The sequence below is a fragment of the Oncorhynchus mykiss genome, chromosome 20 (genome assembly GCF_013265735.2).
Source record: "Oncorhynchus mykiss isolate Arlee chromosome 20, USDA_OmykA_1.1, whole genome shotgun sequence".
NCBI classification, from domain to species: Eukaryota; Metazoa; Chordata; class Actinopteri; order Salmoniformes; family Salmonidae; genus Oncorhynchus; species Oncorhynchus mykiss.
The window spans coordinates 25,836,781-25,971,514 of record NC_048584.1 but is presented as its reverse complement, the minus strand read 5'-3'; the positions used below and the strand labels follow the sequence as shown (position 1 = coordinate 25,971,514).

At 43.9% G+C, this 134,734-nt stretch overlaps 1 protein-coding gene across 1 annotated transcript; it reads left to right on the top strand.

Annotated features, from left to right (window-relative positions):
* Positions 1-53,078: 53,078 nt before the first annotated feature.
* LOC110499245 (protoheme IX farnesyltransferase, mitochondrial) lies at positions 53,079-130,510 on the top strand. Its single transcript, XM_021576252.2, has 7 exons — positions 53,079-53,200; positions 61,955-62,094; positions 62,530-62,983; positions 66,928-67,052; positions 122,794-122,864; positions 126,599-126,831; positions 129,194-130,510. Exons 1-7 carry the CDS (start codon positions 53,170-53,172, stop codon positions 129,634-129,636), a joined length of 1,497 nt encoding a protein of 498 aa, XP_021431927.2. The 5' UTR covers positions 53,079-53,169; the 3' UTR covers positions 129,637-130,510.
* The last annotated feature ends 4,224 nt before the right edge of the window (positions 130,511-134,734 follow it).

Below are 134,734 nucleotides of genomic sequence, written 5' to 3'. Positions count from 1 at the left end.
GTCAGGAGGTTAGGAAGTGAAGCTCAGTTTCCACCTCATTTTGTGGGCAGTGTGCACATAGCCTGTCTTCTCTTGAGAGCCAGGTCTGTCTTCGGGCGGCCTTTCTCAATAGCAAGGCTATGCTCAGGCTGTGCATAGTCAAAGATGTTCTTAAATTTGTGTCAGTCACAGTGATCAGGTTATCTGCCACTGTGTACTCTCTGTTTAGGGCCAAATAGCATTCTAGTTTGCTCTGTTTTTTTGTAAATTCTTTCCAATGTGTCAAGTAATTATCTTTTTGTATTCTCATGATTTGGTTGGGTCTAATTGTGTTGCTGTCCTGGGGCTCTGTGGGGTCTTTCTCCCGCTGTCTGTCTGTCTGTCTGTCTGTCTGTCTGTCTGTCTGTCTGTCTGTCTGGCTGGCTGTCTGGCTGGCTGGCTGGCTGTCTGTGTCTTCTATAGCCAACTCCAGTACTCTCTCTCTCTCTCTCTCGCTCTCCTCTCAGAATATCTGTGGTGCTGAGAGACTTTGCACTGTGTGTTTTCATAATCATGTGGAAATTAGCCCCTCGTCGCCGATAAAATCCACAAATCCCTTCGCCTTCCCTCCGTCTGTCCAGACAGTAAGAATGAGGATTGTTAAAAAACTCTTGGAAACCACTGCCTCACCGTGTGTCGTTTATTTTCATTGCCAGAGAGGAAAATATGCTGCCTTTATGCACTGTTTGTGTTTGTGTATGTTAAAGATCCTCAGTGTTTGGCTTGTAAAACCTAACTCTCTCTAGTCCATTATTTCCAGCAGGCCCAACATTCATTCTCTGCCTTGAGTTGTTTGTCCTTACTGTAGTTTAGTACAATGCTAGTGATCTAGTGTGACTGACCGGGCATAGAACCCCGGTGTCTTGCATGGCACAATACTGTGGTATAGCCCACTGATCCTAAGCCTAGGCTGGGGGCTCTAACTTAGGCCCTAGCTAGTTTTCAGGTCTCAGGCAAGGTCACTTATCATACAAGCGTGGTTCATCTCCAGTACACTAGGTTCTACACGGTGTGGCAAAAGTACAGTATTGGTTTCTGTGTCGTCTCAATCTCCCCATCCTCTCCATCTCCCTGTCGCTCACCCACTCTCTCTTCACCCTTTCTCTTTCACCACTCCCTCGCTCTCCCTCTCCCACATCACATCAGAGCCATGCAGCAGCTCCCTCCAGGCAGGCGAGCAGATCCCCGATCCTGAGCCACGCTGAAATAAATCACAGGCTGTTTTAATCAGAGTGAAACAGAGCAGGCCTATAAACGATGGGCGAAACTTAGGTCAACTTCCCCTCCTTGCCCTCTTTTTCTCTCTCCCTCTATCCCTCTCTCCCTCTGTCTCTCTCTCTCTACCTATGAGTCTCGCTCTCTCTCTTGCTTTCCCTCCCTCAATTTGTCCCTCTCGCTCTCTAACTCTTTTCTTCTCTATCTGTCTTTATCTCTTTTTCCGTGTCCTTGACTGTGGGACGGACTCCTCCTGTAAACAAGCCAGGAATCACATTTTGGCATTCCTGAAACCACTCTGGATTTGATTTTACAACCCAATTAAAGCATGGCTGTAAATCATGGGTGCAGCGTTCCATTTGGTTTCTCTCTCTCTCTCCTCTCCTTTCTTCCTGTTTTCAGCGGGCACCTCGAGCAGAATTTAGTACTCCCCCGGGCCACAAACCAATATCTGAACAGGTCCCTTTAAAACCAATAAGGCAGAGAATGGGAGGTGCCTGACGAGGCTGTTTACGGGCCAGGGTAGACGCCACCCCGGGTGTCTCGTCTCCTCCCAGCTCGGTATGCCACATGCACACGCACATGCACACACTGTTGTGATAGCCTACCACAGACCCCCCCCCCCCCCCCTCAGTAGATCTACCTGCCAACAAAAAGTAGGCTTTTGATTCATAGGTAAAATCAATAGAGGAATACTCTGCCAGGCCAGCCTCACATTCATCTGAGGGGAGATGAATATGTCACGCAGAGTAGCAGAGGCGGCGACCGCCCGGCAACGGGAGGATTGTTTTTCATACCCATCGTACGTCCCAGACAGTAATTGCATAAGCTAATCAATCAAAAGGGATGGCAACGGTTTTCATTAACGGGACAACATGTTACTGGGGCCTGTCAGATGAGAGAGAAATGTATGTTAATGACTTATCAATAACTGGAGGCTGTATCTATGACGCACGGTAACGTAACAATGAATGACTGAATGGTTGACTCTCAAATGGCACCCTATTCCATATATCGTGCACTACTTTAGTCCGGGGCTCAAAGAGCTCTGGTCTAATATAGTGCACTATATAGGGAGTAAGGTGCCATTTGGGATGCACACAGGGACTGTCACTAAGCAGAGTTCCAGGCCTATTTTCCCTCTTTGAAATTAGAGCAAAGACTCCACTCATCTCTATAGGAAAGCCTGACACAATGAAGTGACTGGAAATTAGATTTTTTTTCTCCAAAGGCATTCAGTAGGCCGTCATTGTAAATAAGAATTTGTTCTTAACTGACTTGCCTAGTTAAATAAAGGTTAAATAAAAGAAATACATTAAATGTTTATTGTAACGTTTAGGCAGAAGTCGGAAATTAGTTGAAGGAAGTTGGAAAGCTTTTGAAGTGACAGTGGAAACAGACTTCTGACTCGAAAACTAAGCAGAGATGCAACAACTGTTACTAGACAGTGAAATTTCTATTCTGTTTCTCCCTTTGTTGATGGGCAGCATAAACTGCAGTGGGTAGTTAAAGTTATAGCACACACACCAACACACAGTTTTATATACATACAGTATCTGGGATTCTTTTATTAAGTGATTAATGTGGCAGGCACCTTACAAAGACTGGATGACAAAGTTAATTTGGCCCCGGTAGACGTGTCAGAGAAATTATGTTCCAAATTGTTGCAGTGGCCTCACAAAGGCTCCATTATGCAGGACTACGTCGTTCATCCTCCGGGCTGCTAAACTGAAGGCTCCCAGCTCTCTCTCTCTCTCTCTCTCTCACACACCACACACACTGTATTTCAAGAATTCTTGTCGTAATGTTGGAGGCGTCACCGACTGAGGCATGAGACTAATCAACCTTCAACTCAACTCTGAATGCCAAACAACTGCCAGGGCACTTTGACAAATAAAGGACACAGCCTTAAAAACCTATGGGTGAATTTGTGCTGTATCCATGTTATTGCTTTGTTTTGGTTTGAAGAGCGAGAGTTACATGGATGAAATTAGAAATGGCAATTAGCAAAACATAGAATGAGGAGGTCTGTAATGCATCAGAATTTCCGCATCCCACATAGCAAATGAGCGAATCACTTAAAATATGAATAGATGTATTTTTTCCCTCATTTTCTAGGGGTTGCGTGTTAGATTGGAATGCCTTGCTTTAAAGTTTTTCAAACAGCCATTATGAAAAGCTTCTCCACCTATCCATCTCCATGGTAGGACTACCTATCCAGGTCAGAGGGCACAAGAAGATCAGAACACACACCGTACACACTCTGAGACAGACATCTCAACAATGTGCTGCTTTATCCTTTCTCCACCTCATCCATTGACTGATTCAGAAACCTAGTCCTACTCCTCTGAGTTAACATGGAGGGGCATTGTTGATAACCTGCCCATGTATTGCTGACTCTACAATTCTACTGTTTTCAGTGGGGTGTGAAACACCAGATTGGTTCTGTTTGTGACATGTTGTTTCAGCAATGTCCTCACCAGAATACAATGTTTCCGTAGAGCGGAGTTTGAGACGAGCAGCCTCATCTGTGCATATATGGAAAGCTTCCTGAATAGTGTTAGATACATACAGTAGTTTCACAATTGTTTCTAACACACTCTCTCATACATAACAAGGTCAGCACTCTTGGCCTGAGTTGTCATCATTATTTGGCAAGTCTTGATGACCTTTTCAGTGAGTGAGTAATTAAGGTGAGAAGGTCCGTCAGAATGCCACTGGCAGTATGTTTAGCCATTGGTTTGTATTGGTCACATCAGTTCTGCGTGCGCGCACACACACACGCACGCACGCACGCACACACGCACACACGCACACACACACACACACACACACACACACACACACATCCTGCTGTTAACACAGATCAGTCTTCCTATAACTGCTCTTCGCCCCCCTGTCACACAGATGTCCTGTTATAATCATCCCCACTCAACAGTCCCGGTGGTTTAGAGAGGAACAGTAAAAACAGGGGGGGGGGGGGGGGAGATGAGGGAGACAAAAAGACAGAGGAGAGAGAGGAGAGAGTGGGAGAAAGAAAAAAAAAGTGTGTGAGCGAGAGAGAGAGGAGAAAGGAGGAGAGGGATCCCAATAGAAACATGCCCTAAAATGAACAGTAATATACCAGAGAGTGGGTTGCTACATGGGCCCTTATTGGATACATATGGTGACCGTGAATTTGTCCTTAGGTCTCCCTGATGCCTTCCCCAGCTGGCTGTGTGGCTCTGCTCTGCCTCTCTACTGTACCTGCTGGGTGATGGGACGCTCGCTGCCGGCCCTGCGGCAATATGATTGGTGTAATGGCAATGGTAACTCATTGCTCAGATGGGCGGCCTGGCCCGTGTTGTCATTATCTATGGGTATTATGGGTAATGAGTCGGTAGTGGTTACAAGGATACCTCCATCGGTGGCACTATAGATTCCCATGTAAGAGACCAGAGCTGGGTTCAAATACTCTTCCAAATCTTTCAAATGCTTTGAGGGTTTGGTCTTGCCTGTTTTCAGACTATATTATTGATCGATTAAGCCAGACAAGCTCAATCAATCACAAAATACAGTATTTCAGATGATTTTCGAATAGTATTTGAACCCAGGTCTGTAAGAGGGGTTGTCTGGTGAAACGTAATGGCCTCCTCTGGGGAAAGCAGCGTTAAACTGTGTGGTAGAAATACTGTACTGGATGGATGAGGTACAGCCCACAGAGGTAGACTCTGGGGCCTGGACGGGTTTGATGTGGTCTTTCCGGGGTTAAGGACCAGACAGGATATTTTCGTCATAATGTATGCCCACCTAAACCCTCATCAGCCACAGTATGCACACACACACACACACACACACACACACACACACACACACACACACACACACACACACACACACACACACACACACACACACACACACACACACACACACACATTCCCTTGAACAGACAGACAATCTCTTTTACACTCAAATATAGTGGAAGTATGTTTGGAGAGCTTTTTGAGGCTACTCTCTCTGCAAACGACCCCTCTGTTTCACTATTGACTTTAATGTGGGTCCTTGTTTAACTTGTTACATGTTCTAGATAGGGCAAGAGGAGAAGTAAAGGCCCTGTGGCCCTGTGGGGGTTGTTGTGGGTAGGACAGTGAAAGGACTTCTGCTGGACTGTGTTTTACAGTATGGCTAGCATCTGCGTCAGAGACCAGTTCAGTGGCAGACCACATTTTCTCTCTCATCTCATGCCATGTGTTGGTTTATTTACTTGTCAATGAAGCTAATTTGAATGGGATTGGACAGCAATGTAACAGAAGGGTAACTACAGTATATTACTTCTATAGCACCTAAATTGGGTAATTAACACTAGAAAAAAAAAACTTTAAAGCCCTTAAGCCCTGTATTAACACATCACAAATCCGTCTTCTCTCTTTCTATTCTCTAATCCTTTGCTTAGTTTGTGTATGAGACGCCAGAGACCAATGGTTAGTTCAACATGGGATTAAAGTAGGTGTGAAGTTGTGCGGCTCTGGATTTTAGAGTTTTACTTGATTGCATCCTCAGTGATTTAAATAGGGGATAATGGGTTTGACTTGTGTAAAAAAACTCTGAGGGGCTGAATGCAAGAATGTACTGTATATAACATTAAAGAGAGTAATCTGTTGTCTGAGAGAAGCCAACAACACTATAACTCCTCACGTTGTATAATTTGAACTGAATCCTCACTAAGCAATACGTTATGATGACTCTGTAGTCAGTGGATATCTGATCATGGAAATATGTTTTAAATGTATACTGTATATTTGCAGTCTTTAATTTAAGTAGTAGAACTATTTTGACCTGTCAAAAGGAAGACACAATCCATGTCCTTTTTACGGCAAGATGAAAACATGCAATGTCTTGGATTCTGTTTTTCACTCCAGAAATAGTTCCATTCATTAATTCTTCAATTGTTTTAACAAACAGATGACATATCTCATGCCAGGAATCCCAGTTCATGCCTAGACTGTCATGGAAGACCCCCAACGAGGAATTAGGTCAACAATGGAAAAGATCTTAAACTCACCATCAAAAGCGTTTGCGGCCTGTAATTATTCTTTGGTCAAGCATTGTAGGACATTCTTTCTGTTTCAAGGTCTCACCGCAGAATACTGGCTGTCGCACGACACAGAGAGACACACGTCATTTTATGCTGCAGAAATTAGAAGAATGCATGGGAATAGAAAGAAAGGCTGACCTGAGTACTTTCCAAAAACAAAATGTGTTACAATGACAACAGAAAAACACATTGCCTGCCACAGTAAAGAGATGGGGACAGCATTGTAAATATTATGCTATCTGCTAGCGACTCCTCTATGACATTCTTTCGAAATAGCCGCTATATGGTGTTATGAAAACAATGGGGTCATGTGGGATTATGTTCACTACTAATCCACAACATTATCCTTTACACTGACACTAGATAGTAATACTTGCACTAGTGAGGGGAATTCCACATCATAACCATCATTTATTTTTTGTTGCCAATAAATATTGCTGCCATCAAATGGTAGGAGAGGTGTATTTTATATACTCTCTTGTTCGCTGTTTGACTTTCTGAACACTTCCATAATTGCCAGACATTATTATGGCTAAGCAGACGAGCATGTACCCAGGGGGGTATTCAAATGATCCTCTATCTACCCCCTACCCGGCCACACTCCAGGGCTGGGCACCATGCCAACCCCCTGGGGTGCCAGAGAGGCATAGTGCACCTTGACCAGGACAGACGCACTTAACACCTCCCCCTAGTAGTAGAAACATCCCCAAACAAAAGAGAAAAAAGGAGACCTGACAACCTCTCCTCCATCTCTAACTACTTCTATCTCCCTGTCTCCTCCTCCGATCTCTCTTTCTCTGTTCTGCTTTTCAAACAGAACAAATTATGATTCATGTTGCTTTAATTAATATACAGCCACTAGATTAGAAAACGGGTGGTACAATTTTGTCCCTGAGCAGAGGTTTGGAGAGGAGTGTGTGTGTGTGTGTGTGTGTGTGTGTGTGTGTGTGTGTGTGTGCGTTCATGTGTATGTGTGTGCATGCATGTCTGTGTGTGTGTGTGTGTGTGTGTGTGTGTGTGTGTGTGTGTGTGTGTGTGTGTGTGTGTGTGTGTGTGTGTGTGTGTGTGTGTGTGTGTGTGTGTGTGTGTGTGTGTGTGTGTATATGCGTGTACAGTGAGTGTGTGTCTAGACCGGAGCTGTGTGAGGCAGACAGGTGGTGCTGATGAAGGCTGTGTGATTCACTCTGGTCCTTATTTGCATACATATGACAACCATCTGTGCTAAAAGCCCCCTACGATGTCTCTATTAGGCTAAGCGCCACATGGCATCTCCCTCCCAGCCAGGGACATTACAGCAGCGTTGTAGCCACGTAGTAACTGCTACCGTAGCCTACCGGCAGCTTTACGTTATGAGCCAGCTGATGCCATCACCATCTAGTGAGAGGAGCTGGGCCAGGCTAGGGTTTGCTGTGATGGGCTGGGCTGGGCTTGGCTAGAGTGTGCTGTGCTAGGCTAGGGTGTGCTAGGCTCTGCTAGGCTAGGGTGTGCTGGGCTCTGCTAGGCTAGGGTGTGCCGGCCTGTGCTAGGCTAGGGTGTGCTGGGCTGGGCTAGGATAGGGTGTGCTGGGCTGGGCTAGGCTAGGGTGTGCTGGGCAGGGCTGTGCTAGGCTAGGGTGTGCTAGGCTAGGGCGTGCTGGGCTAGGGTGTGCTGAGCTAAGCTAGGCTGTGCTTAGCTAGGCTGTGCCTGGCTGTGCTAGGCTAGGGTGTGCTGAGCTGGGCTAGGCTAGGGTGTGCTGAACTAGGCTAGGCTGTGCTGGGCTGGGCTGTGCTAGGCTAGGGTGTGCTGGGCTGGGCTGGGCTGTGCTAGGCTAGGCTGTGCTGGGCTGGGCTGTGCTGTGCTAGGCTAGGGTGTGCTGGGCTGGGCTGGGCTGTGCTAGGCTAGGGTGTGCTGGGCTGGGCTGTGCTACGCTAGGCTGTGCTGGGCTGGGTTGGGCTCCTCTTATAGTTTTGACAGGGCAACATGGGGCTCCATACCAGTTCCACTGATGTCATACACAGAAACAAAGGCTAATGCATGGTCAGGATTTACAGGGTGAAGGGATGATTTCAGAAAAAGTAGCACACACACACACTTGTATAGAACGTACTGTACTTCAACAGCACACTCAAACTGAAACCAAATCTGGTACTTGACACTGAAAAGCTCATGTACTGCATTTTCCACTACGGACCACCTTTGATAATATGGCACCTGTTAACTCAGTGGTAATCCACTAAGTGGCTGACTGTCAAGCCCCACTGGATATCTTATCAGGCACCTGAAAAATCACCCAATCGGCCCTTTTAGGTCCAATCACCAACCTGGTAAAATAGACGTCATAATAAATAAACAGCCAAAACAAAGATGAATTCCACTCAGGGGGAAATTGATGGGAAATGACCCATAATGGTGATTTAGAAAACTCTAGGTGGAATGCCTTAACTGCAATGACAGTTCAATGCATGGGGATGCATAAAAATGACTGTTGTTTTAAAATGTTCTTTCCCAAAGCAAAATATTATTTTGTGCTTGACAGGGGCCTGGGAAAGGCACTGAGGGGGATGTACTCAGTCAATAAGGAATAGATTGGTGGGCTCAGGGGGGCAGCAGGTGCTCATAGTCCAGTTTTACATAGGCTAAATCCCAAATAGCACCCTATTCTCTATGTAGGGAACTACTTTTGACCAGGGCCCTTGAGGCTCTGGGATGAAAGTAGTGCACTATGTAGGGAATAGGATCCCATTTGGGATGCAAGCATCGTCCATGCTTACATAGTAAATGTTAGGGAGGAACAGGGCACAATACCAGGCATTGTCAAAGAGGACTGAGTACTGGAGGTCCAAAACACAATTATCTGCTGGTCCCCAGTAGTGAAGATAATGATGGCCATTAAGACCAGAGTTGATGTTTTCACCAGGAATTACCCACTCCACTAGCCGCTTGAATGTGCTGTTTTGTCATTGTCTTGTTATTTCATACATTACACCAGAATCACTTTCAAGGTAGATGATATCTTCTTTGTTATCAGTGCTGTCTTTCTCTTCAAGTTGTTGAAGTGTCTTTTGTTGTTGTATGACTTTGAAGTTGTTGTTCGACAGTTGGTGGTCGATTTCGCAAATCAATTTATTTCAAAACTATGGTGGTCGCCAGACCCCTGGTGATAACATCACAACGACAGACTGTGAGGTTAAGGACAACACTCCACAGAAATATAGCAGACCTTTACTGTAAAGTAAGGTGTTAGGCTGGATAGGAGGGGGAAACCTACACCTATGGGGAAGGAGGGGTGAACTGATACTATTGAGACAGAGCATAACCAGACCAGTGAGAGTATCAGACACAGAAAGTTAATGAATGCCTCCTTTAAGGGAAAACTGCCAACATCAGCACTCTCCCTTTACTGCAGAGACCTCACTATTATACTCAAATTTCCCTCAACTATGTATAAAGAAAACAATTTCTAACTGTATGTCTTGGAGATACATTAAAGTCCCTAAAGTGATCGAGTCTGAACTGGGATACGTCCCAAATGGTGCTCTATTGCCTATGTACAGTAGTGCTTTTGACCAGGGCCGATAGAATTATGTTCCAAAGTAGGGCCCTACATATGGAATAAGGTAACATTTGGGACACAACCCTGAACTATGCACCACTGTCTGCTGCTAGCCTTATAACTCTCTCATGTAACAGACTGGAGGGGCTGATAAAAACACTCTCTCTGTCCTTTATTTCCCTCAGGGATTCCCTTCATTCCCCTCATCACCCAGTCAAAGGGATACATACGCCAGATACTACGGTTGTGTCTCAAATGGCATTCTATTCCTTAGTGCCCTACTTTTGACCAGAGACTATAGGGTTCTGGTCAAAAGTAGTGGACTAAAGGGGAAATAGGCCAGGGTGACATTTGGGACATTTGGGAAGCCTCACGGTGCATCTTGCCCAAGGTTGTTTTAAATGATATGCCACGAAGAGCACTTTGAGCCTGAGGAGGTCACTGTGAGTTGTTTAGGTTTGTTTTGGGACCGGGAGAGTGTTGAGGCAGATTAATTATTGGACGGCCATGCAGGTCTTCCCATTCACCCTCACATCACCTTTACTTGCTAATATCCTGGTGGGGGGCAGGACTCCTTAATAAGCACTGAGCAGAAGAAAGGCTTTTATAGGAGATAGAGACAAGGAGAGGAGGGAGGGAGGGAACGTTCTGTTCTGTGGAGAGACAGAGAGAGAGAGAGTGATCGAGACAGAATAAAACACAGTTCCAGTGAATGTTCCCACCCTTACACTTTGTAGATTCCCTTTTATTTTCTGTATAAGAAACCTGTTCAGCCATAATGTAAGTATATATTTGTTTTATTTAACTAGGCAAGTCAGTTAAGGACAAATTCTTATTTACAGTGACGGCCTACCCCGGCCAAACCCGGACGATGCTGGGCCAATTGTGCGCCACCCTATGGGACTCCCAATCACGGCCGGATGTGATACAACCTAGATTCAAACCAGGGAATGTAGTGACGCCTCTTGCACTGAGATGCAGTGCCTCAGACCGCTGCACCACTCAGGAGTCCTAGTATAAAGCATTAAGTATAAAGTTGTGTATAGAACGTACCAAACATTAACTCAACACTACCGTAACATTTCAGTGACAGTCCTAGCCAGGTAGGGTGGTGGAGATTTAATTTAAGGTCTCCCCACCTATAGCACAGGCGCCCCCCAGGTCTCTCGTTGGCCCCCTCCCCAGGCCCGTCATTGGCCCTAATCCCGTTACGTAATGTTTTCTTGATGGTGTGCCCAGCTGAAAATCAATTAACAAGTACTGTAATCACCAAGTGCAGGAAGACTTCTGGACGCCATCCAAGCCACTTAATTTGTTCCTGAATGGAGGAGAATTATACTCTCCTTACACTTTCACTCTCCTCTCTGTTGATTTTTCTTGTGAGTCCATTGAAAAGACATACTGTGCTGATACTGGTCAAACATGAAGCTGTTCCAAAAATGTTTTCAAAACCCCCTGACCCTCGTATGATCTAATCATTGATTTTCTCGGTTCTTGGATGTTTCGTCTGGGGGTGTCTACGCAATGTGCTGCTAACTCTCAAAACGCCTTCGTACATTCTCCCCTTCCCTACTCCCCCTCGTCAAACTACTTCAAACTACTCCTCCTTTGTCTCTTTCTTTGGCCTACAGGTTTCCAAACGGGTTCTGTGGCTGTCCCCATAGAAGAACCTTTTTTGTTCCAGATAGAACCCTTTTTCCTTCCAGGTAGAACTCTTTTGGGTTTCATGTAGAACCCTCTGTGGGAAAAGAGTTCTACCCGGAACCAAAAGGGTTCTTTAAAGGGTTCTCCTATGGGGACAGCCAAAGATTCATTTTTGGTTCTAGATAGCACCTTTCTTTCTAAGAGCATACAGTTAGCTAAAAGCTATTTTTTGTCCAAAATCTGTTGGTCACTTACAGTAAAAGGAAGGAAGGAAGGAAGGACAGACAGACGAGCAGTAGATAAATCACACACATTTAACAGACATATCCCCCTCGGATTAATCAGCCTGTCTGAATGAAGGAGAGAACAAGCTGTAAGGACATACAGACGTTGTCCTTAAATTTCCTAACATTGGCGTCTCAAGAGAGAATACTAATGGTATGCAAATATGACAAATTGAGGATGTGTTTTTTTGCTAATTAACAATTAAGGCAAAGATGAGCAGTAACTAAAACATAATACGGAACAGTTAAACCAATCAATATCAAAAAGCCAGAGAAGCCCACACACACACACATTAGACATACTGGACAGACAGTACACACAGTGCTGCTGATGAGTTAAATGACCTCGCTGCCTCCAAGGATGCTTTACTTGGAAGTGTCATTTTTATTGGCCAAGAGATACATGCATTAATAAAGGCTAGTGCCAGAGACTCATTACACCGTTCACTCCCAGTGCCAACTGCACAGACTGAGTTACAGACAGACTGAGGATTCACTCCCAGTGCCAACTACACAGACTGTGTTACAGACAGACTGAGGGTTCACTCCCAGTGCCAACTACACAGACTGAGTTACAGACAGACTGAGGGTTCACTCACACTTCCAACTACACAGACTGAGTTACAGACAGACTGAGGGTTCACTCCCAGTGCCAACTACACAGACTGAGTTACAGACAGACTGAGGGTTCACTATCAGTGCCAACTACACAGACAGGGTGAAGCGCTGCATAAGATTTAACTAACAGGGTCGTCAAACCACCGGATAATACAATACTGACTGAACCAACTCATTAAATAAATTTTTAGGGACTGAACATTTCAGTAGGTAGGTACCTTCAACTCTAAGCCACTGAAGATGTGTTGAAGCACATTATATTAGTAACGGTCATCAAAATTGTTAAATGGTAACAGTTAGACAATGGAAGAAGATACTCAGATATTGATTTACAGTTTTTTCCAACTACTTACACATGTTTTACACGTCTCCTTTTTTCAAAACTCTACACACAAATTCCCAAAACTGCACATACAAAATGCCTCACATCTCCTTCAAAATGTAACACTGCATTCAAAATGCCATAAACACATGTCGGAATGAAGCATTTGCAACAAATGGCAAACACCGCTTTCATAATAGTACATTTCTGGATATACCATATAAACACTGTTGTTCTAAATCTAAAGCTCTTTGGTCTTTCATAGGCTTATATCTACATTTCAATACAATGTTCTACAGTGAAAGTAATCTGCTGAGAAGGGTAACAAGTACACTGTTAACACCAATGCAATGTAGAAACAGAAAATATTTATTAGGCCAAACATTACTGTTGTATATAGTAGCATACAACAAAACCATAAACATATGTAAACCAAAAGTATATTCTTTAGAATACAGTAAAGAACACAATTGTGTGTGTGGGGTCCCGGGGGGACAGTCCAGGAATTGGTAGGGGGGGGGGGGGGGCAGTCACCAGTGCTAAGCTACCCTTCATCTCTTCTCCGGCCTGGGTCTGGCCACAATACTTTGTCCACATCACAAGATACGTTTTCTCTTGCCAAACATCGAGGGAAGTATCTCCTAGCATGGCGTATCCAACCTTGGACAGAGGCAACCTCTATGTCCCCACATGCGTCCTCCATTGCCTGGAAAAGCGGCATGCGGGCATAGGGTTGGCGATCATACACTTTCCAGCGCCGGGCTGAGAAGAATTCCTCTATGGGATTTAGAAAAGGTGAATATGGAGGTAGGTACATAACTACAAATTGTGGATGGGTGGCAAACCGGTTTTGGACCAGAACAGCCCGGTGAAAACTAACATTGTCCCATAAAACCACAAATCTAGCAGGCTCCTGATCTGGATCAGGGACAAGCATTGTGTAAATTGCATCCAGAAAAGTGAGCATATGGCCGGTGTTGTACGGACCCAGTGTGGCATTGTGATGGAGGACCCCGTTTTGAGTGATGGCAGCACACATAGTTATACTACCCCCACGCTGTCCAGGGACATTGGTAATTGCCCTCTGTCCTATTACATTTCTTCCGCTGCGCCTGGTTTTGGTGAGGTTGAAGCCAACCTCATCCACATAAATAAATTCATGGTGAATTACATGGGCATCCAGCTCCAATACTCTCTGTAACAGACAACAGGATATACAGATGAGTAAATATGGTATGTCTGAAGTACTGGAAGTAGTGTTGCATACATACCTCTACAAAGTCATGTCGCATATTCTTGACTCTGTCAGAGTTTCTCTCAAATGGCACCTTGTAAAGTTGTTTCATCGTCACTCGGTGCCGTTGGAGGATGCGTTGTATGGTCGACAGGCTTACAGCATTGATGTTGTTAAATATGGTGTCATTATTCAAGATATGCTCTCTTATCTCTCGAATCCTAATTGCATTGTTGGCCAAAACCATATTTATAATTGCAGTCCCTTGTACATCTGTAAACAAGCGTCCTCGTCCTCCATGATGTCTTTGCCTTTCCACTCTGTACAGAATTCAAACACAGTATGTGTTCAGCATAGGAACTGTAAACAATGTACAAAAAAATGTAGTACAGCATGATAACCAACCTCATTCATTCAATGCAGTGCAGTAAATGGACAGCTTAGAGTTACAATTTATGTTTATGCAATACTATGCAGTCATACGTATTTTACAGTACATTACTGTAATGCTAAAATAGTCATTAGATAGTTGCATACCTGTTCTCATTTCTGAAGGTTCGAATTATGGACGCCACTGTAAATCGACTCAAATTGGGCTGGACTCTCAGTCCAGCCTCTCTCATGGTCAAACCGTGGTTGATCACATGATCAACAAGTGTTGCCCTAATCTCATCAGAGATGGCTCTCCTTCCTTCTCTTCTTTGCCCTCATCCTCTTCTTCCTCTCTCCCTCCTACACCTCTTGCTCTCTGTCCATTGTTTGCATCCATTGTTCAAAACAGGTAATCTGACCTTTGACCTATTTATAGGCCTATACTACAGTAAAGCAGTGATTGGTTAGTGATCAGTTAAGCTATTAGTGTTTGCACATGTGAGGAGTGTGTGACCTGGTGAATAAGTGTAGCATTTTGATTGGTTGTGTTTGGAAAAGGAAAGCAAGTCACTTCCTGTTGGATTTTTGTGTTTTAGGTAGAGAGTTGTGTGTAGTGTTTTAAAAAAAAGTGTTTTATGCAATTGACAACTGAGTCAAAGGCTGAGAAATAGCTTAATGTTTTGGATATTTGGTGTGTAGTTTTGCACTTTGAGTGAGAGGTTTCAAAAATTGTGTGACATGAAAAGATTTTGTATGTAAGCAGTTGGAAAAAACTGTAATTACAACACATAAAACATTTTACTAGAATGGACAAATAATGAATGGAGTAATGTTGGTGGTAATTTAATTATTAATTTTTTTGTCAAATGTCCCTCCCCCCAAAAATTGAATTCACTCGTTCTTGTATCAGGTAATAAAAAAAAGAGTTTGTGCAAAAATGTGCTGTCTACCCTACCTGCGCTGTCTACCCTACCTGCGCTGTCTACCCTACCTGCGCTGTCTACCCTACCAGCTCTGTCTACCTACCTGCTCTGTCTACCCTACCTGCTCTGTCTACCCTACCTGCTCTGTTTACCCTACCTGCTCTGTCTACCCTACCTGCTCTGTTTACCCTACCTGCTCTGTCTACCCTACCTGCGCTGTCTACCCTACCTGCGCTGTCTATCTACCTGCTCTGTCTACCCTACCTGCTCTGTCTACCCTACCTCTACTGTCTACCCTACCTGCTCTGTCTACCTAGCTGCTCTGTCTACCCTACCTGCTCTGTCTACCTACCTGCTCTGTCTACCCTACCTGCTCTGTCTACCTACCTGCGCTGTCTACCCTACCTGCTCTGTCTACCTAGCTGCTCTGTCTACCCTACCTGCTCTGTCTACCTACCTCTACTGTCTACCCTACCTGCTCTGTCTACCTAGCTGCTCTGTCTACCCTACCTGCTCTGTCTACCTACCTGCTCTGTCTACCCTACCTGCTCTGTCTACCCTACCTGCGCTGTCTACCCTACCTGCAATGTCTACACGACCTGCTCTGTCTACCCTACCTCTACTGTCTACCCTACCTGCTCTGTCTACCTAGCTGCTCTGTCTACCCTACCTGCTCTGTCTACCCTACCTGCTCTGTCCACCCTACCTGCTCTGTCTACCCTACCTCTACTGTCTACCCTACCTGCTCTGTCCACCCTACCGGCGCTGTCTACCCTACCTGCTCTGTCTACCCTACCTGCTCTGTCTACCTACCTGCTCTGTCTACCTACCTTCTCTGTCTACCCTACCTGCTCTGTCTGCCCTACCTGCTCTGTCTACCTACCTGCTCTGTCTACCCTACCTGTACTGTCTACCCTACCTGCTCTGTCTACCTACCTGCTATGTCTACCCTACCTGCTCTGTATGCCCTACCTGCTCTGTCTACCTACCTGCTCTGTCTACCCTACCTGCTCTGTCTACCCTACCTGCTCTGTCTACCTACCTGCTATGTCTACCCTACCTGCTCTGTATGCCCTACCTGCTCTGTCTACCTACCTGCTCTGTCTACCCTACCTGTACTGTCTACCCTACCTGCTCTGTCTACCTAGCTGCTCTGTCTACCCTACCTGCTCTGTCTACCTACCTGGTCTGTCTACCCTACCTGCTCTGTCTACCCTACCTACACTGTATAGACTGCCTCATTAATTACTGTTGTTGTCACGTCCTCTTGCATAATTCAACAAGTGTGTCAATAGCAGGATAATCTCAGATTAAAAATCAACACCATAGGCTCTAGATTACACATTTTGTAAATATACTTTAGATTGTTTGCGAGATAAGATATTTGTTTTTGTATTTGTATTTATTATGGATCCCCATTAGCTTCTGCCGAAGCAGCAGCTACTCATCTTGGGGTCCAGCAAAATTAAGGCAATTTATACAATTACATATACAGATTTCACAACACACCACTACCACATATCTACATTACTAAATCCACGTGTATGTATAGTGCGTATGTTATTGAATGTGTGTGTGTGTGTGTGTGTGTGTGTGTGTGCCAATGTTTGTGTTGCTTCACAGTCCCATAAGGTATTGTTCCATATGGTGTTTTTTAATCTGTTTTTCAAATCTAATTTTACTGTTAGCGTCAGTTACTTGATGTAGAATAGAGTTCCATGTAGTCATGGCTCTACGTATGTCACGCCCTGACCTTAGAGAGACGTTTTATTTCTCTATTTGGTTAAGTCAGGGTGTGATTTGGGTTGGGCATTCTATGTTGTGTATTTCTATGTTTGCCTGATATGGTTCCCAATCAGAGACAGCTGTTTATCGTTGTCTCTGATTGGGAATCATATTTACGCAGACCTTTTTCCCACTTTCTGGTGTGGGATCTTGTCTATGTTTAGTTGCCTGTCTGCACTATTTGTATAGCTTCACGGTTCGTTCGTTGGTTTTGTTGTTTTTGTTAAGTGTTTTATTCATTAAAAGAGAATGTACCTTGTACGCCTTGGTCTCACTCATACGACGATCGTGACAATGTAGCACTGTGTGCCTCTCATAGTCTGTTCTGGACTTGGGGACTGTGAAGAGACCTCTAAATTATCACTATAATCCGAGTGATCATTTTCGGAAGTTGCTTTCATTTCAGCACATGTAATTTGCAAACAATTCAACTGTATTAAATGATACAAATGTTCAATTCCACCAAAAATTAGCACCCATCAATATAAAGTTCTTTCTTCTCTTTCTTGTGATGTACAGTGCTATCAGAAAGTATTCAGACCCATTGTCTTTTTCCACATTTTGTGACGTTAAAGCCTTATTCTAAAATGTATTCAATTGTTTTTTGCCTCATCAATCTACACACAACACTCCATAATGACAAAGCAAAAACAGATTTCTAGAAATGTTGGCAAATTTATTTAAAAAATTACAACTGAAATATCACATTTACATAAGTATTCAGAACCTTTACTCCCTACTTTGTTGAAGCACCTTTGGCAGCGTTTACAGCAACAAGTTTTCTTAGGTATGACGCTACAAGCTTGGCACACCTGTATTTGGGGAGTTTCTCCCATTCTTCTCTGCAAATGCTCTCAAGCTCTGTCAGGTTTGATGGGGAGCGTTGCTGCACAGCTATTTTCAGGTCTCTCCAGAGATGTTCGATTGGATTCAAGTCCGGGCTCTGGCTGGGCCACTCGAGCACATTCAGAGACTTGTCCCTAAGCCATTCCTGTGTAGTCTTGGCTGTGTGCTTAGGGTCGTTGTCCTGTTGGAAGATGAACCTGAGGTCCTGAGCACTCTGGAGCAGGTTTTCATCGATCCTGACTCTTCACCATAGGGATGGTGCCAGGTTTCCTCCAGACGTGACATTCAGGCCAAAGAGTTCAATCTTGGTTTCATCAGACTAGAGAATCTTGTTTCTCATGGTCTGAAAGTCTTTAGGTGTCTTTTGGCAAACTCCAAGCGGGCTGTCATGTGCCTTTTACTGAGAAGTGGCTTCCGTCTGGTCACTCTACCATAAAGGACTGATTGGTGGAGTGCTGCAGAGATGGTTGTCCTTCTGGAAGGTTCTCCTTCCTCTACAGAGGAACACTAGAGCTCTGACAAAGTGACCATCAAGGCCCTGACCAAGGCCCTTCTCCCCGATTGCTCAGTTTGGCCGGGCGACCAACCCTAGGAAGAGTCTTGGTTGTTCCAAACATCTTATATTTAAGAAGGATGGAGGCCACTGTGGATCTTCAATGCTGCAGACATTCTTTGGTGCCCTTCCCCAGATCTGTGCCTTGACAAAATACCTCCTCGGAACTCTACGGACAATTCCTTCAACCTCATGGCTTGGTTTTTGCTCTGACATGCACTGTCAACTGTGGGACCTTATATAGACAGGTGTGTGCATTTCCAAATCATGTCCAATCAATTGAATTTACCACAGGTAGAATCCAATCAAGTTGTAGAAACATCTCAAGGATGATCAATGGAAACAGGATGCACCTGAGCTCAATTTCGAGTCTCATAGCAAAGGGTCTGAATATTTATGTAAATAAGGTATTTCTGTTTTTTAATAGATTAGCAAAAATGTATAATTAAAAAAAAATCTATTTTAGTATGAGGTTGTAACATAACAAAATGTTTTAAAAGTCAAGGGGTCTGAATACTTTTTGGAGGCACTGTAAGTGTTGAGATGGTGAGTTAAATCCCCTTAGAAGCTTTAGCATTCTTTCAACGGAAAGGCAATGTATTTCATTAAGCCCATTTCAGCCATTACCGGGGTCCTTATAAGCATTCCTGTGGTCATAACGGTAACGGGGAAAAACTACAGGCAGAAGAAAGAGCATGAAAGAGTCGTAGGAGTAAAATAAAATCACTCCAGCAAGATTTGTGATAAGTGGAAGTTTTGCACCCTTAAAACACAGGCAATAGATGGCTGAAAAAGACCGATCCATAGATGGTCGGTCGGGGCATGCGCGTTGCTACATTATATAGGCTAAACTTGATACAAACATCTAAATTAATCATAAATTGATCTGTCTGTGTGCTAACGTGGATATGTGACAGTGTGTGAGTGTGTGTACTGTACATGTGGGATTCTCCAACCCAGCTTGCCAAGGCAAATCAAATGAAATCAAATGTTATTGGTCACATTCACATATTTAGCAGATGTTTTTGCGTGTGTAGCGAAATGCTTGTGTTCCTAGCTCCAACATTGCAGTAAGTTTTTGTATTCATCAGGTTTCCTCATCCCCCAGTGTCCTCTAGGAGGATGCTATCTCTCTTTATTACGCCAGCCCTGTCTGTTTACCAAAGCAGACTAAACCAATCAATGCATAAGAAAAATGCAAGGGATGAATGTTTATCTTTCCAGTTTTTATTTTCCTCTCTCTCTCTTCTCGTCCCGTGCCCTCACCAAAGTAATTGGGAGATTAAAAGTAATTAATTCATTGCGGAGAGTGAGAGGGGTAAAAATCCGTCTGGGGATTTCGACGGGAATCTGTACAGTAGCTTCAAATTAGTGGAGAGAAAATGGCCAACATGACAGAGGCTTAGATGTCTTACTGCAGAGTGGAGGGAAAGTGGAGGGGAGGCTCTGGGCTGACTACAGCGAAGTAAAAGACTGATAACACAAATAATGCAGTGAGTTTAATACTACTCTCTCTCTGTGTGTGTGTGTGTGTGTGTGTGTGTGTGTGTGTGTGTGTGTGTGTGTGTGTGTGTGTGTGTGTGTGTGTGTGTGTGTGTTACTGACTGGAACAGGGCTGAAGGGAGATGGATGTGCGCTAAAGGAGAGGAGAGGTGGAAGAAGAGAGAAAATGTCATTCATGTCTGTGTGATAGCAAAGCTGTGTCCGGAGCCCGTAATGCTTCCAATTACGACAGGTAATAATGTATATTCCTTATGTTAGATGCCACAACCAGGCCCTTAGGGCTCCACTGTAATTAAACACATTGGGATGTCATATCATTGACTTCTACACATTCACCGCATGTGGCCTCATCATGACCTCATTGTTTCTTGAACATCATGACAGCAGAGCTCAGCAGCACTGACGAATGGCCACAGAGATTCCACTACTGTTATATCTAGGAAATGAAACAAACTTCCTGCCACCACCAGTAAAAAAGTCAAATGTCCAATTTAAATGCTCCATATCTGTCAGTGTCAAACATGATAGGACCTACCATGAATGTGGAGTCCCATGTAATGTTCATGTTAAACCCACGGTATCGATTCTCTCTAGTTTTACATTTATGGGTATGGAAGGAATACATGAAGAAGTCCACAGTTTAAGAGCATCTCGTCCTTAATTTTATTACCATTATCCACAATCCACCTCATTTTGCAGTGAATTCAGGGGTCATATAGTAATACATAATCTCATTGACCTTATGGTGTGCACAAAATATCCCAATTTAGAGAAGGAGGGCGGGGGTGCAGTAACAATGGACACTTTATTATAGCTGACCAATGGTAAATGGGCCTTTAAATGGGCCTCATAAGCCTCTGAGTAAAGCAATAAAAACAATCAGGAATCCCAGAAAAGTGCTAAAAATAGCCTAAGAAACAAGGTTCATGAAGTCGATAACTTGCTAGCAACAAGTAGCCAAATACTTGCTATCTCTGAAACTTACTTAGATAATTCATTTGATGATACAGTGGTAGCAATATAATGTTATAACATCTACATTGCTGTTTATATTCAGAGTAATACAAGTGACTCGTTTCAGGAAACTAGGTATATGTCGCATGTCATTACTTCACAGGAGAGGCATTTGAACATAAACATATGGCAGAAATGCCTTCTGGAACATGTGAACTTTCATGTACCTTAATAACCAACCTGTATGCTGTCTGTAAATGTGAATAAAACAGTTAAATTACCAGACTAGTGGGTTTAGCCACGGAAAAAGTCAGGAACCTTCCCGTTAGCCATGATTGGCTGAGATCATGGATGGCCTGGACATCCCGAGAGAAGAGTTTGGATTGGCCATGTAGCATGCTTCTGTCTATAACATGAGCGGCTGAGTATGTGTTGGTAATCCTTTCTAACACAGCTTATTTTTAAAGATATCACAAAGAACTGCAAAATTGTTGCTAATGCTCTCCCCCTTCTGGAGGTGACGATCGTGCCATGCTGACTCTCTCTAACTCTGAAAATGAATCAGACGATGAGGAAATCCTTGATTTAGGATTTTTAAAATTCATTAAACCAGACATTGTAGAGTCTTCTGAATTGGTGCTCAACAGTGTTGTTGTCACAGAAGATGTTGACAGAGTTTTGAAATCAGTGGAATTCTCGGTGGAAGCAGAGTATGATAGCTAAGGAGTTCGAGAAAATTCCTCCGTTTTGATTGCAAATATGAGAATGGAGTCAAAAAGAGAACACAGAGAAGGCTGTTGTATAAAACACCTGTATCTGGATTACATCTTCAAACTAAGGGCAACCATGGCATCTGTGACAGAGAGGGAGAAGCGTTCATCCATGTATATGGGTAAGAGAGTCTACCTAGCTACATTTTCAGTTTCTAATTTTGGCAGAAAGTCGTTTTCATTGAAAGTTAAAGCGTAGTAATTTAGCTAGCTAAATGTAGCTGGCTGGCTCGCTAGGCTAACGTTATGTGTATGATCTGTGTAGTAATATTATTTGTATCTCAGAAATTTCTGTATCTCAGAAATCCATTTGCATTGCTAGTTATAGCTTAATGATTACATGATGGCGCTGATGGTTAGGGCTGCCGTCTTATCGGCCCTCAACCAATTTTTTTTTTGCGTTGTTCGTAACTTGTTTTGTACATAATGTTGCTGCTACTGTCTCCTATGACTGAAAATAGCTTCTAAACATCAGAACTGGGGTTGCTCACCTCAAACTGGATGAAGAGTTTTTCTTCAATGAGTCGGATGCAAGGGATATACTGTTGACACCCGACCAGGCCCCGATCCCCATGATTCGCAGGAGAAGGAAACGGCGATTCCGAGGCAAAAGATCAGGGTGCCTTGTGAGGACCAGGCGATGAGTGGCTAATCTGCCATTGCCCTCAATTCTGCTAGCTAACGTTCAATTGCTAGAAAATAAATGAGATGAACTGAAAGCACATATATCCTACCAACGGGACATTAAAAACTGTAATATTTTATGCTTCACCGAGTCATGGATGAATGACGATATTAAGATCATAGAGCTGGCAGGTTACACACTCTCTCGGCAAGACAGAACAGCAGCCTCTGGTAAGACATGGGGTGGGGGCCTATGCATTTATGCAAACAACAGTTGGTGCACGATATCTAAGGAAGTCTCAAGGTTTTGCTCGCCTGAGGTGTAGTTTCTTATGATAAGTTGCAGACCTCACTATTTACCCAGGGAGTTTTCATCTGTTTTTTTCGTAGCTGTCTATATACCACCACAGAGTGAGGTTGGAACTAAAACCTCACTAAATTAGCTGTATTCTGCAATAAGCAAACAGGAAAACGCTCATCCAGAGGCGCCGTTCCTAGTGGCCGGTGACTTTAATGGAGGGAAACGTAAATCAGTTTTACCGAATTTCTATCAACATGTTAAATGTGCAACGAGGGGTAAACAAATTCTAGACCACCTTTACTCCACACACAGAGACACGTACAAAGCTCTCCCTAACCCTGCTTACAAGCACACATTTAAGCAGGAAGCACAAGTGACTCAGTCTATAAAATAATTGGTCAGATGAAGCAGATGCTAAACTACAGGACTGCTTTGCTAGCACAGAGTGGAATACGTTCCGGGATTCTTCCGATGGCATTGAGGAGTACACCACATCAGTCACTGGCTTTATCGATAAGTGCATCGAGGAAGTCATCCCTACAGTGACTGTACGTTCATACCATAACCAGAAGCCATGGATTACAGGCAACATTTGCAGTGAGCTAAAGGGTAGAGCTGCACACATACACAGTCCATGTCTCAATTGTCTCAAGGCTTAAAAAATATTGTTTAAGTTGTCTCCTCCCATTCATCTACATTGATTGAAGTGGATTTAACAAGTGACATCAATAAGAGATGATAGCTTTCACATGTATTCACCTGGTCAGTCCATGTAATGGAAATATGAGTTCCTAATGTTTTGTATACTCAAGTGTATAATAGAATAATGTGGCTATTGAGCAAGTTGAAAAACCTAAATTGCTGGCTGTCACCCTAGATAGCAAGCTGTCATGGTCAAAACAAATAGACTCAATGCTTGCTTAAATGGGAAGAGGTCTGTCCATGATAAGGCATTGCTTTGCTTTCTTGATATCTCTGTCAACCAGACAGGTCCTACAGGCCATAGTTTTGTCACGCCTGGACTACTGGTCAGTTGTGTGGTCAAGTGCGACAAAGAAGGACATAGGCAAATTGCAGTTGGTCCAAAACAGAGCAGCACTTAGATGTACACCGAGGGCAAATGTCAATGACATGCATGTCAATCTATCCTGGCTCAAAGTTGAGGAGAAATGGACTGCATCACTATTGGTCTTTTCACTATTGGTGCGAGGTATTGATGGTGCCGAACTCTCTGTTCAATCAGTTGGCACACAGTTCAGACACTCATCAGTATCACACAAGACATGCAATCAGACGTCTCTTCACAGTCCCCAGGTCCAGAACAGAGGCTGGGAAACACACAGTATTAAATAGAGCCATGACTACATGGAACTCTCTACCACCCCAGGTAACTCAAGCTAGCAATAAAAACAGATTAAAAAAAACATATAAAAGAGCACCTTACGGCATGACAGGGACTGTGAAGAGACACACATGTTTTAAAGCATTTGCATTGTATTTTGCATTGTATTATGTATTGTACTATGTATGTGATACGTGGTTGGGATACGATTGTGAATATGTGGTTGTCTCGCCTGGTTATCTCCAGATGAATGCACTAGCTGTGGGTCGCTCTGGATGGGAGCGTCTGCTGAATGGCTAAAGTGTAATGTTACTGTAGTGCTGTGTATATTTTTGTATATTATGATTGTTATTTGTTATGTTGTTTCCTGTTTGGACCCCAGGAAGAGTATCCCTGCCTTGGCAGCAGATAATTGGGGATCCTAATAAATACTAAATACTAAAAGGAACACAGCAATTGTCTAGGATGGCTTGTCTGTGTCTGGGTTCTCCCTGGGGACATATGGCACTCTTCCCTTTTCTTTCGTCCCTCATAATGATATATGAAAGATGTTAAACATGACACCTGTGTCAGGCAAATCCCCTCGCCACCTGAAACGTTTAACTAACGTTTAAACAGTGATTTCTGTCCGCTGCAGAGATAATATCCAGAGGTCCCAGCCCACCCAGGCAGAACAATATCTTTACATTAATTGTACCTCTCCTTGCTGCTGTGACACATTTACACACACACACACACACACACACACACACACACACACACACACACACACACACACACACACACAGATACAGAAACACACACACACACTATTGGATCCAAGAAGAGGCTACTATGAAAAAGAAGCGTCTAGAGAAGCAACATTAAAATAGTTTAGATGAAGAAGCATCTTCATGCTGACAGAGTTATTTTGTAATAGCGGTGTTGTACTGAAGCTTTATTCTCACTCAGAGAGACAATAAAAGAGTAATAAAAAGCAAAGCCATGGCATCTGGTCTGCTGGCTGGATCCCTGCAAATCGACTCGGTACTGGTACTCCCTGTATATAGCCCTGTTATTTTCTACTCCCTGTATATAGCCGTGTTATTTTCTACTCCCTGTATATAGCCGTGTTATTTTCTACTCCCTGTATATAGCCATGTTATTTTCTACTCCCTGTATATAGCCCTGTTATTTTCTACTCCCTGTATATAGCCAGGTTATTTTTACTCATTATTTTTATTTAATATTCACTGTGTATTTATTCCTTTTGTCACTTTTATGTAAAAAAAAGTATGTTATTTAACTCTGCATTGTTGGAGAAGGACACGTAAGTAAGTGTTTCACTGTTAGTCTACACCTGTTGTTTACGAATGTGCAATTATTTTTTCATTTGGATGGTGTAGCATGTGAGACTCCATGGCTGCGTTTACACATGCAGCCAAATTCTGATATTTTTTTATTTGGATGGTGTAGCATGTGAGACTCCATGGCTGCGTTTAAACATGCAGCCCAATTCTGATCTTTTTTTCCAGTAATTGGTCTTTTAAAATTATATTTTAAAAAATTGAAGTAGGCTATATGATCCCACCGGTAATAGATCCATTGTTATATTACTTGGGAAGCACAGCTGAGTGAGCATACATTTAAATAATTTGCTTTTAATTTTAATGGGCTGATGGTGCCTGCATCTGATGGTCAGTCTCAGCAGAGGGAGAGAGCAGCAGACTGAGGGTCCGTCTCTCAACATCCCTTCACTCCCCCTTTTCTCTGATGACACGGACCAAAAAGGGACACTGTCTTCCAGCTGGCGGTGAAACTCGAGTCGCACCGCATTATTTCTGCCTTATGCACAAATTCATGTTGTTACTCCTATGACAAGAGAAGGTGTAATATTCCTTGATATTAAAAAAGACCCAACAACACAAGATTATCGATACACTTTCCTACTCACTCATTTTTTATGTTATTGTTTTATTTCACCTTTATTTAACCAGGTAGGCTAGTTGAGAACAAGTTCTCATTTACAACTGCGACATGCCGTCCGAACAAGGAGAGGAGCCGACTTCGGCGGAAGTCGTGACAAACACAGAGTTACACAAGGAATAAACAAACATGAGGTAGTTGGATGGACTATTTACAGATGGCCTATGTACATTACTGCTGCAGGTCTTGTTGTAGCGCTGAGTGGAAATAGGAAGAACGCACATTTTATGGCTTATAAAAGTGTTGAATAAAAAGTGCTGTCAGTGCTTAAACATTTACTCACTCATAAAATCATCAGCTCTTTGCTGTAGTTGTTGAGTCTGTCTCTAGTCATGTTTTTAGGAGTTTCACAGTAATCTCACAGTATCAACTTTGTTGTAACTTTCTTTTACGCCTGCAACGTCACTACAGACACAGTAATCTGAGCCATCCGATTGGCCAGCAGTTGGCCAATAGTGCACTGTATTTGCTCTCTGGGCCTGCCAGGAAGGCAGAGTTTGTACCTTGAGACACATGAAATTGTTCAAAATTGGAACACTTCACCTACCCGCCATGCAGAGCAGCTGAATCAGGTGCACCTACCGCCAACTGCATGAGACAAATACAATTAAAAGGAACGCAAGGCTTTATCGTTGTTTTTCACAGAAATGCGATCGACTAGTAATGCCTCACTGGTTGGTGACCACAGCGCTAGATGGATATAAAGGATATTGGTGGTTTTATGATAAATGTGCTGCTCTAGTGAATATATACAGTAGTTCATATAAGAACTAAAATGATATGTAATGCATTTCCTCTACAGGGCAAACAGAGGATGGCTGTGGAGAGGACAACTGGGGATCTTTGTCCGGTACTGCATGAAGAAGGATGAGACACACACTTCCTGGTCATGTAGTCCGGTGAGGGAGAAGTGGAAAACAGAATGTCACAATCTTCAAGTAGCTTTGAAATCAGAGAGCGGTAGTGAGATGTCAAAGAAAGAGGGTAGACTGATCCAACGTGCCACTACATCAAGTGTTTGAGCAGACGCACAAGGCCATCATTGATCCTGTCAAGTTCTCATTTCTCTTGAATAGCTGTCCATTGAACGAAGGCTCTCAGCACTAGTTAGAATAAAACTCTCCAGTGTAGCCTCATAATGGCCCGTCTCCTCTTGGGAGGAGAGATGAAGAGACTTGATTGATGCTAAGAGCCCTAGTCTCAATCATATTGTTGACCTCCATCTCTTACCAGTCTCCCTGACACAGTCTCACTCCTTTCTGAGACAAAGCTCTCTCTACCTCCCCAAACCCCAGCCAATTGATTGGCCCGCCAACTCCAGAAGGCCCCATTTGAACGGGCTCCAACCCACTGGCACAGCCTCCTGTAATGCCTAATGATGGACTAATTCCGCAACCCCGTGGAATTCCAGAATCCCAATCATGCTCCAAAGAACCATATTGGCCAATTAAAATGTCTAAGCTTGTTCAGAGCCAAAGATAGCCATTCATGGTAAGGGAGAGAATGGTTGCGTTCGGTTGGACCTGTCTCTATGTTCTATTCATGCACCCCATCCATTACTGAGCTCCACCAAACAGATTTGCTTTTGGCACAAATGTCGGTGCTGGATGGATTGATTTTAATTATGTGGTCCTGGTAGTCAATGCTTATATGGGACTGTTTTTGTTTCACTGCGTTTGTGCTCTGTCTGTAGCCTACAACATGCAATCACTCTCAGCTCTGATCTCAGAATTGGAGGTGAGACATTGGGAGTCATTTTTCCATTTAAAGCTTGAAACACTGACAGTAAACATTGTATTTGTGTACAGATATCTAAGAAAAAGTTTGACGAACCAGAGTGTCTTATTGAGCAGTTCAAACTGTTTAACATGATTAAGTTATTTTGTTAACAAAGATTAATATAATAATATTGTCATGCCTGGGAGCATCACAGTGAAAACTATGTTTGTTTACACATTCACATTTTCAGGAACAAGCCTCACCTTGCCCTTCTGTGAAGGAGGAGGAAAAATGTCCCTAGGTTAAAAACACAATTAGTGATTTCTGATTCCTTTTAGACAGTTGAATAGGTTGAATTGTCCTGAAGAAGAGAGCTGATACTCTATGTGGGTGAGAGTGGTGAGCCACACTTAGACATGGGTGTCGTGAGAACACCATTCCTCCATGCTGATAAATCAATCAGAGAGACAGGCAGTTGATGGAGGCCCCTCACACGGTGGGTGAGCAGAGGTCGAAACGCTACGGTGGCAAAACATGAACAATCCTCTCCAATTCCCTCCTGTCTCCTGAGGCTCAGGCTCCTGGGATTGGTGCAGGCGGCAGAAGAGGGGGTCCATGGAGGGGGGTTTCCCCTACTCCCTGGTGATGTGTCCCAGTAGACCACACAAACAGAGAGCATCTGCGGAGGTCTTGTTCTACTTCTACTCTTGCTATCTCACGTCATCTCAAAAAAGAGTATGAAGAACAACTGAGCACATAACAGTATTGTATGCCCAGGCACACACAACCTGTACGGAAAATTCTTCCAGTCAACATTCTTTCCATCTCATAACAAGCTAATAAATAATTAGATTAATTACACAAATAAATCATACAGTAGGAAAATAAAGGAAGGAAAAAATACCCATCTGAAAGTGCCATCTAAAACATTCTTTGTTCATTATAGAACAGAGAGCACTGAAGCAACATGGAGCTGAGGGGAACAGAACACAGGTGTTCCAAACCTGCTAACAATTTCTCCAAATCCAGACTGTAGCCTGATGAGCTGCAAGTGTAACAAAATGGCCAGACTATCAAAGAGCCCTGCTGTATCCTGCTAAAAGCAAAACAGCTGGACATGATGGACCACTGCAGTAAAAAAAAAAACTACAGTACTCAACCTGGCTACCAGGCCCAGCAAACAGCCGTTTGTAATTCACAGAGGTCACAACAAGTTTCCATTTCAGTTTAAATCAAATTAACCCTCCACTGTTTATAGGAGGCTTCTTGTTGTATGTGCTCACACATGGGCTTCCCTTACAGAAAAATCATATGAATTCACTTGGTATTTCACGTGAAATCCTGTTTTTCGAACATTTGACATGTGAGGATGTTTTAAAACATGTGTAGTTTAATGTTACCACGTTGCTTTACATGTTGTCACATGTTATCACATTAACTTCACATAAGATCACGTGATCACATGAAAACATGTGTTTTTGGAACACTCCACAAGTGATCACATGAAATTCATATACCAAAGTCTCCTCACTTTGCTATTTTATTTGTGATAATTTAAGGCTCTCTGAGTCCAAAGGCCTCCGGGCCTCCCCTCACATCGATAATCAGCACCACCTTGATAGAAAAATCCAGGGGAGAACACCAGAGATATCCTAAGTCACCTCCTCCTATGACCCAGTGATATAGGTGACATACCAAATGGCACCCTATTCCCTACAGAGTGCACTACTTTTGATCAAGGCTCCGTGAAATATAGAGCATAGGGTGCCATTTGTGACACAGACATCATTTGTGAGGCAGTAGTAAGGAACATTTGTGGACATCTTTATCTTCTCAGTTTGGTGTACCCTTGTGGAGAGCCTCCGACCCGATACAGATATTGACAGACGTAGGGTGTTGCTGATGTTCCAGAGGGGACGGATGGTTAGGTTATAGGGACACTGTCACAGGAGAACCACAGCCCTATAAAATATCCCAGCATTCCTGAGTATATGGAATGTCCGTCGGTATCCCTCTCATTTTCCTCCCTTCCAAATATCTGTCTAGCCGGCTGAGACTCCACATAATGACAAATCCACCTGGAACTTTTAGTTCTAAACAGAAACAGAATAAAGAACCTATAAAAACCTATAAAACCTATAAAACCTATATGAATACAATTTGTTCTGCTGATGTCAACATCCATCTATGCCTTATGAAATCTCCTCACGGGTCTCTCTACTTCAGTTATGAGAAACTGGTCTTCAGTGAGGAAATTGCAACGCAGTCAGAGAGAGGGTCATTTAGGTAGGAAGGAGAAACACATCATGACACTGACTATTTTCTCTTGAAAGCCGTAGGTGTTTGAGTGACACCTTCATCTATACATACACTTGCACACTATAAATGTCTTCACCCAATACCTACTCACAGAGAGACTTGTTTCATTTTCTTAAGTAGTAGGTAAACACTTTGGCATAAGGAAGCACTTGATTCAGGCTGGACAAGTCAGGCAGGTGTACCAAGTGACAACCCTATTCCCTTTAAAGTGCACTACCTAATTATAATGGAATATGCCATTTAACTGATGCTTTTATCCAAAGCAGCTTACAGTCATGTGTGCGTACATTTTATGTATGGGCAACCCCGGGAAACAAACCCACTATCCTGGCGTTGCAAGCATCATGCTCTGTCAACTGAGCTACAGAGGACCCTAAGGGCCCTGGTCAAAAGTAGTGCACTCAATTTGGGACAAAGTCTGGAAGGGTACAGGACATGAAAGAGTGCCTTTATAAGGATCTAATTGGCCCCTGCAGCATCACGTTTCAAACAACCACTTCTAACCTCCATACACATACATGCACAAACACATGCACACACCATATGTAAAACGAAGTGGACAGCCAGACCATGGTCAGTTTATTGTAATAAGCAGGGGAATTCAGTCTAATGAAACGTTTAAATGAGCTGTAAATGAGGTAAAATGAACCCAGAGGTCTTCTGAAAGACACTTGGCAAGAGAGGTATACACATACATACAGATACATAGGTCACTGGCTAAAATACATTTTGAAACCAGCTCATAAAGTAGGCCTAAATAATAAGCAACTTTTCTGACCAAAAAAATCTTGTTCAACATCTGATGTCAGATCGCCAACCCTTATTAAGTAATTGTGCAGGACAACAACATATATTATTAGCTAGTTTGAAAAACAATATGTTGTATGTTGTTTGTCCTGCACTAATTTCTTAGGTGTGCATGTATGGGGATGTTTGAAAAACTAGCAAACAAAAAAAAATGTTGGTTCTTCAATCTAACACCACATTTCGGTTTCATTCTAAAACTAATCCCGAACTGTTGGTCCCTGGTCCTCTTCAAAGCACAGAAGCAATGCTGGGCTCAAGCCCACAGCCTTCAAGTCATGAATCTGGAGAAAGGACAGGAAACTAACTACAGTGCAGTGCCACTTTGCAATCCATTACTGCAGAAGAAAAGATCAACTAGGTGCAGAGGAAGAGAACACAACATAAAGCTGATTTCAACCACCTGTGCTGTGCTCCCTCCTGGGCCGAGGCCTGCACATTCCATCTCAGTGACACGCATGGCACGCAGATAATTCCCTATATAAAAACATTTTCTGTTACAAATAAATTATTGACCATAGTTCAGAAAAATGTAGTGTCACATAGAAAAGAAAGGAAAGGGAGTGAGGAGGACGGAGGGAAGGAGGCGGAAGAGGGGAGGAGGATGGGGTAAAGAGAGAAGTTTAAATGAGAAAAATTGCAATGAATGAATTATTCAATACCATTACATATCTACGTTTTCCTCATTATCCCAAACCGTTGGAGGGGTAATTCAATTCATCCACTGATAGGATCCTCTTGTTTTCTGCCTCTCTGGTGTACTCTGTCTTTCTGTCACTTCCACCTCTGAACGAAGAGGGGGTCGAGGCGACTGGAGGAACTGGAGGAACAAAAGGGGTAGTGGTTATGGAACGGGGTGATGAATGATGTAGCTACAGTACATTCAGTAGACCATCAGTGGATCAGGGGTGAGGGTCGGGGTCATGGTCGAGGTCGTGGTCAGGGTGTCACGTCTGCTCCAGATCTTCCCCCCTGGTGCTCGAGGGCGCCAAGCTGCCCTGCATTACGCACTCCTGCCACCATCATTACGCACACCTGCCTTCCCTCATCACGTGCATCAGCGATACTGGACTCACCTGGACTCAATCACCTGTTTATTACCCCCCCTATATTTGTCAGTTCCCCAGCTCTCTTCCCAGCTGCTGCATTGATTGTCGTCTGTCTTTATGTTTCCCAGTTCTGACGCTGTTCCTGTCCAGTTGCATGTCCGTTCCAAATGAAATGTCAACTCCCTGTACCTGCTTCTCTTCTGCAGCGTCGTTCCTTACACATGGTTGGGTTGGTTACTTTCTAAATGTATTCCTTTACCATTACTAGTTACCTGTCCAAAATTGTAATCAGTAACGTTACTTTTGAATTATTTACCCCTTAAGAGCCAATATCATTATAGTGGTCTCTGACTTGTGGTCAGACTCACTCAGGTGGAACAAACTTAAACTTCAATGCTGAATTGAATGTCATTGAGAAAACAGAAATGTGTCATAATGAATTTAAAAATGAATCCAAGAAGAAATCATCTAGTTTTTCAAAATGATCTGTAATCTTATTGCAATATTATAGCTGGTAACATAACCATTTTTTTTTTGTAATCAGATTACATGTAATCAGTTACTCCCCAACCCTGGTATTGGTAAATTAAGTGATGTAGACTACAGTCAGTAGAACACCAGTGGATCAGGGATCAGGCTGGGTGGGGGTCGTGGTAATGTAGAGTACAGCCAGTACACCACCATTGAATCAGGGTGGAGTGGGGGTCGGTGGTACCTGATGTACAATACAGTCTTACACCATCAGTACAGGGGGTGCTGTGCAGTCACTCTGAGGCAGAGAGGGAGTTCTGTAATGTAATGTGTGAAACAGCTTGGTCTCTGTTGAATGAGAGCAGAATCCAGGAATGCTCCCTAGCTGTCACACTCCGACAGACAGGACTCCATGGACCACAGCTGCTCAGACTAAACCTTCATAAGGCTAACCATGCACACTGACCTGGGGTCACAGTGGTGTTGACTCCCAAATGACACCCTATTCCCTATGTAGTGCACTACTTGTGTGCAAAATTGTGCACTATAAAGGGAATACGGTGCCATTTGGTACACAGCCACAATGGTGATCTATACAATACTCAAAACTCTTTATTGGAAACGTGCTGGTACAAGACCAGCACAAGGTGGATTGCATCAATACTGAAATCAAGCCCACATATTTGTCCAACTATCAAATAGAGCTGAACCTCACATATCTGTTGTACAGGGGAATATTCTTCTAACAATATGCTTGATATTGATATTATACAGAAAAGCTTGGTTTCATGTAGCCTAAATCTAGCGTCCCCAAATGAATACATTTTATCATATAAAAGGGACATTTAGTTTACCCAGGGATGTAAAACTGGGTTATGGAGACGTCCACAGCTGTTTCTGAAATCCAAACTAAAAACAGCATGGATTAGGTTATGGTTTTATTGATGGGAAATTATCTCACTCTTAAACCAATAAACATCAGACAAACTGGGGACAGATTTCTATAAAAATGACATTTTACTACAGGATCTGTTTTTGTTTTTCGTCGATTGTCCATGTCTGTGAATTCTGTTTGTTTGACCTAAGAAGGATAAAAAAGGGACAAGCAGTAAGACAGATATGTTTTCCATATGTGTGAATGAAAGCTTTAGTTGTTATTAAGTTTACTATTGTGGTAGAGACATTGGTCGAGTCCTATAATCAGAACTATTTAGCTCTAGCTAAAACTAGACTAAAACTCATTTCATTTAAAAAAAAGTAAGCTTAAAAATGAAATATGCAGAATGCAGTAATTGAAAGCATGCATGTTGTTCTCATGATTTTCTATTGTTGTGATTCCAGCGACAGTACAGGGCCCAAGCTTTGGAATCTGCATTCAATCGCACACCATCATCGCCTCAAAAATCCAATTTTATTTCAGCAGCTTGGAAGAGAATATAGTCCTAGTCCATTTTGCTTATTGACTCTTTCTGGAGGAGACTGTGGTCTTGCAATATCCTTGCTTATTCCCGCATCCGTCGGGTCGTTCAGGGGAAATACACAGCAGAGAAAACAGATTCTGTTATAGATGGTTGTGGATTTATGACATGGAGGAGAGTACGAGTGAAGAGAGCTCATTCCCATCTGGGCCGGGAGCCACCGCTGGTCAGACGAGATTTATGACAAGGATGACACAGTTGATTACTCTCGGACAATGAGGAGAATTGGACATGGGACCAGTTTCAGCTTTCTCCTCTTTTTTAACAGGATGAATATACCAGGGGCGACATTGTTGCAGAGACTGCTCTCCTCTCGTCCTCTCCACATCCTCACCTCATACTCCAGCGAGAGGTGGCTTCACCCCTCCCACTCCCCCACCCAACGTCCACCTAATCCCCATCACGCCCCCTGAAGCAGCAAGGCTCCGTTGTTGGACAAATACAAGCCAATTTGAACTTGTTAGGGTAGATAAATAACATGTGTACAGACTGATGGGAAAGCCACATTGAAGCAAGCCAGGGGTTGCAGTGCGCATGCAGGCAATCTCTCTGGATGGATGTGGAGAAATATGGAGACATTGCTGTGACCCCAGCAGAAACCTCATGTGCTGTGGTACTTTTCCCCCTTTTCCTATTGACAAATTTGTAGGCCCTTCGTTGCAACGTTTTCCTGTGCGTGGCCTCAAACCCTGGACTGACAGTGAGAGTTCAGCCAAACCAAATAGACCACGAAAAGTATAGTGGCTCTGGGGTAACCCTTTTAGACCCAGTATGGAGTATGGTTCTGGCTTATGGGCTGGCCTCGTTGACCCTAGAGGTCCACAGGCTGTCACCTTCTCCAGCACCACATGGAACTGCCCTCAAGGCCCTCCACCCAGTTACAGCCACAGGTCCAGCTAGCATCCAAACCAAGATAATAAAGTGAAATGAAAGAAAACAGACTTGTTCTCACCCAGTTTATAAAACAGAAGGGAAACAATTTCAAGTGAAAACAGCCAAATAAAGGACTAATAGATTGGAGACAGATGGACAATTAATTTTCCCCTGAATGACCATTTCAGGGGCATTATGATGAGATTAAATCAAGAGATCCAAATCACAGGAGTATGCTAATACAGGAGTAATAGAGGCCTAGTTCCTTAATTTTGTGGGGGGGAATAAATGAAATAAAATATATATACAGTACCAGTCAAAAGTTTTGACACACCTACTCATTCAAGGGTTAGGGTTAGGGTTTTTTACTATTATCTACATTGTAGAATACTAGGGAAGACATCAACACTACTAAATAACGCATATGTAGTATCCAAAATATTGTTAAACAAATCAAAATATATTTTATATTTGAGATTCTTCAAAGAAGCCAACCATCGCCCCTATGACAGCTTTGCCCACTCTTGGCATTCTCCAAACCAGCTTCACCTGGAATGCTTTTCCAACAGTTTTGAAGGAGTTCCCACATATGCTGAGCACTTGTTGGCTGCTTTTCCTTCACCATGCGGTACAACTCATCCAAACCATCTCAAATGGGTTGAGGTCGGGTGATTGTGGAGGCCAAGTCGTCTGATGCAGCACTCCATCATCCTTCTTGGTCAAATAGCCCTTACACAGTCTGGAGGTGATAGTCCCACTAAATGCAAACCAGATGGGATGGCGTATTGCTGCAGAATGTTGTGGTAGCCATGCTGGTGAAGTGTGCCTTGAATTCTAAATAAATTACAGACAGTGTCACGAGCAAAACACCCCCACACCTCCTCCTCCATGCTTCACGGTGGGTACCACACGTAGAAATCATCCTTTCACCTACTCTGCATCTCCTAAAGACACAGCGGTTGGAACCAAAAATCTCAAATTTGGACTGATCAGACTAAAGGACAGATTTCCATCGGTTTAATGTTCATTTGCTCGTGTTTCTTGGCCCAAGCAAGTCTCTTCTTATTATTGGTGTCCTTTAGTAGTGGTTTCTTTGCAGCAATTCGACCATGAAGGCCTGATTCACACAGTCTCCTCTGAACAGTTGATGTTGAGATGTGTCTGTTACTTGAACTCTGTGAAGCATTTATTTGGGCTGCAATTTTTGAGACTGGTAACTCGAATGAACTTTAAAAAAAACTTTATTTAACTAGGCAAGTCAGTTAAGAACAAATTCTTATTTATAATGACGACCTACCCTGGCAAAACCCGGACGGCGCTGGGCCAATTGTCCGCCGCCCAATCACAGCCGTTTGTGATGCAGCCTGGATTCAAACCAGGGTGTCTGTAGTGACACCTCAAGCACTGAGATGCAGTGCCTTAGACCGCTGCGCCACTCGTGAACTGCAGCAACGGTAACTCTGGGTCTTCCTTTCCTATGGCGGTCCTCATGAGAGCCAGTTTCATTAAAGCTCTTGACGCTTTTTGCAACTATTTTAAGTTCTTGAAATGTTACGGATTGACTGACCTTCATGTCTTAAAGTAATGATGGACTGTCATTTCTCTTTGCTTATTTGAGCGGTTCTTTCCATAATATTGTCACGCCCTGATCTGTTCACCTGTCCTTGTGAGTGTCTCCACCCCCTCCCTGTGTCGCTTATTTCCCTGGTGTATATATCCCTTTGTTTCCTGTCTCTCTGTGCCAGTTCGTCTTGTATGTTCAAGTCAACCAGCATGTTTTTCCCATGATCCTGCTTTTCTATTCTCTTTTACTAGTCCTACCGGTTTTGACCTTTGCCTGTTTATCTGGAGCTACTTCAGGACCTTCTGGAAGGGCTTCATTCCCTGATGGAATGCCACGACCAGGGGTTTAAGACTATTATGGAGAAAATCAGGGAGTTAGCATGGTACGGTTAAACGTTCATCTAGTGGAACATCTCGACAACATCCGGTGAAATTGCAGAGCGCGGAATTCAAATTAAATTATTAGAAATATTACATTTTCATAAAATCACAAGTGCAATACATCAAAATAAAGGTGAACTTATTTTTAATCCAGCCACAGTGTCAGATTTCAAAAAGGCTTTACGGTGAAAGCAAACCATGGGATTATCTGAGGACAGCGCCCCATCATACAAATGCCTGACAAACATATTTCAACCAGGGAGGTGCGACACGAAAGTCAGAAATAACAATGTAATTTATGCCTTACCTTTGAAGATCTTCTTCTGTTGACACTCCAAAAATTCCCAGAAACATCATAAATGGTGCTTTTGTTCGATAAATTCCTTCTTTATATCCCCAAAATGTCCATTTATTTGGCACATTTGATTCAGAAATACACCGGTTCCAACTCGCCCAACATGACTAAAAGTTATCTAATAAGTTACCTGTAAACTTGGTCCAAACATTTCAAACAACTTTCCTAATCCAACCTTAGGTATCCTAAAACGTAAATATTCGATACAATTTAAGATGGAATATACTGTGTTCAATCGCAGACAAAATCAACGTGGAGCGAGCTCTAGGTATTACGCAACAAACAATAGAGTCCACTTGGCTTGACACTCACAATGAACAGCCCTACTTCTTAATTTCTCAAAAGAAAAACATCAACCAAATTCTAAAGACTGTTGACATCTAGTGGAGCCATAGGAACTGCAACCAGGTGCCTCATAAATATAGTTTCCCATTGAAAATGAATTGAAAAAACAGTGACCTTAATCTTTTTTTACTGGATGGTTTGACCTCGAGGTTTCACCTGCCAAATAAGTTATGTTATACTCACAGACATTATTTTAACAGATAGAGTGTTTTCTATCCAAATCTACCAATTATATGCATATCCTAGCTTCTGGGCCTGAGCTACAGGCAGTTTACTTTGGGCACGCTTTTAATACGGACGTGAAAATAGTGCCCCCTAGCACAAAGAGGTTAGCCTGTTTGGGATAGGGGGCAGCATTTTCATGTTTGAATGAAAAGCTTGCCCAGAGTAAACTGCCTGCTACTCAGGCCCAGAAGCCAATATATGCATACAGTATTATTAGTATATTTCGATAGAAAACACTCTGAAGTTTCTAAAACTGTTTGAATGATGTCTGTGAGTATAACAAAACTCATATGGCAGGCAAAAAGCTGAGAAAAATCCAACCAGGAACGGGGAAATCTGAGGTTTGTAGTTTTTCAACTCATTGCCCATCGAATATACAGTGTCTATGGGGTCCTATTGCACTTCCTAAGACTTCCACTAGATGTCAACTGTCTTTAGAACATTGTTTCTGGCTTCTACTGTGAAGTGGGGTGAATGAGAGCTGTTTCAAGAGGTCTGGCAGAAGGCCATGAGCTGATCACACGCGCACCCTTGAGAGGTAGCTGCGTTCCATTGCATTTCTAAAGACAAAGGAATTCTCCGGTTGGAGAATTGTATCTCTATTTCTGCTTTTTGTGACTCCTCTCTTTGCCTGGAAAATGGCTGTGTGTGTTTTTGTGACTAGGCTCTGACCTAACATAATCATATGGTGTGCTTTCGCTGTAAAGCCTTTTTGAAATCAGACACGATAGGTAGATTAACACGAAGTTAAGCTTTAATTTGGGACAGTTAAAAATGTCAAAAAAATATTTTAGAATTTCGCGCTCTGCCTTTTCAGCGGATTTTGTCGCGGAACCCCTAGCCCTAATAAGTTTTAACCGTACTCCCTCCTTTGTTATACTGCTGTTGGGAGACCAGTCTAAATTTCTACGGGTGCTCATTGACTCTGGGGCAGATGAGAGTTTTATGGATGCTACTCTAGTTTCTGAATGAGGTATTCCCACTCAACTTCTGTTCCCATGGACACTAGAGCACTGGATAGTCGCTCCATTGGTAGTCACTGTTCCTGTTAATCTACGGGTTTCAGGAAATCACAGTGAGGCTATACAGCTGCTTCTCCTTGAGTCTCCACAGGTTCCAGTTGTTTTGGTATTTATTTGGCTTAAAAAAACACAATCCCGTTATTGATTGGACCACAAGTTCAATCATGGGTTGGAGTCCGTTTTTCCTTTCCCATTGCCTCAACGCAGGTTAGCCTTCCCCGAGACAGCCTCCTCAGGGCTTAAGTCAAATCTCGGATTTCTCCACCATGACCTCCTGGAGGTTTTCAGCAAGACACGGGCTACTTCTCTTCCCACGCATCATCCTTATGATTGTGCCATTGATATCCTCCCAGGTACCACACCACTTTGTGGTAGGTTATATTCTCTACCTCGGCTAGAGACCAAGGCCATGGAGGAGTACATAGAGGAGTCTCTGGCTACTGGGGCTGTCCGTCTGTCTGCTTCTCCTGCCGGTGCAGGGTTTTTCTTTGTGGAGAAGAAGGACAAAACCCTGCCTCCGTGAATTGACTACCGGGGTCTTAATGATATTACGATTAAGAATCGTTACCCACTACCACTCCTCTCCTCGGCCTTTGAACCTCTCCAGGGGGGCACCATTTTTTTCCAAGCTAGACCTTCGAATGCCTACCATCTGGTTTGGATACGCGAAGTGAAGGAGATGAGTGTTAGACAGCATTCAACACAGCCAGCGGACATTATGAGTACCAGGTCATGCCGTTTGGACTCACCAATGCCTCTGCTGTCTTCCAGACCCTGGTAAACCATGTGCTCCGGGACATGCTAAACCAGTTTGTGTTTATATACCTTGATGACATCCTGTTTTTCTCCCGGTCTGCCCAAGAACATGCTATGCATGCCAGACAGGTCCTTCAGCGTCTCCTGGAGAACCAATTGTGTTTAAAATCCGAGAAGTTTGAGTTCCACCGCTCTACCATCTCCTTTCTGGAAAATGTCCAGATGAATCCTGGAAAGGTGAAAGCAGTGGTGGATTGGCCTCAACCCACGTCCAGGGTGCAGTTGCAACGTTTCCCAGGTTTTGCTAACTTCTACCGCCGTTTCATTCGTGGTTACAGCACCCAGGCGGCCCCCCTCTCTGCACTCACCTCTCCCAAAGTTCCGTTTACATGGTCTCCAGCTGTCAACAAAGCCTTTGTGGACCTGAAGCATCGGTTCAAAACAGAACCCATCCCCATCCACCCAGACCCGTCATGTCAATTTGTGGTTGAGGTGGATGCTTCATATGTTGGAGTGGGGGCCATCCTGTCCCAGCTATCTGCCCAGGAACAACCATCTGCGCAGCTAACCATCTGTCTGTGCCCGATGCAGTCCGGTCTAAGGTCTTGGAATGGGCTCACTGCTCCAGGTTTACCGGTCATCCTGGTAATCGTCAGACCCTGGCTTTCCTCCGTCAATGCTTCTGGTGGCCTACCATGGTTCCTGACGTCTCAGCCTTCATTGCCGCATGCATGGTGTGCGCGCAAAGCAAGACTCCTTCAGCCACATCCTGTCCCTCATCACCCCTGGTCCCATATTTCTCTGGATTTATTATGACAGTGGTGGACAGATTCTCCAAGGCCGCCCATTTCATCCCTCTTCCGAAGTTACCTTCAGCCAAGGAGACGTCCCAGCTTATGGTGCAGCATGTCTTCCGTATCCATTGACTCCCGATTGACGTTGTCTTGGACCGGGGTTCACAGATCTCGTCCCAATTCTGGAAGGCATTCTGCACTCTTTTGGGTTGTCAGCCAGCCTGTCCTCTGGGTTTACTGAACTAACCCCATGGAGCATTTGAAAGGGGAATCAGCCCCCGCTCTTCCCAGAGCAAGAAGTTAAGGTCAACCTTACCTTCAGCCCAGATGTTCATCCGTCGCTGTCGGCGTATCTGGAAAAGACCTCTTCTCAAGACCACCTCCAGATATTGTCGACAAGCGGACCGCCACCGGACTCTGGCTCCTCGCTATTGGGTTGCGCAGAGGGTACGGCTGTCCACTGGGCACCTACCCCTCTGGGTAGAATTCGGTCAACTTTCCTCCCGTTTCATTTGTCCTTTCCCCATTTCTAGAGTCATTAGTCCCACTGCTGTCTGTCTGCTGTTGCCCCGTACCCTCCGTGTTCACCCTTCTTTTGATGTTTCCAGGATTAAACCCTTGTCTCACTGTCCTCTGTCTCCTGCTTCTAGGCCCATTCCCCCCGTGTCATCGATGGCCAGCCAGCGTATACGGTGAGACGACTCCTGAGGGTTCGACCACGGGTCAGGGGTTTCCAGTATCTGTTTGACTGGGAGGGTTATGGCCCGGAGGAGAGGTGCTGGGTTCCGGCTAAAGACATCCTGGACCCGGCCCTCATTTCCGATTTTCACCACCATCACCCCGGGCAGCCAGTTATGCGCCCAGGTAGGACGGTGGCGTAGAGGGAGGGGGGGGGGGGGGGGGGTCCTGTTACGCCCTGATCTGTTCACCTGTCCTTGTGATTGTCTCCACCCCCTCCAGGTGTCGCTTATTTTCCCTGGTTTATGTATCCCTGTGTTTCCTGTCTCTCTGTGCCAGTTCGTCTTGTGTGTTCAAGTCAACCAGTGTGTTTATCCCGTGCTCCTGCTTTTCTATTCTCTTAAACTACTCCTCCCGGTTTTGAAATGTGCCTGTTTTTCTGGACTCCTTTATCCCCTGCCTGACCATTCTGCCTGCCCTGACCTCGAGCCTGCCTGCCATTCTGTACCTCTGGAACTCTGAACTGGTTTTGAACTTTTGCCTGTCCATGACCATTCTCTTTTCTACCCCTTTTGGAATGTTAAAAAACATCTTGGACTCTAACCATCTGCCTCCTTTGTCTGCATCTGGGTATCGCCATGTACCCTTATAAATATGAACTTGGTATTTTACCAAATAGGGTTATTTTCTGTATACCAACCCTACCTTGTCACAACACAACTGATTGGCTCAAATTTTATCACGGGGTGCTGCAGCACTCTCAGCACCCCTTCTTCCTGCGGATATGTGTTCTTCTGGGATATAAAGCAGAATTGAGGGACAAGACACACAAGCACACAGGCACACTTAATCGCTATGTAAAACAACAGAAGCCCTGTTTGGGAGGTTTCAAATACTTCATTGCCTCAAAATACTTTGGACAAATGTCATCATGCCTCTCTTTTCCCTCCTCCATAAGATGAAACCAAGACAAGAGACAATCCCAGCCTCAGACTAATTCCATGGCTGATCCCGGTATTCCGGAACGGTGCCATCATCTCCAACAGAAGGGAAGGGGGGTGGAGGGTGGGATAGCCGTTCCATTTGACACCCTGTAGTTGACGAGCTCCAGCGGCGCCAGCCGGGAGGCTTGTTAGACAAACTCTGACAACAAGACGCTGCCCTTGAAAATCAATTATAAACAGCGGAGCTTCCCTCCCTCCCTGGCCTGACCTGGCTGCATCTGTTTCTGCTTGGGACTTTAGTAGCAGCCAGTCACTGTCTGTCTGTCTCTGTCTTCTAACCCCTTTTTTAAAGATCGGACTCCACATAACAGCAGTTGAAATGGCCATCTCCAAGGGATTAGTGATGGCACTTAAGCCTGTGGGACAGTGCTTGTAAATCAGGCAGGATGAAATGGTGCGATGACAGGTCCAGGAGGCCAATGTTACTTCACTGGGCCATTTATTAGAGGGTTTAACATGCACATACACACTCGGGGGGTGGGGGGTGGGGGGGGGGGGGGGGGGGGGGTGGGGGTGGGGGGGGGTCCTCCTCATTATCTGTGCTCAGTGCTTTCTCTGCTGCATTGGACGTGTTAAACAAAAAACACCAAACAAGCTGGACTGTTGGGCGTTGTAGAATGCCATGTGGGGTGCTGCTCTGGACTGGAGTTAGACTTAGAGAGGCCCCTAAGTATTGAAGTCTATTAATGGTCCTTCAGCACTTTGCTTACACAACCTGGGGCCAAAGTTACCTTCAATTGATTCAACATGTCACCTTTCCACTGCAGAGCGCCAGGGATCTGTGTTTAAATTAACAAGCTGGGTAAATTCCTCTGCCATTTGAAATTCGCTATAGAGACCCCCTTTTCCCGTTGGCTGCTTGGCCACATCGATTTCACAGCAACCCAGACAACTGAAGAGACCCTAACATAGTCCTGGTCCATCAATCTTCCTAATGACTGCTTTCCCATGTTTGTTCACCTTTAATCTCAATGGTGCTGCACATTTGGGCAAGGTTAGTCTCCTGCTAGGGAGAAATTAGTCCCCCCAACAAAATAACTCAAACCAAGATATTAGGCTATAGCTGTCTCAGCAATAGCATGCAGAGTATAGGGCTACACAACCCTGCCCATACATATTACTTTGTTTGTCATAAATTAATAGGAGTTAATCAGAGGTTATCCAATGACCAATAGAGGATTATTATTTTTCATTTTTAAAGATTTTCCAAATGTGCTTATAGTTCTTTTCCAACACACACTATCTTAGTGTTCCCATTTGTTTTCATAAGAGCTGAGCGGATAAATATTTCTTTCTGAATCTTCTCTGAGAGCTGCAATGTTCCAGTCTTGTTTACCCCGAAGACGCCAACCTGGCAAATTCATCTTGCAAAGAAAATATGTACCGCCTGCACCAGATGTATTTTCCGCTTTCAGTGACATAACCTACAGCACATCTCCTCAGCAAACTGTTAGATTACGGTGGTCTAACACTGATCCGTCACCACTCCGAAATGTCCAAATTTTAATACATGCTGTAACGCTTTACGGACTACTCGTGTTTCATTGTCTCTCAAAGAGGATGTTTACAGTCTTTTTCAAGATGCTAAAGTGGCGTGATAAAAGAGCTGCACATTGAGACCACTGTCAGCTGTGGATGAAATCATTGTATAGGCCTTTTGAGAGGTTCCTTGTGTTGAGCAGACCTTTCCAACTCAACCTATTGTTCTTGGGCCTTGTGGGCATTGTTTTTCCACACAGTGCCCATCTGTTCTTGAGGTCCTGGAACTGCCTCGCTGTTGACCCAACAGCTTGAAGAGAAGAGGAGGAGAAGAGGAGACCCCACATCACAGAAAGGAGAGGAGGAGAGACCCCACATGACCCTACATCACAGAGAGGAGAAGAGGAAAAGGGAGGAGAGAGGAGGAGGCGAGAAGACCATACATCACAGAGAGGAGGAAAGGGGAGGAGAGAGGAGGATGCGAGGAGACCCTACATCACAGAAAGGAGGAAAGGGGAGGAGAGAGGAAGAGGCGAAGAGACCCTACATCACAGAGAGGACGGAAGGGGAAGAGAGAGGAGGAGGCGAGGAGACCCTACATCACGGAGAGGAGAGGAGGAAAATTGGAGGAGAGAGGAGGAGGTGAGGAGACCCTACATCAAGGAGACGAGGAAAAGGGAGGAGAGAGGAGGAGGCGAGGAGACCCTACATCACGGAGAGAAGAGGAGGAAACGGGATGAGAGAGGAGGGGATGAGGAGACCCTACATCACAGAGAGGAGAGAAGAGGAGGAAAATGGAGGAGAGAGGAGGAGGTGAGGAGACCCTACATCACAGAGAGGAGGAAAGGGGAGGAGAGAGGAGGATGCGAGGAGACCCTACATCACAGAGAGGACGAAAGGGGAAGAGAGAGGAGGAGGCGAGGAGACCCTACATCACGGAGAGGAGGAAAATTGGAGGAGAGAGGAGGAGGTGAGGAGACCCTACATCAAGGAGAGGAGAGGAGGAAAAGGGAGGAGAGAGGAGGAGGTGAGGAGACCCTACATCACAGAGAGGAGGAATGGGGAGGAGAGAGGAGGAGTCGAGGAGACCCTATATCACAGAGAGGAGGAAAGGGGAGGAGAGAGGAGGAGGCAAGGAGACCCTACATTGTGGAGAGGAAGAGGAGACCCCACGTCACAGAGGAGAGGATGAGACGAGGAAGAGAGGGTAGGATAATAGAGTACACGAGGAGGAGAGGAGACCCCACAACACAGAAAGGAGAGAAGGAAGAAGGGAGAGGAGGAAGTGGAGGCATGTCTGGGTTTCTGACCTCTACAGAGCTTCTGTCTTCCCTCTGTTGAGCATCTCATGCAATTATCCAATCTTTGTTGGACAATTGGAGCCATTACTCTTCAACTGTTGAGAAAATAAAGGGTTGCATCTTTATCATGTATAGCTATATAAATCGTCCCTGTGCTCCACATAAGTATGCCATGAAGCCTGACATTATAGCCATATTTGTCACCAAGGGAAGACATTATCACCTAAATACATTAGAATGAAATCTCCACAAAGTACCTTAAATCTAAACCATCCAGGTCAACAACATAGACCACAGTACTACTTCTCCTTTTGCCCTCATGGCCAGCCAGGGAAATGGGGAGATCTGAATGCTGGAAATCATTTCCCTATGGCTCCTCTCCTCTATCCAAGCCTTCGTATTGCATTGGACAAGTATCAATTATTCCTAAATGATATAAACAAATATTATTCCCATCATGGGCTGGGGGAGGCAGAACAGCCAGCTCTGCTCCTCGTGGTTATGAATGAGTCTGATTGTTAATGTTAATGTGAGAGGCCCTATAATGTTCTACTGGGGCTGTATGTCACTCATCACATCTGGGGGGGGGGGGGGCTGCTATACTGAAACTCCAGGGTCTGAGGTAAGGTTACAGCTCAACACACATCCACAGCATGAAGATATGGTTTAAACTTTGGACCCTCCACAACTTCACTCCAGACGTCATTAGAGAGGCAATATGAAACAAGACAGGAGCCAATATGAATTCCACTGCAAAAGAAAGATGTGGTGTATAACAACGTAATAAAACACTTTATCACACATATCAAAATCACACAAAAGAGGTTGACTGGTTCAGAGCCAAATCAAATCTTGTAGTACAGCACACAATCATTATCTCCTGTAATAAAGGTTCTGTGAAGCTGGGTCTAGGATGGGATGTGTTCCAAATGGCACCCTATTCCCTAGGTAGTGCACTACTTTTGACCAGGCCCCATGGAGCTCTGGTCAAAAGTGCCTGGTCAAACGTGGGAATAGGGTGACATTTGATGGAGCAACCAGATTACATGGAGTAATCTTGCCAGGAAAGAGGAGAGAAGGGGAGGGTCCATGCAGCTGGAAGCTGTAATGAATTAGATGAATCAGGGAAAGGGATTGCTGGATTGGGATGGGATGCCCGGATCTGATTGGATTACAGCACAGTGCCTTTTGTGCTCAATGAAACCATCTACAATCATATAAAAGATCCACAGCATGATGGTGTAAGATACAAGATGGTAGATACTGTACATTTCTGCAAAACAATTTGATAATGAAATAAACAAATAGGATCTATCATACCTAGGTATATGTATACAAAAAGTAGCCTTTTTACTGTAGTCTTAGCCATACATTGGCTGAAATAAATACATCATTTAGGATAGATTCCAATGGTAACAACTCTGTAGCAACGGTGTGCTCAGTTGGAACATATTGATTATTACAAAACTTTTCCTTTAAGACTACTTTCACTGAGTCTACTTTCTGTTATCATAATCATGTTGATAACCCAGCCAAATAGGCTATTTCTCAAAACAACACATGGAAACATTGCAACGTCAGCAAAGACTGGCCTACAATTTATATACTAGCCTACACTTTATATACTAGCCTACACTTTATATACTAGCCTACACTTTATATACTAGCCTACACGTTATATACTAGCCTACACTTTATATACTAGCCTACACTTTATATACTAGCCTACACTTTTTACACTAGCCTACACTTTATATACTAGCCTACACTTTTTATACTAGCCTACACTTTATATACTAGCCTACACTTTATATACTAGCCTACACTTTTTACACTAGCCTACACTTTATATACTAGCCTACACTTTTTATACTAGCCTACACTTTATATACTAGCCTACACTTTATATACTAGCCTACACTTTATATACTAGCCTACACTTTATATAATAGTCTACACTTTATATCATAAGTATTTACCCTCTTTGGATTTCTTCACATTTTATTGTGTTACAAAGTGGGATTAAAATAGATGTAATAATTTACTAATATACCTTGATTATATAAGTATTCAATACATGTTAGCAACACCTTTGGCAGCCATTACAGCTGTCTGTCTTCTTGGGTAAATCTCTAAGAGCTTTGCAAACTTTGATTGTGAAATATTGGCCTATTATTATTTTCTAAGTTCTTCAAGATCAAGGATCTACTCTTGCCATAGATTTTCAAGATTTAAGTTAAAAGTGCAATTTAGCAACTCCAGTGTAGATTTGGCCTTGTGTTGTGGGTTAATGTCCTGCTGAAAGATGAATTTACCTCTAGGATTTTGCCTGTTCTTAGATCAATCTTGTTTCTTTTTATCTTGAAAAGCTCCCCAGTCTTTGTTGAGGTCAAGCATACCCATACCATGATGCAGCCACCACAGTGCTTGAAAATAAGGATGTAGTTACTCAGTGATGTGTTGTGTTGGATTTGCCACAAACATAAGGCTTTGCATTTAGGCCAAAAGGTGTATTCCTTTGCAAAGATTTTTTGCAGTATTGCTTTAGTAATGCTATTTAACTTTATGATGCATGTTTTGGTATATTTTTTATTCGGTAGATTTGTATTCTTCTTTTCACTTTCATTTAGGTCATTATAATGGAGTCACTACAATATTGTTGATCCATCCTCAGTTTTCTCCTGTCAAAGCCATTGAACTCTGTAGCTGTTTTAAAATCACCAATGGCCTCATGGTGACATCCCTGAGCCGTTTCCTTCCTGTCCTGCAGCTCAGGTCAGAAGGACGACTGTATATTTTATGTGTCTGCCTGGTTTAATACATCGTCCACAGGATAATTATTAACTTAACCATGCTTAAAGAGATATTCAATGTTTGATTTTTTCTTGTTGCCCATCCACCAATCATTGCCCTTCATTGGCTTCATGAGACAAGTTGGTGCCGAAAATGGACGCCCTATTGCTAGCTCCCAGTCAACTTTGCAGTCTTTTGTTTCTTTTAGTGTTATTGTGCACTATTTGAGTAGACAGTTTCTGCATTCTTATAAAAAAAAAGGGTGCTATCAAGAACCCAAAAGGGTTATTCGACTGTCCCTATAGGAGAACCCTTTGAAGAGCCATTTTTGGTTCCAGGTAAATCCTTTCCACAGAGAGTTCTACATGTAACCCAAAATAGTTCTACCTGGAACAAAAAAGGGGTTTTAGCTGAAACCAAAAAGGGTTATCCTGTGGGGACAGCCGGAGAACCGTCTTTTTCTAAGAGTGCAGTATTATTTCCTATGACCTACAAGCTTGTTTCTTTTGTATTTTTTGCTTACATTTAGTTTATTTGTGTACTTTTTTGACGTTTAACTGCATTGTTAGGAGCTAGTAACATAAGAATTCACTGCACGCGCTATAACACCTGCCAAACTGTGTACGCAACCAAAAAACCAAAAAAAGAATCTGTGCTTGAAATTCAATATATGACTGAGGGACCTTACAGATGTATGGGGGACAGAGGAAGGGGCAGCCTTTCAGAAATCATGTCAACCCCTATTATTTCACACAGAGTGAGTCCATGTAATTTATTTTGTGATTTGTAAAGCCAAATGTTACTCCTGAACTAATTTAGGCTTGCCTAAACAAAGGGGGTGAATACTTATGGAACAACTTTATCTTAGTTCATTCATTTTTATTCATTTGAAAAAATGTGGAGCAAATGTGGAGCATTCTCTTATAACTTTGACATTATTAAGTATTCTGTGAAAAAAATCCAAAGCGTTTTATGATACCCACTGTCAAGCACTGACCTTAGTTATCTTTGTTTTCTTTATTATTTTGGTTAGGTCAGGGTGTGACGAGGGTGGTACAGTGCCTTGCGAAAGTATTCGGCCCCCTTGAACTTTGCGACCTTTTGCCACATTTCAGGCTTCAAACATAAAGATATAAAACTGTATTTTTTTGTGAAGAATCAACAACAAGTGGGACACAATCATGAAGTGGAACGACATTTATTGGATATTTCAAACTTTTTTAACAAATCAAAAACTGAAAAATTGAGCGTGCAACATTATTCAGCCCCCTTAAGTTAATACTTTGTAGCGCCACCTTTTGCTGCGATTACAGCTGTAATTCGCTTGGGGTATGTCTCTATCAGTTTTGCACATCGAGAGACTGACATTTTTTCCCATTCCTCCTTGCAAAACAGCTCGAGCTCAGTGAGGTTGGATGGAGAGCATTTGTGAACAGCAGTTTTCAGTTCTTTCCACAGATTCTTGATTGGTTTCAGGTCTGGACTTTGACTTGGCCATTCTAACACCTGGATATGTTTATTTTTGAACCATTCCATTGTAGATTTTGCTTTATGTTTTGGATCATTGTCTTGTTGGAAGACAAATCTCCGTCCCAGTCTCAGGTCTTTTGCAGACTCCATCAGGTTTTCTTCCAGAATGGTCCTGTATTTGGCTCCATCCATCTTCCCATCAATTTTAACCATCTTCCCTGTCCCTGCTGAAGAAAAGCAGGCCCAAACCATGATGCTGCCACCACCATGTTTGACAGTGGGTATGGTGTGTTCAGCTGTGTTGCTTTTACGCCAAACATAACGTTTTGCATTGTTGCCAAAAAGTTCAATTTTTGTTTCATCTGACCAGAGCACCTTCTTCCACATGTTTGGTGTGTCTCCCAGGTGGTTTGTGGCAAACTTTAAACGACACTTTTTATGTATATCTTTAAGAAATGGCTTTCTTCTTGCCACTCTTCCATAAAGGCCAGATTTGTGCAATATACGACTGATTGTTGTCCTATGGACGGAGTCTCCCACCTCAGCTGTAGATCTCTGCAGTTCATCCAGAGTGATCATGGGCCTCTTGGCTGCATCTCTGATCAGTCTTCTCCTTGTATGAGCTGAAAGTTTAGAGGGACGGCCAGGTCTTGGTAGATTTTCAGTGGTTTGATACTCCTTCCATTTCAATATTATCACTTGCACAGTGCTCCTTGGGATGTTTAAAGCTTGGGAAATATTTTTGTATCCAAATCCGGCTTTAAACTTCTTCACAACAGTATCTCGGACCTGCCTGGTGTGTTCCTTGTTCTTCATGATGCTCTCTGCGCTTTTAACGGACCTCTGAGACTATCACAGTGCAGGTGCATTTATACGGAGACTTGATTACACACAGGTGGATTGTATTTATCATCATTAGTCATTTAGGTCAACATTGGATCATTCAGAGATCCTCACTGAACTTCTGGAGAGAGTTTGCTGCACTGAAAGTAAAGGGGCTGAATAATTTTGCACGCCCAATTTTTCAGTTTTTTATTTGTTAAAAAAGTTTTAAATATCCAATAAATGTCGTTCCACTTCATGATTGTGTCCCACTTGTTGTTGATTCTTCACAAAAAAATGCAGTTTTATATCTTTATGTTTGAAGCCTGAAATGTGGCAAAAGGTTGCAAAGTTCAAGGGGGCCGAATACTTTCGCAAGGCACTGTATGTGTGTTCGGTCAGGTCTAGGATTTTTGTATATCTATGGGGTTTTAGTATGTCTAGGTAAATGTAGGTCTATGGTGGCCTGAATTGGTTCCCAATCAGAGGCAGCTGTTTATCCTTGTCTCTGATTGGGGATCCAATTTAGGTTGCCATTTGCCATTTTGGTTTTGTGGGTTATTGTTTATGAGAAGTTGCATGTCAGATATGTAATTAGCGTCAGGTTATTTTGTTTAGTGTTCATTAAAGAAGAATGTATTCTTATCACACTGTGTCTATGATGACCGTGACACCCACTGTATTGGATACCCACTGTATGTTGAGGGAGCTCGCAAATAAGCATTTCATTGCACCATTTTCGTTGTATCCTGTGCATATGGCGAATAAACTTGATTTGATTTTTACCTACACAGTATATTAGGCTTTATTGTTATGTTTTCTGCCCAAAACTTCTGCAGTAACACAGGGGTAACTGAGGCTCAAAGTCAAGGCAGGAAAGGAGAGAGCTGAGGATATTAATCAGGCAGCCACCATTGGCAGCCCAGGCCATCAGGATGATCACACACATAAATAACAGGCCAAGCAGTGGGGCTACACAGAGGACACGCAAGGGCAGGGAGGCAAAAGGCCAGCCATTGAATTAGAAGGCAATTTAGAGTTAAACGAATCTCATCTGCAACTCAGATTTATTGGACAGCGACAGGGTTTGTCTGGTTGATAAACCACTAGTTCAGTTCCAACAAAATTAAAAACAAACTGATATATCTAAATAAACAGGTGAACTTGCTAAAACAAATATGTTGTTTGATCTGGAACAAACAGTGGATTTGTTACCTTTGATCGGTTGAGGAAATCCATCAAACTCATCAGCCCTCAAACTCAACTCTGGACCTTGAAGCCAGTTACATTGCATTTTTTAATTGTTCCCCTCTAATCAGGGACAGATTTAGTCATGGGACACCAGAGGGGTGCAATTCATTTTCAGGTAGAACAGAAAACCCTCACAGAGTAATAGTTGAATGCCCCTGATCTACAGTAACGGACGGGATAAGACTCAAAGTTATCATGACTATAGGAATTTATATGATTGGCTCGATGGCTAAACAAGGGATTCAAATGATATCTGGAATATTTGTCAAATAAATAGACTGAATTAAAAACGACTGGATCTGACTTTTGAGGGTATAGAGCAGGATTCTCAAACTGGCGGCACGTGGACTGAATTTGGCCCACACACAGGTGGTATTATTTGCCTCTGAGCAGAAAAATGAAATCTTTTTTTATTAATATAATTTTTTATTGTTGGACATAAAAGACTGTAGAAACACCAGGAAATCAGCTCTAATTGATTTTAATTTAAGAAATCTGTTCCCAAGTATTCCCACGCAATTTTTTTTTTTTTAACTAGTCAAGTCAATTAAGAACAAATTCTTGTTTACAATGGCGGCCTACAGTACACCGGATAAACCCAGAAGACGCTGGGTATTATTTTCATTTCACTTCACCAATTTGGACTATTTTTTTGCATGTCCATTATATGAAATCCAAATAAAAATAATTCTAATATACAGGTTGAAATACAACAAAATAGGAAAAACGCCAAGGGGGTGAATATTTTTGCAAGGCACTGTATAAGGAGGAGTTGGCAAAAAAGCAGAAACAAACAACAGTAGACTTCATTGAAATCAGGACCATCAAGTTTCACATGAATTAAAGGGATACTGCAAGATTCTGGCAATTAAGTTGATCTACTTACCCAGAGTCAGATGAACTTGTGGATACCATTTTTATGTTTCTGCATGGAGTATGACGGAAGTTAGGAGTGGTTTCGCAAGCCAATAATAATTTGGAATTAGAGCAATGACTGGAAGTCTACAGGTACGCTTTTTTATTTTCCTCTAGGACATCAGGCATGTGATCTACATTGGCATGTATTCATGGATGCCAAGGCAAGCCAGGCTTCTCCCAAATGTATTTAAAAAAAAATACATACAATAATTTATCTTTCATCTCTCTGTGTTTCATAATTGTCCTTCAATTCGTCAGAGGCTGAATGTATCTCACCGGAGAAAGCATCCGAGTGAGCAAAACAGAGCCCACCTGTCTCTGTATGTACAGCCCATCTATCTGATGCTGTCTGGTCAAAAAGAGTATTACATTGTTCCCGCCGTAATATTGAATGCTAGGGAAGCCAGCGAGCATTTGGCCTCCCTTGATGAAAAATGATACAATAAAAAGTGTCAAGCAAAGACAGTTTGGATTTGGCTTCCCACCAATCACATCACATCAAAAGCCAATATCATTGACAGAAAAAATTTGCATGTTTGCATCTCCTTGAGTTATTGTCCTCCGGTGGCTAGCTGGCTAAAATTGTCACTTTCCTGAATTAGCCATTGAGAACGGGATTTAGACTTGTGGTTTTACTTAATTATCCATACTGGACAAAGATTATAATGGTGATTCTAATCCAACCATTAATTCATACATTGTGCCTCTGGCCTGAGAGGATGTAAGTTCAATATGTAGCTAGATGTAGTAGGCTAATGTTAGCTGGCTTAATCGTTGCCCATGAATGGAAGTTAGGCAAGCAAGCATTTTAGCCAGGTAGCCTAGAACGACAAAAAGTGAAAGCATGAACTGTATAATAGAGTCATAGACCATTTCGGCAACACAAGAGAGATTAGGATGGCATTGGCATTTCTCTACAAGCAGGGTGAGTCAACATGCTTTTTTCTGCCTATATGCTGACCACACTGCTCGCTTCACGTGTGCGAGTGTTGCAAAATAAATGTACACATGCATTTTATTCAATCATTGCACCCACACTGCTCGCGAGCGTTTACTTGTGTTGGAATTCCTGTTTCTTGTTGTCAATGGTGTGCTCTTTTTCAGGCAACTATGTAACCTAGTGGGCACATAGTTTCAACCTGAGATAGGCTAAGGACTAGAAAAGGACTAGATGTGCTACATGAGTTCCATGTTTGTCTCTGTTGAACCGTATAACACCTGCCAGTGTCACATACTTGTGCTGTGTGTGTTAAGGTGCACGTATGACTTTAAATGATTATGCGTTCAAATGAGGCATCTGAAATGCGCTTGCGCAGTCTGTCTCACCGGAAGTGATTCCCACGCTCAGACGAGGTCAAAATGGCGACTTGCTACATGTGAAGAGGACATAAGGGAGCCGGCTTTATGCTACAAAAACATGTACAAATCGACATGTAGCAGACTCACAGGTGAACACATAGATAATGTGCTTATCTTTCTGATGCACCCGAATAAAATGTTAATTACTGTGCTTTTGCTGGTCGAAAATACCAACGTTTGCTCGGTTAGGTAAGCTTGCTAACATAAAACTGTTAGCAATGTACCGGTATGTTATGTATATGTCTGTCAGTTAGCAATGCTGCATGACCTTCGATTTAATCCAGCCAATGTGTGCCAATCTACTCTCGATTCTTCTAGTCATTTGACATATCGCTATACACATCGTGTGGTGTTGCAGTGCCAGCACCAAATCCGCCAACCATACTTTGCGTTGAAGAGTTATCTAGCTGCCTAGTTAGCAAATGCTAGCACTATAACAAGTTGCTGATGTTAGCTAGGCTGTCTGTAACTCGATACCCCATTAACGATAATATCTTCTGCCCATGGGTGTTTGTTAAGCGCCCCGACGCTTGGTCTAAACATTAACACGCATCGTTTGCGGTACGGTTTGGGAAACATAAGGAGCCTATCTTTAATATCAGCGAGAAAAAAATAAAAAAGTTACATTGCTACACACCTTTTTATGTTACTGTTCCCACACGCCATATTTCCGTTTTACAGTTTTTGTTTAGGAAACAGTGGCATACAGTACATGTGCTAACGTTAATTACAGTGCCTTCGGAAAGTATTCAGATCCATTAACTTTTTCAACATTTTGTTTAGTTACAGCCTTCTAATATAACCGATTAAATCAAGTAATCCTCATCAATCTGCACACACTACCCCATAATGACAAAGCGAAAACAGTTTTTTAGAAATGTTTGCTGATTTTGTTAAATAAAAACAGATACGTAATTTACATAAGAATTCAAAACAAGTGCATCCTGTTTTCATTGATCATCCTTGATGTTTCTACAACTTGACTGGATTCCACCTTTGGTAAATTCAATTGGTTGGACATGATTTGGAAAGGCACACACCTGTCTATATAAAAGTCCCATAGTTGACAGTGCATGTCAGAGCAACAAACAAGCCATGAGGTCAGGGAGGTGACCAAAAACCTGATGGTCACTCTGACAGATCTCTAAAGTTCCTCTGTGGAGATGGGAGATTCTCCCAGAAGGACAACCATCTCTGCCTTTATGGTAGATTGGCCAGACGGAAGCCACTCCTCACAATAAAAGGCACATGACCGCCTGCTTGGAGTTTGCCAAAAGGCACTGAAAGACACTGACCATGAAAAACAAGATTCTGTGGTCTGATGAAACCAAGATCGAACTCTTTGGCCTGAATGCAAAGCATCACGTCTGGAGGAAACCTGGCACCATCTCTACGGTGACGCGTGGTGGCAGTATCATGCTGTGGGGATGTTTTTCAGCGGCAGGGATTGGGAGGCTAGTTGGGATCGAGGTAAAGATGAACGGAGCAAAGTACAGTGAGATCATTGATGAAAACCTGCTCAGGACCTCAGACTGGGGTGAAGGTTCACCTTCCAACAGGACAACGACCCTAAGCACACAGGCAAGACAACAAGAGAACGAGAGGCACCTTTTCATTATAATGTTGAAGAAAATGCGTTCCTAGCGTGTAAGGAATGTTTGCTGGCCTAATAAATTCTAGCCAGCTAGCTAATGTTTATAAGTATAATTATTTTTGGCTACACTTATGCTAACCCGTTTGCGGTCCTTTTAGCGTCACTTGCTGGTTAGCTGGCTAGTTAGCTACAGTATTTGGCTACTACCGTCAGTGTTTATCATATTTAGCCTATTCCACCATTTGTAGAATGCATACTGGCATTTGAATATAGCGCGGGAAAAGGGAATCTGGACACGGTAGACACATTTTATATGTAGGTGTAGAGGCATTACTCGTTCGGAATTCTATGATCAGAACTTTGTGATCAGAATATTAACGCTGCATGAACTGTTAAGTCTAGACGGCTTGAGGTGTGGCTAAGGTGTCTGTGGTTCAGGGCAGGGTTCTGGAATTATTTCAGCCTCCTGAGTTTGAAGAGGCGCTGTTGCACCTTCATCACACTTTGTAAAGGGATAATTTCAGGTCGTCAGTGATGTGCACACCACGGAACTTTAATCTTCTGACCTACTTGTCTGCGGCCCCATCAATGTGGATGGGGCGTGCTCTGTCTGCTGTCTCCTGTAGTCCATGATCAGCCACTTTGTTTTGGCACTCACATCCTCCCTGTCATCAGCAAACTTGATGGAGTTGGGGACGTGCTTGGTCATGGAGTCGTGGGCGAACATGGAGTGAAGGAGGGGGCTGAGCACGTACCCCAGGGGGCGCCCGTTAGAGAATGACCGAGAATATGTTGGGCCGATATTATACTTTATATAGCAAATACCAGCCGCCACTCACCGCCTGTGCCATGTGTACTTCAATGCCTAGGAATGTCTAGCTGGGAAAATCAGCAGAAAGCGTCAAGCCAACTCATTCTCCAACAGAGATATGATTTATTGAGAAGTGGATGAATTGGCACAGTGACCAAAAATCAAACTCCTGTTGCAAATGATAAAGCTTGTGTCGAACAGGTTCGGATATGCATGCAAAAAGAAAGCTAGGAAGCTAATGAAATAGCTATGTGACCTGTTAGCAAAGATTACGATAACTATCCCTTTCATCTGTGGCGTTATTAGCTACTATGCTAGCTAGCTGGTTAGGTGATTTTGGTGCTAAGATATCAGATATGATCTAATAGCTAGCTAATGTTAGCTGGTTAGTATTTTGAACATGCACCATTTTTGGCAACGAGCCATCTGACTAGCAGTGTAACTTTAGCTATTTAATGGTGTACTGATCTGACCAGTAGCAATTGTATCCGTAAATTGACAGTTGATAGTCGGATTAGATTGTCGTAATAGGGAAAGAAGTGTCTTAAAATGCAGAAATAAATATTGATGTTGATTTGGCCCCCCTTTGCTGCTATAACAGCCTCTACTCTTCTGGTAAGGCTTTCCACTAGGTGTTGGAACATTGCTGCAGGGATTTGCTTCCATTCAGATATGTGCATTAGTGAGGTCAAGCACTGATGTTGGGCGATTAGGCCTAGCCCGCAGTCAGCGTTGCAATTCATCCCAAAGGTGTTCATTCTGTCAGGGTTCTCTGCATGCCCGTCAAGTTCTTCCACACCGATCTCAACAAACCATTTCTGTATGGACCTTGCTTTGTACACAGAAGGGCAACTGAAACAGGAAAGGGCCTTCCCCAAACTGTTGCCACAAAATTGGAAGCACCAAATCATCTAGAATGTCATTGTATGCTGTAGCGTTAAGATTTCCCTTCACCGGAACTAAGGGGCCTAGTCCGCACCATGGAAAACAGCCCCAGACTATTATTCATCAACCAAACTTTACAGTTGGCACTATGCATTGGGGCAGCTAGCGTTCTCCTGGCATCCGCCAAAACCAGATCTATCTGTCAGACTGCCAGATGGTGAAGCGGGATTCATCACCCCAGAGAACGCGTTTCCACTGCTCCGGAGTCTAATGGCGGCGATTTTTACATCACTCCAGCCAACGCTTGGCGTTGCCCTTATGCTTGTGTGTGGCTGCCCATTTCATGAAGTTCCTGCCAAAATAATGATTGTGCTGACGTTTCTTCCAGAGGCAGTTTGGATGTCTGTAGTGAGTGTTGCGACCATGGACAGACAATTTTTACATGCTTCTGCACTCGGCAACCCCGTTCTGTGAGTTTGTGTGGCCTATTAGGAATTTATACACTTGTCAGCAACAGGTTTGGCTCAAATAGCCAAATCCAGAAATATGAAGGGGTGTCCACATACTTTAGTATGTGTAGTACCAGTCAAAAGTTTGGACACCTACTCATTCCAGGGTTTTTATTTTTACTATTTTCTACGTTGTAGAATAATAATGAAGACATCAAAACTATGAAATAACACATGGAATCATGTAGTACCCAAAAAAGTGTTAAACAAATCAAAACATATTTGAGATTCTTCAAAGTAGCCACCCTTTGCCTTGCCAGCTTTGCAAACTTGTGGCATTCTCTCAACCAGATTCATGAGGTAGTCACCTGAAATGCATTTCAATTAACAGGTGTGCCTTGTTAATTTGTTCTTAATGTGTTTTGTGCCAATCAGTTGTAAAGATAGCACTATCTGGTACAAGACCAAGTCCATATTATGGAAAGAACAGCTCAAATAACCAAAGAGAAACAACAGTCCATCATTACTTTTAGACATGAAGGTCAGTCAATCTGGACAATTTCAAGAACTTTACATTTTTCTTCAAGTGCAGTTGCAAAAACAATCAAGCACTATGATGAAACTGGCTCACATGACGACTGCCACTAAAAAGGAAGACCCAGAGTTAGCTCTGCTGCAGAGGATAAGTTCATTAGTTACCAGCCTCAGTTTACATCCCAAATAAATACTTCAGTTCAAATAACAGACACATCTCAACATCAACTTTTCAGAGGAGACTGCGTGAATCAGGCCCTCGTGGTCAAATTGCTGCCAAGAAACCGCTTCTAGGACACCAATAAGAAGAGACTTGGTTGGGCCAAGAAACACGAGCAATGGACATTAGACCGGTGGAAATCTGTCCTTTGGTCTGATGAGTGCAAATTTGAGATTTTTGGTTCCAACTGCCGTATCTTTGTGAGACGCAGAGTAGGTGAATGGATGATCTCCGCATGTGTGGTTCCCACACATGGAGCATGGAGGAGGTGGTGTGGGGGTGCTTTGCTGGTAACACTGTCAGTGATTTATTTAGAATTCAAGGCACACTTCACCAGCATGGCTACCACAGCATTCTGCAGCGATCCGCCATCCCATCTAGTTTGGGCTTAGTGGGACTATAATTTGTTTTTCAACAGGACAATGACCCAAAACACACCTCCCAGGCTGTGTAAGGGATATTTGACCAAGGAGAGTGATGGAGTGCTGCATCAGATGACCTGGCCTCCACAATCCCCCGACCTCAACCCAATTGAAATGGTTTGGGATGAGTTGGACTGCAGAGTGAAGGAAAAGCAGCCAACAACTGCTCAGCATATGTGGGAACTCCTTCAAGACTGTTGGAAAAGCATTCCTTATAAAGCTGGTTGAGAGGATGCCAATAGTTTGCAAAGCTGTCAAGGCAAAGGGTGGCTACTTTGAAGAATCTCAAATATATGTTGACTTTTGACACTTTACCGTTACTACATTATTTCTTAGTTTTGATGTGTTCACTATTCTGCAATGTAAAATAAAGAAAAACTCTTGAATGGGTAGGTGTTTCCAAACATTTGCCGTGTGTATATAGATAGATCTCTCTCACATGTAAAGTGTTGGTTTCATGAGCTACACAAAAAGCTTGTTACACTAAAATTTTGTGCACAACTTTGTTCATCCCTATTAGTGAGCATTTCTCCTTTGCCAAGATAATCCATCCACTTGACAGGTGTGGAATATCAAGAAGCTGATTAAACCGCACGTGCAGTTTTGTCACACAATGCAACAGATGTCTCAGGTTTTGCGGGAGTGTGCATTTGGCATGCTGACTGCAGGAATGTCCACCAGCACTGTTACCAGAGAACTGAATGTTCATCTCTCTACCATAAGCCGCTTCCAATGTCGCTTTAGAGAATTTGGCAGAGCGCCCAACCGGCCTCAACTGCATGCCGTTGGGTGTGCGAGCGGTTTGCTGATTTTCAACACTGTGAACAGAGTGCCCCATGGTGGCGTTTGGGTTTGGAATGGAATAAGCTATGGACAACGAACACAATTGCGTTTTAGCGATGGCAAATTGAATTAATAGAAATACCGCGATGAGATCCCGAGGCCCATTTCTTTTAAGGTGTCTGTGACCAACAGATGCATATCTGTATTCCCAGTCATGTTAAATCCATAGATTAGGGCCTAATGAATTCATTTATATTTACTGGTTTCCTCATATGAGCTGTAAGTCTGTAAAATCTTTATTGTAGCAGGTTGTGATATGTGATAACTTAAACTATAGGCAGATTTGAGTCATTCAGACAATGTTCGTTTTCATTTTACCCTCACTCTTCATGTTTTAGATATTATGCACATTTATGGCTTGGTAGAAAATGTCATCGCCATTGAGCTAGTTCTCATAGTAGCAGGAAACTGCAGCAACTGATATGAGCGACGGCGAAGAATGTGATTAGATACCTCGCTCTATCCAATCGTAGCAGTTACTTCCCGCCCATTTCTTGACAGATGGCTGAACTAGCCAATTGATTAGTTTCGAATTTCATCCTGGCAGCTGAGCTGTTTAGAGATGCGTCCTGACAGTGGGGGAATAAGAAAAGAAAAATCCGCCATCGCGGAAAATGACCGCACGTTATCACAGAGCAATGAGAACATCTGACATTATGTTGAACCCTTTTCCATTGAGTATATATTTTATATTCTCAAACTAAACTGAAAATGTTGAAGACAAACATTTCCTAGACAGCCATGTATGCATTAATGCATACATTTTGAAATCAAACAATACATTAACTCATTGTTTTTTTACCAAACTACATAATGGTTATAATTGTATTTGAATGAATCTCTTGATAAACTAGGTCAATTTAGATGACATAGGCCTACTCACAATACATGTGAATGCATATTCAATAGGTGTATGTATAAGTGAAACAACTCAGACCGCTGCACCACTCGGGAGCCCAAGGCACTGCCTCTCTGTGCAAGAGGCGTCACTGCAGTCGCTGGTTCGAATCCAGGCTGCATCACATCCAGCCGTGATTGGGAGTCCCATAGGGCGGCGCACAATTGGCACAGCATCGTCTGGGTTTGGCCGGGTGTAGACCATCGTAAATAAGAATTTGTTCTTAACTGACTTGCCTAGTTAACCTTTAATTAATAAAAAATAAAAAAACAGCTGTGCATATGTCCTTCCACAGAGGCGTGACATGCTGGAGTGACGCTTCTCTATGCAAATGTTGATCAGTAGGCTATACAGAAGGCAAGCAGTTTGGCTCTCGAACGGAAGGCAAGCAGTTTGGCTCTCGAACGGAAGGCGAGCAGTTTGGCTCTCGAACGGAAGGCGAGCAGTTTGGCTCTCGAACGGAAGGCGAGCAGTTTGGCTCTCGAACGGAAGGCGAGCAGTTTGGCTCTCGAACGGAAGGCGAGCAGTTTGGCTCTCGAACGGAAGGCGAGCAGTTTGGCTCTCGAACGGAAGGCGAGCAGTTTGGCTCTCGAACGGAAGGCGAGCAGTTTGGCTCTCGAACGGAAGGCGAGCAGTTTGGCTCTCGAACGGAAGGCGAGCAGTTTGGCTCTCGAACGGAAGGCGAGCAGTTTGGCTCTCGAACGGAAGGCGAGCAGTTTGGCTCTCGAACGGAAGGCGAGCAGTTTGGCTCTCGAACGGAAGGCGAGCAGTTTGGCTCTCGAACGGAAGGCGAGCAGTTTGGCTCTCGAACGGAAGGCGAGCAGTTTGGCTCTCGAACGGAAGGCGAGCAGTTTGGCTCTCGAACGGAAGGCGAGCAGTTTGGCTCTCGAACGGAAGGCGAGCAGTTTGGCTCTCGAACGGAAGGCGAGCAGTTTGGCTCTCGAACGGAAGGCGAGCAGTTTGGCTCTCGAACGGAAGGCGAGCAGTTTGGCTCTCGAACGGAAGGCGAGCAGTTTGGCTCTCGAACGGAAGGCGAGCAGTTTGGCTCTCGAACGGAAGGCGAGCAGTTTGGCTCTCGAACGGAAGGCGAGCAGTTTGGCTCTCGAACGGAAGGCGAGCAGTTTGGCTCTCGAACGGAAGGCGAGCAGTTTGGCTCTCGAACGGAAGGCGAGCAGTTTGGCTCTCGAACGGAAGGCGAGCAGTTTGGCTCTCGAACGGAAGGCGAGCAGTTTGGCTCTCGAACGGAAGGCGAGCAGTTTGGCTCTCGAACGGAAGGCAAACAGTTTGACTCTCGAACGGAAGGCAAGCAGTTTGGCATCTGTAGCACCATAGACTCCACTGATCAGCCAAAAAAAGCTAAATAACTCAATGCATACACATACTCCTATTGAATATGCATTTGCATGTATTGGGAGTAAGACTATGCCATCTAAATTTCCCTAGTTTATCAAGAGATTTACGATTCTAAAAATTACCGTTATGTAATTTTGGTAAAAACAAAGTAAAATGTATTGTTTGATTTGAAAATGTATGTAATGCATACCAGGCTGTCTGGGAAATGTTTGTCTTCAACATTGTCAAATGTAATTTTGAATTTCATCCTAAAATATTGTCCATCGGTTTCCTAGACCCCCGAGGATCAGCGTGGCGGGGGTGTTGTTGCCTACGTTCATCACATGGGCTTGGCCTGTCAGGAAGTCCAGGATCCAGTTGCACAGGGAGGGGTTTGGGCCCTGAGCTTAGTGATGGGCTTGGATGGCACTATGGTGTTGAAGGCTGAACTGCATTCTTACATGGTATTCCTCTTGTCCAGGTGGGTTAGGGCATTGTGTAGTGCAATGGCGGTTGCATTGTACGTGGACCTGTTGGGGCAGTATGCAAATTGTAGTGGATCTAGGGTGTCAGGTAAGATTGAGCTGTTGAATTGTGACTCCACTTTGTCTCTATACTGACGTTTTGCCTCTTTGATTGCCTCATAGTTCTTCCAGAGCCAATTCGCTTTTTAACAAAACCATGTAAAGTCCTTGGACTATAAGGAGTAATGTTAGGCTCCTTTAGTCCATTGTTGGGCTAGCCTCTGTTATAGCAGAGCAGCATTCATTACTTTTCTAGCAAGTCCAAAACAGTGGACATTTTTGTCAGATGATGCATATTCATGTCATGAACAGGGTTGTTTTGTGTTTTTAGGTCTGGTTGGTGTGAGTGTGAACCAGAAACTATTTGGTAGAAATGCCATTAGAAATCACAAGAGTGCTCGCAGCCTCCTCCAGATGTCCAGGAGAGACCCATCACAATGGATTCACCACCTCAACTTCTTGAAGCGCCAGGTAAGTCGCATACCGCCCATTTTATCAGGCAACAACAACACTGTTTTGTAAGTTATAGGGCACAATCTAAGGACAGAATGTTGTCTATCATACCAATTGACTTCTCAGTCCATGCTCATGTAACCTAGTTGGCCTACATGTACCAGGTAATGTCAGGACATGTACACAGGATTAGCTGTATTATACTTGCAGCTGTATAGGCTATGTCATGGGCAGCCGCCACTTATTGATAAAAAATAAGAGAACGACTAGCTCGATGTGTTACATGTTTTTGTCAGCTGCATGTTATGCCAGTGCCACCTAACCATGTTGTGTGCCAATGTACAAGTATGACTTTCACTGCTTGTACTTTCGAAGCAGGAATATGTGCCATAATGTGCCAATAGAGTGCCTTTATCTTCACACCCACTATCTGCTCTACCCCCCTCTTCCCAGTATGTGATGAGGAGTAACAATGCCCTCTATCAGAGAGCTAAACCTAAGCAGACAGCCATCTTGACCGTCCTCGAGGACCATCGTGATGACGGCATGGACAGTCAGATCCGGCAAGTCCCAACCATCGACCATGTGCCTATGGTCACCGATGTCACACCACAGCCAGAGACCACAACCACAAATATGACTGCAACACCTGTCTCAAGTCCTGTCTCGACTGTGGTAGCACTTGCTGTGTTGAAACCTCCCTCCAGCAAGACTGTGTCACCACCACAGACAAAGGTTGTGTCCAGTGCAGCTGAGTCTGGGACTGAGATGTTAGAGGTGCCCCATGTGCAGGTGGAGTCTGATGAAGCCAGGGAGGCTCGGCTGGAGAGGCAGTGGAAGGAGCTCAAGGTGGACCTGGCTGAGCTTCCAGATGTGTACGCCAAACTTTCCAAAATCAAACTCACAGGTATGTTAAGGACTAGGCTATGCATGCCAGACTACTTGGTAACCAAAATCAAGTCTTAAATGCTTAGTGATCAAACTTTAGCAAGCATTGACAGTGTTATGATTTTAGGCTTTTTTTTTAAATTGTCCGTAAAACCAAAGGAACATGTATGAAAGCATGTCTTATTTTTAATCAAGCATGTGCACAATTTGGTCTAGGGTATTGCTTCACCTTTCACAAAGATGGGAACTTGTAGCATTCGCATATACTCGGGGATGCAAACTCGTCACTTTCCAGCGATATCCGCCATTTTGATTTCAAAATGGGTTGTCCACATGAATCGTGTAGATCCTAAGAAAAAAGGTTTGGGGTATGTTTCTCGTATTGAAAATATTGACTGAGCACAGAATGAATCCTCACGCATCCTTCAATGAGAATATCAGAGTTCAGAGCGGGATGTCCTATCAGAATGAGTGCTTTATCCAATATCTTCAAATTTAGGAAGCAGTTGCCGAATCAATATAATTTTATTTTTCTGGTGCTCCTTAAATTCGGTTTGGTGCCTAACTTTTGGGAGCTGTCGTGGTGGTGGGGGGTGTGAGTGTGTAAAGTTGTCTGAAGAGTAGGCTAGTAATGGGGGTGGGGGGTGTGAGTGTGTAAAGTTGTCTGAAGAGTAGGCTAGTAATGGGGGTGGGGGGGTGTGAGTGTGTAAAGTTGTCTGAAGAGTAGGCTAGTAATGGGGGTGGGGGGGCGTGAGTGTGTAAAGTTGTCTGAAGAATAGGCTAGTAATGGGGGTGGGGGGTGTGAGTGTGTAAAGTTGTCTGAAGAATAGGCTAGTAATGGGGGTGGGGGGTGTGAGTGTGTAAAGTTGTCTGAAGAATAGGCTAGTAATGGGGGTGGGGGGGGCGTGAGTGTGTAAAGTTGTCTGAAGAGTAGGCTAGTAATGGGGGTGGGGGGGCGTGAGTGTGTAAAGTTGTCTGAAGAGTAGGCTAGTAATGGGGGTGGGGGGGCGTGAGTGTGTAAAGTTGTCTGAAGAGTAGGCTAGTAATGGGGGTGGGGGGGTGTGAGTGTGTAAAGTTGTCTGAAGAATAGGCTAGTAATGGGGGTGGGGGGTGTGAGTGTGTAAAGTTGTCTGAAGAATAGGCTAGTAATGGGGGTGGGGGGTGTGAGTGTGTAAAGTTGTCTGAAGAATAGGCTAGTAATGGGGGTGGGGGGTGTGAGTGTGTAAAGTTGTCTGAAGAGTAGGCTAGTAATGGGGGTGGGGGGGCGTGAGTGTGTAAAGTTGTCTGAAGAGTAGGCTAGTAATGGGGGTGGGGGGGTGTGAGTGTGTAAAGTTGTCTGAAGAGTAGGCTAGTAATGGGGGTGGGGGGGAGTGAGTGTGTAAAGTTGTCTGAAGAATAGGCTAGTAATGGGGGTGGGGGGGCGTGAGTGTGTAAAGTTGTCTGAAGAATAGGCTAGTAATGGGGGTGGGGGGGCGTGAGTGTGTAAAGTTGTCTGAAGAGTAGGCTAGTAATGGGGGTGGGGGGGTGTGAGTGTGTAAAGTTGTCTGAAGAATAGGCTAGTAATGGGGGTGGGGGGGCGTGAGTGTGTAAAGTTGTCTGAAGAGTAGGCTAGTAATGGGGGTGGGGGGGCGTGAGTGTGTAAAGTTGTCTGAAGAATAGGCTAGTAATGGGGGTGGGGGGGGTGTGAGTGTGTAAAGTTGTCTGAAGAATAGGCTAGTAATGGGGGTGGGGGGGCGTGAGTGTGTAAAGTTGTCTGAAGAGTAGGCTAGTAATGGGGGTGGGGGGGCGTGAGTGTGTAAAGTTGTCTGAAGAGTAGGCTAGTAATGGGGGTGGGGGGGGGCGTGAGTGTGTAAAGTTGTCTGAAGAGTAGGCTAGTAATGGGGGTGGGGGGGCGTGAGTGTGTAAAGTTGTCTGAAGAATAGGCTAGTAATGGGGGTGGGGGGGCGTGAGTGTGTAAAGTTGTCTGAAGAATAGGCTAGTAATGGGGGTGGGGGGGCGTGAGTGTGTAAAGTTGTCTGAAGAATAGGCTAGTAATGGGGGTGGGGGGGCGTGAGTGTGTAAAGTTGTCTGAAGAGTAGGCTAGTAATGGGGGTGGGGGGGCGTGAGTGTGTAAAGTTGTCTGAAGAATAGGCTAGTAATGGGGGTGGGGGGGCGTGAGTGTGTAAAGTTGTCTGAAGAGTAGGCTAGTAATGGGGGTGGGGGGGGGCGTGAGTGTGTAAAGTTGTCTGAAGAATAGGCTAGTAATGGGGGTGGGGGGGTGTGAGTGTGTAAAGTTGTCTGAAGAATAGGCTAGTAATGGGGGTGGGGGGGCGTGAGTGTGTAAAGTTGTCTGAAGAATAGGCTAGTAATGGTGGTGGGGGGGCGTGAGTGTGTAAAGTTGTCTGAAGAGTAGGCTAGTAATGGGGGTGGGGGGGCGTGAGTGTGTAAAGTTGTCTGAAGAATAGGCTAGTAATGGGGGTGGGGGGGTGTGAGTGTGTAAAGTTGTCTGAAGAATAGGCTAGTAATGGGGGTGGGGGGGCGTGAGTGTGTAAAGTTGTCTGAAGAGTAGGCTAGTAATGGGGGTGGGGGGGGAGTGAGTGTGTAAAGTTGTCTGAAGAATAGGCTAGTAATGGGGGTGGGGGGGCGTGAGTGTGTAAAGTTGTCTGAAGAGTAGGCTAGTAATGGGGGTGGGGGGGCGTGAGTGTGTAAAGTTGTCTGAAGAGTAGGCTAGTAATGGGGGTGGGGGGGGCGTGAGTGTGTAAAGTTGTCTGAAGAATAGGCTAGTAATGGGGGTGGGGGGGGAGTGAGTGTGTAAAGTTGTCTGAAGAATAGGCTAGTAATGGGGGTGGGGGGGCGTGAGTGTGTAAAGTTGTCTGAAGAGTGGGCTAGTAATGGGGGTGGGGGGGCGTGAGTGTGTAAAGTTGTCTGAAGAATAGGCTAGTAATGGGGGTGGGGGGGAGTGAGTGTGTAAAGTTGTCTGAAGAATAGGCTAGTAATGGGGGTGGGGGGGTGTGAGTGTGTAAAGTTGTCTGAAGAATAGGCTAGTAATGGGGGTGGGGGGGCGTGAGTGTGTAAAGTTGTCTGAAGAGTAGGCTAGTAATGGGGGTGGGGGGGCGTGAGTGTGTAAAGTTGTCTGAAGAATAGGCTAGTAATGGGGGTGGGGGGGAGTGAGTGTGTAAAGTTGTCTGAAGAATAGGCTAGTAATGGGGGTGGGGGGTCTCAATAACAGTTACGTAACGGATATTATTTTTGACGGTGTATCGTTTTGACTGCCACAATATAATTTTTCCGCTAGTTAGCTGGACCTGCACCAAAACTCATTATTTTATTATTTTATTATTATCAAAACACCAAAAACATTATTTTTCCTTCATAGATTGTTCTCCATCTTCTTAGGAGCTGATTGTTGTTTTCAGCACTTTTTTTCCATTACTTTTTTTTATGTTTAGAACATCGAATTGCAGTTCATATCTCATCGGCAGCCAAGTATCGTGATAATATTACTGCATTACTGCCACAATGAAAATGCAGATCAATATGTGTTAATATTTTTTGATTACAGTCCTCCTGCCAAATCACAGGTAGGCCTTTGGATATGAGCAAATCGGCCATTTTCTGCAGTAGTCCATTCAATGTGTTGTATTGTATTGAGGTGTGAATATCAGGGACCGGTTTTTGTGTAGCACAGGTGCAGAATGTATAGAAAACTATCGTGATACTTGACCTTGTATCACATCGTTAGTGAAATGTTGTTATCGTGACAACCCCACTCCGCAATTAAGTCTACACACAACTTTCTTGTTTCTGTGTCACCCTTTTCTGTCACTCACCAGTTTGCATTCCTGATCCTGTTCTGCCAGTAATTGCCCAAAGCTGTAGTCCTATAATTGATATGGAAATTATGGCGGGTATTCAAGTATGATAAGCATGCATGTTGCTTGTGTGTGTAGGTATGATGTTGATATTGTTGTCTGGTTGTTTCAGCGTTAGTAGTGTGGACGGCAGCAGCTGGTTTTGCCATGGCTCCAGTGCCCTTTGACCCTGCCACCTTCTTCCTGGCATCCCTCGGGACAGGGCTCGCCTCCTGCACTGCCAACTCCATCAACCAGGTCAGTTGCGTCACTGCTGTGTGCGCATGTGTCAAAATTGTCATGCAGAGTAGCCTGCGTGGGCATTCTTGGTTTGGTTTCAGACATTGTCTTGTTATTGCAGAGAGATATGACCATCGGTAAAGCACAATTAGCTGTGTATATAGGCCTGCTGTATTATTAATGCATGTATTATTGTGGACTATATCCCCTCCCCGTGATGAACTTTGTTTTACATGGAGAACAAAAGCCAAATCTTTGGTTTCTGGCACTGTATGGGGTGGTTAATAGCTCAAAACCTTAATGATTCTGCATTTAACATCTTCCCCTGGTCAACCCCAGACTTACAAAACATTAAAATCACTGTAATCGGTCCCGAGTGGTCAATTTTTTACTTGTATTTCTCCCTCTTAAGTTGTTTCTCTGAAAGATGGATGAGGTCTCATTTCAACGGCTGGCAAGATTACAGTTGGGTTCTGAAACGCGTAATAGATTTTCATTGCACTTTACACAAACATGAACTCACTGGCTGACAGACATGCACACACACAGTACTGTCCCCTCGTCGTGCACTTCTTGTTGTTCTACAAAACATTGCGGGAGCCATTGACAGCACCTTTGAACTTTTAGTTAAATTCCTCTCTCGCTGCGTATCTAAAAAATGCATTAACAGGCGACTCAAACTGGAATACTGTTATTATTTGTCTGCTGAAGGCTTTTTTGTGCCAAAAAATAAAGTGACCGCTGCGCCTGGACACTTAAAATGCCTGGAATAATCAGACCTCGCTGAGTGTTGACGCTGTGCGCTGGAATGCGCTCCATGACTTAAGAATATTAGTTTAATGGACAACCTCTCCCTCAGCCCTGGGTTGAACCCCAATTAGCTGCAGCCTTCTGCCTGTAATTTGTCCAGGGCCCTGATTACACTGCAGGTTCCTGCCCTAGGGGCCAGACAGCAGGGTTATGTTCACTCAGGTAGGCTCCAAACCGAAGAAAACCGACTAAAACTGGGAGGGACTAACCTGAACTAGTCCAATGAGAAATGCTTGTTTTTGTTGCAAAATGTGTTCGGTTGTAAAAACCCTCCCTTAGCCCTAACACTAGCCCAGCCTTCAACAGCCAAGTTCCAGGCAGTGTCCCCTCTCTCGTTTAGAGCTGAAATTAGGTTATTTTCTCAACCGGGTCACAATGAACGGAACTTATAATTTGTCCCAACAATCCAAAGCTCTTGGACCTGACCTTTCCGTGCAGGCATGTAGTATTTTCTCTAGTCTAGCGTTTCATTGTCAGTGTGACATCTGTAGAAATATGATTAGCGTCAATCCATCAAACAAACAAAAAATGGCATTGTCCCATCAATGACTTCTTGGAACGAAACTCTGCCTGCCTTGCCCCTTCAATTTACCTCTTCACCCATCTACCTTACACTGGAGCAGGTGTGTAAAATATCCTATAGGTTGACAATTATGTCTCCTTCTCTAAAAGCAGTGGCAGGTTGGTACTCACTAATCCCCAGCTGTAGGGCTCCAGGGCCCCAGCCCTGAGGAGTTCAGTGCTGAGAGATGGGAGAGGCGGTAGCCGCCACATGTCCGTCTGTGTGTCCGTCCCTGTGTGTCCGTCCGTCTCTGTGCGTCCGTCCGTCCGTCCCTGTGCGTCCGTCCGTCCCTGTGCGTCCGTCCGTCCCTGTGCGTCCGTCCGTCCCTGTGCGTCCGTCCGTCCCTGTGCGTCCGTCCGTCCCTGTGCGTCCGTCCCTGTGCGTCCGTCCCTGTGCGTCCGTCCCTGTGCGTCCGTCCCTGTGCGTCCGTCCGTCCCTGTGCGTCCGTCCCTCCCTGTGCGTCCGTCCCTCCCTGTGCGTCCGTCCGTCCGTCCCTGTGCGTCCGTCCGTCCCTGTGCGTCCGTCCGTCCCTGTGCGTCCGTCCGTCCCTGTGCGTCCGTCCGTCCCTGTGCGTCCGTCCGTCCCTGTGCGTCCGTGCGTCCGTCCGTCCCTGTGCGTCCGTCCGTTCTGTGCGTCCGTCCGTTCTGTGCGTCCGTCCGTTCTGTGCGTCCGTCCGTTCTGTGCGTCCGTCCGTCCCTGTGCGTCCGTCCGTCCCTGTGCGTCCGTCCTGTACGTCCGTCCCTGTACGTCCGTCCCTGTACGTCCGTCCCTGTACGTCCGTCCCTGTACGTCCGTCCCTGTACGTCCGTCCCTGTACGTCCGTCCCTGTGCGTCCGTCCGTTCTGTGCGTCCGTCCGTTCTGTGCGTCCGTCCGTTCTGTGCGTCCGTCCGTTCTGTGCGTCCGTCCGTTCTGTGCGTCCGTCCGTCCCTGTGCGTCCGTCCGTCCCTGTGCGTCCGTCCTGTACGTCCGTCCTGTACGTCCGTCCTGTACGTCCGTCCCTGTACGTCCGTCCCTGTACGTCCGTCCCTGTACGTCCGTCCCTGTACGTCCGTCCCTGTACGTCCGTCCCTGTACGTCCGTCCCTGTACGTCCGTCCCTGTACGTCCGTCCCTGTCTGTATCAAGTCAGCCGCTGTCATTCTTAATTTTCTTTATAGATATTGTTTCGGGGCAAGGAAGGACATGATGATTCATCTTTTATTTAGAGTACTAGATCTTTCTCCTTTCATCATCTCCTCCCAGCACAGCAGTCACCAGCCAGGCCTAGTCAGAACAGAAGCCTGGGGCTTGGGTGAAGGTGAAGTCCAGGGAGCCACCCACCAAGACTGGGTTTAGGTGACGGGTCTCGGGCCCTACGAAATCAGTTAAATTAGTCTGATTTGGTTTATTTTCCAGGTTTCCGTTTTTCGCTCTAAAAGTCATTAGACCGATGTTAACAATGTTTCTGTAGTGCTCATCTGATTGCAGTGTTTGTACGACAAATGGCCACTGGATTGACGCAAATAATCATGAGCTCATTCTAGTGGTAGACCAACACGCACACAGACGCGGGCATCCCTGTGCCATTTCAGAAAGTTGAATGAAAATACGAATCACTGATGCATTTTGTTTATGTCTTATGATAATCTTGGGCAAATGAATGCATTTTCTAAAGTTAAAAACATTTTAGTTGATTTCCTACTAAGTTCAATCCATTTTTGAATTTTGTTTTAATGTCTGGATCCTTTGGTTCCGTCCGCCGTCTACGCCAACTCAGTTTTTATTGGGTCCTAGAGGGGAGTGTGTGGCTATAGTTTGGGTAGGCTTGAGGTGTGGGTTAGCTGCTGTTCTGAAGTGGGCAGTGTGGAACATGTGGACTTCCTTCAACCGGACATGAAAGGTAGTAGTCTAAGTTGTAGAGTTGGGAGGTAGTATTACAGTAGAGCAGGACAAATGGAATTCATGTTGATTTGTTTTGTTTGATGTGTCTCCGCTTTGAAGTCTTAATGGGCCCGCCAGCCAGGCCAGTGCATTATGGGTGGTGGCGGCGTGCACTTGGCCAACTGACAGTCATTTATTCACGCTGGCAAAGAGACATACAGGAAGAAAATTGTGGATGAGGTAAAAATGCCATTGTCATTGGATCGCAGTAAATTGTCTTTGAAAGTAAATACAGAGCTCTTGTAGGACTGTCTTACCTCAACATGTTTTCCTTCCTTTTTTTTATGTGGATGGCCTTGTTTTTTTCAGACCTTATGTAAGCAGAGCCCGCGTCTCCTCACGGTTCTGTCTGGAATCTGAGGGCATTAAATCTTTAGGCCAGGGCTTCTCTTTCTTGTGGCCAGCACCAGTTGTCAGACAGACCGGGGCTTCACTCCACACAAGGCAGGCCCTGTCTGCCTCCATGTTTCTTGTCTTTCTCAATGTCCCTCTGTGGTGAGAGATCCCTGTGATGTCATCCGTTTTAATTGGCAAGATTGAGGGATTGAATTAAATGTAGTTGAAAGGGAAAAGAGCCACCTGGTTCAAGGAGGCCATTTCTTCCAGTTGGTGTCCCAAATGGGGCCTTTTTACTGTACATAATGCTCTACTTTTGACTATATAAGGAATGGGGTGCCATTTTGGATGCAGACCTAACCTTACCTATGCTGGTAATATGCCTGCTGAATGATACTGGCTGGCCAGTGATACTTTCCTAAAAAAAGATATCCAATGAGCCCATAGAGAGATTAGGGTTTTACAGTAATTGTATTTGTTTCTCTAACAGGGTAACACAATTCTTAGACAAAAAAGCCAGTTAATTACAAGTTGGTAGTTGCTCCCCCTTTTAAAAAAGTTATACTGTACGTATGTCTATGCACGTGACTGCCAAGTAGTTGTTTTTGCTTTGTTTGGAAAAGAATGTCATTTTCTTTTGTGTAATTACACACACACTCACAAGCCTAGGGGTTGTCGTGTGACACGTAAGACTGCGGTGCGCTGCCACACACACTTTGCTTCCGCGGTGACTCTCTGATCCTCCGCTGTGTCGGCTTGACACACCGGATCATCTGTCAAGGTTTTGTCTCGTAAAAGAAACACACCCTCACCTGGGCGTAATTGATCTAAACACTTTGGTCGTCCATTTGGTTTTCATAATAAAACCAAAAGAAAGGGAGGGGTACGAAGAAAATTACACATTTTTTTTATATATATATTTTTTTTAGATGTGGTGCCAAGTGTTTCTTTTCTTCAAGTAGTGCTGCTGCAGTGTCAGTGTAGTGGTTGGGCTTGATCAAAGCACACACTTATTTTCTTGATTTGACAAATAAAACTACAGCTTCAAATCAAAGTAAGCCGAGGGTAGATCCCCCCACTAAAGATCCACTTCCTATGAATTCCCCCGCCACCCTTTAATCCTTTAATGTGTTGGGCCCTGAAGACTGAATTGTCGGCAGCGGACGGAGTGTGTGTGTGTGTGTGTGTGAGACCACATAAAACAACTGTGGTTGAATTACCTTCAGGAAAGGGAGAAAAGAAAATGTCTTTGGGGAAGAAGAATGCCTGTCTTGGGTTTGTATCCCAAATAGCACCATATTCCCTGTATAGTACTACATTTGACCAGAGTTCTATGGGTCCTGGTCAAAAGTAGTGCACTATACAGGGAATAGGGTGTAATTTGGGATTTAACCTGTCTATGAAGCCAGCAAAGGGAAGCCAGACCTTCAGTAGTGCAGCTATCAAAGCCAAGGCTGCTGTTCTTCCCATGGGGGAAGTGCCCGAAGGCAGGCGCTCTCACAGACAGAAATGTTGTGGTTTCTTTTCTTAAACATCCCCATTTCGGGAAACTGACGCAAGGGTGTAAGCGCCTGGAGTCATGTAACAATGGCATGGCACCGTCTGGAGTTTCTCACTGCACTAAAAAGACACAATGACAGTCATGTGATTTGACCCCGAGTCAGCGAGCCAGAGAAGGATAGTGGGCTTTTCCGCAAGAGTTCCCAACAAAACTTAAACAGCTGGCTTGGCAGTTGGATCACCAGCTTTGCTAAACCGGGTATCCAAGTTTGTTTGTCTGTGTGCTTTCCTTGCGGACACGATTTGACGTGGTTCATGACAAACTTTCTGACTACCTCACCAGATGAAATGTGCCCAATTTTGATTTCACGGACAAGGTGGTAGTTAGGGTTGAATAGCGGGAACTTGGTTACCGAGATTTCCCGCCCAAACCCACTCCCTTTTCCTAGGATAAATAACTGCAAGAAACCGGAAAATTATAATAAATTATTTCTATAAGCAGCATTACGCGAAATGGAAGTGTTAAATTGTATGTAATGTCTGAATCTGGCTTCTCTACGGCTTTCTCTCTGAATGATCAGTCATTAACGCTCAGGGTGGGGACAGGCGGCACATCTCGGTATGGACTGCAGTTCACAAGGCATGTACCCTCATGGTAGCTTTTTTCTTGTGACGGGAAGGCCTGCATTTGCTGCAGCTTAGCATATACTATAGCAATATAAGGACTGAATGTGTGTCTAATTTACACATCAGTCTGGCTTTCGGGGGACACTTTTTTCCCCCATATTTTTGTGAAGATGATTTTCTTTTAATTACAGCTGCAGAGTTCTAAAACAGCACTCGAATAAACATCACTCGAATATCGTTGCTTTAAATCAGTGAGCAGTCTTTCCTTCCGTTACGTTCAAATGTCATCAGTAGATAATCCTGTTCAAGATAATACAGTGTACATATAGATGTCCTACCCTACCTCTTTCAGGTAATACATTCTATGCAGTATTAGCCTTGTATTTAGCTAATGAATGGTGGGTTATGCGTACGCTTCTAACTTATAGCCTCTGTTTCTTGTGCAAAATGCACCGGCACTCCGCTGGTTCCTCTCATAAAAAAGCTTAGCTCTTGGAGTCCCAGGAAAGGATAGACGAGAATAGCTGGATGGACATATATTTATTTGAATTTCTTATACTAATAAACTATTCGATGATTTGACATTCATCTTGTTTGATGAATGTTAAACACAGCAGCCAATAGGAGTTTGAAAGAAGAGGACAGGCTATGGCGTTAGGCTATAGCAGTTATTTATTCAGACTCATGACCATTCCATCTGCATCTTATTCTAGTCCAACTATTGTTCAAGCATGTCATGACAATGAAGATGAGGACAATGACACTAATTTCATTTAACTGTTGACAGCGAGGAAGGCATGAAGCAACACTAGAGAAAGTAATACACACAACATTAGGGTAAATATTATGATATCGGGGTATATATCCGCCAGCTTACTAAATGTAAAATTGGTCCTATTATAGTCAAACTTGCTAGCCCATATTTGTAACTTTGTAGGCCGCATGTCCTGCACCAGCATTGCATGTTTTCTCCTAGCTTCATGGTTGGAATGTGGTGTATAATTCCAGTATATAATACAGTTCACGATCAAAGATTAGCCTACTGGAGCATGTTTCATTTATTTACCCAGGAGATATAGCTACATCTATTTGTTTCTGTAGTAGAAATGTGCTATCCATGTGCTGGATAACAGCACAATTATTTGGGCTTTTTTGTGCTTGGGGTCAAATGACTTTAGCTCTGACATTGAAGATATTTTATGCCTTTAGGCTCATGTTGCATCGGGTTTGAATTTTCATGCCGATCAAAACTCTAATCCAATCCATACATTTATATGCTTTATGATACTTCTGGTTTTTGGTGGGAAATACCGGGTTACCTGGGAAAAGTGTTTTATTCTCGGGATAAAACATTTTGTGAAAACCGGAGAATATTCAAACCTAGTGGTAGTAGTATTGGAACCTGCTTGTGGGATGAGGTGGTGATGGCCTCGTCTGAGGGCTGAGCTTGTGGTTTTCCCTCAGAGCTCCCTGTGTCCTTGCAAACCTGCCAGATGGTTGAACAGCTCTGTAATGGGTCTGGAGACAGGGCCTTGAGTGTTTTAGTGTCCCGGAGGTGGTCTGGCTTTCCAAGCCCCTGGGGGTTACAGCAGGGAAGGACTCCCCGGGTGTTCCAGCCATCAGAAGGCCACTCGGGCCCATCTCCCCCGCATCACTAACTCCCCACTCTCCAGCCCTAATTTCAGCTAATTGAGTAATTGGGACTGAAGACTGTTTCAAGCTGGGTCTAAAGACCCCGGGTGTAACCTGAGGTCCTCAGCTAAACAAACGGGACCTGGCCTGTACTGTCAAATCAGGAGGAAAAGTGCAGTCTAGTAGTGTTCTGTCCCAAATGGCACCCTCTTCCCTGTATAGTGCCCTACTACAGCTGGTGGATTACAGGCAACATCTGCACTGAGCTAATGGCTAAAGCTGCCGCTTTCAAGGAGTGGGACACTAAGAAATCCCGCTATGCCCTCAGACGAACGATCAAACAAGGCAAAGCATCAATACAGGACTAAGAAGGAACCCTTCAAAACCGGCTCTAACACTTGTCGGATGTGGCAGTGTTTGCAAACTATTACGGATTAGGAAGGGAAACCCATCCTAGTGAAGCGAGCCTACCAGATGGGCCTTTTTTATTATTGATTCGAGGCAAGCAACACTGAAGCATGCACGAGAGCACCAGCTGTTCCGGACGGCTGTGTGATCATGGTCTCCGTAGCTGATGTGAGCAAGACCTTTTTAAACGGGTCAACATTCTCAACGCCACGGGTTGTGAATTGATTACCAGGATGTGTACTCGGATCATGCACGGACCAACTGGCAAGTGTCTTCACTGACATTTTCAACCTCTCCCTGACCGAGTCTGTAATACCTACATGTTTCATGCAGACCACCCAGTCCCTGTGCCGAAGAACGTCAAGGTATCCTGCCTTTATTACATCCGCCCCGTAGCACTCATCTCTGTAGCCATGAAATGCTTTGAAAGGCTGGTCATGGATCACATAAACACCATAATCCTGGAAACCCTAGACCCACTCCAATTCGCATACCGTCCCAACAGATCCACAGATGGCGCAATCTCCATTGCACTCCACACTGCCCATTCCCACCTGGACAAAAGGAACACCTACATGAGAATGCTGCTCAGCCTTCAACACCATAGTGCCAACAAAGCTCATCACTAAGCTAAGGACCCTGGGACTAAACACCTCCCTCTGCAACTGGATCCTGGACTTCCTTACGGGCTGTCCCCAGGTGGTAAGGGTAGGCAACAACACGTCTGCCACGCTGATCCTCAACACGGGGGCTCCTCAGGAGTGCGTGCTTAGTCCCCTCCTGTACTCATTGTTCACCCACGACTGCTTGGCCAAGCACAACTCCAACATCATTAAGTTTGCTGATGACAACGGTGGTTGGTCTGATCACTGGCAGTGTGGTGCCAGAATAACATTCTCTCTCTCAACATTAGCAAGACAAAGGAGATGATTGTGGACTACAGGAAAAGGAGGACCGAGCATGCCTCCATTCACATCAACGGGGCTGTAGTGGAGCGGGTCGAGAACTTCAAGTTTGTTGGTGTCCACATCATCAACAAACTATCATTGTCCAAACACACCAAGACGGTCGTGAAGAGGGCACGACAACTCCTATTCACCCTCAGGAGACTGAAAATATTTGGCATGGGTCCCCAGATAAAGTTCTACAGCTGCACCATTGAGAACATCTTGACAAGTTGCATCACCACCTGGTATGGCAACTGCTCAGCATCCCTCAATAAGGCACTACAGAGGGTTGTGTGTACAGCCCAGTACATAACTGGGGCCAATTTTCTACCAACCAGGACCTCTATACTTGGTGGTGTGATGCCCAAAATATTGTCAGACTCCAGCCACCCAAGTCATAGACTGCTAAGTCTAGGTCCAAAAGGCTCCTTAACAAGCTTCTACCTCGAAGCCATAGGACTGCAGAACAATTAATAAAATGGCTACCTGGACTTTTTTTTGTTTATTATCTATGCGTAGTCCCTTTCCCCCTACCTACATGTATGTATTACCTTGACTAATCTGTACCCCTGCACATTGACTCGTTACCGGTACCCCCTGTATATACCCTCATTATTCATTTAGTTTTTTTGGGGGGTAGGTATTTTGTAAATGTTTATTTAAACTGCATTGTTGGTTAAGGGCTTATAAGTAAGCATTGACCTGTTGTATTCGGCACGTGTCAAAACATTTTATTTTGACCAGGGCCCATAGCTATCTGGTCAAAAGTGGTGCTCTACATAGGGAATGGGGTACCATTTGGGACTCAGCCTTCTAGTGTGTGAATGAAGTGTCTCAGTCTAGTATGTGTTATTCTTCACACACACACCAAGTGCTTCCGAGTGGTGCAGCGGTCTAAGGCACTGCATCTCAGTGCAAGAGGCGTCACTACAGTCCCCGGTTCGAAGCAAGGCTGCATCATATCCGGCCGTGATTGGGAGTCCAATAGGGCGGCGCACAATTGTCCGGGTTTGGCTGGTCTAGGCCGTCATTGTAAATAAGAATTTGTTCTTAATAACTGACTTGCCGAGTTAAATAAAAATGTGAGTGTGACTGAGTCTTAAAGATTGTGTGATTTTAGTTTTTGTTGTGGATAAAACGTTGTCTTTTGTGGCTGTCTGGCATGTCATTTTCCCTGTAGGGCGACTGAGTGCTCTTTTGTGCCTGCCTGTCTGTCTAGTTTGTGTCTTTGTCTCCTGCGAAGTGCTGTCTAAGGATGGTGGCACGCGAGCGGCGAGCCCCCACAAGCCCCCCGGCCCGTCCGCTATTACCGCCACTGTGAGCGACGCCCTTCGCTCTTGTCTTGTGGAGACATGTATTATTAACCCTCCTACAGGATCTCTGGCTTCTAACTCCTCTTAGTGGGCTCCTTCAAGCTTTATTGTAATGGTGAGAGGTTAGCATGTCTTGGGGGTATGACATTTGTGTGTATGTAATGTTCTCACTCATCATTATTCATGATTCATTCAGGACTGTCCGTAATCATGGTAGCATCTACATTAATGTAGAAGTGTTTAGAAACATTCTATTCTCGTTTACAATATGTGACAAAAAAATGACCCCACTACATCATTCACCATTCATTTCTATTGGGCACAAAATCATTTGAAAACAACCAAAACAAACCGCAAATGCATCCATTTGTATATTGCATGCATTTGTATATTTACAAGCTTGATGTAAACATTGCGTAATAGAAATATGCAACTAAACTTTTGACTACTTTAATACACATGTAAGTGAATTTGTCCCAATACTTTTGTCCCCCCATTTTAAGGGACCATGTACAAAACGTGCTGTAGTCTCTAAACGGTCCACCCTATATGGATGAAAATACCCTCAAGTTAAAGCTGACAGTCTGACTATGATGCAATGTAAACAAAAACATTTTGTCACTGTCTCAATACTTTTGGAGCTGTGTGTGTCTGTGTGTGTGTGTGTATAGATACATTCTCTCTCGCTCTCATATAGAGATATACAGTGCCTTGCGAAAGTATTCGGCCCCCTTGAACTTTGCGACCTTTTGCCACATTTAAGGCTTCAAACATAAAGATATAAAACTATACTTTTTTGTGAAGAATCAACAACAAGTGGGACACAATCATGAAGTGGAACGACATTTATTGGATATTTCAAACTTTTTTAACAAATCAAAAACTGAAAAATTGGGCGTGCAAAATTATTCAGCCCCTTTACTTTCAGTGCAGCAAACTCTCTCCAGAAGTTCAGTGAGGATCTCTGAATGATCCAATGTTGACCTAAATGACTAATGATGATAAATACAATCCACCTGTGTGTAATCAAGTCTCCGTATAAATGCACCTGCACTGTGATAGTCTCAGAGGTCCGTCAAAAGCACAGAGAGCATCATGAAGAACAAGGAACACACCAGGCAGGTCCGAGATACTGTTGTGAAGAAGTTTAAAGCCGGATTTGGATACAAAAAGATTTCCCAAGCTTTAAACATCCCAAGGAGCACTGTGCAAGTGATAATATTGAAATGGAAGGAGTATCAGACCACTGCAAATCTACCAAGACCTGGCCGTCCCTCTAAACTTTCAGCTCATACAAGGAGAAGACTGATCAGAGATGCAGCCAAGAGGCCCATGATCACTCTGGATGAACTGCAGAGATCTACAGCTGAGGTGGGAGACTCTGTCCATAGGACAACAATCAGTCGTATATTGCACAAATCTGGCCTTTATGGAAGAGTGGCAAGAAGAAAGCCATTTCTTAAAGATATCCATAAAAAGTGTCGTTTAAAGTTTGCCACAAGCCACCTGGGAGACACACCAAACATGTGGAAGAAGGTGCTCTGGTCAGATGAAACCAAAATTGAACTTTTTGGCAACAATGCAAAACGTTATGTTTGGCGTAAAAGCAACACAGCTGAACACACCATCCCCACTGTCAAACATGGTGGTGGCAGCATCATGGTTTGGGCCTGCTTTTCTTCAGCAGGGACAGGGAAGATGGTTTACATTGATGGGAAGATGGATGGAGCCAAATACAGGACCATTCTGGAAGAAAACCTGATGGAGTCTGCAAAAGACCTGAGACTGGGACGGAGATTTGTCTTCCAACAAGACAATGATCCAAAACATAAAGCAAAATCTACAATGGAATGGTTCAAAAATAAACATATCCAGGTGTTAGAATGGCCAAGTCAAAGTCCAGACCTGAATCCAATCGAGAGTCTGTGGAAAGAACTGAAAACTGCTGTTCACAAATGCTCTCCATCCAACCTCACTGAGCTCAAGCTGTTTTGCAAGGAGGAATGGGAAAAAATTTCAGTCTCTCGATGTGCTAAACTGATAGAGACATACCCCAAGCGACTTACAGCTGTAATCGCAGCAAAAGGTGTCGCTACAAAGTATTAACTTAAGGGGGCTGAATAATTTTGCACGCCCAATTTTTCAGTTTTTGATTTGTTAAAAAAGTTTGAAATATCCAATAAATGTCATTCCACTTCATGATTGTGTCCCACTTGTTGTTGATTCTTCACAAAAAAATACAGTTTTCCATCTTTATGTTTGAAGCCTGAAATGTGGCAAAAGGTCGCAAAGTTCAAGGGGGCCGAATACTTTCGCAAGGCACTGTATCTATGTGTGTGTGTGTGTGTGTGTGTGTGTGTGTGTGTGTGTGATGTACACTACCGTTCAAAAGTTTGGGGTCACTTAGAAATGTCTTTGTTTTTGAAAGAAATCCACATTTTGTTTTGTCCATTAAAATAACATCAAATTTATCAGAAATACGTTGTAAATGACTATTGTAGCTGGAAATAGCTTATTTTATTTTTTTATGGAATGTCTACATAGGCTCGTCAGTCTATTCATGTTCTGAAGGCTATTCATGAAGGCTATTCCATGCGAGAAATTGCCAAGAAACTGAACATCTTATACAATGCTGTGTACTACTTCCTTCACAGAGCAGCGCAAACTGGCTCTAACCAGAATATAAATTGTGGGAGGCCCTGGTGCACAACTGAGAAAGAGGATAAGTATATTAGTGTCTAGTTTGAGAAACAGTCGCCTCACAAGACCTCAGCTGGCAGCTTCATTAAATGGTACCCGCAAAACACCAGTCTCGACGTCAACAGTGAAGAGGTGACTCCGGGATGCTGGCCTTCTAGGCAGAGTTGCAAAGAAAAATCCATATCTCAGACTGGCTAATAAAAGATTAAGATGGGCAAAATAAGACACTGGACAGAGGAAGATTGGGAAATTGTTATTAACAGGCAAAAATAAGTTTGAGGTGTTCGGATCACAATGAAGAACATTTATGAGACAGGAAAATGAGAAGATGCTGGAGGAGTGCTTGACGCCACCTGTCAAGCATAGTGGAGGCAATGTGATGGTCTAGGGATGCTTTGGTGGTAAAGTGGGAGATTTGTACAGGGTTAAAGGGATCTTTAAGAAGGAAGTCTATCACTCCATTTTGCAACGCCATGCCATACCCTGTGGATGGCGCTTAATTGGGGCCAATTTCCTCCTACAACAGCACAATGACCCAAAGCACAGCTCTGAACTATTTAGGAAAGAAGCAGTCAGCTGGTATTATGTGTATAATGGAGTGGGTAGCACAGTCACCGGATCTCAACCCTATTGAGCTGTTGTGGGAGCAGCTTGACCATATGGTACGTAAGAAGTGCCAATCCAACTTGTGGGAGGTGCTTCAGGAAGCATGGGGTGAAATCTCTTCAGATTAATTCAACAAATTGACAACTAAACTCAGCAAAAAAAAGAAATATCCCTTTTTCAGGACCATGTCTTTCAAAGATAATTCGTAAAAATCCAAATAACTTCACAGATCTTCATTGTAAAGGGTTTAAACACTGTTTCCCATGCTTGTTCAATGAACCATAAACAATTAATGAACATGCACCTGTGGAACGGTCGTTAAGACACTAATAGCTTACAGACGGTAGACAATTAAGGTCACCGTTATGAAACCCTAGGACACTAAAGAGGCCTTTCTACTGACTCTGGAAAACGCCAAAAGAAAGATGCCCAGGGTCCCTTCTCATCTGCGTTAACGTGTCCTAGGCATGCTGCAAGGATGCATAAGGACTGCAGATGTGGCCAGGGCAATAAATGGCAATGTCCGTACTGTGAGACACCTACGACAGCGCTACAGGGAGCAGGACGGACAGCTGATTGTCCTTGCAGTGGCAGACTATGTATAACAACACCTGCACAGGATCGGTACATCCGAACATCACACCTGCGTGACAGGTACAGGATGGCAACAAAAACACCAGGAACGCACAATCCCTCCATCAGTGCTCAAACTGTCGGCAATAGGCTGAGAGAGGCTGGACCGAGGGCTTGTAGGCCTGTTTGTAAGGCAGGTCCTCACCAGACATCACAGGTAACAACGTCGCCTATGGGCACAAACCCACCGTCGCTGGACCAGACAGGACTGGCAAAAAGTGCACTTCACTGACGAGTCAAGGTTTTGTCTCACCAGGCGTGATGATCGGATTCGCGTTTATCGCCGAAGGAATGAGCATTACACAGAGGCTTGGAGCGGGATCGAGGTGGAGGGTCCATCATGGTCTGGGGCGGTGTGTCACAGCATCATGGGACTGAGCTTGTTGTCATTGCAGGCAATCTCAATGCTGTGCGTTACAGGGAAGACATCCTCCTCCCTCATGTGGTACCCTTCCTGCAGGCTCAGCATGACCCTCCAGCATGACAATGCCACCAGCCATACTGCTCGTTCTGTGCGTGATTTCCTGCAAGACAAGAATGTCAGTGTTCTGCCATGGCCAGCGAAAAGCCTGTATCGCAATCCCACGTCTGGAATCGCACGTCTGGGACCTGTTGGATCAGAGGGTGAGGGCTAGGGCCATTCCCCCCAGAAATGTCTGGGAACTTGCAAGTGCCTTGATGGAAGAGTGGGGTAACATCTCACAGCATATCTGGTGCAGTCAATGAGGAGATGTGCGGCCGTACTTAATGCAGCTGTTGGCCACACCAGATACCCCCCCCCCCCCTTGTTCAGGTACACATTATTCCATTTATGTTAGTCACATGTCGGTGGAACTTGTTCAGTTTATGTCTGTTGAAAAGCCGAGCTTTGCTTGATTTTTTTGGGGGAAATATTGAATATCTGTATCTGCCAAAATTGCCATATTGGTCCATCCCGTGTGTGAGAATCACTGCACAACTATGTTCAAGTCCGGACTCTCAAGAACATTCAGGGATCACTCCTGCTTTGTCTTGGCTGTGTGCTTAGGGTTATTGTCCTGTTGGGAGGTGAACCTTCACCCCAGTCTGAGGTCCTGAGCACTGGGCAGGTTTTCATCAAGGATCTCTCTGTACTTTGCTCTGTTAATCTTTCCATCAATTCTGACTAGTCCATGAAAAAAATCCCCACAGCATGATTCTGCCACCACCGTGCTTCACTGTAGGGATGGTGCCAGGTTTCCACCAGACATGACGCTTGGCATTCGGGCCAAATTGTGAATGGTTGTCCTTCTGGAAGGAACTCTAGAGCTTTGTCAGAATGACCATCGACCCTTCTCCCCTGATTGCTCAGTTTAGCAGAGCGGCCAGCTCTAGGAAGAGTCGTGGTGGTTCCAAACTTCCTCCATTTAAGAATGATGGAGGCCAGTGTGTTCTTGGGGACCTTCAATGCTGCGGAAATGTTTCGGTACCCTTCCCCAAATCTGTGCCTCAACACAATCCTGTCTCGGAGCTCTATGGACAATTCCTTCCACCTCATGGCTTGGTTTTTGCTCTGACATGCACTGTCAACTGTGGGACCTTCATAAGACAGGCGTGTCTTTCCAAATCATGTCCAATCAATTGAATTGACCACAGGTGGACTACAATCAAGTTGTAGAAACAGCCCAAGGATGATCAATGGAAGTAGAATGCAACTGATCTCAATTTCAAGTCTCATAGCAAAGGGTCTGAATACTTTTTGCAAAAATGTCAAGAAACTTGTTTTCAATTTGGTCGTTATGGGGTTTTGTTTGTAGATTTGATAAAATACATAATACAGCCTTATTCTAAAATGTAATGTAAATTGTGGTGGAAAAGGTGAAGGGGTCTGAATACTTTCCGAATGCTGTCTGTCTATTCCGGATTATGACATTGCTCGTTGTGATATTTCTTAATTTCTCTCTTTTGGATTATGTGTTTCCTAGGTATTGTTGGAGCAAGAAACACATTTGACTACACCTGCGATACCATCTGTATATGCGATGAACACACTTTGATTTTAGAGCGTAATTACACAAGCATCTGGAACAATGGGCTTTCACGCAAGACAGTGCTGTGTTCCTCGACTTTAGCATTTAGCTCGTTTGAGAGTGTATCTCATGGCTGAGTTTCCTTTGTAATCTGTTATCGTCTGCAAACCCTGCCACATGCAACGAGCGTCGGAGCCGGTGTAATAGGATTCCACCTTGTCCTATGAAGAGGATATACTTGACATGTAATTGGGGCTGAAAGTGACTGGTTGCAGGAATGGTAAATACTTATGTTAACATACTAGTGGTTATACATGTAATCAGGAGTAATGGTGACCAGTAGCAGGATACATACTAATGGTAATCAATGGATAGTAGTGTATAGGAGTAATACATCAAATCAATAGTAATTTTAGCAGCAGCGTAGGTTGTGAGAGGGGGTTGAGACTTGTGGATTGGTATATAATCAATGTGGATACTCTGGGAGCGGGAGAGCAGTAGTTATTTGCCATTTAAGTCTTATGGCCAATGGGATAGAAGCTGTTTAGGAGTCTGTTTGTCTTATCCTTGATGCACTGTACCGCTTGCCCGGACGCCATCAATCAACTGTTTTAATCATATTTACCCAAACGCTTGGAGGTCAAATTGAGGTGCTAGCTAGTTGGAATGACTGGGCCCTGAAATGAGTCAGAAAATTACCCACTGGGATACAATGTATTGAACCCTCCTTTGGGCACCCCACCTCTAACTTGTGAGTCTGTAAGGGCATTTAAAGAGCTATACTGATGCAAATGTTAAATCTTGTCCGAAGGAAAGCCATTTCGAATCACACTTTAGTTATTTGCTGTAACCACAAAACAAAAACAAATCATTATAGGATAAATTATTGTGATAATTATTTTTTATTTGTCTGGTTATGCCCTACTTCAAAAGTGCATTTTTGAAGAAATCCCTGTACGTGCAAGAGCCTACATTTTGTCTTTGGTTGTCTGGTTATATTCCCCTCGTTTGAACTGAGCAGATCATTGTTTAATTTAGACTTGACTTGTCTGGCATGGGGTCCTAATCATGCTATTGAGCTTGATGCAATAATGAAGCCTGCCAAGGCTTGCATTTTTTATGTGGCCCATTACCTCAATTTCTCTCGTTCCAAAACCTTGAAAATCAGCATGTTGCTGATGCTTGTTCTAGAACACCTGTGGATCTGATAATGAGCTGATTGGTGATTAGACTAATTTACTTATGAGGTTTCCAATGGTAACATAGATGGGGATAGGCACCCTCTGTCTCCACAGGCAATTTCCCCACACCCACACACTTTGTCGCCTGTCATTTGGTTGGAGAATGAGTGGCTCATGCATGCATCCCCATAGCTTCCCATGCATTTTTTAAATCCACATTTGCATGCATAGGGAGCATCATCAGAGGCAATGTACTGTGACTCAGAGATATGGCAGTGTGTGAGAGATGACAGAAACAGCCTAGTTGTGTACAAGAAATTGAGATCTTATAAATAGATGGAGTCATTTATTTTGCTTTATTTTAATTACTACATTACATTTAGGTAATTTAGCATCATACACTCTTATCCAGAGCAACTTATACAGTCAGTAAATATTCATACTTTCATTTAAAAACGTACTTTTATCTCAGACATTTTCTAAATGCAGAGCCTAATGCTTTATATATAATGGTGAGAATAACATCCACATAGCAGGCTTATTCTATGCATGTTATCATTCATCTTTAAAGGTGGTGGAACATTTGTTTATTCACCATTGTAATATCCCACCATCAATTTCCAATGACTTCCTGAGTGCTTTTCAATTGTTGCTGCTATTTGCTTTTCCTTTAGGCGTTGTATTGACACAATGGTAGATAAGGTCAGGCTATTGAAGGTCATATCAGGCACTGAATAGCCTACAGTTTGTGGATACCTTGCTGTCATATCTTCTGAGATACAATCAGTTGGATGTCACCACAGTTCTAAATCTGTCAACTAGGTGTCCTCTTCCAGTATTGGTGCCAGCCACATACGGGGCATTCTACCCTCCCTGGGGTAGGCCTACTCAACTACCCGGTGGGTTTCAACTGACAAGTCCTCTCCCAGGGTTGCACAAACCCTTCAAGGTTTTAATGTCTTTTGGGGTACCCTTTGTGACATTCTACCTCCAGAAGAGGAACCATTAGTAGTAACAGGACCTCTCAACCTCTCCAACAAGAACACTCTTCAAAGACCATGCAAATGCTCTGCTCTAAGAGTTTTATCTGTCCCCTGGTGAGCAGTAGTGACAGAAGATACGCTTTCAAACAGAGCATGAATACCACTAGCATGACAACATCCCCACACACCAGGGTTTCTGTTAGGGAAAGTTGGTGCCGGACACTTGACCCGGCAGCATTTTAATTGAACAGAGATTTTGATACATTTACTGACCCATATGCATTGGGTGTGTAACCCCATTAGGGCGTTCACCCACGGTGCTCAGAATGACAGCATTACATTTAGATTATGGTTATTCTTAACAGAACATGCGACTTTAGCGATATCAGATGCACACTTTGAAGATGTTAGAATAACTGTCACATTTGCTTATCCTCAGCAACAAGATGAGTAACGAACGGCAATCTAATATCCCCATAGTAGAAAAGTATGTATCTATTATATTGGTCAGCTTGTCATTCTGTGCGAGAAAGAAATGGCCTATTCCAAATGGACTCTGGGACAGTTGTGGGATGATAGATCCCAAATTCATACAACCCAGTAGCCCTAGACTACCAAAAAAAATAAGGCTGTTGCAACAGATCAGAACATTTTGTCTTAAAATGTTAAACTATTTATTTCTTCACATAAGCACAGCAATGCACACAAGGCAGTAGGCTACATACACATTTTGTTCCATAATGCAGTTAGCGGGAATACACCATTGTTAAAAGCCCACCGCTCATGTGAGTGGTTTCATGTGACTAAGATTAAAATATCTATTTGACTTTTAGAAAGAGAGGAAATCCTAAAGATGCAACAACTAGCACGGGTTGCTAATATGACTAGGAGTGTCTACTGGCTACTGGAAAATGAAAGAAAGTGAAAGAAACCCAATAGAACATTAATAAAAAGGCTACAGGTTTCAATGATTGCTTCCACGTTTCTATGGTCGGATTTTTACTTTGAAGCAAGGTAAGACTTGCCTCATAATATGAAGTAAAATGTTCAGGTTTCAAACAATTAAGTGTGTGTGTTCAAAATGCGTACTGCCTCCAGCTCATAGCAAAGTCAGTGGTGTGTGACACGCTGAAGCCTGCCTAAAGTTGCCTATTTTCACTTGAATGGCAAATGTGAAGCGCTTTTAAATGACCAGTTGAGAAATAAAAATAGTAGCTCTTTTTAATCTTAGCCATCAGAACTGCTTTTAACACACGATTGCATTTAGAATTGCTACTCAATGATTGGGCTTATAAAAACACATTTCACTCCAGCAACGAATGAGCTGTTTGAGAAGCTGTAGCAGCAGATCTCGTGCTGTCTGCTGGATTTTCCACTCATAATCTGTATGCTGCCCGTGTTGATAAACATAACTATGAAAATACGCACCAATTTAATTCCCCTTAATTATGCAAATTGACATAGACCGATAAGCATGACCGGTCAAATGTATTTCCATCAATGAAGAGGCAAAAATAACATTTTGCAATGGGATTTTTTTCTTATCCTGGACAATTGTCCGGCAGGCAATTTATTATTTATCGGCAAAAAAATCTAGCGGACAAAAGCCAGCTATTGCCATCTAACGGAAACCATGACACACACTCCCTCTAAACATTAAGCTACTTTGAGATGGAATAAAACATTTAAACACCCCATGCCTCCACTCCACCACTTGGAAGAATTGCAACAGACTGTTTCAAAATAACCTCTATGCTGAGGTCAAATTGTTTATGTTTAACTAATCGTTTGTGTGGTGGGCTTCAAAGAAAGCATGAGAAAGACCGATGGACTGCTAGCTCTAGTAATCAATCCATCATTTGGTCATCATATTAGTTCCGCTCTGACTGTGTGTAATGACTGAGTATTTTGTCTGCATCACATGTTTTTTGGGGGGTTATTTTTCTCATTTTGGTTTTTGATGGTAAAGGTCAGATACATCAGTAGGCTGCCTAAGGAGAGGTTTAACACTACCCTGATCCCTTTGCACAGACGCTGCTGCTGCTGTGTGTGTGTGTGAGAGCTCTTGTTTTCCACCAGCTTTGTTAAAACAATAGAGCTAACTAGCCTTTGCCACTTTTTTAAAAGATTTTTGTATTCTCTCTCCTTTTCCACCAAGCTGTGAAGTGAATTCACTGGGGAGCCTTATTATGAGGATGGAAAGTCCCTTGTTTAATCGCTTGGTCGGATCAGGAAGGCACGAGAGCAGCCCCGATGGGTTTCATTCATTCTGCTTTGGATTAAAATGAATATTTAACTAGGCGGCACTGTTTAATAGTTAATTTCCTTAAATTCTGTCTGTGTGAGCTGCGGGGTGCCAATCCATGTCAAACTGTACACGACTGGATCTTATGCAGCTTGAGAGAGACCGGAGGAGACCGACGCTTGCCTTTGATAATGCTGTAAAGGCGATCATAGATCTGTGTCCTCAAGAGAAACGCCTGGGGAAAAGAGGGGCCTTGGCTAGATATTGGGCTAGTTAAATTATTAGCTTTGTATTCACTGGTGTGGAGGGCTGCAATATTATGAGATCCACTGATATTTTCTTTGTTTTTGTTTTTATGATGACATCTGAAATAAATGGCTCTAGAATATGTAAATGGCCTATATAGGCCAACTGTATTGACCTCCCCACCTCACAGTTGAAATTAATGCACCTACATTCATGACTGTTCTAGAACACAGTAAGCCAGCCAATCCAATGACGCAAAATGTTCCAGGAATAACATTATTTTTTTCAAAACACGCACATTAATAAAATATCATATGTGCAGAAACCGTTGAGTTGCTGGTGGCAGTGAACATGCACATTGGAGCAGTCATACAGTAATTATAGCATGCATCACGTCTGGCCAATCTGTGTGAATGAACAGGAAGAAATATTGAGTTGCAATGCAAGTGTGCTCACTGATTTCAAATCATTACAAAGTAGTTTAGGAGGCAGGTGGTTAGGAACATGACCTTAAACAAATGTGTGGTCAGACCACGGTCGTTTCTGGTATCCATTGACTTGCTCCTTTTAATGTAAGTCCATAGTCCAGGCCTTATTTGGGAGAAGCTGAACTGATGAAGCTTCATATCCTCACAAGTGGTGCAGCGGTCTAAGGCACCATCTCCGTGCTAGAGGTGTCACTACAGACACCCTGGTTCAAATCCAGGCTGTATCACAACCGGCCGTGATTGGGAGTCCCATAGGGCGGCACACAATTGGCCCAGCGTTGTCTGGGTTTGGCCGGTATAGGCCGTCATTGGAAATAAGAAATTGTTCTTGACTGACTTGTCTAGTTAAATAAAGGTTAAATATATTTTTTTTAAACTCTGAACTACCCCTGATATTTTCACTCATGCCACTTGACTTCCTCCTTTTCATTCTTTGCCCTATTCACCAGCCTATTCACCAGTCCAGCCTATTGGTATTTTTTCAGCTCTATGCTGCCTGCAACACTACAGCGCCAGAGTGGAGTTTTTGACAACTGTATAAACGTTTTGGATGTCAGAATTGGCTGGTTTTGTTGTGAAGACAAGTGGATGATTTGATTAGTGGTTTCAAGTATATCAGCTTTTCAGGCAGCCTAAAGCACTGTAACCTTAACATGGGTCAAGGGTTTGTGGTTTTCCCTCAATTGACCAATTGGATCATTTCAAGAGTTTTTGTTGCATTAGTCTGCCCTTTAACCTCATGAGCTCTTGTAGCCTAATCTATAACTACAATATTACAGTAGTCTTGCCTATACGACTACAATATTACAGGAGCCTAGCCTACATGACCAAATGTATGTGGACACCTGCTCGTCGAACATCTCATACCAAAATCATGGGCCTTAATATGGAGGTGGTCACCCTTTTGCTGCTATAACAGCCTCCACTCTTCCATTTAGCCACAAAAGCATTAGTGAGGTCGGGCAGTGATGTTGGGCGATTAGGTCTGGCTTACAGTCGGCGTTCCAATTCATCCCAAAGGTGTTCGATGGGGTTGTGGTCAGGGCTCTGTGCAGGCCGGTCAAGTTCTTCCATAGACCATGAAACAGGAAATGGCCTCCTCCAAACTGTTGCCACAAAATTGGAATCACAGAATTGTCTAGAATGTCATTGTACGCTGTAACGTTTAAGATTTCCCTTCACTGGAACTAAGGGGCCTAGCCCGAACCATGAAAAACGCCCCATACCATTTATTCCTTCCTGCACACAGCCAAGACAAAGCAGGAGTGGTCTCTGAATGTCCTTGAGTGGCCCAGCCAGAGCCCGGACTTGAACATTTCTGGAGAAACCTGGAAATAGCTGTGCAACAATGCTCCCCATCCAATCTGGCAGAGCTTGAGAGGATCTGCAGAGAAGAATGGGAGAATCTCCCCAAATATAGGTGTGCCAAGCTTGCATTGTCATACCCAAGCAGACTTAAGGCTGTAATCACTGCCAAAGGTGCTTCAACAAAGTACTGAGTAAGGGGTCTGAATACTTATGTAAATTTGATATTTCAGTTTTTTACTTTATACATTTGATCAAATGTATAAAAAAAAAAATCTGTTTTTGCTTTGTCATTATGGGGTATTGTGTGTAGATTTGGGGGGGGGACTATTTGAATCAGTTTTAGAGAAAGTGAAACTGAATGAAGGCACTGCATATGACTACAGTTGTACAACCTATTAGCCTAACCTATTTGACTGCAGTATTAAAGTATGGGCATCTTTGTGTTGCAAGTGCCAGAATAAAAAGTGGATATCCAGGTTCATTTTACAACTGTGAGTCAGACCGCTGAGAATACTTTCATGGGAATTGCCCCAGGAGGATCCACAACGAGTCATCAGCTTCTTTGATCAAAGGCGTGTGTTTGCAGCGACACACACTTCCCCCTCGCACGCAAGGTGTCCCTCCTCTCTCATCGCCCTGGTCTGTTTACTGTACACACACTTGTCTACAATAGAACCAGCCGTCACCCAGCGAGGAAGACTTCATGACTTACTCGCTGAATGACTGGGCAGGCAGCTCTCTGTCTCAACTCAGCCTTACAGGTTCTGACAAAGTGCTGTGATTCTGGGTTTCAGTGACCAGCGAGACATGCAGCAGGCCACCAGCCTGCTGCAGATTGAAACAGCTGTCAATATAATTACAAATGGTCGAACAGAGAAGGACAGCAATCAATACTTCCTTCCTTATTTAAGTCTATGGTGACAAAATGACGAGACCGACCCCATACCTGTATGACAGTGCAGTTGCTTGAGTCATACAGTAAACGGATAGGGATGGTTTCCCAGACCCAGATTGAAACAAACGATTGGACTAAAAAGCATGCTAAATGGACAATCCTAGAAGAGGCTAATGCTATTAATCTGGGTCCTGGAAACTGGCCCTGATAATGTCTTATACCATACCTCATGTCTGAGTTGTCTTACTCATGGAAAAGGATATGACTGGTCAGCACCTTGGTGGTCCTCTCTAGAGGTGCCTGCTGGTGCGGCCAGTGTGGTGAAGTGGCCCCTTTCTAGTCTAAAGGACACACTGGCCCTACCGTCACTCAGCACCTGAGTGTGTGTGGATAATGGGCTACTGCTGAGTATGCACTCCTTTTAGAAGTGTTCCTCTGACTCTCCTCATTGCACTCAGATGCCCTCTCAGTCCGCAGCACTAACACGTTGAGGCCATAAGTTCACATCATGCATGTTTAAATGGGCAGCCCCTTCGCGGACCCCTTGTCTGTTATCGGAGGAGGTTCCTTTACTGCCCTTTGTTACATTTTACATTCTAGTCATTTAGCAGACGCTCTTATCCGGAGCGACTAACAGGAGCAATTAGGTTTAAGTGCCTTACTCAGGTAGCCTTGTACAAACCATCCTGATCTCTCAAGCTCACATTCTGTTGCCCAGGGGCACATAGACAGATTTTTCACCTAATAGGCTCGGGGATTCGAAGCAGGGACCTTTCGGTTAGTGACCCAACACTCTTAACCGCTAGGCTACCTGCTGCCTTGTTGAAGGTTGTGTTACTGAAGTACTGCTGTTAAACCTTTCCCCTCTGATGGAAAGATGGTTTTTACCATTGTATTCCCCATCAACATTTTCCACAAACTACAGCACAGAAAACGACAGTAATTTCATCCATGAGGGAGCCGTTTCTTGAACAATGCATGTGTTGCATATTTGATCTAGCAAGTCTGCATCCAAGGACGGCTCTTTGTTATTATTGAGTAGTCAGAAATTGCCGCGTTTTTACAATGAAATTACAAAGTAATAACTTAAGCACTGGTGCAGAACGTTCAATTACCATGCTAGGATGGCCAATATGAGTACATGCATATATTCTGTGTGATACTATGTTACAAGGATCAGTGAAAGTAAAATAGGATAGGAAATGAATGATATCACTTGCTAGTTCTGTCATCGTTGAAGGATTACAATTAAGCCATTTTCCCCCTTGGTCTGCTTCTAAGGTTGGTTTACCTTATTGGATCAGATTAGATGAATATCTAGCCTTGTCAGGCGCATCAGGGTAGTTGTTGCTTGTCTGTTCTATTTAACAACAGTTGCTCATAGTGAAATGTGCACCAGAGTGGAAATTCAGACTAGGTGAGTGCTCACAAACAAAGCTTACGCGGGCCAAGATTTGAGTCTCAAGACTCGAGCATTGTTATATGCCTAGGGATTTCTATCTAGGCCTAAATCTTGATTGCGGTAGCATCCTCTGGTGCTTCTGTATTGATGAATCTCAAACCTTCCATTCAGCTCCGCCCTCTTGTTTTCCGCTTGAGAAATGTTTTATAAAGCATAGGCGTAATTGTTTACATGCTCTTATGTTTGGAAAGGATGTCGCAGGGGATTGGTTCCATTGAAACGTATCTGATGTACCTTAGCCAAGGCATTGATGGTGAACTAGGCTACTAGTGACACAGTTTTAAGGAATGACCAGGTAGTGGTTGTCATAAAAACACAGAGACCCAAAGTTCCCAAATCTAGGTCATTTATTAAGCAGCTACCACTTTAAGATCTGTTTTGCTACTTCATTAGTCGTCGTCTTCTACCCATGGTTGATTTTTTACCCCCATAGGGTCTAATGTAGTGCACTATATAGGGAATAGGGTACCATTTGGGGGCACTTGTTTGTTCTCAAACTCCCCTCTCGAAGGTAGCTAACACAGCCAACGGCAAACAGGACCCCTCCATTTAATGTTGAGATGCGTGGATAATTAACAAAAGCAGCACTGTTTTATGGTGTTGCCCGCCAGCCAACACTTCATGCTAATTTTAACTCAGTCAAGCAGCTTATGGGGCAAGGGCATCGCTGCTGCCTGGAAAACCAAGATGGCTGCCTGGCAGCATTGCCCAAGAACTGTCCTCATGCCTTGGGCCTTGTTTGGGACTGTCCTCGAGCTTTGGTTGCACCTGACGCCATATGAACCTTGGCTTCGTTTAGTCAGATGTGGCATCGTCAGGATTCTTTTGGCGGGAGGCTTAATGTATTAATGACCGAGTTGTTCTGATGTGCTAATGATGGAGCTGTAACACTTCTAGATTGCATAAAGGAGATTTAAGGTGATTTTGCGGTACAGCAGATGGTGAGAGAGTGGTTTAGCAACAACAAAAACAAATGTAGGGTATTTTAGCATAAATATGTGCCTTGTCAAACTGTCCCAATGCTTCAAGGCATCTACTGACCTGTGAGGTATTAGGGCTTTGAGGTTTGGAAATATCATTGTCTGGGTGTTGCTAGCTATATTTCTGGACAGATTTGGACATCATGTAACCCATTTTTTGGAACACCCTCTACCTCTAAGAATTTCCTACAAAGCACAGTCGGAGCAGTAATACAAGGCTCTGATCTAGACAGGCCAGCATTATGTTGCACTTAGTCTGATCCAGTGTTAATTTAGTCAAGAATTATTACAAATTACTTTTAATTTTAGTCTACAAAAATGTGACCAGTATTCCATGTAAAACGAATGGGCATTTGACTTGAAGCTCCTTTTCATCTGTTTTGTCCAATCATAAGCATGCATGTATGCAGAATCTTTCAGTTGGCTGTCTTAATTGAGCAGATCTGCCCAGCTATCCCACGCAGCTACCAGGAGGTCACTTCAATCACTCATCAATCTTTTGAACTGATGCGAAGCCAGGACACTTGACTTGTAAATAACTCGAAATCTCTCTTACTTTCATGTAGGCTATTTTGCTTTGATCCCATCAGAAGCTCTATTTCCCCATGCGCTGTTATTCATTCATCTGTGTCGTCGCGGTCCGCAAAATGCGAGTTGCAGTTGCTTTTTTCCTATGGGGAGAAACAAATGCTATTTGTTGACTATATGGAGTACAGTAATACTTCTTGCATTTTTATATAGGTCAAATTCCCCCCTCTTCAAGGAAAGCACTAGTGATAGGGGAGAAATCGATACAGTTATATATAGGGATATTATTTGTGACGATTATATTGTATAGTGTTGACAATATTGCAATATTTATTCATTTGAGCTAGTTGGCTGTACCTGCACAAAATCTCCAGTGTTTTTCCTTCATAGCTTCTTCTCAATCTTCTTTCTGAAATAAGGAGCCAATTTTGTTTTCAGTGCTTTTATTTCCATGACTGATCAAAACTAGTTTTCTCCTGGCTCTCTCTCTCTCTTGTCCCTCTGCAGCAGACACATGGTGAGCAATATGTTTGGAACATCGAATTGCAATAAAATCACAGGATCGAGTTGCATTACATACACTGCCTTCAGAAAGTAGTCATACCCCTTTCCCCCAATTTTGTTATGTTACAGCCTGAGTTTAAAATGGTTTAAATTGCTATTTTTGGGTCACTGGGCATCACACAATACCCCCATAATTTCAAAGTGGAATTACGTATTTAGAAATGTTTATAAATTAATAAATTAAAGCTGAAATGTCTTAAGTCAATCAGTATTCAACCCTGTTTGTTGAGCCTAAATAAATTCAGGAGTAAAAATGTGCTTAATTCACATAACTTGCATGGACTCACTCTGTGTGCAATAATATTGTTTAAACTGGTTCAGTCTTTCTAACAGACACTGGTAGAGGAAAACACCTTTCAGCAGGACAATAACTTAAAACACAAGGCCAAATCTACACTGGAGTTGCTTACCAAGAAGACGGGTAGTGTTACTGAATGGCTTAGTTGGTTTTGACTTAACCATTTTCAGGTCTTGCTAAAGACAATCAATTTGACAGAGCTTGAAGAATTTTGAAAAGAATAATGGGCAAATGTTGCACGATCTTGTGGAAAGCTCTTAGATACTGACCCAGAAAAAGGCATAGCTGTCATCGCTGCTAAAGGTTCCTCTACAAAGTATTGACTTCGGGGTGTAAATGCATATAATACATATTTTTCTGAATTTCATTCTCAATAAATTTGCAAACATTTCTCAAAACATGTTTTCACTGTAATTATGGGATTGTGTGTGTGTGTGTGTGTGTGTGTGTGTGTGTGTGGATGGCTGAGAAAAAAATATATTCAATCAGTTATGAATTCAGGCTGTTACACAACAAAATGTGGAATAAGTCAAGGGGTATCAATACTTTCTGAAGGCACTGTATAGAATCATGACAATCACAATATATCGTATCGGCACCGAAATATCATGATAATATGATATTGTGAGTTCCCAGCCCTAGAAACCACTGTTATTTACCCCCTTGACTGTTATGATGGGGAGAAAATCCGAGCCGGAAATTGTTTAACCAAGGCTTTATAGTCTGTATATTATAGCCACAATACCAATGCTGCCGGCTAAGGTATACGAGGTGATCGTAGGCTTTCTGAACGTGCACGTGATGGAAGGTAGACTAAATATGAATTATTTAATAGAAAATAAGTATGCAGACTGTGACTAAAACTAGACATACATTTTCCAGTGTTTTATTTGACTGACAACTAAAAGCAGGAAACTATACAGTCTGAAAAGCTACCTTTGACAACACAGATTGCAACATTTTTGAAGACATATGATCTGTGTGTGCAATGCAGACAAAAAAATGTAGTAAAACGACTGGGATGGTGTCACACACACTAGCTCCCACCTGCTTTCTAAACCAATGTGAGATGCTTGCACACATGTAACAATGCATGAGATGCTACTACAGTCTACCATTGATCTGTCTAGTCTTCTTGTTCTCTGATCCCAGCTGCTCTCCTCTCCCAGTCAGCTGGCTCTCACCTGGGGCAGACTTACCTGCCAGGCTGGGGCCCTGGGTGCGGCGATGTAGGGCTGGGCGGTGTGGAGGCACGAGAGGCCCTGCCTTTCTGTCTGGCCCAGGTGGGGTGTCTCTGGGTAGACTGCAGGTGGTCTGGAGGAATGTCCACATGACAGGTAGTAGTGTGTGTAGAAGTTCCCTCTTTAATCCTTCTACTCATTACAGCTCTCGCCATCTCGGGCACACAGCGTCTGTAATACCACACTTTTGTTTTTGTAATGCAACTCTTTGTTTTTGCGTTTCTTAATCTTTCCCCCTTCTAGCAGTGTGAAATCACATTAGTTCTCCATACACTGATGCTTAATAACCGTTTTCCGGATTCTCCATGGCTCACCTGCTAGCTCGCCTCTCCTCTTAGAAATCTCCCTGTCTCTGTCAACCAAGAACAAAAGAAACCTGAAAGCCTTTGGAGTGTGGCAGGCAGGCACCACTATTTGCTGTTTCTTTATCTAAAGGAGCTGCTGCCATTATGTCTGTGGTGTTTTCTCTAGCTTCACTAAACCAATAGCTAAACACACTTAGTTGGTGTCATCTTTTTCATGATCCTTTGTTTTGTTGGCACGCGATGAAAGGGTATTTATATAATCAAACCGGGCCTGATCCAGTAGCGCCTTTCGTTGGATCCTCTTGTCTTCGAACTCGATCTGCCGACCTGTTCCTCGTCGCTCAATACAGACACGTGATACTCCCAAGAAAAATACGACTCCTGAACATAAACACACACCACCATCACATTTAGCTAGAGATGAAAGGTTCTGTAGCCAGTCATTCAGGTAGGGCACTGAGTCTCTCTGCCCATTAATTTCTTACCCTCATATTCGTAGTTGCAGGGACTCTGTGATCAGCTGTATTTTCCCCTCCTAGTAGGTGTCTGTGTATATGAGAGAGATACGTTTTGTAATGGAGAGGATAGAACTTGAAACTGCCTTTGTTTCTCCTATCCAAATCCTGGGGATTAACTGTTTCCGCTATGTCTGTCTGAAAGTGTCTAATAAAGTGGGTCTCTATCTTCTTACTCTGGCTTTTTGATGCCTAGAGGCCTTTTATCTGATAGCCCACTTCCTCTTTCTAGTAAATGCTTCCTGACTGATAGAGGGTAGGTAGTAGAAAAGCAGCTCCAATTTCATCAGCCAACACTATCCTCAGTACATTATAGCTGTAAAATCACACATGTCAGCAAGCCTGTCCTCAGCCATTTAGATGTGTCCCAGTCCTTAAGTCATGGACCCTGGCTACAGTCCTCTGGGGTCTCCTCTGACTGACTGCTCTCAGCTCACTGTCCCCACACACACACACACACACACACACACACACACACACACACACACAGAGAGACCCAGACAGAGAGAGCCCGCTCTCTCCATGTCTGTCAAAAACCATGTTGTGGCTTTACAGGGACAGACTGTTGACAACTCCGTCTCAGGAGCTATCCAAGGAGCTAACTGGAGTAGATGATGGACAGAGAGAGAGCCTAGGTCTCTGGGGTGTCGCTCATGAAGTGGACATGGAGAGGCTATGACAGGGACTCACCATTCAGTTTGTCTATTCATGGAGGGACTTCCCATCTGCTTTTGCAAATATCATTGTACAATATTATTTATCCTCACTAGTTTAACCCCCTCAGTTCAAACTCCCGGTTCCTGTTTTACCAGTTAATATGCTGCCACCCCCATTGCCAGCATTAAATTAACCTTTAACTCATTCCATTTCCTGTCAAGCAAATGCATGTTGAAATAATAGGGGGTTTGTGGGGGGCATCGGATCAATGCAATCTTTCAACCCCCTCATATAGAGAGTGGGGGGGGGGGGGACCACAAATACATCCTGGTTCATAATTAGAGATTATAAAGATGGTGGGAGGACGTTTATTTTCTTCAACTCTCCAGCCCCAGTCTCCATGTGATGGTTGAAGGAATCTCTCCCTCCCACTCCCTCCCTATGTTGGCCATGTTCAGACACAGCCCTGATATTAACCATGTGCTCTCTGGCAGGCTGGCTCTGTGCTACAACACTATATCCTCTTGTTTTCTCTCCCATCAGCATCAAAGCTGCTCTGCTATACTGGAGGATGTGACCTATAGTATGTTGAGGAGGACACATCCAAAAACTAGGGACGCGTCCCAAATGATGCATCCTTTTTGGGATGCATCCCAAAACGACCTGGGGCTTCTGTACTGTGTTGGACTTGGGGCTTCTGTATCGTGTGTTATCAGCTGTTCAGTTTACAGAACATGCAGGCAGGGGGAAAGGGAGGTAGAAAGAGGACAAATAAAGGAAGAGCGGGAGGCAGAAGAAAGGCAGAGCTGATTGAGGAATGTGATGGAAGGCAGCGTTAGCTGGGTCTCATTGTGTGAGCGGCAGGACTGTATGGCTGTTTTCAGAAGGAGCCCTGAGACTAGACAGAACACTAGAGGCCTGTGACCCATGTCTCAGCATGCCAGAGCGCTTACCACAATACCCTGATGAAAAAAAAAACTGAAAAAATAAACACAGAAGAATTGAATACGTTTTTCTATGAGGGATGTAGGATGTGTGCGTGTGTGCCGATGTGTTTGTGTGTCAGAGACTAAGCCTAAGACTATAGGCTGTGTATTTCTATTGTCGATCACTCAAAAAGATCCAATTAACTAAATAGCCTAATATGTCTGTAAGCCTGTCAGTTTGACATTTTTACCACAAACTCACCAACTTGTCCTGACAGGCACCTAAGAATGATAGATTTTGTTTGTTTTCTCAATTGCCTCATTGGATTTGTATCAATTTGTCCTTTTTCTTCGCCCTGTATCCAATCAAACCAAATATAATTTCCAAAGTCTGATGTCTAAAACCTTAAATGGACAGGCATTTGTGCTTGCCCCCCCCCCCAGTTCAGCTGTGTTATAATAGAAATTGGGTAGTGCATCATCAGTTTTCCTTTGCTGGAAGGGGGCCCTGCGTGACAAAGATTAGGGAACAGTGTTAGTTCTCTCTGTGGTCTTCGCTGAGAGTTCCATGACGTTCCATCAGCTTGATGAATGACCCTATCTAGGTGAATGTGGATATAACTGTGGGTCGCTGGTGTCCACGGCTTCAACACAAACCTGCAAGAGGTGCTGACGGGCGCCGTCATATTTAGAGAGATCAGGCCAGGGAGGCCCTCGTTCAGATGTTTGACACTTGTCGCCTCAGACTGAATTGGTAGAACTCCCAAGAGGAGCGCCCCACCTCCCTAGACCACCAAGGGCCCACCATATCTGGGTTGTGTTCATTAGGGCACACCGTAGCAAAATGTTTTGTAACAGAAAACAAAATTGTTTTTCTAATTGGGCAAGTACAATTAGTTCCTAGTTTTTTTTTTCTTCATCTGGTGCCGAATGAATACGACCGAGTGCAGGATTCAGGCTGAACCCTTCCTAGGAACCTCTTACTGTTCCACACAGCTGGAGGAGAAGGAGGTACTCTAAACACTCTCTTTCTCTCTCCCTATACACAGTCATGCACATGCCTGTTCTCTAACCAAACTGTTGAGACGTACTATTACAAACTTGCGAAACACATGTCATCTCACTCACACACCTTCACAGTTATTGTCAAGTGATAGTGAAATCCCAGAAAGTGGTGTATATTTCCCTTCAAAACATGTGAAGTGTTTGGAACATTGGAACGTGCGAGTGTGCACGCAAACATACACATACACACACACACACACACCAAGTCTGGGTAAAGACTAATCTAGTGTGGAGAGTTAATGATTAACAGGAGCCTCAGTGGAATGCTATTGTTATTGTGTGTGTGTGTGTGTGTGTGTGTGTGTGTGTGTGTGTGTGTGTGTGTGTGTGTGTGTGTGTGTTTTATCAGTCTGAGATAGATATGGTCGGCCAGCCAGTGCTCCAGAGAAAGGGGTTTGTCCTATTAGCACAATTTATGTTTACAGTGGAGTGGGAATAATGGCAGCCCTATCACCTAGTTAATCCGGTTCTATACTGTGTTGTTAACTTTGCCAGGGTGTGTCTGATTGGGAGGGAACTGGGAAGGGATTCATTGTTTTCCTTGTAGGGACATCGTACCAAATCAGGTCAGGAGGACCAGGGCACTAGCCAAGATAGAAGTTTACACCTGTGACAATCCTTGAAATTGGAACTCGTATTGTAATCTTGGATTTGCTCATTCAGAAAGTATTCAGACCCCTTGACTTTTACTTTTTATTTTGTTACGTTAGTCTTATTCTAAAATGGATTAAATCTTTTTTGCCTCATCAATCTACACACAATACCCCATTATGACAAAGCAAAAACAGTTTTTTTGAAATGTTCTGAATGTATTTAAAAAATAAATCAAATTTACATAAGTATTCACACCCTTTACTCAGTACTTTTATGAAGCACCTTTGGCAGCGATTACAGCCTCGAGTCTTCTTGGGTATGACACTGCAAGCTTGGCAACCTGTATTTGGGGAGTTTCTCTCATTCTTCTCTGCAGATCCTCTCAAGCTCTGTCAGGTTGACTGGGGAGCGTCGCTGCACAGCTATTTTCAGGTCTCCAGACATGTTCGATCGGGTTCCAGGCTCTAGCTGGGCCACTCAAGGACATTCAGAGACTTGTCCTAAAGCCACTCCTGTGTTGTCCTGGATGGGTGCTTAGGGTTGTTGTCTTGTTGGAAGGTGAACCTTTGCCCCAGTTTGAGGTCCTGAGTGCTCTGGAGCAGGTTTTCATTAAGGATCTCTCTGTACTTTGCTCTGTTCATCTTTCCCTTGATCCTGACTAGTCCCTGCCGCTGGGAAAACATCCCCACAGCATGATGCTGCCACCACGTGCGTCACCGTATGGATGGTGCCAGGTTTCCTCCAGATGTGACGCTTGGCATTCATGTCTTGGTTTCATCAGACCAGAGAATCTTGTTTCTCATGGTCTGAGAGTCCTTTAGGTGCCTTTTGGCAAACTCCAAGCGGGCTGTCATGTGCCTTTTACTGAGGAGTGGCTTCTGTCTGGCCACTCTACCATAAAGGCCTGATTGGTGGAGTGTTGCAAAGATGGTTGTCTTTCTGGAAGGTCCGCCCATCTCCACAGAGGAACCCTGGAGCTCTGTCAGAGTGACCATCCATTTCTTGGTCACCTCCCTGACCAAGGCCCTTCTCCTCCAATTGCTCAGTTTGTCCGGGCGGCCAGCTCTAGGTAGAGTCTTGGTGGTTTCAAACTTCTTCCATTTAAGAATGAGGACACTGTTCCCAGGGACCTTCAATGCTGCAGAAATGTTTTGGTACCCCTCCACAGATCTGTGCCTCGATACAATGCTTATATAGACAGGTGTGTGCCTTTCTAAATTATGCCCAATCAATTGAATTTACCACAGGTGCACTTCAAATCATGTTGTAGAAACATCTCAACGATGATCAATGGAAACAGGATGCACCTGAGCTCAATTTCGAGACTCATAGCAAAGTGTCTAAATTCTAATGTAAATGCTTTGTCATTATGGGGTATTGTGTGTAGATTGAGGAAAATGTTTTATTTAATCCATTTTAGAATAAAAAAGGGAAGGGGTCTGAATATGCACTGTACATTCAGACCTGTTCTCTCTGATGCCACTCAGAGCCATGAATTGCCTCCCAAATGGCACCCTATTCCAGATTAGACCTGGTCAAAAGTAGTGCACTGTGTAGCACCCATAACTTCATGGTGGGAAGCATATTTGACTGTTTTGAGTAGTTTGTTTACAGATGGCTTGAAATATGCAGTGAGGTCAAAACAGGAAGGTATGTCTACCTGCTGCGTGAGACCCTATAAACATGCCCTGTAATAGAATACCTCCCTGTGGGTGTTCTATAGCCATAGCTAACCTAATCACCATCTCATCATCCCCACTGCTATCCACTGAGAGCTCAGTGGGTGAGACATGACACACACACACACACACACACACTTACGCTCTCACACAATAGACATGACACACGCACTCACACTGTAGACTGTAACCGGAACCCTTCCTCTCAGTAGGAGGCGCTGTAGCCGGGTCGTGGTGTTGCCCTAAACGCTGAGCGTAGTGACGCGATGTGACATCCTGTTGCTTGTATGGTGAACTAGGTCTCCATCACCTCAACACGGGACCCTCTTCTCCCCATCCTACCCCAGGACCCCTGCCAGAGAGGTTAAAGACCCTCTTCTCCCCATCCTACCCCAGGACCCCTGCCAGAGAGGTTAAAGACCCTCTTCTCCCCATCCTACCCAGGACCCCTGCCGTCTCCAACTGCCTCCAACATCCAACCAGAATAGGCAACACTCGTCCATCGTGAGACACCAGTGATAGAGTCGAGAACCTGGGAAATGTCCTTTATGTTTTCTTAACAACGGGAGCGACAGCCGTGAAAACAGTCTGTGTTCGGGTCAGTGGGGCTGGACGAAAAACAGCAGTATGCCAGGGGAAAAAAGGAATTGCAATTGTAGTAGGAATTTGGGACTTGTCCTGACCTCCGTTTTCCACATCCCAATGTTACCCCCCCCCCCCCTCGTCCTCGTCCTCCTCCTAGTCTGTATCTCTTCCTCCTCATCCCTGTCCCCTCCACATCTTTATCCTCATTAATCAACCAATTAATTGAGATGGGCCGTGCCAACTCACAGCCAACTGAACCTCTGCCAACACAGTGTTACACTACCGAGAGGGAGGAAGGGATAGAGAGAGAGCGCGCACACAAGTGACAGGATGTAGCCTAGCACTAGGAACCCCAAAATACGATTCGTACAGCTAATCTATACTTCCATGGTTGGGGGATTTAGTAGGCGGAGAGGTGTAACCCTTACCAGCTCCATATGTCTGGTCTGAGTCCGTCTCTACAGTGGCCTATGTCATGCACATGGTGCCATGCGGACCAGAGAGAGATCTGGTTCAAATGTTTCAGTGTGTTTCTGAACTCTGCGCCTTTTGTTAATGTCCCCCATAACCTCCACACACATGGGGCAGAGTGCAATACACACACACCCCCTTAGATTCCACTCTGGTGATCCCAGTCATGTCAGCACGCCTCAGGATCAGAGGACTATGGAAATGGCTAGCTGTAGAACCTGAGACGGGACGGCTGGCAGATGTTCCTGTCTTCCGTTTTATCTCTGACCCCATGGCCGCCACTAACCGCATTGCCATCAGCCGTTGAGGAAATGCGTCCTTTGAAATCAATGACAGCTGCTTCACTGCCGCGTTGCGTCACGTCCAATGAGAAAGGAAGTTGATTTTGATTGCATATGACCTCGACTAGCAACAATTTAGAGAGGCTACTTGCGAAAAACTGTACCAAAGCTATTGTGCTTACGCATAATCAATGAATATGCTACAGTACATGAGGCAAAATAGAATAGAGACACTTCCTCTCTGCTCTGTGTAGCAGGTAAGTCATCACGTTGACGCCACGCTGATGGCAAGGCAACTTGACGAGTATAGTGGAGCTGAATAAATATTGTCCTTTGCACAGCCTCTCTCTCTCTCGTTCTCTCGCTCAATGCCAGACAGTCCTCTTGTTAACCCCCTGCTGTGTGCTCACAGTTTAATAAGCACTCTGGAAGACTGTAATCTGGTAAACAGGTTACTCAGGCACTAGTGAGAAACCACAGCATCGCTCACATAGCATTGCTCCAACACTATACTGCCAACACTATACTGCATTACTCCAACACTATACTGAGTATACAAAACATTAAGTACACCTGCTCTTTCCATGACACAGACTGACAAGGTGAAAGCTAGGATCCCTTATTTTCTCTTGTTACATCCACTTCAATCCATGTAGATGAAGGGGAGACAAAATACAAAGCATTTAAGTGCCTTTGAACGGGGTATGGTAAAAGGTGCCAGGCACACCAGTTTAAGTGTGTCTAGAACTGCAACGCTACTGGATTTTTCACACTCAGCAGTATCAAGAATTGTCCACAACCCAAAGAGGATATCCAGCCAACCTGACACAACTGTGGGAAGCGTTGGAAACGACATGGGCCAAGCATCCCTGTGGAACACTTTTGACACCTTATCGAGTCCATGCCCTGATGAGTTGAGGCTGTTCTGAGGGCAAAAAGGGGTGCGTCTTAATATTTGGAAGGTGTTCCTAATGTACGCTCGGTATACACTACTGACTCTGCCTTAATTAACTGGCTGCAGGGGCAGTATTGAGTAGTTTGGATGAAAGGTGCCCAGAGTAAACGGCCTGGTCCTCAGTTGCTAATATATGCATATTATTAGTAGTATTGGATAGAAAACACTGAAGTTTCTAAAACTGTTTGAATGATGTCTGTGAGTATAACAGAACTCATATGGCAGACAAAAACCTGAGAAGAAATCCAAACAGGAAGTGGGAAATCTGAGGTTGGTCAATTTTCAACCCAGCCCCTATTGAATACACAGTGGGATATTGGTTATGTTGCACTTCCTAAGGCTTCCACTAGATGTCAACCGTCTTTAGAAACTTGTTTGAGGATTCTACTGTGAATTGGAACCAAATGAGAAGGGAATGAGTAAGGTCTGCCATGAGCTGACCATGCTCTGACCATGCGCGTTCACATGAGAGGGAGCTCTGTTCCATCGCACTTCTGAAGACGAAGGGATTCCTGGGAGTGAATTCTGATGAAGATCATCAAAGGTAAGTGAATATTTATAATGCTATTTCTGACTTCTGTTGACTACACAATATGGCGGATATCTTTTTGGCTGCTTTGTTGTCTGAAAGTTGTACTCAGATTATTGCATGGTTTGCTTTTTCCGTAAAGTTCTTTGAAATCTGACACAACAGTTGCATTAAGGAGAAGTGTATCTATATTTCCATTTCTAACAATTGTATTTTCATCGACATTTATAATGAGTATTTCTGTAAAATGATGTGGCTCTCTGCAATATCACCGGATGTTTTTGGAACTAGTGAATGTAACGCGCCAATGTATACTGAGACTTCTTTATATAAATATGCACCTTTTCGAACAAAACATATATGTATTGTGTAACATGAAGTCCTATAAGTGTCATCTGATGAAGATCATCAAAGGTTAGTGATTAATTTTATCTCTTTGTGCTTTTTGTGACTCCTCTCTTTGGCTGGAAAAATGGCTGAATTTTTCTGTGACTTGGTGGTGACCTAACATAATCGTTTGTGGTGCTTTCGCTGTAAAGCCTATTTGAAATCGGACACTTTGGTGGGATTAACAAGATTACCTTTAAAATGGTATAAGATGCATGTATGTTTGAAGAATTTTAATTGTGAGATTTCTGTTTGAATTTGGCGCTCTGCACTTTCACTGGCTGTTGTCATATCAATCCCGTTAACTGGATTGCAGCCCTAAGAAGTTTTTAAGCAACTTGGGATGGCAATGGCACCCTATTCCCTGTGTAGTGCACTAGTTTTGACTAGGGCCCATAGGTGTATACAGTGCCTTGCGAAAGTATTCGGCCCCCTTGAACTTTGCGACCTTTTGCCACATTTCAGGCTTCAAACATAAAGATATAAAACTGTATTTTTTTGTGAAGAATCAACAACAAGTGGGACACAATCATGAAGTGGAACGACATTTATTGGATATTTCAAACTTTTTTAACAAATCAAAAACTGAAAAATTGGGCGTGCAAAATTATTCAGCCCCCTTAAGTTAATACTTTGTAGCGCCACCTTTTGCTGCGATTACAGCTGTAAGTCGCTTGGGGTATGTCTCTATCAGTTTTGCACATCGAGAGACTGAAATTTTTCCCCATTCCTCCTTGCAAAACAGCTCAAGCTCAGTGAGGTTGGATGGAGGGCATTTGTGAACAGCAGTTTTCAGTTCTTTCCACAGATTCTCGATTGGATTCAGGTCTTGACTTTGACTCGGCCATTCTAACACCTGGATATGTTTATTTTTGAACCATTCCATTGTAGATTTTGCTTTATGTTTTGGATCATTGTCTTGTTGGAAGACAAATCTCCGTCCCAGTCTCAGGTCTTTTGCAGACTCCATCAGGTTTTCTTCCAGAATGGTCCTGTATTTGGCTCCATCCATCTTCCCATCAATTTTAACCATCTTCCCTGTCCCTGCTGAAGAAAAGCAGGCCCAAACCATGATGCTGCCACCACCATGTTTGACAGTGGGGGTGGTGTGTTCAGGGTGATGAGCTGTGTTGCTTTTACGCCAAACATAACGTTTTGCATTGTTGCCAAAAAGTTCAATTTTGGTTTCATCTGACCAGAGCACCTTCTTCCACATGTTTGGTGTGTCTCCCAGGTGGCTTGTGGCAAACTTTAAACGACACTTTTTATGGATATCTTTAAGAAATGGCTTTCTTCTTGCCACTCTTCCATAAAGGCCAGATTTGTGCAATATACGACTGATTGTTGTCCTATGGACAGAGTCTCCCACCTCAGCTGTAGATCTCTGCAGTTCATCCAGAGTGATCATGGGCCTCTTGGCTGCATCTCTGATCAGTCTTCTCCTTGTATGAGCTGAAAGTTTAGAGGGACGGCCAGGTCTTGGTAGATTTGCAGTGGTCTGATACTCCTTCCATTTCAATATTATCGCTTGCACAGTGCTCCTTGGGATGTTTAAAGCTTGGGAAATCTTTTTGTATCCAAATCCGGCTTTAAACTTCTTCACAACAGTATCTCGGACCTGACTGGTGTGTTCCTTGTTCTTCATGATGCTCTCTGCGCTTTTGATGGACCTCTGAGACTATCACAGTGCAGGTGCATTTATACGGAGACTTGATTACACACAGGTGGATTGTATTTATCATCATTAGTCATTTAGGTCAACTTTGGATCATTCAGAGATCCTCACTGAACTTCTGGAGAGAGTTTTCTGCACTGAAAGTAAAGGGGCTGAATAATTTTGCACGCCCAATTTTTCAGTTTTGGATTTGTTAAAAAAGTTTGAAATATCCAATAAATGTCGTTCCACTTCATGATTGTGTCCCACTTGTTGTTGATTCTTCACAAAAAAAATACAGTTTTATATCTTTATGTTTGAAGCCTGAAATGTGGCAAAAGGTCGCAAAGTTCAAGGGGGCCGAATAATTTCGCAAGGCACTGTATATGTTAGCAAATGTTGGCTCGTGCTAGGTATTCTAAATTATTGGGTGTCTGGGTTTGTCCAAACAGTATATTGGAGAGAGTTCACCCTACAGGTTGAGGGGTTTTTGGAGCGCTATCAGGTGCTGTTTTAAAGAGAGCTGGCGTATACAAGAAGCTAGAAACCCCCTCCCCCCACGGATGTTTGTAGTTGGAACAGTCTCCATTTCCATTGAGCTCCAGTGTACACTACAGTACAAACAGGTGACAGCCCCAACACGTGATGACTTGGTGTTTTTGTTGAGTTTACCATATGTACACAGTGCACCTGCGTTTCCCTCAGTACAAAGATAAAAAAAGAGAGAGGGGTTGATATTGTACAGCTGCGTGTGTGTAATGTTAGCAGATCTCTTCTCTTTCCCCGACTTCTGTCGCACTCCTGTTGCTTTTGTGTGGCCTGTCTGGCGGGCTGTTTGTCGTGTGGGGGGTTGGTAGGGCAACCCCTCTCCCTGTTGGAGTGAGCGGTGCACAATGGGTGCGGGCCTCATAGACACAGGTATGCGGTTACTGTTTAAACACTGTAGCACCGTGGTTATGATTGACGCCTGAGGGACGCAGCTGCTTTGTGGTGTGTGTTGTAATAGTGTCCATTCTGACAAGACTGAATGGTTAGAGTGGGGCCCACACAGTTCACATTCACAAACAGCTTCTCGCTCGTTGCCCTTGAGGGTGTATGTGTGTGGGACTGATAGCTTTGGCATCCACATGGTTTATCTCCTAAGTGACAGGTATGTTCCATCTAGCCTTTTATTAAGCCATTATATACTCCGGCCAAGCGGCGTCCTCCAGACTCACCCACTTAGACACAATGGCACTGCAAAGTCTGTTCATCTCGCCAGACATGAAAGTTCTCGAAGACCCGCTGTTTTTTTTTACCATCACTATAAATCAGTGTGAAAAAAAAGCATATATTTTTCCTCTAAGTCGACCACAGGAAGAGGAATTGCCACACACACACATACTTCACAAGGCCTGTTGTCAATTGAGACTTGGTGGTGGTTGGAGGATCACGTTTTGTCTTTGATTCCCCCTGGATCTGGCAGCTGTAGTGTCTGTATGCTACCCCATCTCCCCTGCTCTCCATGGTCTCGCCTCTGTTTTCCGCCCTCGTCATCTGGTGGATAATTGTCCCTGCAGCGGTGTCAGGGTGTGTGTGTGTGTGTGTGTGTGTGTGTAATCAAAAGCAGCACAACCCCTCCATAGCTTCCGGTGCAGCTCCCCTCTGGACCCCCTTTCAGTTTTACACCATGTCCATCAATCAAACCACGCCGAGTATCGCTGTGAGCTCTGTCTTCTTTCTGTGAAACCTCAGAGGATGTGAATACTAGTCTAGAGACTGACTCTGTATCATATCACAATGACAGGCTAGACATAAAACTTACAGCTTTAGCTGTGAGCCTCTTAATGGGTGCGTCCCAAATGGAACCCTATTACCTTTTACACTACAATACTTTTGACACACAGTCTATGGTATCTGATCAAAATTAGTGCACTATAAAGGGAATGGTGTCATTTGGGATGCAGACTTTTTACAGAGCTCTTTATGGAGTGGTCAAAAGCCACCCACGGACCCCCCCACCTCACGCCAATCCCACCCCAACAACCAGCATACAGTATCCGTTCTCTATGTTGACTAGTAGTATGAAGCTGTGGCTTGGAGTATTGCTTCTTCAGCATTTGTAATATATTCTCTGTGAATCGGGTTCTGTTTTTTTCCCCCGTTTAGAGAAATTTTCCATTTGAAGTTGTTTGCCATAACCAATAGCTTTTTCTCATTATCAAAATAAATGAATTGTGTGGTCAAGCCAGTCCTCCATGAGAGCAATTCAGTTTGTCATTCTCTTAGCAACCTAAATGCTTCAACCCAACTCTTTGAATTGTCCAACAAATGGCAGCTCTCTGAGGGCTACCTACATGGTGCAATTCTCATGTGAAGACTTTTCCTACAAGCCCAAAACTTTTATGGAGAAATGGTCTCGTGAATAAAATGTATTACATAAAATAATTAGAAAACATCTCTATATGTAGTGTGATTTTAGTGAAATGTACCATTAAACCCAATACCATTACCATAGCAAAACACTATGCAGTGTGTGTGTGTGTGTGTGTGTGTGTTTTGAGATTTTTACCATTAAAGACTAAGCAGAGATGGGACCAAGTCTCAACTTTTTTTTAGTCTTGAGTCAAGTCCCACATTTCACAGCTCAGGTGGAGTCAAGTCACAAGTCCATCATTTTGGGTTTTGAGTCCACAAATCAATGGTAAAGTGTTTATTACTAATTTCATTGCAATGCATCAGTGATTTTGGACCCACAAGTTTTACAAACTGCATCCCTTTTTCCCACACAGTCTTTGAATGCAACGATTTTTGGGACCAATGCAAATGTGGCACCACAGGTCCAAGATTGGTGGGGCAAATTGTTTTCCCTGGGACCCAGAGCTTTTCCTAATCTCGTAACGGACACAATGACTGCAATAGAACTCACAGGACTGAGCTTGCTTTATGCAGGCTTGCATCATATAGGCCTATGCAACTGCAATTAAAAAGTAACTCTATTTCTGTAACTGAGTATTGTTTGATTAATTTCAGTTAATCATTTTGGATTGAAAATGTCAAGGTAGCGTAGCCAGCCAGCCAGTTTGAATGTAGCCCAAACCAAATTTGATCACATTCACATTTTCTCCAAACACAAATAAATGGGCTATAAATAGGCAACATAACATTACCACTTTGTTTACTCTGTCCTCTGGCCGAGAGGGGACATGGCGCATTGGCTGTAGCCTATGTAGCTGTGGGCTGCGGTTATAAGTAGCCTAGTGGATCAGACTGAGAAATCGTCTCCTTTTCTTCCCATACAGTTTAGGTGTAGGCTGCTGCAACATATCTGTCAATAGTTTTTGCTCGTGTATGTCGGGAGTGATGTGTTATCAAGTTTGCTAAATAATACCGGAGGACCGTGTAGCGGCGACCACTTTGCTAGATGACGTGCTTTTGTGCCCGGCCTGCACAACCTGCGATTTACTGTGAATCTGATTGGTAAAGACACAACCAAATGTGCAGAACCTGCAGCACTCCGAAATAAAGGACAGATAGGCAAGTCTCAAGTCATACTGCTCAAGTCCAAGTTAAGTCACGAGTCATAGATGCTCAAGTGGAAAGTGTTTTTTCTCTTTGCCTCGTCAAGTCTCAAGTCACAGAATTTGCAACTCGGGTGGTACTCGAGTCCAAGTCACGTGACTCGAGTCCACATCTCTGACCAATAAAGACCATGGCTGCATTCCAAACACTTAAAAGACACGCCCTATCCCCTCAGCCCTCAAATGAAGTGGACACGACTGATGATGTCTGATGAGTATACACTTGTAGGGCAAGGGGAGAGGGAGGAAGGAATGGTTTTTAAATGGAACACCCTTACCTGGAAAGTTGTCATTTGTTCATCGCGCAATGATTGTGTTTTCAGCCACCGGTAGCTTGTGGGTTCTTTATATGCGCTACAGTCAATTATGAGTGCATGTCTACTTATATGAACTATATAAATATTAATATACACCTACTGTGTGATAGCTGGCTAACTAACATTAGCTACTTCTGAAGAAGGAACACGTTCCAAAAGCTAATGAACAAAAACAGAATTACTTTTACAAGTAATGTTTGTGCATTAGTAGCACAATTTCGAACTTATTTACATTTGTTCTTACTTACACTTGAATGTTGACTCCATATTGACGTTGAGGTTTTAAGTTTTGGCTGGCTTTTCTTAGCGGATGTACAATCATTGCGAATTGAATTCTGGGGCGTTTCAGGCCCCGAAGTGAACATAATTGTACACTCGCACACTCCATTAAAAACTACGGCTGAGGGGCTTTACGTTGGACAGATGACAAACATGGCCACGGGGATTCTGCTGAGGGCCGAGGGCTGTCTACTTTGGGTTTAAAACGCAGCCCATAACATTGAAACCATTAGAACTGCTGTTGCCATGTGGTTTGCTTGTTCACCAGGAATGGACTAACTAATTGTAAAGAAGAAAAAAAAATTGAAGGGGATAAATCATACACCTTTGTGTATGATTCATACACCTTTGTGACCGTTTCCTGGACACAAATTAAGCCTAAGAGAATGACAAACTAAATTGCTTTCATGGAGGGCTGGATTGAGTTGTGAGGATGACCATACAATCTGTTTTCACCATGAGCAAAAGGTATTGGTTTTCTACCCAAAGTTGCAAAAAAATGATGTGATCCATTTTTAATGAACACAGGAAACTGCAATATGTATAAAAGTAACAGGAAGAGCGTCATCTAGTGGGCACATTCCACACTAATTTATGGTAAATATTGCAAGCGACTTATCACTTCAATGGCTAATTTCTCTGAATAGGGAGAAAAAAAACATCACCAGATTCACAGGGAATACATAAAAAATATGAAGAAACAATATAACAAGCAGCAGCTCCATAGGACTTGTCAACATAGAGAACCGATACTATATACTGGTTGCTGGGGTGGGCTTGGTGTGGGGGTCCATGGGTGGCTTTTGATCATTTTTGGGGATACCTTGTGTCTTATTGTTAGTGAGAATGAAGGTCCAAATCGGATGTTAGGTACTATATTGTAGATTATATGAATCCTATAAATTAAAATGGCCAATTTGGGTACAATCAATTGGCTTAATTTCTCAGAAATCAAATTATATTTCACCAAATGTTTTTAGAAATGCTAATCTTATTTATTTTATGTACAACAATGTATTTGGAATAATCTGAGATGGTGGGTGTCAATTCTCTTGTACTTTTTGAGGTAGAATGACTTGTTCATTATGATATCAGTTTGACATTCATGGCACTGGTGATGTGATTTAGGCCAGTAGGACGTAGTCTCTCCCTCCGAGCATTCTGTTTTACAGGAAGAGACTAGGAGAACAGGAAGTGATTAAGTTGTCAGGTGGTCATGTTTTTGTGCCAATCAGATTTAAAGAGCTGATTTGATACTCCATTACTTTAAACAGATTTGAACTGCTCCGGCTCTCTTTACCTGCACCTACACAAACGTGTGTTCACACACACAGTAGAATGGAATGGCATAATTGTTTAAAGCCGTGGACCCATGTTTGGAGCATATGGGACTGTGTGGTTGTAGGGAAGTAATGACAAGGGGCTGAGAGGAGAGGGCTGGTAGTGATGTGATCCAGATGATCCAACTTAAAAGGCAGAGAGGAGGAAGGCTAATAGAGGGGGGACGCTGTGAAATGACGACACACACTGTCAGCACACAGTGGGCTCACTGAGTAGCTAGAATAGGACACCCACATCAAACCAGGGCTCCACGGAGGACCAGCACAAAGTCAAACCAGTCAGCTCATTCAGAAATCAATTGAGAATACCTCATCTATTTCAATTCTAGAATTTGAATTTAAGTAGTAAGCAGGATACAGAATTGCAATTAGTTTTAATGAAAGGAAATATAGTTGCATTCAATAAAATTCAAATGCCTCTTCTAATCTATATTAGGTGTAGTCATACTTTTGGTCATGTAGTGTACAGTTGAAGTCGGAGGTTTACATACAAATTAGCCAAATATATTTAAAATCAGTTTTTCACAATTCCTGACATTTAAACCTAGTAAAAATTCCCTGTCTTAGGTCAGTTATGATTACCACTTTATTTTAAGAATAACTACTATTAAAATAATAGTAGTGATTTATTTTAGCTTTATTTCTTTCATCACATTCCCACTGGGTCAGAAGTTAACATACACTCAATTAGTATTTGGTAGCATTGCCTTTAAATTGTTTAACTTGGGTCAAACGTTTCGTGTAGCCTTCCACAAGCTTCCCACAATAAGTTGGGTGAATTTTAACCCATTCCTCCTGACAAATCAAAATCAAATCAAATGTATTTATATAGCCCTTCGTACATCAGCTGATATCTCAAAGTGCTGTACAGAAACCCAGCCTAAAACCCCAAACAGCAAGCAATGCAGGTGTCGAAGCACGGTGGCTAGGAAAAACTCCCTAGAAAGGCCAAAACCTAGGAAGAAACCTAGAGAGGAACCAGGCTATGTGGGGTGGCCAGTCCTCTTCTGGCTGTGCCGGGTGGAGATTATAACAGAACATGGTCAAGATGTTCAAATGTTCATAAATGACCAGCATGGTCGAATAATAATAATAAGGCAGAACAGTTGAAACTGGAGCAGCAGCACAGTCAAGTGGACTGGGGACAGCAAGGAGTCATCATGTCAGGTATTCCTGGGGCATGGTCCTAGGGCTCAGGTCCTCCGAGAGAGAGAAAGAAAGAGAATTAGAGAGAGCATAGGTTTGTAGGCCTCCTCACTCGCACACACTTTTCAGTTCTTCCCACAAATTTTCTATAGGATTGAGGTCAGGGCTTTGTGATGTCCACTCCAATACCTTGACTTTGTTGTCCTTCTTATGGGCAGGTGGGACGGTATCGTCCCACCTGGCCAACATCCAGTGAAATTGCAGAGCGCGAAATTCAAACGACAGTATTATAAATATTTAACTTTCATACAATCACAAGTGTAATGCTTCAAAATAAAACTTAACTTCTTGTTAATCCAGCCGCTGTGTCAGATTTCAAAAAGGCTTTACGGCGAAAGCAAACCATGCGATTATCTGAGGACAGCGCCCCGCGTACAAATACATGAAAAACATATTTGAACCAGGCAGGTGCAACACGAAAGTCAGAAATAGCGATATAAAAAATACCTTACCTTTGATGATCTTCTTCTGTTGGCTCTTCAAATGGTCCCAGTTACGTCACAAATGGTCCTTTTGTTCGATAATGTCCTTCTTTATATCCATAAGAACTCAGTTTAGCTGGCGCGCTTCAGTCAATAATCCAGATTCCCTCCGTCGAAATGCATACAAAATGAATCCCAAACGTTACTAATAAACTTTTCCAAACAAGTCAAACAACGTTTATAATCAAACCTTAGGTACCCTAATACGTAAATAAACTATCAAATTTTAGATGGAGAATCGTTATTGTCTTTACCGGAGAAAAATACCAAAGAACGCGCTCTCTTTCACGCGCTTGGAAACACTACAGCCAAAATGGGAGCCACCTAGAAAAACTACAATTTCTGGCTTATTTTTTTCCAAAAATAGCCTGAAACTCTTTCTAAAACTGTTGACATCTAGTGGAAGTCCTCGGGGTTTCGCCTGCCATATCAGTACTGTATACTCAGACAATTTTAACAGTTTTAGAAACTTCAGAGTGTTTTCTATCCAAATCTACCAATTATATGCATATCCTAGCTACTGGGCCTGATTAATTAACAGTCAGTTTACTTTGGGCACGCTTTTCATACGGACATCAAAATACTGCCCCCTACCCAAGAGAGGTTAAGCCATTTTGCCACAACTTTGGAAGTGTGCTTGGGATCATTGTCCATTTGGAAGAGCCATTTGCGACCAAGCTTTAACTTCCTGACTGATGTCTTGAGATGTTGCTTCAATATATCCAGGGAAATTTTCCTTGCTCATGATGCCATTTATTTTGTGAAGTGCACCAGTACTTCCTGCAGTAAAAGCACCCCCACAACATGATGCTGCCACCCTCGTGCTTCACGGTTGGGATGGTATTCTTTGGCTTGCAAGCCTCCCCCTTTTTCCCCCAGTTCTATTTTGTTTCATCAGACCAGAGGATATTTCTCCAAAAAGTACGATCTTTCTCCCCATGTGCAGTTACAAACCGTAGTCTGGCTTTTTTATGGCGGTTTTGGACCCGTGGCTACTTCCTTTCAGGTTATGTCAATATAGGACTCGTTTTACTGTGGATATCGATACTTTTGGCCATGTTTCTTCCAGCATCTTCAAGGTCCTTTGCTGTTCTGGGATTGATTTGCATTTTTCGCACCAATGTACATTCATCTCTAGGAGACAGAAAGCGTTTCCTTCCTGAGCGGTATGACCGCTGCGTGGTCCCATGGTGTTTATACGTGCATACTATTGTTTGTACAGATGAACGTGGTACCTTCAGACGTTTGGAAATTGCTCCCAAGGATGAACCAGACTTGTGGAGGTCTACAATTGTTTTTCTGAGGTCTTGGCTGATTTTTTAAATTTTTTTCTCCCATGATATCAAGCTACGAGGCACTGAGTTGAAGGTAGACCTTGAAATATATCCACAGGTACACCGGCAATGGGCTCAAATGATGTCAATTGGCCTATCAGAAGCTTCTGAAGCCATGACATCATTTTCTGGAATTTTCCAAGCTGTTTAAAGGCACAGTCAATTTAGTGTATGTAAACTTCTGACCCACTGGAATTGAGATTATGTGAAATAATCTCTGTAAAAAATTGCTGGAAAAATGACTTGTCATGCACAAAGTAGATGTCCTAACCGACTTGCCAAGACAATAATTTGTTAACAAGAAATTTGTGGAGTTGTTGAAAAACGAGTTTTAATGACTCCAACCTGAGTGCATGTAAACTTCTGACTTCAACTGTATATTTGTATGTGGACAGCTGCTCGTCGAACATCTAATTCCAAAATCATGGACGTTACTGTAGTTTTTTCCCCCCATTTGCTGTTTTTACACCCTACATTCTTCAGGGAAGGCTTTCCACTAGATGTTGGAACATTGCTGCTGGGGCTTGGCTTCCATTCACCCACGAGCATTAGTGAGGTCTGGCACTGATGTTGGGAGATGAGGCCAGGCTCGCAGTCGGCATTCCAATTAATCCCAAAGGTGTTTATGGGGTTGAGGTCAGGGCTCTGTGCAGGCCAGTCAAGTTCTTCCACACCAATCTCGACAAACCATTTCTGTATGGACCTCGCTTTGTGCACGGGGGAATTGTCATGCTGAAACAGGAAAGGGTATTCCCCAAACTGTTGCCACAAAGATGGAAGCACAGAATCAGCTAGAATGTCATTGTATGCTGTAGCGTTAAGATGTCCCTTCACTGGAACGAAGAGGTCTAGCCCTAGCCATGGAAAAACAGCCCCAGGCGATTATTTCTCCTCCACCAAACGTTACAGTTTGCACTGCATTTGAGCAGGTAGCATTCTCCTGCTATGCGCCAAACTCAGAATCGTCCATCGGACTGCCAGATGGTGAAGCATGCATGATTCATGATGGCTTTTGTGTGGCTGCTCAGCCACGGAAACCCTTTTCATGAAGCTCCCGACTGACTGTTCTTGTGCTGACGTTGCTTCCAGAGGCAGTTTGGAACACTGTAGTGAGTGTTGCAACCGACGACAGACGATTTTTACACCATACAAGCTTCAGCACTCTGTTCCCGTTTTGTCATCTTGTGTGGCCTACCACTTTGCGGCTGAGCGGTTGTTGCTCCTAGACGTTTCCACTTCACAGTAACAGCACTTTCAGTTGACGGGGCAACTCTAGCACGGCAGAAATTTGACAAACTGACTTGATGGAAAAGTGGCATCTTATGATGGTACCATGTTGAAAGTCACTAGCCCCTTCAGTAAGGCCATTCTGCTGTCAATGTTTGTCTATGGAGATTGCATGGCTGTGTGCTCGATTTGATACACCTGTTTGCAACGGGTGTGGTTGAAATATATACTTTTTTAATATATAGTGTATCTTGTACATAATACATCAAACATGTTGCTATATATAAACTCAGCAAAAAAGAAACGTCCTCTCACTGTCAACGGTTTGTTTTCAGCAAACTTAACATGTGTAAATATTTGTATGAACATAAGATTCAACAACTGAGACATAAACTGAACAAGTTCAGTTTGTCTAACGTGACTAACAGAAATAATGTGTCCCTGAACAAAGGGTGGGTGGGGGGGGGGGGGGGGGGGGGGGTGTCAAAATCAAAAGTAACAGTTTGTTTCTGGTGTGGCCACCAGCTGCGTTAAGTACGGCAGTGTGTCTCCTCCTCATGGACTGCACCAGATTTGCCAGTTCTTGCTGTGAGATGTTACCCCACTCTTCCACCAAGGCACCTGCAAGTTCCCGTATATTTCTGGGGGGAATGGCCCTACCCCTCACCCTCCGATCCAACGGGTCCCAGACGTGCTCAACGGGATTGAGATCCGGGCTCTTTGCTGGCCATGGTAGAACGCTGACATTCCTGTCTTGCTGGAAATCACGCACAGAACGAGCAGTATAGCTGGTGGCATTGTCATGCTGGAGGGTCATGTCAGGTGTCAGGATGAGCCTGCAGGAAGGGTACCACATGAAGGAGGAGGATGTCTTCCCTATAACGCACAGCATTGAGATTGCCTGCAATGACAATAAGCTCAGTCCCATGATGCTGTGACACACCGCCCCAGACCATGATGGACCCTCCACCTTAAAATCTATCCAACTCCAGAGTACAGGTCTCGGTGTAAAGCTCATTCCTTTGACGATAAACGCGAATCCGACCATCAGCCCTGGTGAGACAAAACCTCAACTCATCAGTGAAGAGCACTTTTTGCCAGTCCTGTCTGGTCCAGCGACGGTGGGTTTGTGCCCATAGGCAAAGTTGTTGCCGGTGATGTCTGGTGTTGGACCTGCCTTACAACAGGCCTACAAGCCCTCAGTCCAGCCTCTTTCAGCCTATTGCGCACAGTCTGAGCACTGATGGAGGGATTGTGCATTCCTGGTGTAACTCGGGCAGTTGTTGTTGTACCTGTCCCCCAGTTATGATGTGCGGATGTACCGATCCTGTGCAGGTGTTACACGTGATCTGCTGCTGCGAGGACGATCAGCTATCCGTCCTGTCTCCCTGTAGCGCTGTCTTAGGTGTCTCACAGTACAGACATTGCAATTTTTCCCTGGCCACATCTGCAGTCCTCTTGCCTCCTTGCAGCATGCCTAAGGCACGTTCACACAGATGAGCAGGGACCCTGGGTATCTTTCTTTTGGTGTTTTTCAGAGTCAGTAGAAAGGCCTCTTTAGTGTCCTAAGTTTTCATAACTGTGACCTTAATTGCCTACCATCTGTAAGCTATTAGTGTCATGGAAACTGTGTTTACAGATCTTCATTGTAAAGAGGTTAAAGTTATGTGGAGTTTTATGAATTTTCTTTGAAAGACTGGGTCCTGAAAAAATAATGTTTATTTTTCTGCTGGGTTCATGTAGAGGTCCTGGGCTGGTGTGGGTACACGTCGTTTGCATTTCTGAGGCCGATTGGACGTACTGCTAAAATATCTAAAACAACGTTGGAAGTGGCTTATTGTAGAGAAATAAACGTTAAATTATCTGGCAACAGCTCTGGTGGACATTCCTGCATTCAGCATGCCAATTGCACGCTCCCTCAACACTTGAGACATCTGTGGCATTGTGTTGTTTGACAAAACTGCACATTTTAGTGGCCTTTTATTGTCCTCAGTACAAGGTGCAGAATTTGAGAGAAATAAGCTTTTTGTGCATATGGAAAATGTATGGAATCTTTCAGCTCATGAAACATGGGACCAACACTTTACGTGTTGCGTTTATATTTTTGTTCAGTGTATATCCTTTATAAAGACGACAGTAAATACAAAACTTGTTTATTTTGCCTTGGACACATATTTAAGTTGTACCTGTCTGTGGCAGTGGATAAGCAGTATGTAGAAGTGTTTGTACTAAACCACCACAAGGGGTGGCTGGTTGAAGGAATTTAACAAGCTCACAAATAAGTATTGAAATGCACTAACATGCTTTTCATAATGTCACCACTAGATGTCAGTATCAGCATTTGTCTTGAGTAGATTTACTACAGTGTTTACAACAAAGGTCATGTAAACAAACACTTTATGGCAACCATTCAACTCAGTGGAAAATCTGTCTCCCTCCAGCAGGTGGCGTTTTTTGTTTCACCCACCACGCAAGGAGTTTTTGTATGGAGGTCAATGAGTGTTGAATTTGGTCCAAAAAATGAATGGCTTATTTGCTACGTATGGTTGATTTGATCAAATATAAGTTTTGTTACGCTTAAGTTGTTACGAGTGTACTGATATAACTAGTGTACGTGACATCCCGGCAAAAAAATATATATTGTTGTCTCGATGGCTATGCATATTATTGGCATGAGGCTAGTAGCATACCATCTCTCTCCATTGAATACAGGCGTTTGACGTCAACAACCCTCATCAAATATTCAAAAAATGGTAACAATAATGAGATGTATCCACCAATCCAAAGAAAGGATAGGTGGGAGCTAGCCCGCCCACCGTACCGCTTTGTGGACAGCGACACCCATTGTTAGGGCAGAGAGACAAATATCTTGTCAGTCTATCCATAACATAGTCTTTGGTTATAACAAGCAAAAGCTAGCTGGTCATTACGACAATTTTGTCTTACAGGAACCATATCTATTTTACACTGTTATTCAATACAAAAGGTATTGGCTATACATTTCAATTGCAAATGGAATGCGTTGATGGCAGAACATTTATGCAGGCAAATGCTTGCCGCACTGGTTTGTCACACATTCTGATTTAGCTAGTGCACATGGCCTGAAGGATAGATCTGCGCCAACTGTCTTGCTTTTTGATTATTTCATATTTCGGAAAACTAACAAAATAAGCCCCACTAGCTAAGGTATTAGGCCCAGACACTAACAGTTTTCACTTTGGCGCCTGTCCAGTTTTGGCACATAAGTAGCACCGATTGCTAACTAGCTAAGTTAACCTCCTTGCCGGCTAGCTAGCCAGCTAATGTTAACCAAGTGAGAATGTGATGAGGACAGGGCTGCTTGCTTGGTGATGTTTACTTTTGATTATTTACGTATTCTAATATGTTGGCTGTGGCAAGCTACTCACCATGCCTACGTTCTCTCACGTTGTGACCTCGGGCTGAATGATGTTCAATGAACAGCTCGTAGAGTGCCCTCTTCAGGCTACCATTGAAAATGTCAAAAATTGACCGTCATTTGTTTATTCTATGTATATAATATAGGCGCTTTATCTGTGGAATAAAGGCCGATACAAGTGTGTCTGTGAAAAGATCAACCGATTTTTATCGGTCGGGCTCGAAGTGATTTATTATTTGGTAACTGGAAGTCATAGAAACTCATGTTCTATGACTGACTGAGTGGAATTAAATTATACTTCCTGTCACTCAAACACAAATTACAATTCTACATCCTGTGGGATTGTGGCCAATTTTGAATTTCAATTAATGAGTTGAATGGTAGTGAATAAATAAAAAAATCTAAATTGACCCCAACCCTGCTCCAAACACTAGGGCTGTATTCCAGGATACACTCCTCTCTTCTGCACTCCTGGTATTTTTGCACACAGGCCTGTAGGGAAGGGGGAGCAAAGCAGAGGTACAGTTATGTGGGTGTCAGAGTTTTATGTGCAGGTCAGAATGACGTCGTTATTGGAAACTGAAACGATTGTGATTTTATGTGACCAACGAGCAGTCCTGCATGTGAGCTCTTGGTCTGCACGAGGGACAGTTCTGCATGTGAGCTCTCGGTCTGCACGAGGGACAGTTCTGCATGTGAGCTCTCGGTCTGCACGAGGGACAGTCCTGCATGTGAGCTCTTGGTCTGCACGAGGGACAGTTCTGCATGTGAGCTCTCGGTCTGCACGAGGGACAGTCCTGCATGTGAGCTCTTGGTCTGCACGAGGGACAGTTCTGCATGTGAGCTCTCGGTCTGCACGAGGGACAGTTCTGCATGACGAGGGACAGTTCTGCATGTGAGCTCTCGGTCTGCACGAGGGACAGTCCTGCATGTGAGCTCTTGGTCTGCACGAGGGACAGTTCTGCATGTGAGCTCTCGGTCTGCACGAGGGACAGTTCTGCATGTGAGCTCTTGGTCTGCACGAGGGACAGTCCTGCATGTGAGCTCTTGGTCTGCACGAGGGACAGTTCTGCATGTGAGCTCTCGGTCTGCACGAGGGACAGTCCTGCATGTGAGCTCTTGGTCTGCACGAGGGACAGTCCTGCATGTGAGCTCTTGGTCTGCACGAGGGACAGTTCTGCATGTGAGCTCTCGGTCTGCACGAGGGACAGTCCTGCATGTGAGCTCTTGGTCTGCACGAGGGACAGTTCTGCATGTGAGCTCTCGGTCTGCACGAGGGACAGTCCTGCATGTGAGCTCTTGGTCTGCACGAGGGACAGTTCTGCATGTGAGCTCTCGGTCTGCACGATGGACAGTTCTGCATGTGAGCTCTTGGTCTGCACGACGGACAGTCCTGCATGTGAGCTCTTGGTCTGCACGAGGGACAGTTCTGCATGTGAGCTCTCGGTCTGCACGAGGGACAGTCCTGCATGTGAGCTCTTGGTCTGCACGAGGGACAGTCCTGCATGTGAGCTCTTGGTCTGCACGAGGGACAGTTCTGCATATGAGCTCTCGGTCTGCACGAGGGACAGTCCTGCATGTGAGCTCTTGGTCTGCACGAGGGACAGTTCTGCTCTCGCCCTGGCTGCCGCTCCAACTGCAGTACAGACCTCTCTTCTCCCTCTCTCTCGCGGCCCCTGACCCCCTGACGCGTTTCCTGACCCAGGAAATAGAATTAACACCTCAGCCTGAGTCCTGGGTCCCATAGCCGCAGCCACAGCTGTTCCCAACCCAGGCCAGCCCGTCATCAGCCCCAGCACAGCAGACTTCAGCTCAAGAGGGAAGGGGAAGACTGACTTTATATGGAGCTTAGCTTATCCCACCACTAACTTTATCCCTTTGGGTGGCTGTGAGCTTATGTTACACAACCTGCCACTGAAACAAAATGAAATGCATCAATTATCAACCCCACACTCTGTATGAAGCCTAGGCCTGACCAGTTGCCCACCTGTTTCAAGCGTATATCGTAGTCCACAGACACTGAGACGTGATAGTCCAGCGTCCCATTGTGACATAGCTACGCGGCTCTGAGAACACCATCCGCGTGGGCTGAGGATACGAAGTCTGACCGTGCACCTCGCCATAATTCCCAGCAACGCGGTTCCGGTACGCGTCCTCTATTTATTTGAATGTGTTAACAGTTGGAGAAATTGCTTAAGCTGCACGGAGAATTCAAAAAGTATGAAGGCCAATGGTCCAGTATTCTAAAACACTGCTATGCGTACGCTACAAGTTTTGTTGAGGGCCTCGTTACACCTACCTGCTAGACTGGTCATGAAGTAGTCAGGAATGTTTTAGTCATATCTGTAGTACAAGTGATACTTTTGAGGAACAATTCAGTGTGCCTTCCCCTTTTATAACGTATTTCGTAGGCAGACACCGAACACGGGTGAATCCTGCAAGTTGCTATGCAACCTCTCATCTATCCAAAAAGGTTTTATTTTCCTGAGAAAGCAGCATATCAGGTCAAGACGATCCATTCCTTTAGGTCTCCAGAGGGGACACACCGACAGGCCAAGCTGACAGACTTCCCTGTCATAGATAATGCAAAGTAGTCCCCCCCCCCCCCCCGCTTTGCAACTAAAGTGGTATGACCCAACTCTCCGAAGGCCTCTAGCGAAATATAAATGTACTCTATATGAAACGTATTACCCACCACGGGTGTTTTTAAATATAGAGGCTTTTCTATGTCAAAAGGACCGTAAATTAAGGAAGGGGGAGATGGAGGAGAGAAGTGTATTATCTGTTTATTTATTTTATTCCAGCCATATTTCAGAAGTAATGGATCTTAATATTCTCTGGTTGTCTGGACTCTGGTCTGAGTGCTCTGTCTGTTTTCATCATTAGTGTGCTGGCTCAGATTTATGTACACACACACATAGGCCTACACACATGTACACACGTACACATACTAGTTGGTTCCTGCATTTAAGCGCCCCATGTGTTTGCGTTTTAGTCACACATAGCTGATCTCTTGGGGCCACTTTGAAGCAGAGTAGATCATAAAACAGAAAAATGTTGTTTTTCACATAATCCTCCCCCTATGTACCCTAGACCCCAGCAACCTCCTCCTAACCACATCCCACCTCAGTCCCCGTTCTGCGACGTGAAGGGCCGCTGTTCTGCTCAGAGATTTGTCTTGAGCTGCTCCCCTCACGTTCTTTCACTGCAGATGTCCGACGAATACATTGCTGTGTATCTTCCCCTGTATGTTTACCACAATTTAGCCTCATTTTGGTCATGAACAATATCAGAAAACTTTTCCCTAAAAGTTTTGTAGCAAAGCCTCTCATGCTCCCATAGAAGATGATATTGGTTAAGACCAAAACTATGCCAGAGAGATAGGGTTATGAAAGTGCCACTGACCAGGTGTATGTGGTGATGGGTGACATAGCCAGGCAGTTTAGGGAATGGTGGGTTGACAGGATGAATGGTTACAAAGAAGAACTTGAAAGGCCTCTGAATATGAGCTGTATGTTCGTCCTTCCTTCCTTTCCTTCCATCCTTCCTTCCTTCCTTCCTTGACTTCTCCATTAACCCATACTCTGTTCTCTCTCTCTTTCTCTCTCCACAGTACTTTGAGGTGCCCTTTGACTCCAACATGAACCGCACAAAGAACCGGCCCCTGGTCAGGGGACAGATAAGGTAAACTTACAATTGTTATCTCTATCCCAAATGGCACCCTATTCCCTATATAGTGTCCTTCTTTTGGCCAGAGTTCAATGGGCCATTGTCAAAAGGTAATGCACTACATATGGAATAGGGTGCTATTTGGGAGATAGCCTCTGTTTTTTTGTGTCTACTTCTGTTTCTGTCTCACAACAATTTTGCATAAAATATATTTTTCATAATCATTCAACCTTTATTTCACACGGATAAAATCCCTCGACTTTGATACCTTGCTACCATCACCAAATACATTGCCACTTCCCTTATCATGCCGTCTCCATATTGAGTAGGTTATCTGATCAAGTGTATTACCAGTGGAGAAACTGGATCCTGCCACTTGGCGTAATAACAGCTCTGTGTTATTGCATGTCTCGTGATAACGAGGGGAGTTAGGGAGCACACCTTCAATTAAACAATAGTGCTGCAGAGCACAGCAACACCACCCATATCACAGATCCATTTACACTCTTTTCCCAATTAGTTATGGTGCCAAGCCTGGGACAGGCTACAGGCTGTCTATACAGAGTAGCAGAGTACAGCCAGGAGCCATGAAGGTTGCTGCCAATATCAGATCAGAAATAGTATGCCTGCAGGACCAACCAGTCCTCCCCTTCCACACCTGCCAGGTGTAACCTGATACTATTTATTGGCAGGCTGGGAGGAGGGTGTAGGCTACCTGTACCTGCTCTCTTTCTTTCTCTCTCTTTCTCCTCTTTTTCTCTCTCCTCTCTTTCTCTCTCCTCTCTTTCTCTCTCCTCTTTCTCTCTCCTCTCTTTCTCACTCACTCTCGCTCTAGCCAGCTAAATAAATACAACAATGTTTTTCTTTGTTGGGCATAAGACTGTAAAAACACCAGCAAATCAGCTCCAGTTGATTTTAATTTTAGAAATCTGTTTTGAAATATTCCCACTCATAATAGAGATATGTGATTGTATACAAATCGAAGCAAGTTTTGAAATGACTATGCTTTAGTCAAATATACATGTTTAGGCTTCTTGCAGTCAATCTGTAGTATAAAATGATTTGTAATTATGTTCCGGCCCCATGACCATCCATTAAAGAAGAAAAAGGTCCCGGGGCTGAATCTAGTTGATGATCCCTGGCATAGGGAACTCCAGGGTAAATGAGAAGACTCCTACCATAACAACTGTGAGATGCTGAAGCGCTGGTGTTGAACCCTGACCTGGCCCCATCTCCTCCTGTCCACAGTGGAATCCTCATGTGATGTGTTGTTTAAAGGGACACTCCTCTTGTTGAGTTGGAGATTTAGGATGTAAACTGTTCTCCAAACAGACCCAGGGTGCTGCCGCTGCCTGGCTTTGTCCGTACATCCTGGTGTTGACGTGACTGAGGACTGTGTGTGACACACACACAACCTGTGGCCCGATGTGGACCAGCTGGATGGCTACGGCAGCATCCCAAATGGCACCCCATTTCCTACGTAGGGAATATGACCATAGCCTACGTAGTGCACTATATAGGGAATGAGGTGCCATTTGTGACGCAGACAACACTTACAGTCCCTGTCAAGCAAGCCCTCAGTATCTCACATTCTCACCCTCCATCCTTTCTCTCTCTCTCCATCCTCTCTCTCTATCCTCTCTCTCTCTCGCTCCATCCTCGCTCCACCCTCTCCATGAGGCTCCCTGGACCCAGCTCAAGCCTAGATCACAAAGTATGTCCAATAAAGAAAAGTTGATTGAAAGTGATTTTTAGTCTAGTTTAATCTGGGTCTTCTAGAAGACCGTCCTTAGACAGCTAGATGTATAGCAGAGCATACTGGTGGATGTCTTTTTGATCATCTGTTTGGACAACTTTGCAGAGCTCTCCCTCTAATCTCTTGTTGAAATCTCAATGAGATGAACTCATTCTCTATTGTGGTGTGAGGTTGAAGACATTGAGGTTGCAGCATGTGGCGATTTTGGACCTTCGGTAAGATGGATGAGAGAGAGAGAGAGAGGACTCGGCTCACCACCGTCTCCTCTAGCACATCACACTCTTGTGTGGATCTCATTTCAATTGAACACTGAGCCATTCCTTCGTGTAGCCCTCATTGATCTAAATGGAGAAGCCATGACACTCTCTTCCAGACACTTTCTTCTTGCCAGCCTGCCACCAACCACCCTCTCATCACGCTGAAGACACCCCTTCAACCCCCCAACGTATGCTCTTGTCTAAGTCCTCATTCTCTCTTCATTCTCTCACTCGAGCTTGAAGAACTTTTAGAGTGTCAAACTCATTCCACGGAGGGCCGAGTGTCTGTGGGTTTTCACTCCTCCCTTGTACTTGATTGAAGAGTTAAGGTCACTAATTAGTAAAGAACTTCCCTCACCTGGTTGTTGTTTTAGGTCTTAATTGAAAGGAAAACCAAAAACCTCCTAGACACTAAGCCCTCCCTGAAATGAGTTTAGTACCCCTATTTTAGACCTGGGTGAAGAACTTGTAAACCTGAGTGAAGAACTTGTAAACCTGGGTGAAGAACTTGTAAACCTGGGTGAAGAACTTGTCTTAGCCCCCAGTTGTGGAAGGTAAGTTCCGTCTTATAGCCAACCAGCCAGCTACATGGGCTAAGTGCTGACTACCCCCCCACCCCGGCTGACAGCGTTATGACTGGGACAGTGTCCAACTGTAAACTAAGGCCAGACAACCCCCTCCCCACAGGCCGGGAGACGCAGTCCTCAATTCGACCCCCACAGAGATTACCCAAACTCAGCGCGCACACACACACACACTTACACACACCACTGCCACATAAAACAGACATAACACACTAATCACATTAATACCCCATCTCCCAAAATAAAAGCCTGTTTTCGCTTCAGAAGGCCTGCTGCGTTTGTTCAAGATTTTAATCTCCAAATCTCCTCCCTCTAATTTACAGCATATTTACTTGAACCAGCCCTGGAGTCAGTCGCTAGCTAGCTGCTTTCAATAAAAGACAGCGGGAGGAGGAGGAGGTCTTCATCCGGTTAAAAGCGGGAGCCTCTGTGGTTAGGGCTGAGGATGGTTTGATCTCTGGGCGTGCGTAATGCGTACAGCCTCGTAGCCACATGCTCATTGTCTTGCAGGGCCACTTTTATCCCTGACAAACGCTGATCACATGAGCTCTCCTCTAAGCCCATGTTTTCAGACTGAGTGCCGGACCGCCACTAACTGTCTCCGAGTGTGTGGCCCGGCCGTGTGGCACTCGCTGTGTGTGTGTCTTTACATGGGACTATTGTCATCTTCTCCTATAATCTCCACAAGTCCACATATCTCAATCAGAGCATGATAACAATTGTTGTTCTATTCTGTCTTTTTGTGTCTTTAAGCCAGGTGTTCAGTATTCTGTGTCTTTAAGCCAGGTGTTCGGTATTCTGTGTCTTTAAGCCAGGTGTTCGGTATTCTGTGTCTTTAAGCCAGGTGTTCAGTATTCTGTGTCTTTAAGCCAGGTGTTCAGTATTCTGTGTCTTTAAGCCAGGTGTTCAGTATTCTGTGTCTTTAAGCCAGGTGTTCAGTATTCTGTGTCTTTAAGCCAGGTGTTCAGTATTCTGTGTCTTTCAGGTGTTCAGTATTTTGAAGGAAGCTTAGCTCTCTATTGTATGCTGAATTTGTTGTTGGTGAAATAGTGTGGGGAAGTTATATTAAGAGATGTCTCTATCTCCCTCCTGATCTCTCCCTCCTTATCCTCTCTCCCTCTCCTTCCCTCCCTTTCTTCCTCCGTCGCACAGTCCACTCCATGCGGTGGGCTTTGCCCTAGTCTGTGGTGTCCCTGGTATCACTTTGTTGACCCTGGCTGTGAACCCTCTAACAGGGGCCTTGGGGGCCCTCAACATCTTCCTCTACACCTGCTGTTACACACCCCTGAAGAGGCTCAGCATCATCAACACCTGGGTCGGGGCGGTGGTGGGGGCCATTCCCCCCATCATGGGCTGGACGGCCGCTACAGGTGCTCTGGACCCAGGTACTGAACTGGAGGACACGCACCCACTGTACGCCTCTCTCTGCTGGGTCCTAGTGTCCTCTCCCACACACACAGTCATGATACTTGGTCCTATGGGTCTCCCTCACACACACACACACACACACACAGTAATGATACACCCCATCTTATGTTTCACGATGAAGCAGCCGGTGTATGACGAGCTGTTCAAACTGAATATGTTGGTAAATGGGGGATTGAGGAGAGAAAAGGATACACCATACTTGTTCTTCCAACATTGGGTCAAAGAGCAGCTGTGTTGTGTTAAAGTTCATATGTCCATATTAGACTCTGTGTAGACTCATGATAATACATTGGTGTTCGTTCCTACAGTTACATATGTTAAACTCTGATAAAGTGGTTCAAATCTGACACTTCAGAGCGATTTTATTATTTTCCAAACTAGATATCCAGCTAGTGGGAAATACACGGTTTATCACAGCCTAAATGAACCTACTGTGTGGTCACTCCCAGGAGACTTAGGAGCTAGGCTGTAGTGTAGACTAGAGGGAATTTCTGCATGTTGTATATCCATGTCTCCACTGAACTGCAGCTATTCTATAGGTTCAATTCTATTTCTACAGTTTGTCTTGTCATTCCAACACAATTAGTCTCTGCTTGACTCCGTGAGGCCTCTTTCACAACTGACATTCAACACAACAGAGTTTGTATGTATTTCACTGGGTTGACAAGGACCTCTGTGACCAGGCCTGACCCCCCCCCCCCTCCCCCCCATTACGACCAGCCTTTTATTTACATACTCCATAACCCAGAGTCCCACGTTGCTAACACACACACAGTATTGTGTGTGTTTATGTTCGTCTAGCTGTGTGTGTGCGCGAGCGTGCACATCTCTAGTGGATGAGGAAGGCAGAGCAGAGGGGGGTCTCCTCACTCCTCTCCAGATTGTTTGGCAGACATGTTAAGTGTTCTGTTATGGCAACTGTGAACTGTGTTGCAGCTTGTCACCGGGGTCTCTCCGTAGGGTACACACACTAGTTTACACTCACCAAGCCAAGATCTTGGGACTTGCTCTCAACAAAATGTTAATCATGAATCTATGGGGCTTTTCACGTGGGAGTGAATGTGTTTTATTCCCATTGAACTTCCGCTGGGGGTTTTCTCTTCCCTTGGTGGCCCTCTTGATTCAATGACTGCTCTCATGCTATACAATGACATTCATGCCCTTTATGTAAGAAGGACCCCCTCAGTTTCGGCTATAAGTATGACTTGGACATTGGCATTTTAACCAGGTCAATTGGGGGTCATTTAAACGTTCAAAAAATAAAGTAATAAAATAATAGAACAGAAGTAAGTCTAAAGTGACAATAGTTACCATCATCTGTCCTGTTAGCTGCTACTACAGGCTGCACTATAGTCCTGTTTGATCACTGTATTTGGTGAGATCGGAGAGGTTTGCAGTAAAGGTGCCTTAAGGCCCTGTTTTCCTACGGGATTTAGGCTTCTTTTGTGTTTACAAAACGCAAGAACAGCGGAGTGAAACAAAAGGAAACCCTGTATGTAACGCTCGGGTGCCTCTGCAGCGCTGCCGAGTAAGTCTTTGTGCCTCGGCGGCCGGGGCGGGTCTCCTGTTTCTCTCTCTACTGCTTCTTGCTCTCTGGTGGAACGTTTACAACGCCACACCGTACACGTGGCCCCGGGCTGTTTGTTGCCCCCACACACACACAGGATGTGCAAGGCGAGCTGATGAATGGGTCTCTTTCTCTCTGTTTAACCACAGGTCTGAGAGGAACAGAACAGACAGAATGACTGGGGGTATTCCTCCTCTCTGACTCTAGTGTCTACAACATTCATGTTCTCGTTTTCAGTTACCCATTCACTCTCTCACCTCACAACATCTCCTGTATCGTCTACAGAGGCTGTGTCATAGGGGTCAGGGCAGTGAAATGTCCAGGAAGGATTAGTTGATTGAAAAAAGACGTAGATTCAGTCAAAAAGGAATCAGTCCCTCCAGGATACTGCGTTGGCAAAAAAACAAATGTGCAAAGTCAACAGTTTCCTGCATATTATGCAACGCACTATTTTACGTCAAATCATCCCAATTCTGTGGCATACAACAGACCCATCACCGCAGCAAAACAAGAGGGTAATATGGTTCAATCAAGCCACATGTCAATGAACTTCTTCCCTCAGTGCATTTTTGTGACAAATTGGACAGAATCATTGCATATTGCTGTCCAAAATGTCAGAATTGCTGCAGCAAAATCAAGCATTTTTGCCTACAAATCCCTGCGAGAGGGACTGGGAAATTCAACACCAAGAGATTTGTGAATTCTCTATCTAGTCATTGTCAATATCTTCTCTTCTCCCTCCCCCTCTCTAGGTGCTCTGCTGCTGGGTGGCTTCCTGTACTGCTGGCAGTTTCCCCACTTCAACGCTTTGAGCTGGAACCTGCGTGAGGACTACTCCCGGGGAGGCTACCGTATGATGTCCGTCACCCACCCGGGCATGTGTAAGAGGGTGGCCCTGCGCCACAGCCTGGGTCTGATCGGTCTCTCGGCCCTGGGCCCTGTGCTGGACGTCACCACCTGGACCTTTCCTCTAGTCTCCCTGCCCATCAACCTCTACATCAGTTATCTGGCCTTCCGCTTCTACCAGAAGGGAGACCGCAGCTCCGCCCGCAAGCTCTTCTTCTGCAGTCTGTGGCACCTGCCTATGTTGTTGCTGCTGGCGCTCACCTGTAAGAAGTCCCGGACCGACAAAGAGGGCGTGGCCAAGACCTCGAGCCTAGCCCCAGCACCCCTGCCCCTCGCCGTGCAGAACTAGGATAGCCCGTTAGACCCCACCACCACATCCAACCTCCAACACACTGGCCATTACTTCTCCACCCACCCTTCGTACAAATGGAGGTATTACCTTACCATGTCTTCCTCCCTCTGCCTCTGCACCCTGAGAGAGGGGAGTACTAGGGACTGTGTGTATGTATGTCTGTGGACTTGTGGTGGTCACCAACTGCACTCTCCATGCCCTCAAGACAAGGGGACGGGGTGGAAGCAACATGGCTGAAATGGTTGATCAATGAAAACCACACATTGTGAATTCCTGAAATAACTTCAGAGTGTAAGGAATCATTTCAGTGTGTGTGTATATATGTATTTATAATGGAAGGCTGCCCTCTAGTCCCTGTCCATGTTGTATATGACTGTTGTTAATAAGAACGTTGTACAGTGTAAATTGCTCCTATGGATTCGCAATTGGGCCCCAATCTTGAATAAAACCCATGCATTGTATCAACACAAGATGAAGTCAAGAAAGAATCGAGAGTGAACTGTGATGGACATGAAGACTTGTAAGATAAATGAGACAACAGTACATTGAGTTACGTCAATATTTGTTCCATTTTTTTTTAAATAATCGATTAAGGAAATACGTTTTAAAGAAACCTAGCCACTGCACTGAAATGCAATGATAAGTTATTACTTGCCTATATGTTACTTGACTGTAACGATTGCCTATGCCTCTTGGTTTTAGCTGTTCAGCAATCTCAGTGGAGGGTATTCTTCTGTCTGCAACACACTGCTTTAACTCTACACGGTTCACCTGCACCAAAACAAAAGAGAAAAGTTAACTTGTAAACCATTTTTGTAAGACACAAAAATCATTACAAATGTTCTCTTACAATAAATGTCTTATGATTTAACCAATTTGTTTGATTTACTTTTGAGTCAGTTGATTGTCTAATTTCATTATACTGTGTCAAAAGTGTGTTGTCATTGTTATCCATATTAAAGCAAATTTAGAGGGGGTTTCATTAGTGACACCAAGTCCTTCCCACAGGGGGCGTCATTCCTATCAGTGCAAATGATATCATTGTGCTATCTGACATAAAAGGGATGAGTCTTACACATTTGTGTAGATATTCATCACCCACACACACACCACCACCACATGCCAGCTAGATAATTGTGTTGGCATGGGCATAAACTTCGGTAATGTCAAGATTCAGGTTAATCGTAGCCTCAGTAGATACATATGTCCTGTTAGTCACATGAATATCAATATCACCAACACCTATTTAGCAAAACTCAACCCACTGCTGCACCTGTCACTTAGTCCCAACACATGCTCCCCTTCCACTCTTTACCCTTAGCTTGTTTACGTTAAACATCACCCACCTCCATTAAACAATCCTGGTGTTCCAAATGGCACCCTATTCCCTATACAGTGCACTACTTTTGACCAGGACCCATTTAGGGAATGGTGTGCAATTTGGGACATATTCTCTTTACCTCCCCTTCCTTAGTTGAAGGGGGCTGTGTGATTTGTCCCAAGCATGCTGCAGAGGAACAGAACTGTAATATCCTCCGAAAGGGCTCAGAATGGATACAGTGTTCCATATCAGCACAGCTGTTACTGTATCGGCTGAAAAAACACCACCGCAACCTATGTGTGTCTGTGTGTTTCTCTGTGTCTCACTCTCTGTGTGTAGATGAAATGTCAGTTGCCAACCTTCTGAGGGCTCAGTCAGTGTGATTGCCTGCCTGTCACGTTTACAACATCCGCTCAGAGGAGGCTGTGAAAGCAGTGTGGTAGACTGGACCTCACTCGATTCCATCCACGGGGAGGCAAGGGGGTCTGCCTTGCCCCTGCGGCTCCCTCTCTTTCCCCTGCTGGGGTTTCCTCTCGCCCCTCGGTTCCTTCTGAATGGCACCCTATTCCTTAAATAGTGCACAACTGCTGACCAGTGCACTATGTAGGGAATATGGTACCATTTTGGACGTAGACACAGACCTCTACTTCGCTCTCCCTTCCTATCTCAGATGCTGTACAAACTTCATAGGCATTTAATACAGCTCTCACCTGTTGCCTCTATGACAAGTGTATAGCGACTATGACTCGTATTACCAGGCCTCCACTCTGAGATTTCTACAGTCCTGGAGCTCCCTTCGCTGATGGACCTTGTCAAACAGAAGCCTTGATTCCTCACCTGCTGTCTTGTTAACAGGTAAATGATATCATCCTATGAAGATGGCAATTGTTCCATCTTTAATAAAGTAGCCTAGTTTTATATTTGAGTAATAGTCTTAAACATAAAAGTTCTTATTTTCCTCGTGCGTGTTTTATGTCATAAATATTTCAGCGCTATTTATTCCCTTTATTTGGAATGAGGCGGGGGAAATGTATCAAAATGTGGTTTTGGTTTGAGTTCATGAACTAGAAGTATTTAATCGTAAGAATAATTCCTATATTTTATCCCAAAGTTATGTATTCATAATCATTAATTTAAAGGAAGTATCTTCTACTGGCGTCCCAAATGGCACCCTATTTAGTGCACTGCATTGGGAGTTGTGCCATTTGGAACTTAAAACTTCTATACAGCGCATTGACATGCACCCTTTAAATCACCGTCAACTGAAGGCACCAGAGTGTCAGGCAGCAGGGCCTTTGCCAGAGTCAACAACAAAGAGTGAAATATTGATAAACACGCGGAAGGAACTTTCCATCCAGACATCCACTGTGAACGCATGCTGGCTTTTATGTCCATAGTGACCCGACATCTGGGCTCTGATCTCAGAGAATTAAACGAGAAAATGGCTCACATTTCACGACAACCTAGTTGATGGATCACATAAAGACGTTGCCTAATAGTTGCCTTTTGTCTTCCACTTTACTATCGGAGGAGATCGAGGCTCTTCGTGTTCTGTACATTTCTAACGTGGATGGGGTCGATCCCTCAATGTTATTTGGTCGATCAAGTTCACTAGCCTACCGTCGGTTGCTAGGCCTGTAGTAGCGTAGTCTAAACAGGATGTAGTGGTTCCGCATGATTCAGGGGCTCTGGAATTATTCGGCTTTTTAGAATTGTATAGCCTAAATAAAAATGTGCATGTGCAAAAATATTTAAAAGATTTCTTGATTTGAATATAGTCTAGTAGGGCTAGTCTATATGGCCCAATGTTAAACACATACGAAAGAATGAACCCGAGTCAATTTAGCGTCTACAGGCTCCCATTAACAGAAGATACAGCCCTACAGAGATGCACTCCCGACTCCGGAAGGAGGACCGAGTTGATTCTTGACGGTATCATCTGGCTGACTCCCCCCGCGCTGCCTTAGTGTGTCTGGTCAGTCATGTAAAGTGGCCTACCTCTGTTGTCGTGGATTTACCTCCAATGCCTCGGTAATGTAGCATCATTTTGAAGTCACGTTTGGGCCTTTTAACAGATCCTGAGCACATTACTTGATCTTCTACGAAATGTTTTTGGGGCTTGTGAGATTGTCTCAAGACACAAAAACACTAAGTGTTGAAAAGATTTCAGTGACTCGAAAGTATGAAATTGTATAGCTAGGCTTATGCCTGTGTATGTTTATAGTGGCCTGTAAATGATCTAGCATACTCATCTCTGTATCCTTTGCAATGGGATGTGTATTTGACAAAATTGTTCAGGCTAAAGTAGGTTAGGTTTATCAGTTATTTTTCAGACTAAGAAATATAACTTATACAATAAGGTTTCCAGTACCTTCGGTGCTAGGACCTCTAATTAGTGTGATTTTGGATCGAATGTAGATGTCCTTTGAAGTTAAATTGATCCATTTTAGGGTTGTCATTGACTTGATATCTGCCGTGCAAAGTTGTTAAAATATTGCTGTAATTTAGACATGTTAAGATCTTTTTAAAATATATTTTTTAACAAAGATCATGATAAAAGCCTGATATAGAATAGCCTAAAGTAGTTTATTGTCCTCGGAGAATGGGTTTAGTTTTCTTGTACCATGCATCACAGAGTTTGTAGGCTGTTGGGCGGTGCGGCGGTCTGTGGGTTACTAGGCTACACCAGTTGCCCTTGCAATTAACGAAAAAATACTTGATTGATTGACCAAATATTTGTCTAATTGACTTATTTATGAATAAAATGTTCACAAGTTCATGAGGTAGAGTATGAGTAGTTCATATTCATGAAGAAATAACACATTATACACATAACATTCATATCCATGTGAGAGTGAAAAAGTTCTCAAATATACAAATGCGTTTCTTTCCTCATGAATAGTCAGCCATCTTCAGCGCGAACAGACAGTTTGGGGACTTTTTGTCAAACTGGTTCGAAAGTTCCAGCACACACTGTTTTCGTTTAAAGTCGACATTTTTCTGCATATTTACATTGAATTTAGGACAACGTGGTCATTTCCGATGGCATACAAATAGTTTAATATTAACAAATAATAATATTAACAAATAATATACTGATAGGCCAAAGTCCTCTTCAATTGAATGAAGACTTGCAATTCTTGCAAGAAAAAATATAACTCAAAAATCTAATTGGCATCATTTTGTTGTTGTTTTCGATGATAATAATAATAATGATAGGCTAGTAATAATAATAATAATCATCTTGTCGTTTTTGTAATACAACTGCTAATAATTAATGTGTTATTATCAATAATAAAGGTATGAATCATTATTATTAATTAATGACAACTTACGTTCACTGTAAAAAAATTAAGTGGCGAAGTCTACTATTCCTTTGATAACAACCGCTCATTTCTCCATCTAAAATGACTTGCAAGTTGATTTCACCAACGGTTCAACTTCATTATTGTCAAGCATATAGCTAATATCTTCTCCAAGTTCTCTGCCAAAACAATTGGGAAACGACATTGTTAAAACTGTTTTTTGTTATGAATACTAATTTGTAGCCTATATCTCGAAACATCTTTCTTGGAAAAGCTAAATCATCGAAAATATTTTTTTCTCCTTGAAAATATGGAAGAAAATGTTTTACTTCTAATGCAGCCTATATACCGTGCTTGGCACAATCGATGGCCCCGCCCCATATGTTTGGCAAAGCAGAAGATCTCTAACAGCAAAAATTATATTTGGTCATAATGAGTTTGAGATGACCACAAAGGTTATAAATAGGCC

What these genes read in the sequence shown, in the direction of transcription:
- LOC110499245 (XM_021576252.2), top strand. Translation starts at nt 53,170, where the DNA reads ATGTACAAATCGACATGTAGCAGACTCACAG. An exon ending in TTCCAAAATCAAACTCACAG is followed by an intron (nt 62,984 to 66,927) that starts GTATGTTAAGGA and finishes TGGTTGTTTCAG; the next exon opens with CGTTAGTAGTGTGGACGGCA. An exon ending in CTGGTCAGGGGACAGATAAG is followed by an intron (nt 122,865 to 126,598) that starts GTAAACTTACAA and finishes TCCGTCGCACAG; the next exon opens with TCCACTCCATGCGGTGGGCT.